The following is a 144,179-nucleotide window of genomic DNA, read 5'->3' on the forward strand; positions in this document are numbered from 1 at the left end:
TGAACCTCCATTGTGAGGGCCATACCCATACTCGACCCTACTCACCTCCCTCAGTCTTCCAGAGTGCTCCAGGGAATGACGTAGATCTATCTGCAGGTATCCCTCCCACTTGGGACCGACACCCAGACATGACTCCGGTCTATCTCGAATGTCAACCCAAGGGAGTAAATCCCATCAATTTGACGACTCTATCCGCTTATCATAATTTAATCCGTCCTTGGTATCTTTTAGTCACCCACACCCGAAATCGTGGTTCTTAGTTTTGATTCTCTTGATCTTTAACTTGAGGATCTGCTCTTGCTTTCTTGTTCTCCCTTGGTTCATGGCAATAACCCCTTTTTCCTGACAAGCAAGGCACGGTAGTTATCGCTTTCCTCTAAGAAGAGGGATCTTGTAATCCTACCTGGTCTCGCTCGTTCCCGCTTACCCATTTTTTTATCTCGCATAGTCTTAGCATTTAACATAAAAATTTTATTTAACATCTGGCCATCTGACCCTCCGGATCCACCCACCCACCGGACCATTTCATGAAAATCCCTTCCCAAGGTAGTACTTATCTACTACAAAATTAGGAAGACAGTCCATCAGACATCGTTAAACAACAGGCAGCATACAATCTGTTCAATACCCTCTTTCAGGGAGATTCATCTGGTTATTCCCACCAAATCTTATTTAGAAACTTTTAATTCATTTCTTTACCTTTATCTGCTACAATTAGCTTGTAACTAGTTTCCTAACTAATTATGCAATACATTTAGTTTCAACCAATTCATCTTGCCTTACTCAGGACCAAGATAACTCAATTACCAGCCATCAAAATGGCAGCACCTTTACAATATTTTCCAAAATTAAGTGTTTGGGAAAGGGTCATCAAGTAATTTAATCATTCTTTCCTAGAAACTTTTATTTCGAAAGGTATAGCACCATCTGGTGACAGATGCATAGGATAGCCCCTATATTCCTAGCCTTTCCAGTTCTTTTTTATGCAACCAAATCGAACAAATTTCCTTAATTTAATTCACATCATCCTCCTTGAGTATGACCTTCTCATCCAACTATTGGCATCAGGCCATACCCGGATTATGGTCGTTTTTCAATAAGAAACTACGGGTACTTCACCCGGCCGGGCAAAAATAAAACAAACCCGTTCATCCTTTATCCCTCGGGCATGAATGTCCTAGGTATAACAAATTTGCCGGTTGTGCTGCCCTAGCCGAAAAAGGCCAATCTCCGTCAAGTTCCCCAAGAGAAATCCTCTCATTGGCCCGGCCTTTCAATCAAATTGACCCCAAGAAGATCCATCTTGGTTTCCAGTCATTTCTAAAAAGAATTCAAAACTCTTAGTTAAATCTATGTTTTGCAATGGGCTATCCCTATCACCTCTCGAGATTCCTTTTTAACTCCTAGTTGGTAATTTTCAGGTTCATTCATTTATCAACCCTAATTTGTACTTTTATTAATTATCTACCAGCCAAGTTTACTTAGAAAATACAAGCGAGTTTTTGCCATACGTATTTGATGGTTAATGTTTCTTCGGAAATGCCAACTTTTTAAGGTCAATCTCCGTTTTGTATGATTCCCAGGTTTTTGTAATCCTTTTTCGTCCGTGGGGCATCTCCATGGAAGCTTGCAGAGTTTTCGATTCAAACAACACGGAGATCAATTCCATGAATTTATCCCCTATCTCCCCCATCCCCGTATTTGCAAACAAATTTAAAATTGACAACTTTAGAAATACTCTTTAATACCAAAAATTGAACTATTTTTATCGAGCTTAAACAACTACTCTTTTCTTATGGTGCGTAGCTTTCCATTTAAGAAGCTAGAAGGTCATCCTATAATTTATGAGTCTTCAAACTTTCCATTAAAGCTCGCTTGGGGGATAAAATGAGAATTTAGAGCTTTCAATTAAATATTGGAAGAGAGGATTATAACCATGCATTCTTTCTACCGTAAAGAGACATGCAAACCCTAATTTTGATTACCATAATGAGACTAAACCTTTCTCTCTTTAATGAAACAAGGTTTCCATGGAAGCTTAACCTTAATCACACAAGGTCACCATGGAAGCTTAGCTCTAATCACACAAGATCACCATGGAAGCTAAACCTTAAATTGCAAGCTTGTCTTTTAAAGTTTTTTCTAAGTGCAAAGTTACCATCAAAGCTTAGCTTAAGGATGCAAATCTACCTATGAAGCTTAACTTAATGATGCATAGATTAGCACTTAACCCTAATTACGAGGTTACCATTAAAGTTTAAATGTAAAATACAAGGTACTCTCATCAAAGCTTACACTTAAGTGCAAAGTTACCATTAAAGCTTAGCTTAAGAGTGCAAATCTACCTTTGAAGCTTAACTTAATGATGCATAGATACTCTTAGCACTTAACCATAATTACGAAGTTACCATTAAAGCTTAAACCTAAAATACAAGGTAGTCACTAAAGCTTACACCTAAGTGCAAAGTTATTATTAAAGCTTAGCTTAACTTAATGATGCATAGATACTCTTAGCACTTAACCCTAATTGCGAGGTTACCATTAAAGATTGAACCTAATATGACGCACATAAATCTTCTTAGTATTAAAACACATAGTTTCGGTTAATTAATCTTGGTAGAAGTGAAAATTACCTCCTCTGACCAAGATGGAAGTGGGGTTGAAGTCCTTGAAGAGATGTGATGCTCAAGAAAGAAGGAAAGGGATTTAAGATGAAGAGGAAGGAGAGAGGAGCTTCTTCACAAAACCCTCAAGGGTTTGGCCTTCAAGAGAGTGAGAGAGAAAGAGCAAGGTTTAATGGAAACCTTGATTACTTAAGCATAATCTTGAACATGACAAATATGCAAGTAGCTTAGTAATGTGTGTAAATACAAAGGAGAGGGGGTGCTTAAATAGGAAATGGTGGGTAGAATACAGTGTATATACTTGGAGGGGTGGATGAAAAAGTACAAATACAGTCCCACTAAAAACCCATGAAAGTAGAGAGAGAGGGAGGGTGGTTGGGTTCACCTTCAATGCAAGTTAGAGAGAGAATGAGTGGAAAGGTACAACTTTTGATTCATTCAAGAATTTTACTTTAAATTGAATTCTTCAATCAAAGAATTTTATTTCAATTTGAATTCTTTAAATTCCTATTGGACCCTAAGTCTCTTCTCAATTCTTATTGGACCCCAATTCTCTTCTCAATTCTTATTGGACCCAGATTTTTTCTCAATTCCTATTGGATCCCAATTCTCTTCTCAATTCTTATTGGACCACAATTTCTTCTCAACTCCTATCTCTTAACTTTATCTTCCAATCCAGTTAGTCCCTTTTTCTATCAGTTCTCGATCTACATCAGTTCCCACGCGGCTTTTAATTACGAAGAAGTATAAAAATAATCTTAATCTTTTTGGAAAAATATAGGGATGATGTAATTTCTTATCCGGAATATCCTTGTCTTTTCATTCTGGAGTAAAATCTCGTTGTCCGCATGACTTTCTCATCGGTCTTGCTTTTTCTAAATTATTTTCTAGGCTGAAAAAGTTATGAATTGCTCTAGGGTTTAGGGAGGGACCTGACATCCATCCGTTCTTTCATGGTTATCTTACTTTATCAGATATGGAATTCTAGAAGGAAAAGACATCATTGATGAGCAGAGAAATATTGGATTTGGTTGTAATAGAGAAGTTACAATTCTTCTATAAATGTATGTTTATGAAGTTGTTTTAATTTCTAATATTACTCTTAAAGTTTATGTACTCAGTATCTCCATAAAATAGCATGTGGGCATATGGGAAACATCTTTGAGTCCACAAAATTGATCAATGATGTGTTACTCAGGATTCCTGTATAGTTTTATATTTTAGGCAACAATCACGTGCAAGTGTAAGAGATACAAACACGATCGATGCATGTTAATCCTCAAGGACGTCGATTATTTGACATCACTAACAAAGCTTGGATCTCAGAAGATGTAAGACAAGATAATCTTGCCAAGAATGATACAACTTCTACACAATTCCATCCCCTTATAGCATTATCACATGATCACATGACAACTACTCTAACAAAGAAGAGAGAAACACTAATAAAATGGATGATGAAACTAAAGGCATTGCCTTAAATTTGGACATTGAGCCCTTGGGAGAGACTCAACCATTGATTGGTTTGCAAGTCTCTCTCTCTCTCTCTCTCTCTCTCTCTCTCTCTCTCTCTCTCTCTCTCTCTCTCTCTCTCTCTCTCTCTCTCTCTCTCTCTCTCTCTCTCTCTCTGACGAAGAAGTATAAAAATAATCTTAATCTTTTTGGAAAAATATAGGGATGACGTAATTTCTCATCCGGAATATCCTTGTCTTTTCATTCTGGAGTAAAATCTCATTGTCCGCATGACTTTCTCATCGGTCTTGCTTTTTCTAAATTATTTTCTAGGCTGAAAAAGTTATGAATGGCTCTAGGGTTTAGGGAGGGACCTGACATCCATCCATTATTTCATGGTTATCTTGCTTTATCAGATATGGAATTCTAGAAGGAAAAGACATCATTGATGAGCAGAGAAAGATTGGATTTGGTTGTAATAGAGAAGTTACAATTCTTCTATGAATGTATGTTTATGAAGTTGTTTTAATTTCTAATATTATTCTTAAAGTTTATGTACTCAATTTTTTACTATTAGGTATCTCCATAAAATAGCATGTGGGCATATGAGAAACATCTTTGAGTCCACAAAATTGATCAATGATGTGTTACTCAGGATTCCTGCATAGTTTTATATTTTAGGCAGCAATCACGTGCAAGTGTAAGAGATACAAACACGATCGATGCATGTTAATCCTCTAGGACGTCGATTATTTGACATCACTAACAAAGCTTGGATCTCGGAAGATGTAAGCCAAGATAATCTTACCAAGAATGATACAACTTCTACACAATTCCATCCCCTTATAGCATTATCACATGATCAAATGACAACTACTCTAACAAAGAAGAGAGAAACACTAATAAAATGGATGATGAAACTAAAGGTATTGTCTTAAATTTGGACATTGAGCCCTTGGGAGAGACTCAACCATTGATTGGTTTGCAAGTCTCTCTCTCTCTCTCTCTCTCTCTCTCTCTAAATGTAGACTTGACAATTGAAGAGCTTCAAGAAGCAATGAAGGACAATTAAAAGATATTGAATTGATTATTGATCTCTTTCCAAGTTTTACTAAACCTTAAAGATTAAAGTAATACAAAAGAGAATGATCACTTTGATCCATTCAAAAGAACAAGCACTTGGATCCATTGGTAAGAACAAAAGTCCTCATCTAAATTTTTTCATTAATGTATTTGAACATTGCTAACACTGATTGGGCTGGGCGGGGGGAGTCTTAGGGTGATAGCCTTGTATGGCTAATTGGAGTTTGACTACGAGTTGGGGATTGTGGCCTTTGACCCATATCAAAAATTGGTGTGTGAACCATCTCTTCTATAGCCAATAGTCCAATCATCATATGAGCATGTGCGGGCACATGTCCTAGAAATACTTGGCATGATGAGTTGCTCAAGAGTCCAAGATAGCCTCTCATAATTTCTAGGAGCCATATGTGGCCACTTGATTGATTCCTTGACCTTTCAAAAAGATGTGTGACCCTTGACAGGTGCACCTAGCCACCTTCTACAACTACATAAAGTAGCTTTATGTTGTACACTTTATGTATGGAATTAGTTTACTATCAATTAAGTTATCATTTTGAGTCTACACACTCTCTCTCTCTTTTACATTGAGTACTTAGTATAATAATTAAGTATGCTTACATGAATGCTACGCTTACTAACCCCCTAGCCTTTCAATTGGTATCAAAGCCTTGCCATGGGATTAGCATCTCCTAATTGGTCTCTTGATCCTCTTAATTACTCATTTGATTTATCTCTTTGTATCAAGTGTTAGTAGTAATAAGCTACATGTCATGTTGTGTATCGCATAGATTTTGGGCACATTCATTGCAAGCCCCCATCATCTATGAGAGGAGCACATGTTTAGTAAAAATTAGTGTGTGCATTAGATTTCATTTGCATTTATTGTACATTTTGGTGTTGATTTTGCATATTTTTTTACTTCAATTATTTTTAATCAAAGCCTTAAATCATTGCATCAATTGTGTGTGGGAAAATTCCTCAATAAGAGCTTTCAACATAGCCCTTAATCTGTAAAATTAGACATCATTAGCCCCTAGTACAACCCTTCAAGATTAGGATATAAATACCTATGTGTTTTTGTTATCAACATATACTACCCACAAACAAACATTTAGATGTTCAAAGACCAAGGAACCCAAATTTATACAAGGCTTTTTGTACAAAATAATTTAGATAACAAATTTTGTACAGATAAATAATGTCAGGTTGGTATAAGTCACCATCCTAAAAAAGTGCAAATTTGCTCTCAAAATCTCAAACTTGCATCCTTTCTTCTAGTGACGATAGCAACCAAAAAACCGAACCAAAGAATCTGCACCCATAGAAACAACACAACATCCAGTTAGCATTGGTTCTGTATGCTGGTGATGCATGGGCATCCTAGTTGCCATCCATGTCACAAAGGCCCAAATTTTTAATGAAAGCTATCTAGCATAAAAAATTATATGACATCAAAGCTACTGTTTCATGCAATATTTCTTAGAAACACAACACTTTATTGCAAATGAAGTGTTTTGCAAAATGAGGCATTCCTCTGCTAAATGTATTTATAATTATTCTCCTTATTCTTGAAAGCCCTTTTAAGATAGGGTAAATATTTTCCACATTCTTTGTCGTAAAGAAGGCCACATAGCGAGCCCTTACTTCTCTAAGCTTTGTTGAGATTTGAGCCCGCTTGATAGGATTATATATAATACTTGACCATGCAGTCGATCTATACTTTGGTACCTCTTGGCATCAATAGACATTTAGTTTTAGGTAAAACTAGTATTTCTTACCAAATAGTCACATGTGTTTTATAAAGAAAAACTATACTTTAATGTGCCCGGGTTTTGCACAAAATCTTCCAATCTTATACTGCTAATGGAAGCATAATTCCTACCCTTGTTTAGTGCATATTAAAGAAAATGGTTTGTACATACACTTATATACTACTATGATAGGGTGCCTTCAGTCATAAGGACAACAAGGCTACCCCATCTTATCTCATACCCAAGACTCACATCTCATTAAGTTTTGTAGACCTTAGTCCTTCTTGTCAAGCTGAGTGAAAACCAAATGGGTGGGGGAGATGGATCCAAGTCCTAGCCTTGAAAGAACCATAGGATAAAACAAGATGTATCTTTTGGCATGTAGAAAACCAACACCAAAAGTAAGCATATTAGGTCAACAAATTCCTTATCTCCAATAACTTCAATGTAACATAATTAACAGCCAATCCCATTAGCATTGCCTTTTGAGACTTCAACACTCAATTTAAACATGCACGCAAATTATTTTTGATACTCACAATGTATCTACCATTTGTTTACCTGCAATAATCATCAGACCAATCCCATCAGTCTACTAATGTCAAAAATTCAACCCATCATTAGTTTTTCCATAGCTACCCCTATGAATAAGAACCATACCTTATGTGTAACCTTGTTTGTAGTTAACAAGTGTCAAGCTTATATAATGCCGATCCAAGTAAGATGTCCACACTCATTGCACTACCCTCACCAACAACCGCATGTCAACTAGTCTCTTTCCTACAAAAGGTGAGGTACTTGAGTAGATTCATACATCTACTATCACAACTTGTTCTACCACTACAACAGCTCACACAACGATCGACTTTCACATGGGACGAGGAGAGTGAGCATCACAACAACAAGGAAAAGGAGGTCTTAGCCACCCTACCAACTATCTCATCGCCTAAGTGGGACGAAAAGTTCTATGCCACCTAAAGCGTGGGTGATGATTCCTTAGGGGCTGTGCTACTCCAGAAGGATGCAACGACATCTTTCATGAGGCCAATCTACTTCTCTAGTCGAATGATGATAGAAGAGAAAGGTTTCGCCCATGTGGAACACTTAGTCCTAGCTCTCAGATTTGCGACTACAAAGTTTCGGTCATATATGTTGCCTAGGCAATTTGTAATCTTAACCATGGATGAAATGTTTCCTTATGTGGTACAACACATGGATGTTTCTGCTAGGATTAGCAAATGGCTAGTTCGTTTGCAAGAGTTTGACTACACGGTACTGGTGGAAATCACGACAAGGGCAAGCTTTTGGGGACTCATGACCTACCATAACTTTGAGAAGAAGGTAAAACAATCTAAAGGGGAGGGAATTCAACCACTTGCAGAGCCACCAGTGGTAGAAATAGCACACTCTCTCTACTTTGATGGAGCTTACAAGCGAGCATCTAACAAAGCAGCTGCTGCAGGCATAGTGGTCTTTGATGACAAAGTTATCAAGGTATTTTCGCTTGGCCATTTGTTAGAATCACATTCTAACAATGAAGCTGAGTATGCAACACTAACCAAGGGGTTACAATGGTGCATCTCACAAGGGTTAAAGTGCCTTAATGTATTTGAGGATGCTCTACTTTTGGTAAGGCAAGTAAATGCAGTATGGACATGTAACAATCCTAGCTTAAGGACTCACTTTAGTTGTGTAAAAACTTTGTTGGGTAAATTTGAAGCAGTTCAACTACACCACATCCCAAGGGCTCAAAACCATGAAGCCGACGCCTTAGCAAGCGGAAGACTGCAGGAAGTGGTGGTTGGGGCTATAAAGCTAAAGCTCCCTCTATTTCAAGGTAGTGACACCTTACCCGACATAATGCATTTCTTGGAAACAGGGGAATGTCCACCGGACCTAATGAAAGGGCAGAAGCAATGGCTTACTAGGAAGGCCATAACATATCGGCTTATCAATGACGGTTTTTATTGTAAGGGTAAGGACCAAGTACTCCGAAAGGTCCCTCTCTCTAATGAAATTACGGGGGTAATTGCTAGCTATCATTATGGTGTTTGTGGCGGCGGTCACTTTGCCCTAGATATAACAAGTAGGAAGATCTTGCAGACTGGTTTTGTATGGCCTAGCCTCAATCGTGATATACACCACTGGTGTAAAACATTACGATAGCCAAAGAAAAAAGATGCAATGACTAAATAAAGCACTGAGCGAGCGAATTCCGAACTTGCCAAGATAAGAAAAAAGTGAGAGGGAGGGGAGTAATTTTAAATTGGAATGAAGAGGGGAAGGGGAAAATTTGCACAAGTGGTAAACACCAAACGCGTTTCGCAATTTTAAGCTCTTCAGTGGTGTTACCCTTACACAATGAGTAGGAGGGTTTAAATAGGTTTTCACCTAAGGGAGGAGGGGTTCCCAAGGTAGTAGGTATAGAGTTTAATAGAGGAGGAAGCCTCTTCAATAGAGGGGAATTAACTCTAAAGTAGGGTGGGAAAAGGATGGAAAGAGAGAGGTTTAAAGAGTGCTTATAGGTGGTACAAAGAGAAAGGGATTAAGACCCAAATTAATGGGGGGTGGGAAAAGGAGGGAAAGAGAGAGGTTTTAATGGGTGCATACAGGGGGTACAAAAAAAGACTTTGACCAAAAAAAAAATTTAAAAAAGGGGGAGGGGAGGGGGGGGGGGGGGGAGGATTTGGTGAGAACTCTTATTTAGGTGGTATCTTTTTAGGGGGGGGCAAAAGAGAGGGATCGAAGAGGATGGAAAAAGGGACTTAGTCAAAAAAGGAGGAGAAGGTAAAGCTCGGGGAGGGAGGGAGGGAGGGTGGGGGGGGGGAAGTTTTAGGAGAAGGGGGGGAGGCAAGGATATGGGGGAGAAGGGCTCTTTTTTGAGAGAAGGTTTCCTAGATTGGGTGCATTAAGCCAACAGATGACTGGTTTGGAAAAAGGGGGGAGTTCAGAGTTGCTTTCTAGAATGTTGGAAAGAGGTTGGTTAATGGAGTGGGCTAGATTGAGTTTTCGGGTAAAGGGTGAAAAGGGGATTTTGAAAATGGAAGGAGGGGCAATCTTGTGGTTTCCTCCTAAGAGATAAGAGGGCCTAGAAGCATAGGTTACATAAAGAAAGCACGCTTTCAAAAAAGGTGTTGGGTACCCTTTAGCCGTCAGTCAATGGAAGAAACGGTTGCGAATAGAAATGAAGCCCTCAAGCGAGTTTTCCCTGATGATATATCTCTTGAGCTCCAATAGAATAAAGGCAGTTTTCTGGTGGGTGGGGTGCCAAGACTGCCATGGGATATAGTTGTAGGAGTTAAGAGGTTTTTGGTGGCAATGTGTGCCCAAGATCCCTTTAGAGCAGAAAGAGATTCCTTTGAAAAAGTGAATGTCCAAAATGAAGGCTTCCTGTGAGGAGATGACAGGAGTGATCTTAATATACTCTTGGAGAGGATGCCCATACTCAAGGAGGAGCTTTTCTAAGCAGGCAGGGGGGCCATCCCAAACTCCAAAAGCGTCGTCTATGAACCACTTGAAGTATAGGAGAGAAGGGGAAGAGAGGAGGTTCCCGCTTTCTTCTAAGGAGCAGAGAAACAGACACGCATACAATACTGCAAAATTTGACCCCATAGCGGCGCCTTTAAATTGATGCCAGAACTTTCCTTTGAAAGAGATGTAATGGTGGTTAAGAATGAGAGAGGCAAGAGAAAGAATAAATTTGACTTTAGGATAGGGAAAGTGGCTAAGGATAGAGTTTCTCAGAGCGCGAAGCCCTTCCTGGATGGGAATGCTGGGGTAAAGGGACTCCACGTCGAAAGTAAAGAGAGTGATATGGGGGGAGAAAGGGATGGAGGCTAAGTCCAAGATAAGAGAGTGAGAGTCCTTGAGGTGTTGTTTTTTGGTTAGGAGTGTGGGGAGGAGTTGCACATGCAACCATTTGGAGGCATTCTCTAAGATATATCCCTTGTAGGAACAAATGGGGTGGCCCACAAGGACAGGTTTATGAATCTTGGGTAAGAGGAAGAAAGGGCAAGGTTTGGGAAAATCATGAGAGGAGGAGAGGATGAATGCTCTTTCTTTGGAAGGTAGGAGATGGAAATTTGAAACGATGGAAAAAAGGGTGGAAAGAACAAACTGTAAAGCAGGTGAAGAGATGGGAGAGTAGGTGAGAGGGTCTAAGAGATGGCGTAGTGCTTCCTTAGTGTACCAAGATTGGGAGAGGATGACGGGGCCGAGGTTTTTATCGGCTGGTTTAATTACAATTTGATGGTCATTTTTAAGGGAAGAAATGGCGTCCATCAAGAAGGTTTTAGGAAGGAAAGGAGAAGAATGATTAAGGAGGGGTTTTAAACGAGAGAAAGTGTCCTCAAAGACATGCTCAAGGGTGATGGAGTGAGAAGGAGGGTTCCAAGAAGGATTGGGTAGAGAAAAGGAAGAAGAAGAAGGGAGTGTTTTATTAAAAAAGATTTTGAGTTGTAAGCTTCTCTCAAGGTTGGAGTAAGCTCCAAAGATAGAAGAAGAAGGTGGAGGAGGGGAGGGGGGAATGTAATTGAGACCTAGGCCTAAAATTCTCCGCTCCGAGGAGGAGAGATCAGAATGATTGGCTAAGTTTTGAAAGGAGAGGTTAGTAATTTTATTAAGTGATTGCTTACCTAAGGCTAAGATTTTGTAGAGATGTGGGTTGGTGAGGGGGAGCCAATCTCACAAGGGTTAAAGTGCCTTAATGTATTTGAGGATGCTCTACTTTTGGTAAGGCAAGTAAATGGAGTATGGACATGTAACAATCCTAGCTTAAGGACTCACTTTAGTTGTGTAAAAACTTTGTTGGGTAAATTTGAAGCAGTTCAACTACACCACATCCCAAGGGCTCAAAACCATGAAGCCGACGCCTTAGCAAGCGAAAGACTGCAGGAAATGGTGGTTGGGGCTATAAAGCTAAAGCTCCCTCTATTTCAAGGTAGTGACACCTTACCCGACATAATGCATTTCTTGGAAACAGGGGAATGTCCACTGGACCTAACGAAAGGGCAGAAGCAATGGCTTACTAGGAAGGCCACAACATATCGGCTTATCAATGACGGTTTTTATTGTAAGGGTAAGGACCAAGTACTCCGGAAGGTCCCTCTATTTAATGAAATTACGGGGGTAATTGCTAGTTATCATTATGGTGTTTGTGGCGGCGGTCACTTTGCCTAGATATAACAAGTAGGAAGATCTTGTAGACTGGTTTTGTATGGCCTAGCCTCAATCGTGATATACACCACTGGTGTAAACCATGTAAGTTGTGTCAAAAGACTGGCACTAGATCACTCATGCCTGAACCACAGACACCTATCCTTTCATATGGGCCATTTGGAAAATGGGGTATAGATGCCATGGGACCATTGCCTAGGGCCAAATCAAGGAAGTTCTACATCATCATGGGAGTCGATTATATGACTAGGTGGGCGGAAGCTACAACCACAATTAGGATCACAGTTGTGGAGGTAGCTAAGTTTGTCTATGAGCACATATGTTGCAGGTTTGGCACACCATTAGAAGTCATCTCTGATAGAGGGCCAGGTTTTAGAGCAAACTTGGTAGGAGAGTTAATTCAAAAACTAGGCATTACAAGGAGGCGTTCCTCACCATACTACCGTCAATGTAATGGCCTAGTTGAAAAAGTGAATGGAATGGTTTGTAAAATTATCACCAAGCACGTTAACAATCATCCTGGGGATTGGGATAAGTATCTACTCCTAGCTTTGTGGACCTACCAAACCTCATTCCGGACGTCTTTGGGTTCACCCCATATCATTTGGTATTTGGTAAGGAGGAGGTGCAACTAGCAAGTCTCAGAGTAATGGCAAGCCATTTTCAACAACCAAACATGCATTTGAATGATCACATCCTTGACTTGGAACGACTACAATTGGATAGAGAAGAAGCAATCAATCATTATGTGGCACAAGCAGAATACAAACGGCTTAATTTCAATCAACATCTTCGGTGCAAAGATTTAAAGAAGGTCATGTTGGTGCTCTGCCATGACAATCGCTTCGACACATGCAAGGATAATAAGTTCCTACTCCGATGGGAAGGCCCTTTCATCATCAGGAAGAAATATGCCAATGGGAGTTACCAGCTCATGGAAGCTGATGGTAAGCTTCATAAAACAAGAGGCAATGGTTGGCGGCTTAAACCTTATTTTCTATGATTTGATCAAACTCCACCTATCGACATTCCTGATGAGGATACACCATCAACCTCCACCGTCGATGACAATGACCAAACAAATGAGTTAGAGGCATAAATGCCCCTAACCTTAGGGGGAGGGCTAATGACATTGGGTTAGCCGCACCGCCCTCTAGCCCACCCGAAGAAACTGAAGATGGCCGGTCTTCGGAGCCAAGGCAGCAGGAATCAACCCCATTTGGGGAGCATAAGGTAAAAAACAACAAAAAATTTGTTTTTTTTAAAATTATGGCCGCCAAACCACCTCCCCTCCCTTGCTCACGTGCATGCAATGGGCCGCTGTGCCTCCCCTTGGCACCACTCCCTCCCTCTCCTCCATTATCCTCTCTCTCCTCTCCATTAGCGCCACCCCACTCCCTCACTTACTCCCTCAGCCACCCTCTCACTCTCTCCCTCTCATCTTTATTCAGCCCACTCTCTCTCTCTCTCTCTCTCTCTCTCTCTCTCTCTCTCTCTCTCTCTCTCTCTCTCTCCACATCCACTCTCACTCCCTAGATCACTCACACTCTCCCCCTCTCTTTGGACTGTGACGGACTAAGCCCATAGGACGCATGAAAAACAAAACAAAATATAATATCTCTCTCTCTCCCTTTAGTTCGTCACCCGATAGGAGGGGGGCCACCATGCATGGGTGCTCCCTTACCACTCCCCCTCTCTTCCCATCACCTGCTCTCCCTTCCCCACAGCCTCACACCCTCTCTCTCCCTGTCCTACTACAACCTCTCTCTATCCCTCCTGTTTACTCTCTCTCCCTCTCTTGTTTCTTGTATCAACAACAACCCACACGGGCGCATAACAGAACTCTCTCTCTCTCTCTTACATTATCCACACACACATACCCCATCCCCCCCCCCCCTCCCCCTCAATCTCTCGTTCACTCACCATCTCTCTTTATCCCTCCCTCTCACTATCCCTCCCGTTCTCTGTAGTCAGCCTCCATGTAGCGCAGGGCAGAAGCCCACCTCTCTCTCTCTCTATCTTAATCATTTACACACACACACACACACACACACACACACACACACACACACACACACACACACACACACACACACACACACACACACACACACACACACACACACTCCCTCTCTCACCCTCTCCCTCCCATTCTTACCCTAGCTCACTCATGCTCTCTCTCTCTCTCTCTCTCTCTCTCTCTCTCTCTCTCTCTCTCTCTCTCTCTCTCTCTCCCTCGTTTCTGTGAAGTTGGCGAGCTAGTAAGCATGAAAAAAAATAAAAAATTTATCTCTCACTCTCATTCCCACACACACACTTTCCGGCACATCCACTCACACATACCCCATCTTCCCCCCCACACACTCCCTCAGACTCTCACTTATTTATCTCTCGCTCCCTTTCCGAACACCCATATACTATAAACACGTACATACACACACACATAAGCACATATGCACAAACACATAAAGTGATGGAAGAAGGAAATGAGCGCCATGCCAACGACAAAATAAGAAGACGATAAAAAACACGCAGAAACAACAGCAAATCAAAGATTGACGCCAGAGGCATGCCCCGGCCGGCCCCGAAAGTGACAAATGTATGGCAACTCGGCATGAGCTTGGCATCACGCAGCAAAACACCAATTATGGCAGCATTAACCTCACACCAGCCACCCGAACCATCAACAACACCCATTGTAAATGCCTTGATCTCCACTCTTCCCTAATAACCTAGCCAACGGCTAGTGGATTGTAAAAACTCCCCACCCCACTCTTACCTCCCTTCTCTCTATCTCTACCTTCTCTCCCTCTCTATCTCTCTTACTAGAGAGGCATCTATTCTCTACAGTGACCAGTGGATAATTGCAAGGACCATTAGCTAAGAACCACCTCTCAAGCCTATATAAAGAGGCCTCCACTAAGCACAAAGGGAAAGAGAAGACACTAGAGGCACCACCAAGGCTCCATGCACTCTACATTCCATGCACCACTAAGCATATAATGCACCTCCCAAGCTAGGGAGCTCATGGTGTTATGCTTGTTGCAAGCATGGGCATTTTAGCATTGGCAACATCACCACCACCACCAATCTCCACCCACACCATGGTTGATTTACTAGTCATGACCACCGCATGCACATAAAGCACACACTATCACCCCGCATGGAAACATGAGCAGGCTAGGATTAAATGCACTGACACCATGCTACCCCGAGCCATTCTCAATGCTAGTGATTGACATTGCCGGCGACTGCATTGTCTTGATGTTTCCCTCAACTAACCTCCCGCTAATGTGCTAACACCGCTAACTCCAAAATTCACCATGCACCATATGGAGGTCGCATGCCATCATGTATCCCCTGTGTCAGGAGCAAAGGTTGGTAGCAGCCAAGACTGCCGTTTGTAAGTATCATCATCATCAATAAAAGTGTGCAATTCCATCATGATCTTTGGGTCCATCTCTCCTCTCCTTACCTTTTTTCTCCCCATATCCGTGGGATGATTCTCCCCTTGTATATCACTCTCCTTGTGCTTCATCATGTACAACATCACTAGTCAGTCATGATCCATTCTACCCTTGTCACTTACCTCTCTCGTACACACAATATTGACTGTTGAGTAGGCAATTTCTATATCCGGAAGTTTGCTACATCATCATTCTATGTTGATTACCTAGATGGCATCTCATTCCTGCCAACGTAGGTCATCTATGTCTGCGTCCTAGCCACACTTATGCTAGGTGCTGCCCCTCGATAGTTATAAGATAACTCCTACCTTGAGATGATGCTTGAGGAAGTTCAGGCTATGTGTGGTGTAGAGGCCACCCCATCTGGCATGTCATTTCCGAACATCAATGGTATGATTTGCAATGTCCTACCCTCTTGTATTCTCTAGGAGAATAACCATAGCTTTTTTAGGAAGAGGAGGAAGGTGAAGAAGAAGGAGAAGAGGGTGATCTCTTTCTTGCCCTTTTCTTCCTATGTTTCCTCTCTTCCCTTTCGGAGTGATGAGGAGAAGGACTGCGGGTTGAACGTTTCCTCTTGGGAGGAGTTGGCGATCGTCTAGACAGCCGTCTTTGTGGAGCCGCATATTCAGAGGAACTTAAAGTTTCATTGCTTTCTTTCTCTTTGGATTCCTCCTCTCGTATGGGAGAGAGTCTTCTTTTGGGGGTCTCTTCAAGAGGCCTCCTAAGCTCTCTCTCCTCTTGGAGAGGGAGACAAATCCCATAAGCGTGAAGTTGTTGAGTAACTTCGGCTTGCAAATCAGGGTTGCCCATAGCTTGTTACAACCTAGTGATGAGATAATTGACAAACATGGGAGCATCATCATTAGCACCTTCATGTGCAAAATCAAAGCTATCAATGTTTGTTCTACTCTCTTGGTTATTGTTAGCCATGTTAATAAAATTTGTGTACTTACTTAGTGTATGCTTTGGAAATTCAAAACCTTAGTTGATACTCCTCTTAGCCTTTGAAAATTTTCACTTAAGTATCTACACCCACGGCTCAAAGTGGTTAGTTATAGAGAGTAGTGGAGTGGGTATAATATTGTAGAATTGCCAAGGGCTAGCTCTTTTTGGACTTCTTATGGCTCAATAATGGTAAATCCGTAAGCAAGCCTAAAAAGATCTTATTATTAAGTCCTAAGCTCTCGAGGTGTACACCATATACCACATAGTGGGCTCAACAAAACCGATAATAGATCCCAGTTCCACTTACCCTAATATAATAATCAAAATCAACTATTTATAGGCTACTTAAGGAACTCTCTTCTTAAGCAAGAAAAGAGAAACCAAATGCTCTGATACCAATGTAATGGAAATGGCCTATTACTTTGAGAGTAGCGGAAGTTAGAGAAAGTACTTTTGGAAATTACTTTGAGAGCATAGCGGGTGAACTTAATTGATGGTAGCAACATAAACATAGCATTTAGTTAACTTGGCATGAACAACACTTTTGCAAGAGAGAGAGTTTAGAGAACATGACAACAATTGAGGACCGGATTTATGTGGAGCCGGTCCCCCCTCCAATAGACATTTGTATTATAGTTTCTCCCATCAAGAGAGACTTGTTACAATACAATCTTTGTGTTCCTTGTGACCTAGGTGATGCAATGAAGATGGAAAGCTTCATGCATCACAAGCATAACATAAACTTTGTGGAAAGCATTAACTATCCCAAGCCTCAGTCCCAAGACCTCAAACACCTTCGAAGGTGGAGAGAGCGAGCAGGGAATGAGGGTAGGGAAGAGGAAGAAGAAACATGTCATAGGAGAAAGAACTAGTTCCTCACTTATCATCACTCTTCTTGCTAGCATACATAATAGCATAGTAGTGAAGATGGAAAGATTAAGCATTGAAGCGTGGCTCTTGGTTGGATTTGCATTCCATAGCCAAGAGTGTTGGTGTAGGCTCTCAACTTCTCTACTTGCTTGGAGAAGGAGATGGAGATCTTGCACTTTTCACTTCACACCATGAGAGTGTGTGTGGGAGAGTATACCCTTCAAGCAACCCCCTAGCTTGCTTTGGTCGACCCTCCCTTGTAGCTCATGCTTGAAGCTCATTGGACCTCTCCTGGCCTAGCCAATCACAAGCAACGTTATATCAAGCAACAATGGTAGCCTTGGGACAGGTGTCCCACTTTCCCCTTTGAGAGAGGACTTGATAAATGCTAAAACAATTAACGAAATCCACTAAATTATCATTGGACCCCTTGGAAGGCCAACCATTAGGCTTTAGGCACACCATGAGGGTAACCTAGCTAGGGGCTTGACATGTGTCCTACTTGCCTCTTGGGCAAGGGATGCCCTTTGGGAGAGAGAGTGTTCAAGAAACCACTCCCCATTGTTGCATGGCTCGGCCCCTCCTTGTAGGGATTTCGTTTGACTTTTGTGACACCTCAAGCCCCTCAACCTTGGGCCCAATTCTCACCACAAGCTTGGCCCTTAAGCCCCTCAAGCTTGGGCTGGGCTCCCACCTCAAGTACATCTCTAGCATTTCAAGCATGACAAGTACCTCAAGCATCTCAATCATCAAGGACTTCAAGCATCTCAGTCATCAGGCATGACAAGCACCTCAAGCTTGGGACGGGTTCTCACCTCAAGCACATCCCTAGCTTACCTAAGGTCAAAGGACTTTTAACTCTAACTATTGGAGGTCTTTAATGAAGCTAACCCTAAAGTCTTTAAGCTCCATTGGTTGGAATTGATCTTTGATAGACCATCTCTCATTTGGGCCCCTTTACCATTGGCCCCGGGTTGAGATAGATCTATAAGCACATGTCTATATCCTAACCCTCCTAACCCTTGTTCCTGTTTATTCTCCTACATTAAATGATCAATTTTAATATGAGAAAATCATTTGGGTTGGTTAGATATCACCCCCACCGTGTCACAAACTTCTTGCATTTGAGAAGGTTGGACCAATAAATCCATATATTTCAGTAAATTTTGAAATACCAATTTCTTTTGGGTTCGATTTTTGGGAAGTTTCAAAAGTTTCAAAAATGTCACTCTTCTTCATTATCTCATTCAAGAATTTGACCCTTTTTGGAACATTGGACGTATCAAATCCTAAATGGCTGGCCACATGTTTTCTAGTAATCTTTAACCTTTTTTTCCTTTGTCTAGAACCTTCTATTAAGTTTACTACATCTCTCATTCGTTTTAATCATGCTCTTAATCCCATTGAAGTTTGTTTAAAGTCTAAAGCTGATGATTTTCTTGTTCTAGAGATGTTATTGGGTTTTCAAGTTATAAAATTCTTATTGCATTTGAAGACAAAGCAATTTGGAGATATTGAAAGTAACGCGTATGATTAATGTGTGATTGAAATAGACTAGAACTATATCCTAGTAAGCCATCAATCCTATCTCCAACAAATCTCATCAAATCATGAGGTGTGTGAAAAGATGGATACCTTCTAGTGATGGGATCTGGTGGATACAAGCTTCCATCTGTCCATAGATCAATGTGTTGCTTCCCCTTGTTGCAAAGTTGTTGTGCTTCATTTGCATTTGTAACTGGTCTTTGATAGACACTCCGCATAGTAGCATATTCTTGGCTTAGCTTAATGTTCAAGTGAAATGTGCCACTATCACACTAATGGAAGATGTATTACTCATTGTAAGTAATGAAGAGCACACATAAAATATTGTGGAGATAACATAGTAGTAGAGATGCTAGCATTAGAAAAGAAGAGAAAAAGCTCGTGAAAGGTAAGAGAGAAAAAAGAGGGATTGAATGATTTAAAAGTGGAAACAACTATTTGCCGCCAAGTGAAGTAAATGAGAACAAAGTTCAAGGTGAGTCGCAAAGGAACGGGTTGAAAATGATATCTTTTTTAATATTTAGAGATATATACCTAGATACGCATTAAATTGCGTAGATATGCTTTAAATAACCAAAACGACCAAATTTGGAGCCGTCTTGATCGTCAATGACTCTGCTATTTAGTAAGTTAACCAATTCCTTACACATCGCTTTTTGAGTTGTTTTTAGCCCTAATGTAGACAAAACTTTACGTTGTTTTGTAGAGAATGATACTCGCTACCCCATTCTCTACTAGGGACTCTTTTAACTCTTCAAGATTTTCTAAACTTTGTTGAATTGTTCACCAAGTTGTCCACACTTGCTCAGATTTGGCATCTTTTGATCAAGGTTGCAAATCGCAAACATAACGGGAATCATTACGTAGTATGCATCCATCCACCAAGGAAGCTTGTTTATGGATCCATCCACATAGACTCATAATTTTCCCTTTCACTCGTTCAGATTGATCAAGATGGCATTCGTCAAATTCCATGTAGCTCAACATATCAATCACAATGCACTTATTGCATAAGAGTGATTCCAATGTGTAATAGTGCATGCAATATCAGGTAATTTCAACATAACTGACATGCACATCCTGTATAAATCAAGCACTCTTCTTCATTTCAAGATAACTTCACAACTTGCCGCACTATGTCAATTATTTTGGAAAACCATGTAGTTCCTTCACTAGTTACCAATCTTTTAGCACCAAGTTGAAACTATGTGTATTGCAACCATTGGTGTAGATGTATAGAAAGCACTTTTTTATTATGTTTCATTGTCCATGACTAGTTGGATGACATGTTCAACACAAATTTCTTTAATTACATTAATCAAGACCTCAATAATATTTTTGCCACTTTTAATAGCACCAAAATTGTCAATAGATTTTATGCACGTCTCTCCCCTTGGACAAATCAACATAACATTGATTAGTGGTATTCTTTGAACATTTGACCAACCATCACTAGAAATTGTGCATCCTAAAAGCAATATATTCCCAAGAATTATTTTGAAAACACGCTCTTTTACTTTGACGTAACATCTGTCCAAGAGATCATTCCGTATAATGTGATACGAAGGGGCTGAAAATCATGGATCGTGCTCAACGATTTTCTTCCATGCATGTTTCTAATGATGGCTGTCAACCATGACTAATGCACTCCCAGTAAAAATATTTGCTTTTGCAAGTGCATTTTGTGCCTCTTCTAGCGTCTACGTTCAAAAGCTTTGGTGCAATGATCTTTGTTTTATTTGCCCAAGCCCAACCACATTGTGGAGCTTAGAAGAAACATTTCTTGGTATTGTATCTCCTTGCACATGTTTTTGTGTAGTGTTTATTGGTGTCACCACAGGATATTATGATTTGTATTTAGATCTGGCTGCTCTTGGCATGCATTCATAACAAATTCCTCTACCCGCTGTCTCTTGCCATCCTTTTTCATGAGCTCTTCTCTCAAATGCTTTGCAATTGTAGGTGCATTAGGGTTATCGTATTTGCAATAATTATTTATAAATCTACCCAAAAAATGGTCCCTAATATGTGGAGCCCCGCCTGATTTTGTGGTGCAGTAAAATTTACATTGCCACTCCATATATTGATCGCTTATGTTGTGAGAAAACTCACACTCTTTACCGAGAGATTTTTTTTTTCTTTTCTGAGTGCGTATCACTTGTACCGGTATTTTGGTCCATTGCTTAATAGCTGAAGGCATAAGAACTACATATTCATTTATAAAAACAATTCTTTACTTTTTAATATATATTAAAACTAAAAACTTCATTAAGAAAGAAATAAACATATGCACTCTCTGATATTATGCATAAAACAAAACTATGATTTTTTCAATGCAATTACACACTTGAGGATTACTTTTACACACTCTACGATTTGTAGACAATAAGACACATCTAAAATCATCACATTGTTTGTATGTAGTGGTTTAGGGTTTTTTATTTGCTCAGTTATTTTCATATGCAACATAGAATATTCAACTTAGACATTGGAGCAATGACAATCACTTGCAAAACACAAAAAAGTAACAGTATGTATGATTTCAACCTCATGCACCTACAATCTTTCACAATATACAATGCACTCTCTATCTAACATTGTGCATAAAACAAAACTATAAAATCTTCAATACAATTATTCACTTGAGGACAACTGTTACCAAACCAAGAATTGTAGCCCCCATATACATTTGATTGAGATTGTATCTCTCATATTGTGCAGTGACAAACAATACACATCAATTACAACCTATGATGGTGTGAAATGTAAAACTTCAAGGATCTTTATATGCCCAGTACACTAGTATATGACATCCCTAATGACTCAATTTTTAAATATGCTCATCTTCTAAAACCAATTTCAGTCCCTTTATGGACCAGTGGATTTGTCGCAATGAGCATGAATCTTAAGAGATTCAATTTTTTTTGGCATTGTACCTTTGCCTTAAGTGTAGGATTTAAAATTTTCAAGAAGTGGTTACCGTATTAAGAATCACGTTCATCCCAAAAATAGGAATTGTGACTCTATAATATTAGATCAACTCACAAGGAGAAAAAATTTACCTGGCGGTAGGTACATTCCCCAGGGATTTGCATAGTGAAAATGCTAAAGAAGGCCTAGTTTTTACTATATAAAGATTTGGCCCGTCGAGCTTTTTTATTTTCTTGACGGGTTCGTCAAGAAAATAAAAAAGCTCGATGGGCTTACCAACCCAAGAGGTTTTTGTAGGTTACCATGAGGGTTACGTTAATATTTAATGTAATCACATTATTTTTATGTGTGATCACTTAAAGTTATTAATGTGTTCACGTGTTTGTGATCAGGTTAATGAAATCCTATTTAGCTTTCAAAAAACCTTTTACTTTTTTTCACAAGAAGTCTCTATTTTGAACGCATTGTTTTGTCCAATGTGAGTGCACGTGCAAAGAATATAGTCACTTATGAATGGAAGCAAGATGGTATAACTATCTATATAAGGTTGTTCTTACATTTACATTGACTATTGTTAGAGCCTCCTTGCTATTGTTTATTATGTTTATTGCAAGTCGTAACTTCAATTGCTATAGCAAGAGATAGTCAAAGTAGGTCTCTATTAGGGATCATAGATTTCTCTCTCCCCCCCCTCTCTCGCCTCCCCAAATTGAGTTCCTCACGTATCTAGGGTTAGTTGTCCTACCCAGGGAGAACAACCCTCATCACTCATCAAGTAGCATGCTACAAGTGGGCCCAAATTAGAAGGGTGAAAAAAGAAATTCTTCAAAGGAAGATACATATCAAGCTATTTGCTTTGGGTCAAGGGTTTCTCGGATGCAGATTTTAGAGTTGGAGATATTGTAAGCTCTCTCTCTTAATTATCTCTCTGCACAGCTAAGCTGATCGTGATTGCTCATCATGGAGAGGCTTTAAAGATCATGATAGATTTTTTTGTAGGTATTTGTTTAAATAATATTTTCTTAGTGTTCCCTCGGATCTTTGTACTCTCCACTAGGAAGGCATGCATGAAGACAAGCATCTTTGTACCGTACATGGTTGGTGTTTGTTACCACAATTGGTTTTTCTTTGGCACAACTTTTCATATGAATTGTTCTATATGGTTATATAAAGGCATTTTCCATTTGTATACCTGTTGTAAGGTATACAAAGTTTAGAAAAAATGTTCTTTATTAATGGCCTTCACTGTAAAAGCTAAGGAGAGAATGAGAGAGAGGGATAGGAAGAAAGAAGAAGAAGAGGGAAAGATTGATATTCTGCATTAGAGAGGAAAGGGGGGGGGGGGGGGGGGGGGGGGGGGAAGGGGGCAAATTTTAATGTTGTAAGAAAAATCTAGAGAAATTTCATGTTTTTGTGCAACGAATCCTGAGCTCAAGCTGTATTGAATTTTTGGGAGCATGTGTGTGTATATATGCATGTATGTATATGAGTTGTGTATGTGTGTGTGTATAAATGTTTTACCATAAATAATATGACATAATTGAACTTTTTACATTCAAAAGACAATTGGCTTTAGAAAACGGAAATGATAAGTACAAAAACAACTCAATCTTAGAATTATTTTTGTACAATGTTTGTAAGAATGAGGTCTCATTCCAGTATAGAAATAACAGAAGAACTTCCTGAGCAGTAAGTGAATGTGTAATCCAGTGTAGGACTGCTTGCCAAAACAAAAAAACCTTCCAAGATAAGATAGAGTCCTTACCTGCATCCATCCAAACAAGACAACATGTATGTTAGCCTTGGATGTGTTTTACAGGTATCAATGGACTATACCAATTGTTATCCATGTCCATCTTAAAAAACAAATATACAACTTTACAAGCTAAGTCCATAGTAATTATGTAGACAAATGTTTTTCTAAAAGAACCCAAAGTTTTTTTAAGCAGAAAAGAATTTATATCATTCTGATTAGAAGGCCATTACCCATTCTAATCCAAGTGTCTGAATCCCCCCAATTTTATTATCACAGTTTTATCTTCCTATATCAATGAAGGCATCATCATATGAAGTTTAATAAAGAATTTTTTTATTGTTCCAATCTATCCATCGGCTAGTTCAGTTGTTTGTAATAAGTCGGGTAAAGTTTAGGCCCACCATGGTACCCAAATCCACTAGTTTACTTACCTTACACATCTTTTTGGCCTGCCTAGGTGGCAAGGCGCCCTTGTTGAATCAAGCTAAACACGAGTCTAACTATGAAAGTTTTCTTAAAAAGGCATTATGCTATAAAGTTTCCAAAAGAAAAAGAAGTCCTTGTAGTATTCCATCACGATGGTTCAACCAATAACTTGAAAAAAGTCAGGCCAAAAAAACCCTATCATCCGTATGCACCAGGGCTACGCACTGTTTCTCCATAAAAACACTACAACCCATGTAAATATCAGTATTTATGCGGCAATTCCACAAAAACTAGTAACGTTATGGAATGCAATCGAGACAACTTCCCATACCAAAAAATGATGTCAAGTATCATTCGCAATGGTTCAATAAATATTTACTCACATAACCAATCAAAGCAGCAGTAGGCAGTAAACCAAAACATTTACCGAGCATTAAAGGGAACAACATCCACCAGCGAGCAAGCAAAACTCTGCAATGTATTACCCTTTACCCCTTACCATAAAGAAATGTACAGATATAGAAATAGCATGCCAGCGGGCACAACCATCCATCAATTTATTCAATACCAGTGTGTAGAGGGTGGGTCAACACCACCCACTTTCAAGCTCCTATCACTTATCAAAACACAAGGTTTACCCATGCAAAAAGCAACAATAACTGGCCAATCCTCCAATCATATTAGTAATCCCCAGAACAATGTCAGGTCGTACCCGTTAACCGGGCAAAGCTGCAGCCAACCCAAGTGGTTAGTTAACCGAACAGTAGCTAGTAGGTACAAACCAAGGTTACAAGCGGCAACATGTAGTAAGCATACCAAAAAAACCCACCTAAAACCTCAACCTTCAGAAGAGAATTAACACAAATTGGTAGCAACCAGAATCACAGTAATGGGATTAATGCCTTGCAAAAACCCACAATTTGTACCTTACTATTCTGTGTGACATCAATTCTAGGTGCCATGCTTTTTACAGTAGCTCAATAATACTGCCAAACAGAGGTACTAAATGAAAAACTCATAAGTAAAAGTAGTCGACCTGAGTTACTTATTTTGTGAGCTCCATACTTTGGTGTAGGATAGACACAGACACACAATCCTATTTCATGTAAAAAAATGGAGGACAACCAAAGCTAAGTGAGGGGCAGAGTTGAGCCCTCACCTTTTGAAATAGAGGAGGGAGGGAGGTCACCATTACTGCATAGCACGTAGGTAGCAATGAGTGGAGAGATCCCCAACAGAGATGGTGCAACCACCTGCAAGGTGTAATGAAGAAAATCCCCAAAAGCTTTCACAGCCGGGTTAACCCGAGACAGTACCACGATGTAATACTTATGTTTTTTAGAAGGGCCACACCCCAAGGTGGAGACCGTAGGAGGTAGTAGAATCCCAAGTGCCAAGTCAGCTAGGGATTAATCTGTGTGTGTGTGTGTGTGTGTGTGTGTGTGTGTGTGTGTGTGTGTGTGTGTGTGTGTATGTGTGTGTGTGTGACTATTAACCAGGGAAAAAAAACTGCTACCACCCTTTATTGAAAGAGCATATCCCATGTATTTCAGAAGGGCTAAGTCCCATGGTAAAGATTCAACAGACCGAAGTTTAGAAAGTTTGTGACTAAATAAGTTAGAGATATTAAAGTATTATAGTGTGTGTGTGTGTGTGTGTGTGTGTGTGTGTGTGTGTGTGTGTGTGTGTGTGTGTGTGTGTGTGTGTGTACACAACCTATCCTAGGCACCGAACACAATGAGTCGCTAGTAGGCCCATTGTGAATGGACCTACCTACTACCTTATTAGAGAAATGATATTTTCTCAGTTAAAGTGTAACCCAAGCCAGTCATGCTAAGTAAAATTTATTGACAATTTGTTTTTTACTAAAGCCGTTACGGTAGTATTTCCCTATTAGTAGTTTTATATCTTCCCAGCAAGGAGATAGTTGGAAGAGGAGTAGATGATTAAATACAGCAGCCTGATACAAGTGCTAAGCACTGCTTTGTGAGGCCTATTACTATTCCTCTTAATGAAATCCAAAGGTGGCAGTTTAAGGAGATCTCTTTTGCCCTCCTAGGCTTTGTAGCCTTGCCAAACCCTCAGTCACCTTTCTAAGTGTGAGATGTGAGGGCAATATATACAAAAATCATCAATGAACACTCTTATGGATGTTCCAAAGAACGGTTGAAAGACATATGTGACATATCTCTGGAATGTGGCAGGTGCATTTGTGAGACCAAATGGCATAACTGTATACACAAAACAATCCCATGGTGTAATAAAAGTGGTTTTTAGCTGATCTTCCAAAGCTATGCGTATTTTAAAAAGATGGAATAGAGACATCACGCACTGTGTAGCACTCAAAATTAGCTACTTCATTCAGAATTTCATTCAAAAATGGGAGAGGAAAATGGTCTCTCTTTGTGGCTGCATTTAGTGGTTTGTAGTCAACGCAGACCCTCCACTTGCCATTCTTCTTAGGCGTCACTACTACGGGTGACACCCACTCTGAGTGTTCCACATGATAAATGAACCCTGCTTCCAGTAGTTTCCTTACCTCAGCAAGGAGTGCCTTTTCTTGTATGACCCCCAACCGTCGTAGTTTTTTCACAACAACTGACTTTACCCCTTCCTTCAGCTTAATATGATGCTCCACTACTGTAATGCCTGTGATTCTTTCATAGTTGTCAATGAAAAGGTCAGGAAATCCTATCAACATTTCCAAAAATTTATCCTTCTTTTCAATTGTTAATTCCATAGACATCATACTCTTCAACCTACCCTCTCCTAGGCTAGGTGATTTATTTTCCCTTTTGCTGTTTTGCCCTTCTGGTGATGGGTCACCTGTCGTGTTTACCCTTTTTAGATCCTTCACGATAATGCCCATCACATTTTAGACCATTGTCACCTTACCTTTGGTGTGAGATGTAGCAGTTGTGGCCATGTAATCTTTGGTCCTTGCTCTTCCACATTCAATGTTAGATCATAGGGCCTAGAACTCTCCCCTAACTGAAAGTTGGTGATGCCTATCTTCTGTCGTGGCCTTGACAGCCTCTTGCTAGTCTCTCCCTTCACGCTTCTCTCATCATCAGCTTGTGCAGTTTTCTCCCTCCTAGCTCTGTTTATAGTCATGGCTTCAAATGGTTCTACAAAGGTTACCTTCTCCTTATCCTTGTCTTTCTCCTTTACTCTGGGTGGATCCACTATTACAGCCTTTCCTTTCTCCTCTAACCTTATGATGTTTATAGTGCAATCGGATGGTGGTGCCGATGGAAGAGGTGGAATGGGTGCTTGTGGTGGTTTCTGGGGTGGACGTAGAATTTGTGTTGGTGGTGCTGGTTCTCGGGGTGGATGTGTTCTCTCTCTAGGGGGTGACAGTTGGTTTCTCCTACCTCCTCTATTATAGTGTTGTCGTGGTTTGGGATAGTAGTACATACCATGACCATCTTCTCCGCAGTTGTAGTAGTGATACTCCCTATTTTGTCATCGTGCTCTCCCCGGGTCTTGATATCTCTCCTGATTCTTTCCTTGCTGTATCAAGTGGACATACAAATTCTTCAGTTGATCAGTAATGTGGGCCAACATATCTTGTTGGTCATTTCTTACCCCAGGAGCCAGTGGTGGTGGAGGAATGGTGGTTGTTGGTTGACGCAATGTTCCTGCTTCTGTTGACTCGGTTTCTTTGGATTTCATCTGCAGCTTCTTGTCCTTAAGGCGATAAATCTCCATGGCTAGCTTGTACGTAGCCGGGAATCTACCCTTCACCTTCTCTTTGAGCAGCAGCCACAAGCCATGGGTGAATCGGTCCTTTTTTAGAAAATCGGGTGCAACTTCCCCTCTTGCAAGTGACTCAACCCACCGTTCCCACAAATCCACAAACTTGGACTCATAGGTGGCATACTCTAAAAGACCCTCCTGCTTCAAGTCTCTCAACTTGTCCCATAGCTTCTCTGAAGTTGTACCTCCCCCAAAGCACCTCTTAAAAGCAGTTTTTAGGGGCTCCCAGTCATCCTTAGCTTCTTGTAGGAGTGCGTTGTGCCACGACCTAGATTTTAGCTTCATGAGATGCTTAAAGATTTTAACCCGGGTGTCATCTGTGTCTTTGTTGCTTACTACACATGCTACTTCAAGTCATCTAAGAAATCTGTTAGCATTCCCTTCTTTCCTTCAAATGTTGGAAATGCTACACTTGCCATGACTATTGAGAGAGAGAGAGCTAGAAAGATACATTACTTAGCTTACAACCAAGATATTTTTTTTCTTTACAAGGAGGCGTGTATACCCTTTTTATACTAGAACATAGATTAAAATCTCAAATGGTACATTGCCTTGTACCAAAGTAGGAAAAATGGTTGATCTGATGCCAGAACCTCAAAGAAGCACTCCCCTCCCAGCATGGTGTCGATGACGTGCTGTGGTAGTGAGCCTTCCAGTCCAGTATTACCTTGATTGAACGTACTCGTATATCGGAATGTGTGATCTTCCTTGAGATAGGTTGTACTGATTCATTGAAGCTTAGAGGTGCTTAATCACTATCCAAACTTGTGGGAGAGGGTGGTGTTCTTTTCTAAAACATGCTTAGTAGATCCCTAATCTCTCTAGTGAGAGCGTGAGCATGTGCTTTCGTTATCTGTGCTGCTGCAGCATCAGGCGCGACTTGGAAACTGACTGTGATAATTACCTCGGTGACCGGAGTTACCCAATCCGTGAAGTAGAATAATGTTGACTCTCTATTGTGCAGAGCTCCCTCCATCTTGTTGTTGTGGGTTGGTCGTAGGTTGCGAACATGGTCTTGACCTCTTCCTTCTTCTCCTTGGCACACGGCCTATATATATCCACTGAGTCTAACATGCTGGTTGTCTTTCTCATTGCAAATCTATCACCATTACGCCTAGTACTCGAGCCTTAATGTAAATGCAAAGTTCATCTAGTTGTGCTTGGGCTCTTCTTCTTATGTCGTTCAGTTAGCAAACCCTTCTAACCATTCATCCATCCACAAAAGGTTAGGGTTTTTAGTCTTGTAAATTGAAGGGTTTCATGAAAGGATCCTCGATGGGGGTGCCAAGGAAATGATGTTCGGAAATGACATGCCAGATGGGGTGGCCTCTACACCACACATAGCTTGAACTTCCCCAAGCATCATCTCAAGGTAGGAGTTATCCTATAACTATAGAGGGGTGTTAGCAGCAAGCTAACTCGAATACCATTTTTTGGAGCCCTCATTGTAAAAAAATTTATTATTTTGATGAATCAAAAATATTGTAACTCCTATTTTCTGGATAAACCTTGTAATTGATGAGCCAGGGCTACAAGCTTTCAAATTGTATCAACCTGTCTTTACCTATCTTTAGTTAGAGCTCCTAGATTATTAATTTTGACCACCAAAAACCTTGGCTAAGGTATAAAAGCCAATTTTTGTAAGTTATTATTAAGTTTTGGATAATGAAATACACAGCGTGAGCTAACGGCGTTCACTTCGCTTCTTCTTGCGCTTCCTACTCCCTCCCCGATGGTCACATTGCAGTCGCATTTGTTGCGTTGCATCCACAGGTAAGAGCTCTACGCATTGACATAAGCACTTCACAGTGTTTCATAGCTTTTGGCATTGCCGACATGCGGCCTAATTTCATCATAAGTGGGAATTTAAGCTTTAAAATAAAAAACTAAGCATAGGCGGGGGTATTGGGACATCATTGCTAAGCATTTAGATGCAACCTGTGCCGTAAACGACTAGGTCAAAAATCCACTGCTATTAATAATCGTGATTTTTGCACTTGACCTAAATTGGGATTTGAGACCATAAGGATGTGTGCTTAGGTCTTATAAACATGTCCTAGAAGTTTCGTTACGTTTGGATGTCATTTGATGCTGTAGCGGATGTGATTTGTTTGTTGATGAGCGATTGGCTTTTGGTGATTTCAGCCACTTGAGTGTAGCTTGAATTAGATGCAAGTTGTTTGTTGGTTTCCAAGATATTGACAACCTCTTGTAGCCTCTATGTACTAATTGAGTCAGCTTCATCCCATGGATTGACAATATAATCGTGGTTCTCGCTACGTCTGCAATAAGATAGGAGTGAGGTTAGACACCCGTCCCACATTTGGCGCCATTGCCAGCGATCTAAGAGACCTAAACTAGGGAAAAACTAAAGTCTGTATTGACTTTCGGGAACTTGAGTGTAAATTTGAATTTTTTTTGTTCAAACTCAATGCAACTTGACTCATAGACTTATATTGATGTGATAGACATGTGTACATGCTTGGTTGATAAAAAAGATGCAAAAATTTACCAGAAGTAAATAATCACGATTATTTACATTTGTCCCATTTTTCAACTTTTTTAACCAAGCTAGCATACCACTAGCCTTACCATGTTGTATTAAGCCCACAAACCAAATTTGGATCATTGGATTGGAAATTGTAACCAAATTTGCAAAGTCAGTCTACAGACACAAAACTAATGAACATTTGAAAAACATTATCCAAACTTGATGAAACTTGGCTAGGGAGCTTAAATTGAGGTGCTTAACAGATCTATGTCAGGATTGGGACAAAAACTTGTTAAAAATAGCTGGAGTAAATAATCACGATTATTTACATCTGCTTCAAAAATTGATAATCTTGCATATTTGAGTATACCATAGGTCAAGCACATCAAGGGGACCACACAAATCAATTTTGGTGAAATTTGGATCACAAAAGTGAGACTTAAGCCAGATTCTTGAAAACCGAGTCTGTGGACACGAAACAGTTGCTTAACTTGAACAGATTTTGTCCAAACTTAGTGAAACTTGTCAGGGACCTTAACAGGTTGTATACTTGGCAAATCAAGCCAAAAAGTGCAAAAAACTGACAAAAGTAAATAATCATGATTATTTACTACTGCTACACAGAGACACCATTTTTTACTTTTGAACTTGTACAGTGTTAAACCAACATAATACAAGGTCACCCTGGAAATTTTGGGTTCAATCGGATCCAAATTGGTACATTTTCACTCAGTTTTCAGGTTGCAAATTAGTCCTATGGATTTTTGCAAAAGTAGAATCTGAAAGTCTCAACTGCTGACTCAATTAGCTCGAATTGAAGGGATACACATAGACCAGCCAATAGTTAGCAAGAACTATACAGCTTTTGTGAAAGAATAGCTAACTCGATCAAAATTGATACATAAATGAGGTTCTAGACAAGGAATTGACAGCTTGATAGAAGTCGCAATCAAGTCAAGTGGAAGAAATTGACAACAAGTCAATCCGGGGATAAGTACTTTATCTAGGGCTTCACTAGTCTTTATGAACCGTAGATCTGGTCGTGTACTAAGAAACCAAGGCATATTAGGAGAAACCTCCAGTAGAGTATCCATCGATGAAAGTGTGAATCAAGGAAATTTCTTGCACACTATCCTTGAAGAAGTCTCGGAAACTTTTTCAGATGCAACATCTGAAATGTCTTCTTACTCGACTCACTCAGAAACCGGAATGACAATGCGCTATAAGCACATACTCTCTTTATAAGACTAATCGCCATGGAGCTCAGGTTTACCTAGATTCTAACGAAAAGTATGATATTCGCATTGATGACCATGTTATTGAGTTTGAAGAGGAGATTAGGGCAAGAAAACAAGGAAAATTGTACATGGATAGAAACATAACTCACTATTTACAAGTTGAAAACCCTGACATGATAGAAAAATGGGGGTTAGAAGTAAATACCATAATTCTAGATATGGCAGCAAAAGAAGGGCCACCTACTTTAGAATTCAGGGGATACAATCAAGTTGATTTGAAGCCTTTGAAATGTCTTAGTACGGATACTCCTAGGATCGGAGTCTATTATTGGGAGGATAGAAACGTCAAAGATCTTCTATGGACTTTGCATGCCAAATTAGGACACCTACCACCCATGAAGATCATCTATATCTTCAAGATCAAAGATAAGGGTTCAACAGATCTACCAACCTACCTGTTTAGGGATTGTTATAGCAATAAATTTGTTATGATGACTCCTGAGGAGGTAGAACAAACCATATACCAAGGGTATTTCATAAGGAATTGGATATTGGGCCAAGGACCAAAAACTATTCCAAGAGAAGAACACCGTGAGAGATCTTCTGAGAGTAATGTTAAGAAACCAAAAATCACCTCATCATAAAAAAAACTGGGTGACACTAAAGCACGTCCAGGCTACATGAGTCACTATTTTCAACAGACTGGGTTGAAGGACTCGAAACAGGACCAACTGCCAAGAGAATGGGATTTGAACCAAATAGACATATCAGGCGAGCTGACTTTCAAAAATGGGTTAGAAAATACAGTGGATCTGGGGTTCCATATGACCACTTAGCAAGCTTTTAACAAGTGCTAAGAGCAGAACGCATATTTGATTTCCATACTCAATTTGAGGGGTTTGGAATGACATTAGAAGGAAAAGCATTGACATGGTTCCAAAACATTCCACCAAAGTCAATCATGGATTTGAATACATTAGCTCAAAGATTTATAGCTTCTTGTTCCAAAATGGGAATCAAACACAATACGGTAGCTCAAATCTACAGCTTTAAACAGAAACATGGTGAGTCTGTTAGGGATTGTGCAACTCGAATGAAGCAATACATTGCAAGATGCCCAGAGCTAGAGATACCTGCAGAAGAACGACTAGTATCATTGTTTCTAGAGGGATTGGTAAATAAAGAACTTCATGCTATACTGTATAGCAAGAAGCATACAGCCCTAGAAGAGTGTGTGTCAGATGCTATCGACTTAGGAGACAATTGTGATATTTTCAACGAAGAAGATGTCCCTAAGGATAAGCAAAGGGAGAAAATAACATCCACCAAACTAGGACAAGTGGGAATGGCTGTTGTAGTATCACTTTCAGCCATAGAAGACATGCTCAAGAGGATGAATGACATGATGAATAACATGCAAAAAGCACCTATGAGGGGACCAAGACAAGGGATACCTCAACAAAGACAACCAATTAGACCACAAAAATGGTGTGCAATCGAGGGTAAATGGACCAACCATGAGACCAATGAGTGCTATTACCGACCAAAGTATGATGGGAATGTTCAATACGTGCCTATGAGTCCACAAGGATAGCCCATGTATAGATACCAGCCTAATATGGCCCCAACTCAAAGACCATCGATGGGTATGGAAAGACCTCAATCCGTGTTGGGCCAACAACCTCCATATCCGAGACATAATGCAGTTCCTGCAAAGTACATGCATCCAGAAGGAGTCATAGATGAACAAGCACTAGTGCCCATTATACCCTACGCTGAGCCTAGTCCATCTACAGTAATGGTAGAAGGAGATTGGTATAGTTCACATCCACCACCAATGGAAGAATCTGTGACTTATACTCCACCAGAGCTTACACCAGTGTATTATGTCTCTAATCAAGGTGTTAGACCTCCTATGGTAAGACCCATGATTAAGCCAAGAACTGGAAACTATCATAACTGTGTTACAGATGATCATTGGAAAAATGAATGCCCAAAACCTGACAAAAACCTCAAGCCAGTTGAAGCTTATTGCATACAATGTTGTAAAAAGGGAGGACACTTCCCAGAGGATTGTCCTAGAAATCCTTTAAACAAGGGTAAAACAATAGTGAACGTAGTCCAAGTGATACCTAGTAGCTCATCTGAGAGTGAACCGATTGTTCCAATCAAGGTAATCACTAGAGCTTAGGCTAAGAAAAAGAAACATAATTCCTCTGATGATTTGGATAATACAAAACTTTCCTTTCAAAGGACCAAAAGAAGCAGAAACAAAAGGTATGGGATGAGAAAACAGAAACAATAGGCTGAAATTGAGGAGAAAGCAAAAAACCTATTCCAAGAAAAGGTGAAAGAAACTGGAAGTGAAATCAAAGAAATCACCGTGAAATCTGGAGGATCAATTTTGGTTGATAAAATTTTTGAGCCTATTAATGCAGCCTTGGAAGCTTACCAAGCGGGACTTAAAGCAGGCCAAAACATGGAAAACAAATGGAAGAACTATCCTTCTCCAAACATGGAAGCAGCTAAGCGCTTGAAGATTATCAAAATTTGGTAAGAATCATGCAAGAGATGCTGGAAAAACAAAACCCAAAGCTCAAAGTATGACAAAACCTGAGGAGCTTGTGGAAGCAAACAATAAAGAAAAATTTGATGTGGTGATAGAACCCTACCTTGAAACAAAAGAGCCAGAACTTACAGTGCTGGACAACAAAGATGCCTTAGACGGAATTCCATTCCTAGAAGAAGACTGGCCAGGATACTTATGGAAAAAAGTTAGAGAGATCAAGGATGGGAGCCTAACTTTGAAGTCAGCTCCTATAGAGGAGGTTTGGTTAGACAATCTACCTCTTAATATGGACATGGATGTACAATCCTTGTATGGGGATTGCGAATCTCAAGCTTCAGGAATGTCTAAACCATTGACCTTGAAAACACTACTCTCTTACTTGGGAGATAACAAAGATGAATCCATAGTGTGTAAAACCACTCAAGTAAAGAGAGCGGAACAGACCCTAGAAGTAGACAACATCTATTCAATCATGTCTACACCCATCCAATGCACTCTTACTTTAGGAGAATTGTTGAAAATCAGGCCATATTTATGGAATGATCTACAGAAAACTCTAGAGAAGGTGGGAATAACAGGGCTAATCGCAAAAAAATTGGAAAATTTGAAACACAAAATGGATAACAAAGAGATTTTATCTGTTCCAACAAAGTTGGAGAATACTACGAAGGGGAAGAAGGAAACACAACCCTTCCAGTGAGGTATAATGATATAGAAACCATGGCAATTGTTGGCGGATACGCCGCGACGGACATCAGCACAACGAGAACTCACCTAACAAGATTTGTCAGCTAAGGACGAAGCTCAACCTGTAGGCACGTGGAAGCAAGCATAGGGTGTCAATCTACACTCGACCCACTATTGACTACTTCCTACAGAGGTCTCTACCCAATGTCTAATTTACAGCCTTCAAGAGTACACAAGAGGAGATTTCCAACAACGATTTCAAGAGCCAAATACCCATCAAACGTTCTCGAAATGCTACGGAACTTGAGGGAAATCCTATTAACACCAATAGGTCGCTCTCCCTAAGGTCTGTGACCCAAACCCCAACCCTAAATACCCGGTGCAGAATTGCATAGGATGTTTGGTCGAAATTTACAGGTCGATGTTTTCTGAAACTAACATGCCTAATGCGTAGCTTATCTCGATTAGGACGCGTGGATATGCTGCAATAAGAAAACAGACACCAGAAACTCACCAAAACCCTAGATAAGGCTCGTGGGTCTATCTCACAGAAACGGGCCGTACACACACAGTGATGAGATTGGCACGTAGCTCTCTTTTGCGGCAAGGAGCTACACTTCTTGATTCTTCAAACGGATCACCAGGGCGCGCGTAGCGAAGCTTTGAACTCTCACTCTCTCTCTTACACAGAGTACGCTCAACTCACACTGACAAACTTATGAAAATGACAAAAGGTTCTTCTGCATTAAGGTCAAAAGTGGTATAAATACCTTACAATCTCAAACCCTAATGTTCCAATTTAACCATTTACTAAGTCTAAATGTCAAAAATGGGATACAATTTGGAAGCTTCTGCAAGCCCCACTATTTACAAAGGTGAAATGACGGTTTCTTCTCAATTAAGGAATGATCACAAAGGAAATTAGTATCCCACCGGGCAATCATCCTCTGTTGAGTTTGTCCAGCCGCTAACATTCCCCCCCTCCTAGATCATGTCGTCCCCAACATGACAGTAGAACTTCTTCTTTAGTAGAGGCTTTCGTGCATCTTCAGAATAGACTCATACCGTGCATGCTGGGCCAGTAATGTAGGGCCAAATATATCTGTATCGATGGTGAAGAAACCGGTGTAGAAGGCTTCTTCAAAGGCCTGGAGATGGTATGAGGGCAAAAATATTATTCGCTGGTAGAGGGCATGTATCACCTCATGGGAAGGTTGAGCGGACAGTTCATAAGCACATCTATATGTATCTTGGAAGAAAAATATGTTGTCTATTGCCTGTCCAGATTAAAGATCTCAAAAACTGCTAGAAGGGTTTCACATATCTTTGTGAGCATAATGCAAAAGAGGTCAGGCGAGCCAGTGAACAATTTAATGGAGCCCGTTAGGGTTTTCACCATGTATTGCTCACTCATTCTCTCACCTGCCTTCAAGCCTGGCAGCTTTGGGTAGTTGAGCCACGTGGGGTGGCTTTTCTTCAGCAGTTCTTGTTCTTTCCAGGTCCGCATCCTTGGTAGAGGGCAAAAGCTAAGGTTGTCTCTGATTATTTTAGGCGCCTCTATCAAATGTACTAAATACTGTGGGTATTTAGTTAGCCATGCCTTCCTCCATTTTGGCTTAACACCTTCTGGTTTGGTGATATCTTCTTCGTATAGTGGCACTATTGGCTCCTCTTTAATCCTCTTGTTTAGTGTAGCAGCTTCATACTTGAGAAGAGGATATGGGAGAGAGGATTGTAGCCATTCATGTCGAACAACATTTGCATTTAATTTCTGAATGGTCATAGACTTCAATATCCTCTGCTCCCACTGCATTGCTTCTTTGGCGGTGTCTTTTATGGCCGCTTCTATTGCCTTTTGTAGATTGTCTTCTTCTTCTTGTGTCAGATCCCGGGGCTCTTGGGATGGTCCCACAAGGATGTCCTCTTGCATTGTTGTGTCCACTGGATCTGACACATTGTCTATATCAATTCCTTCAATAGCTGCTGGCACTGTGCTCAATTGTGGCTCTTCAGTCTGCTGTTGGCCTGTTAGCTCATCAATCTGCTTTTGATATGCTTTCTTTTCCTGTTCAGCTTGATCCCCCATGGTCACTAAAAGGTCGTTCAATTCAGCATTGGCTTTCTCAGCCTCTTCTAGCTTCTTCTTGGTGTCTTCATTTTCAGTTTGCATCTTCTTGAGATCCTTGTCCATCTTCTTTTTCAAGGCTGCTAGCTCATCTTTCATGGCCTTGTTCTCATCCTCCAAATGGCTTTGCATCACTAGGGAGCCCTCGGCCAGCATCAATCTTTGTCTCTTCTCTAGTGTCAACTCCTTTTGGAGTTCCTTCATCTGTTCTTCATACATATCCTTCTCTGAAGCAATGCTAGTTGAGGCCGCGGCTCTGACTCTGCCCGGATATGCACTTAGCCTCTGGATTGTCTGATCTTTCACTTTTATTTGAACTTTCAGCTCTATAACTTCGTCCTGGTTGGCCTCATGTTCTAGCTCAGCTTTTTCCTTAGCACTCCTCAAAGTCTCCACTTCTTTGGACTCATCGGCAAGCTGGAGTGTCAAGTTGTCCCTTTCTTTCTCCGCATCTGTCAGTGATTTGCTGATTTTCTTATACTCCTCATTTGCTCTTTGAAGCTTTTGGTTTGCTGCCTGACTCTGAATTTCCATCTCTTGGCATCTTTTTAGTGCCGTGTCCAGATAAGCTTGCAGCTTGGCTTGCTTCCGTGTGTTCTCTTGATCCTGCTTTTGTAGCGAGTCCACCTTGGCTTTGATTTGAACTTCATTTACTTTGAGATTATCAGACTCAATCTTAGTGGCCATATACCTTGCTCTGAGCCCAGTGAGTCTTTGCATCACCTCATCCCAATCATTGGCTTGTGGCTGTAAATCCATTGTATCTGTGGCCATTTCCTTCAACTCCACCAATCGAGGGCTCAACATATATTCTTTGGGCCTAGTGGTAGACAACTGAAAAGCTGCATGAGTTGCCTCTTCTTGAGAGTATCCAGCAACTAGTAGATCAAGGAATATTCTATAGTTTTTTGCTTATGGATCTGGATTCTCATCTTTTGGTTCAATTTCTGCCTTCTGCTCTTTCTCTTTGTCCTCCTCTTCCTTGGAGTCTTGTTGCCCATCAGATTTGTTCAACTCCTCAGTTTTTCGGGGTTGAGGAGGACTAGGAGGAGGTGGTGATGATGGAGGACTTGACTCTCAGCTTGATGGCGGGCTTGATGGTTTCTTTTTGAAATCTCGGTCAGCTTTTGTTTTCCTCTCTTTTTCTTCCCCTTCCTGCTCTTCTAGCAGCTACCGCCTCACATCATCAACCTCTTCGTCAGTAAATGGTATGACTGGAATGTTCTCAGCTGCCACATCTAGGATCTCAAAATTCTTTATGTAGTCTTCGAAGTGATCCCTATTTTCCCTTTGAGAAGATCCAGACATTGCCTCAAGTGAGGGCTTCCATAATTTATTTAGATCTCCTTTTAGCATTCGTTGGGCTTTGAAACTTTTCATCAGCCTTTCTAGCTGAGCGGCCTTCTGGGATTTGGTCTCTTTTGCTGGCATTTGTAGAGTAGCTTTCTTCTTTAGTCTAGTGGTTACCCTGGGAGATGTATGTTGTTCCTCTTCCTTGTCCTTTGTCAGCTTTAACTAGTCATTCTGTGATGGAGGAAGAGGCCACTGGCCCCTTTCATGTAAAGCTTCATATATCACCTTTGTAAGCATCTCCCCTGGTGCAATGTATGTAGGATTCGGGGTTCCCATTCTCACAATGTTGTACTCTAGGTACGCCGCATAATCTATCTCTTTTGGCCTGCTTGTCTTCATTGCCCATGTAAATGTCGTTCCAATTGCTGCCGGTGGTGCAATGTACTTTTGAGGTCTCTTTGTGCACATATGGAAAAATTGGTTGTAAAGTTGGCACATGGTTGCCACCATTGGATCAGCAACATCCTCGAAGGTGTTGTTCTTTTTTATTTCTTTGTATACCTTTACCTCTTCTTGCCTCTAGTTGACACCGTCGCCTTTGTTAGAGAGGTTCAATGCACTTGCGACCACTTCTGGCGTGATTACATTTACTCTGGTCTTTCCTTGCAGATCCGTCACTTTGGCTATGCCGTTTTCTTTGATTGTGGTGATGAATTCCCAGACTCTCTGGATGTCAAATCCTGCTGGCAACACTTCAAAATAATTTTGTAAGTCCAGATTTTCCAAGAGAGATAGTATATCTGACTTTCTCGTGAACTCATTGAGTTCTTGAGGTATCATTGGCAGCTCTATGGCATTGCCTTCTGGGTCCTTGAACAGGCCTTGGCATATCCTGAGGTCGTTTGCTTCCAGTAGGTTGCTTTGTAACCAAGTGGTAATGGGATTTATGGTTCCTGCTGGTATTACAAATGGCTCCACTTCATCTAGGTAATCTTTGTTGGTCATTCTTTTCTTCTTTGTTGGTGACTTAGCGGCTGCCATGGATCCTGTTGCACTCAGTAGTCCAAAGTTAGCGTTCTTTACAGATTTGCTGGTAAACTGAGTTCTGACTACCCAAATGACTTGAAAATTGAAAGAAGAACTCAAAAGGGACTAGGGAAGCCATGCATGTGCCCACATTAGGTTTTTGGCTGAAAATAAGCATGTAGACATCCTACGCGTAGTATGTCTACTTCCTCTGATTTTAATGAAACTTGACATGCTTGTGGCCCTTGACCTGTGCAACATGGCTATGTACTTGGAATTTGGTTTGGACATCAAAAAGTGCAATTTTGAGCAGATTTAGGCTTTTGGCTCACAAAATGGGTAGGATGTCCTATATGGATGTGCAAATGATATCCAATTGGATTGAAATTTGATATATAGGCTTCTTATACCATGTAAAAGACTCCCATGATGTCAACTCCTGCACAGAAGGTCAATATGACCCTGGAGACATCCTACACGTAGTATGTCTCTTATCTCAGAATGACTTGATTTTGGTTCTGTCGGTAGCCCTTAGCATGTAGAACATGGCCCTGTTCTTAAATTTTGATTTGGATAAGTATTGGTGTTGTTAGGAGCATGTTTAGTGTTTTTAGGCTCAGAAAAGTGCATCTTTGAGGTTTTGGGGGCCAAATGTGATGGGTCTGGCTTGAAATTTGATATATGAGCTTGTGAAGATGTTATAAAGATATGTGGAACTCAAAAAACACCAGCTAGAGGTCAAATAGGGCATTTAGACATCCTACGCGTAGGATGTCTATTTCACTATTTTTTCATATCTGACTCCACAATTAGCTTGGCAATGTGATAATGAGTATATTGTGCAAGTTTCATGTGATTTGGACTAGTTTTGGTAGGTCTATGACCCTTTATTGCCTCTATGCTCTGACTTTTCGTTTTTTTGATGCATATGAGGTCAACTCTTGTCCAAATGTGATGAAACTTGATGGCTAGCATGTATAAGCTATGTAGAAGCTGTGTATGAGGTGAGATATTGAGTTTGGCTTGCAAAAGAGGACCTGAGACATTCTACGCGTAGGATGTCTTCTGAGGAAGTCTTTTTGAAGAAGTGCTACTAGTATATGCCCTTAGCCCCCCTGAGTCCCCTTTAAGCCTTATTTCAATAAAAAAGTCAAAAAGATAGATAAAAACTCCCTGTTTGGCTTTCAGAGCCTATGAGTCGTTTTCTGACTCTTGGAGTGCTTTTCGGCGATGAAATTTCTTGATGTTAGTCTCCATAGCTTCATGGTTCCTTGGGGAACCTTGCCATATGGTTTTTGTTGACTTTGGCTTCACCGGAGCTCCGTTTGGCTATTTATCGCTCTGGAAGCGCCCGTGGTTGTGTTTGCATGCCGTCGGTGACTTGTGGTGGTCTACCACCATAGGAATTGGTTGTTGATGGTCTAGGCAAGCCGCTCGTGAAGTTTGGTGGCAAATGGACATCCGGTTTGGCCGTGAGAGTGATGCTTTGTGTGTTCGATGCCGTTTCTGAAGCTTAGTCCCGCTTCGGGATGCCTTATGGCCATGTGGGCTATATAGACTTGTAGAGCACGTCGAGATGCTCCTACCCATGAGTTTTGGTAGCACTTGGGCGACTTTCCACCGATTTACCACTTGGTGGCCTCTTGCAGGGCTTGTGGTGCCATGGTTTTTCCCAATGGTTTTTTGTCGCCTTTGTGCATTCAAGAGTGGTCTCCTATGCTAGGGTAAACCCCCTATGAAGCCTTATTGCTATTGGGTTAGCCGTTAGGTGGCTACCTCTACTTGTAGGTCTCTATTGCCCGTTCCCCGTGTGAACCCTACACTAGTTTTCGCGATAAAACATCAAACATACGTGAAAAGCTCAAGGTGATGAGCCTACCTCTCATATCTGGAGCCTGTTGGGTGGTCGTGCACGTCGTAGAAGCAGCTGCAAGTCCGGTTCGTTCTAGGTGGCTAGAGCTCTCTCTCAAGAAGGAAATAGTAGAAATGAGCTCTAAGTGAAGTGAAAAAATCTTATAATGGGGGTCCCCGGACCACTTTCTATGAAATTTGACATGTGCTCCTAACGTCTTGCGAGATGCGGTTAGGCTCGAAAAGTTCCTGATTTGGACTCCGTTTGCCCAGTTTTCGAGAAATTTGACGTTTCGGTCAAAATCTGGACAAAATACGCCTCTCGCTACATTCACATAATTGCACCCCCATTGTACCATAGGTTGTCCTATAGTCACTGATTATCTCTATATTTTTTATTTTTCATTACGATCGTATTTCACCTGCTTTTTGTATTTTGAAGTTTTTTTGCCGATAATTAGTAAAATTAAAAAGAAAATAGCAAAATAAACCCATAAAATCCCCAAAAATCACAATAAATCAAAAACATCACCGCAAAACACTATGTATACTCACATGCAATTTTTATGGCTAGATTTCTCTGTTTAACCAATATTTTGCTCGAAAAATGGCTATTTTTACATATATACACACACCTAGAGGCCTAATTTGGCGTTTGGCCCCATATACTTGTAGATTTGTGTTGTATAAGGGCATATGTACTTAGGTTAGTCTAAAAAATTTTGCAATCAAATGAAAACCCTTCAATAATGGAAAAACATGCCCTTTTTTGCTCTTTTCACCTTCATTGGGTCCGCATTGAGAATGCCTCCCCCCCTCCTAGTCGGAGTCCTCCCGGACGACAAGGTATCGCCTCGGGGTATGTGCAGTGCATGGGTTAAAAATTTTGCTAATGCGCGGCCTTGTAAAGTGGCCCTATTTGATGCATACTCAATCAATGCCTGAAAAAATTAATGTTGTGTGAGAGGAGGGAATAAGCAAGATGCTTATGGGCATTCAACGTCGAGGTTTCCTATTTTTTCTTGGTTGGGTTGGCAGTTTTTCTTTGCAAGTATAAGTTGTAACTCTACAGCTCTTTGTTTGATCGTCTTCTTTGCAAAAGTTGCTTGGGTTGCCGATATGGCCGTGGTTGTTTCCGTTGATGGAAGTGCAATTCCGTTGTAGCTATAATCTTGTTCTCTGTTAATTGACCTTTGGAGTTTTGTTGTGGAGGCTTTTATAGGTTTATTGCCTCGTCCTTGGTCGTCATTGTTGTTCTTCTGATCAGCACCCACATAGATCGGTTTGCTGGCTTGATATTTAGTGAGTGTCTAGCTGCTGCTGGTGTTGCTTGTACTGAAGGGAGTTCCTGTTGCTTTGTTTTGGGGATCCAAATGTGTGTCGCATTTAAATGGTCACTGAGCATTCTCTTCGGGATCCATATCTTTTTTATTCCCTTGGTTGTTGGTTTAAGTGTGTTCTTCTGTTGACTTCTGCTGTTGTATTGTGGTTTGTATGCCAAGTCGCCTCTATCCTTCCGTACCCATACTTGTTTTTCGCATGTTGCTAACCTTGATCTATTCATTGTGGTCTGTGTTGTCTTATTTTTGTAGTGAACATGGTTGGCAGTTCCCTGGTTGTTCTCCATGGGTATCGTGTTTTGCTTTGTTGGCACCCATCCTTTTTGTTCTTTATCCAGTGATGGTGGTGCTATTATCTGGTTCTTCCGAGTTGTCTGAGAAAAGGCTACCACTTGGTATTCTTGTGCTTTTTGAATTCTGACGGTATTCAAACTCCAATCTATCTGCACATTATATTCTTTCTGCCATGGTTGTCCCAATAAAATTGGGTGTAGTGTGCTCGCATCCTCAACCACATAAAACTTGTGGGGATAAACATTTTGATGTACTTGTATATGCAATATCATCCAGCCCAATGTGATTAATGAATTTGAGGTACTGCTTTCCAACACTTGTTGAGTAGGATGTAGTTGATCTTCGAGCTGGAGCTGATCATATAATTTGCAAGAGATCAGATTTGCTTGAGCTCCAGAATCAAGCAATGTCGTCCATTCAACTTGATTGCTACCCACTTTGACTGCAATTATTGGTTCCACTGTGTCTTCACCAAAATTCGTTAATCGAATAGAATTTATTCGCAACGGTGATCCACTTTGTTGTTGTTGTCGTAGAAGCCTTCTTTTTGCAATGCGTTCTTTTGCTTCTGCTCGTGCTTCTTCTCGTACCCTCTGTTTCTCCTTCATCCGTCGGTTTTCTTGATGGATTTGTTGAAGCATATCCTGTTTTAGTGGTAAATGATACTTTTTTAACCGACACCCACTAATCCAATTTGTCATTTCTTCTCCTGCCAATGTAGCAAGTTTGACATCTCCACTTTGTGATAAGTCACTGATCACAAAGGGTCCCATCCCTCGCTTTTTAAGTTTTTTGGCATATTGCTTCAAAGTATAAACAAGTACATAATCACCTGTTTTGAACTCTTTCATACGTACATGCTTGTCAAAAAACTCTTTTTGTCTTCTCTTTTTAGCATAGATCAAAGCTACAGCTCTCAGTCGAAGTTCATCTGCTTTTCAAGACCATCTATTCTTGAAGAGAGCTCATGGCCTGTCCATTCTAAGCGTTTCGCTACTCGTAGAGTTGGAACTAAAAACTCTATGGGTAATATAGCATTTAGTCCAAATATCATGCTGTATGGTGTGGTTCCGATTGATGTTTTGTAAGCTACCTTGTATGCCCATAGTGTTGAGTGTAATTGTTGATCCTAGTCTGTCCTTGATTCTGATACAATTTTAGTCAAAACAGTGCATAGTGTTTTATTTGTGGCCTCAGTTTGTCCATTTGCCTGTGGATGTTATGGAGCAGAATTTCTATGTATGACCATGAATTCCTCTAATAGGTATTCAATGACTTCATTAAGAAAATGTGTTCCTCGATCACTAACAATTTCTATTGGTAATCCGTATCATACAAAGACATTCTCATACAAAAATTGTGCAGTGGTTCTTGCATCTGCTTTTTGTGTTGCTTTGGCTTCAACCCATTTTGTGAGATAGTCCATAGTTAAGACAATTTTTACCGTCTTATCGCCTGAAAAATGGCCTCCACTTATTCCTCCATGTGTGTGTTCTAGAAGCAGCAGGTATTCACTTTCACTTGCACAGATTCTAAGTTGATTGTCCTTTCCTCTCTTGTAGAGTTGATTTCCAATTAAATTAAAGTCTCGAGCCTCCAACTCTATAGCCCTTTTTCGCGCTTTTGTTATGTTTATAGGAAATGTCCTTGTTGTTAAGAAATCAATGATATATTGACTCTATGCAGGTGCAATGGTTAACTGAAACAATGTCGCGTGATCCACCAGTCATTTGGCACTACATATAGTACAATTGTTAACATAAGCATGTGTATCAGCATACATAGTTGGCTAATAAACTCCCAAGTGTTTCAATCTTTGTGTGTTTTCATTGTTGAACAATGAAATGCACAATCTTGTGCTTCTTCAAGATAACACTAGAATTCCTCTTGATTTATACATAATCGTAGAATTTGGTCCGAGCCTAGATGGTACAGTCGTCATGCAATCAAGTGAAAATTTTTTGTTTGTTGAAATGTTTGTTTTTTGGATCTATCTTCCTTGTTATCAAATCTACCTCCAAAGGAAAGAATGCTAACAATTTCCTGAGACCGTTTGGGTATCATTTCAATATTGAAAAAAATAGTATTAGGTATGACTCCTTCAGGAGATTCCCGGTTTTGTAGCCTTGAAAGATGATCCGCCCATAGATGAGTTTTACCCTTTTTTACTACCACTGTGAAGTCAAACTCTAGCAATATAATAAACCACCGTACAATTCTCCCAGTATTGCATGGTTTATCTACTAGATCAAAAGAGCTTGATGATATGTGAAGAACACAAATTTGTTTGCAATGCTGAAATTTCTTTACAGCATAAATCATTCCTAATCCCTCTCTTTCAGTGGTGGTGTAGTTATTTTCTGCACTATTTAGCTGTCAGCTCACATAACAAACTGGGAAATCCATTGTTCCTTCTCCAAGTTGAGCCAGAATACTCCCAATTGTGTATGCAGAGGCATCAATGTGAACATGGAATATTTTTTTCCCATCTGGTGCTTTAAGTACAGGTGCTGATACAAGGTTTTCCTTAAGCTTTTGGAATGAAGTTTCACACTCCTCAGTCCAGTCGAAACTGACTAATAAGCGATATAGTGGTTGTGCAATGACCGCATGCATATATATGAATCTTCAATAATATCCGCAGTGTCCCATGAAGGATTGTACTTGTTTGGCATTAGTAGGCCTGGGCAAGTCTGCTATGTCTCTAATTTTGTCTAGGTCAGCGGTTATGCCATTTCTTGAGACAATATGTCCTAAGATGCGGCCTTGCCTTACCATAAAAATTCACTTTTTCGGGTTGAGATAGATTCGATATGTTCTGCACTTCTCAAATATCTTTTGTAAATGGTCAATATGTTCTTCTCGTATAAGAGAGTGGACACAGAGATCATCCATATATATTTCTAAGAATACTCTCAGGTATTCTTTGAACACATGAGTCATTAACTTTTGGAAGGTATCTGGGACATTGGTTAGGCCAAAAGGCATAACTCTATACGCATATATTCCCCATTCTGTGGTAAATGTTGTTTTGTGTTGATCCTCTATTGCAATTGCCAATTGGTTATACCCCCAAAACCCATCTAAAAAGGAATAGGCCCGTTTTTCTACCAACCTCTCAAGCACATGTTCTGTGATCGGCAAGGGATAATTATCCCTTATTGTGGCCGCGTTCACTTTTTTGAGGTTCACACACACACGCAACTTTCCATTCTTTTTGGGGACAACCACAATGGGTGACACCCAATCTGTATGCTCGATTTCATAGATGAATTCAGCATCTATCAGCTTGTCAATCTCTTCTTTGATTCGTTTAGCGAATGTGTCATTATATGTGTAAGGACATTGTTTGCTAGGTTTGGCATCTGATTTCAAAGGAATTGTATCTTGGCATATCGATAGATCAACTCCTTTGAGGTCTTTGTAGGACCATGCAAACACATCTTTATACTTCTTGAGAAGTTGTGTTAGTATTTCTTCTTCTTCAGGCTCTAAATCCATTTTGCATTTTCTGGCTCATCGTAAGATTTATTCTTTCTCTTATTGGTGGTTTCATTATGATTTTTCTGTCTTGGATAGTGAATTTTTGATAGTGGGATGGTACATTCATGTTTCCTTTTTTTGAATCCTCCTTACCGTCACTTTCTCCCTCAGTAGTCTATACCTCTCGTAACGACCGTTTTAGTTCTTGGTATTTCTTTTTACGCTCCATTTTGGTCCACTTTGGATCTTTTGTCTTTTCCTGTTTTGATTGTTGAGATTTTATTGATTTTGTTTCAATTTAAGTCTTCCGTGCTTGTTTTATTTCCTCATGTGTCCTTTCCCTTCGAACTCTTGAGAATCTTCCTGATATTTGGTCTTTTACACAATCCTCTGCCTTGACAAGCATTAGATAGTGAGTTTTATCTTTTATCCTGGGCATCAGGTTCTCTCTAATTTTGTTTTCTGTTCTTTTTTTCCTATAGCGTTCCTGACATCTAGGGTGTTGATTTGAAAAATCATAAAATCTGATATCTGCAGTTGTTTCCCTACTCTCGCTCGAGCTGTTTGAACACTCGTTATCTGCATCGTGACTTAGTTCCAGATGCTCAGAGGAGGCATAAAACTCTTCTTGTTCTGGTGAGTCTACATAATCATCTCCTGCTGGTATAAGATTTACCATGTAATAGGGTAGCACATCATAGCCATCCTTATCGCAAAATTTTGTCGTTGGGCTATTTGTAATGGTACAGACATCCAATGTTGCTAGTATGTGTTCCCATTCCAGAGGTTCTAAGGCATCTTTAAGAAAAGGTTCTGGAATGTAGTCCTTGTCCTCAATAGCTCTTTCTAAGATGCATTCCTCTCTTTTTAAGCTCCCACAATGTGAAGCTCCGCACATCCATAGATCTTTTTTCTGCCCTAACCATGCTAGGAGTTTGGACCCTGCCAATGGAGCTGAATCAAAATCTTCGACTGATGTCTGGTTCACATCCTTGTAACTATGGTCTTTTAGGTATATTTTGGTTGTAGTCTCCCCACGTCTGAGGCATATGTGGTCATAACCCTAATCCTGGACCATCTTAAATTTCTCATGAATGGTCTTCCCAAGATGATCTCGTAGTTGTTCTTTTTGTTGAATCAACTATTGCAAATGTATGCTCATACTCGATTCCGCAAGAGGTGACAATTACTTTTTCTAAAAGTCCTAGAGGCTTTTCCATGAACCCATCTGCCAGTTGCAATTTCATTCTGGTAGCTCTCAAAGCCGGTTTTCCCCATTTTTTCCAGATTTCTTTGGTGGCAATAGCGACTCCCGCTCCACTGTCAAGAATAGCTTTGGATACTACTCCTTGAAATTCCATTGGTAGTGTGGTATTTCCATCTTCTCTCTCGCAATATTCTCCAACCTTGTTTAAAGGTACTGGCCTAGTGTTTAGTTGAGGCTTTTCCAATTCTCTGATCCCTTCTTGAAGCTTCGAGGTAGGGTCTTTTACTCCAAATTTTTCTAAGCATTTGCCTACGGTGGTCCACATGTTTGGTTGTAACCTCAGGAGTTCGGCTAACGTGATTGTGCATGCCACAGGGGTGGACAATAACTCAATCAACCCTTGTGAATCCATCACTCTGTTGGAAGAAAGTCTGTGAGATGGGATTGCTCTCACCTCAGACTTAGCTTCATACTCCCCTAGGTAGGAGGGTAGAGTTTTTAGCGAGTCTGGTTGGTTGTGCGCCGAACTAATTGAACCCTGGTCCCCCCCTTGTGAATGCATATCAAAGTTCATTTGTGATCTTGCCTCAAACTCTTCAATGGGAGGTAAGATCTCATTTTTCTCCTTTCTAGTGCTATTTATTTGGTGGTTCACTCTGTTAGCTTCATTTGCTTCCCGGATTTGCTTCCACAGGTCATCTAGACTGTTACAATCCTTACCCATTTCTACCAATGTTTTAGGTTGGAAACCAGAAATTGTCTCATTTGTTGTATTTGGCACTATGATAGATTCTCTCCTAGACTCAGAGGCATTCATGAGTCTCTCCTTTGTGTCTACTTGTTTCTCTAGAGTTGGTTTGATAGGGGTTGGGCTGGTACCTTGTGCCAACTTGCAGGTTAACCAAGCGGATTTTCTATCAAGGATTGGGCTGTTTCAATCATCTTTTGACACATTTCCAACCTCTGTTTTTATATTTCTACATATGGATAAGTCATCCATCTTTGCTCTTGGTTTTGGTTGTTTTTGAGTCTGGCTTTGTATGCTTTTAAAAGTGCGTCCAGTTGCTCATTTACTTTTTTTACTAGCACTGATCCTCCCGATCCTGCACTTTTGGGTTCTACTATTTCCTTGGCTCCTTTGGTTGTAGCAGCGTGTGAACTTAAACTAGTTAGATCCTCTAACCGGTCCAATCTATCCTTTGTGTGTTTTAACTCCTCGGATAGAGCCGTTTGCTCTCGTTCTCTCCTGGCTTTCATACGTGCCTTTCTAGCTTTCCAAGTGCTTCTCTGATTTTTCATTTCTTCACTTGGAGCATCGGTCTTTGGCTCTTCAATTATGGGTTCGTTTGTCATTCATTGAGCTTGTGCTCGTGTCACTGCCTGAATAGGTATTACTGTCTTGTTTTTTGACCCTCCACTAGAAGGCAATGCTTCTAGCATGTTCAAAGTAGTTTTTGCTCCTTTGCTCGGGTTCTTAGGGCAATCACGAATCAAGTGAGTAATTCCTCACTCGGTGCAACACGCGTTGACTCTAATGATTTCATCGTGAGGAAAATCCCTTAGCCAATGATCTCCGCGACACTTGTAGCAGGGTCCCTTAAGATGTTGAGGTGCTCCTTGAGTTCCTTTCTGTTGGTACGCATGCTCTGCCCGCCCATGCCTCCGTTGGCTATGAACAACAATGTTTGTTCATCCAAGTTGTATCTTCCTTCTCCTGCTGCCTGTGCAACTGTTGGTGGTCCTGTACTTCCAATCATGCTCCAAGGTTTTGGTGTTGGGGATTCTTCCGGTGGATAATAGACATGATTTGTTGCATATCCATTAGAATCTTCATAATATGTACGCATAAGTACCAAAGCCTTCTCTTCTAGTTCGTTTACCATTGGTGTGTATCTTATGCCGATCGATCGTAATCCTGGTATGGGTGGTTGTTGCCCCAATACTGGTTGTGGTCTTTCAACACCTACAGGTCTTGGTAGGTTGCCTACTTAATACCTAGGCATCGATGGAAGTTGAGGAGATGCTACCTGAGCTTGGGGAGCATAAGGTCGCTCTCTCACATATCCCTTGTTATAATAACATTCCTCCGTCACATGGTTTGTCCATTTTTGTTCAATAGCACACCGCTTAGGCTTCTTAGCATGAGGCTTGGCATACATATTAATTTTTTTTAGCAATTCCTCCACAAGCTGCTCCTGGCTTACAACTACTTCTCCTTTTGGTGTTGTCTTAGCGGACTTGCTTCCACTTTGTTGTGAGGATGAATCATCATCAAGATCCTTGAATTCACCCTCCTTGTAGACCGCACAATTGTCTACAAGGTAAAGAGCCTCCTTAGTTAACTCATTTAACGTCGTGCTCCTCTTCATATGTAAGTCCTTCTGGAGATCTGCGTTCCTTAGTCCTTGAATAAGTATAAGCATAAGTCTGGATTGAGTTGGCAATTCTTCCAGGACAGAACTTCACATATCTTTTTAGTCGTAGGGCTGTCTTTCGCACAGATTCCCCTTCTTTCTGTTTGAATTTATGGATTTGTGAGACTGTATTATGAGCTATCCGCCTTTGTGAGAATTCCTCAATAAACTCATCAAAAACCTCCTCCATAGACTCGAAATCTCTATGCTCCACAGAGTCAAACCAAGTAGCGGCATCATCTTCTAGGGTAAGTTCAAACCCTACAAATTGAGTAGGGAAGTCCAAAACTTCTTTAGCTCTAATTACACGCACAAAGGCTACTACATGATCCCTAGGATCTCTGTTTCCCGTGTATTTCTTGTTTACCCATTTTTGCACCCGAGAAGGTCTAATTCTACGATGGTCTACAAATATCATCATTGGTTCTCCTCGTCCTACTTGATATACCTCCTCTGGCCTTCGGTAGTGGGAGGGTTCCTCTCCCAGAGGTGCCCCTAAGCCATAATTTATGATGGTTCTTGCAAGAGGTGGTTCATCTCTTCTAACTCGTTCTATGGGTTGTCTTCCGGGCTCTGTCGACTCTTGAGTTTTTGGCTTACTCTCACCTTGATACTGTGAATAGAGTGGTGGTTCTTGTAAATCTCTTAGCCCTCGTGTGGCTGGATAACCATGCCTGCAATGATGGTTGGGTCGCTTGTTGAAGCCATGCCTGCAATGATGGTTGGGTCGCTTGTTGGTTTTGGTAGTTGAACGTCTGTTGTTGGTTAGAATGTGATGTTGCGTCGTACTCTTCTGAAAATGGATTTTTTGACTTGCTAGGGATATAGGTGGGCCTTGGTACTTCTTCAGGGGCATATGTTGATGTTTCTGGAACTGTTGCCTTTTCTACCTCCTCTGGGAGAATTCGTTTGTATTCTCGCCCGTACCTGTCAAACAAAAATGATATCCTTCCCCATAGCAATTTCATAACAGAACAAGTAAAGAACCTTGTCTTTGCTTAATTCATTTGGGTAGGGTTCTTTGCATCGAAAATAAGAGACTACTCCCTCGCTCTCATGCTTGTAAATTCCCACATTCTCATTATAGGTAAGGACCGTGGTTGTTTTTTATCATACATAAAAAGAGCTCCAGGTCGATCAATTTTTGGAGCGGCTCTTGAGCCTCTGAGACCATTTTTTCTTTTGCCACATTATCTTATCTGTTGTAATCCTCAGGGTTACTAACTATCAGATAGTGATTCCCCTTTTCGTCTCGGAATCTATCTCCATCATCATAGACTCGAATTATCTCCAGTCTCTGAGAAGGTCTTTCCTCTATACAAATACACTTGCGTCCCTGATAGTCAGGATAAACTAGGTCTCCCCTAGAGTTTGTTCCTTCTAAGAAGATTATAGTGAACTTGGCATCGTTCAAAGGGTTTTGGGAGGTACTTCCTCCTAGCATTGGTCCTTCACCGGAGAAATCTCCTGGCTGTTGACTACCTATCATGAAGAAGGACTTATCTGATGAAGTGTCAGTATCACTACCCTCCTCAATGATTGGTGCTAATGGATCTAACTTGCCTGAGTTACACTCTCCTCAGTGGACACTAAGCTACTCTGAGTGATCACTTGCCACTTTTTGGTCTCTAGGAATGTGTCTTCCTGATCTTAAATTCATCAAACTTAGCAATGCAATTTATCACAAATCAAACCACTCACCTAGCAAGGGATCAGTTTCCGCACAACTTCTTGCCTTGCTGCCGCTGAATATACCTGTACACAAGCATTTAATTTCGGCAATCGAATCAAAGCATTTAACCGCTAGAGGTGGTCTTAGTAATGATTGGTATAACTGGAGGGTTAACCTCAACCACTACTGTACTCTATACACATCGGATGTTCTTGATTAGGTCTGCTAATCTAGAACTGTACTTTGCCCGAGTGTTTGTCAGTCTAGAGGTAAAGTCTTAATTCCGCCTTTGCTCCATCAAAAGGTCAAACAAGGTCCAATTTCACTTTTGAAAGAAGTTCTAGAACTCTTAAGTCAATTGAAACATCACTCTATGTCCACAATCAAATTTTGACTTCAATAAGACCATGTAGACATCCTACACGTAGCATGTCTACCTGCTCTGTTTTGGCTGAAATTTGCACTATAGATTCCCCTTGATGTGCTGACTCCACAATTGTTCTCACTTTTTGATTTGGACACCTATAAGCTGGTCAACTGATCAAAAATTTGTTCCAGCAGCCTGATGTTGATCTGATATTTCACCAGTCAAATCAACTCCAATTTGGACCAAAATTGACTAGGAGGTTTGCCTAAGGCTATACAACACCCTGCTATGTCCACAATTAGATTTTGACTTGAATATCATGCCTTAGACATACTACACGTAGCATGTCTAACTCCTCAAAATTGCTCCAAATTCAAACCACAGACTCCTCTTAAGGTGTTGATCACTCTGGTATGCTCACATTTGGATGTGGAGTGCTAAATCATTGTGAACACATCCTACGTGTAGGATGTATACGTGCTCTGTTTGACTCCAAACTTGAGCCACAGCTTCCTCTTGATGTCAACAACCCAATGCTATGCTTAGATTTTAGTCTGGATTTCAAAAGACCCCAAATTTAGCTATTCTAGCCTTTTTCAGTCAAAAATACTAAAGTCTGCTTAAAACCCAATTTTCTCACCCAATTGAGATGAAACCTTTCTCATGCACTCAATAAATCATGTAGATCATGCTCATGAAGACATCCTATGGTTTTGGTCTTATTATAATGCCTTGGCACAATTTGGGTAGGATGTCTGGCAATTCCTTTCTTTTGGCCCCCACCTATCAAGATATGGTCAATCTTCCACTTTCCAGGTGAAAATAGGGTAAAAACTACCTTCTAAACACTCTGGTCAACTCAGATTCTTCAAATTCCTGCCAGATCATCCTGTAGACATACTACGTGTAGGATGTCTACTGCTCCTTTTCTCATACTAAAGTGCTACTTTGCCTTCCCTATGCTCTCAGCAAGTGCCAATATGCCTTACAAGTGCAAAAATATGCAAATTTCTCTCAATTTAAACCTTTTCTGAACTTTTACGTTTTTTGAGTCCGCCTTTTAGCTTTTGGGCAATCCAATAAGGGAAAAAGTCTATATGTTACTAGGGTGAAACCCACCCTTTGAACACACAGGTGAACTCAATTTCCCCAAATTCCCTACCAAAAACCCCCTGGAGACATGCTACGCGTAGGATGTCTACTGTCTTAAAATTTAATTTTCTTTTTATAGAAGTACTCCCTATGCTCTGTATACCTCTCCACAATACTCCCATAAAAATTTGGACTACAAAAAAAGCTTCCAAGCACAAGTTTCCGTTCTTTCCTACTTAGCGTTTTCTACTTTCTGATGAGCCTATCAGCAAATAAGACATTCATAAGATGCTCTAGATCAGCAATCATGATATCCTACTTACCCTACTCATACTCATCATGCGAGATGGTGATTTTTAGTGCTTCGATTGCTTCCTGGCCTCGCACGGACTCTCAAGCTCACCTAACACCGCATCTACAACCCTAACTCCTACTCTCTACACCACAACTTAACTAATACCTAAAACTACCTATGTCAGAAGATCTAGGCCAGACACACGCTCCCTAGACTCCTCCTACGACCTAGATAGTCCACCACCCTCTAATCCTATCTAAATGTAAAATAAGACTCTGGCAAGCCAGGCAAGCCAGGCAAGCCAGAGAATCCCTATCTTCAAGGACTAGTCTCAATCACCTAACTAGGGCCCTTGTCCCCGACAGCGGCGCCAATGTTGGTGGATACGCCGCGACGGATGTCAGCACACCGAGAACTCACCTAACAAGATTTTTCAGTTAAGGATGAAGCCGACGACCCGCAGGCGCATGGAAGCAAGCATAGGGTGTCAACCTACACTCGACGGACTATTGACTACTTCCTACAGAGGTCTCTACCCAATGTCTAAGTTACAGCCTTCAAGAGTACACAAGAGGAGATTTCCTACAACACTTTAAAGAGCCAAATACCCATCAAATGTTCTCAAAACTCTACGGAACTTGAGGAAAATCCTATTAACACCAATAGGTCGCTCTCCCTAAGGTCCGTGACCCAAAAACCCAACCCTAAACACCCGGTGCAGAATCACGTAGGATGTATGATCGAAATTTATAGGTTGACGTTTTTTGAAACTAACATGCCTAATATGTAGCTTATCTCAATTCGGACGCGTGGATATGCTGCAATAAGAAAACAGACACCAGAAACTCACCGAAACCCTAGATAAGGCTCGTGGGTCTATCTCGCAAAAACGGACCGTACGCGCACAATGATGAGCTTGGCGTGCAGCTCTCTTCGGCGGCAAGGAGCTGCACTTCTCGGTTCTTCAAACGGATCACCAAGGCACGCGTAGCGAAGCTCTGAACTCTCACTCTCTCTCTTACACAGAGTACGCTCAACTCACACTGACAAACTTATGAAAATGACAAAAGGTTCTTCTGCATTAAGGTCAAAAGTGGTATAAATACCTTACAATCTCAAACCCTGATTTTCCAATTTAACCATTTACTAAGTCTAAATGTCAAAAATGGGATACAATTTGGAAGCTTCTGCAAGCCCCACTATTTACAAAGGTGAAATGACGGTTTCTTCTCAATTAAGGAATGATCACAAAGGAAATTAGTATCCCCCCGGGCAATCATCCTCCATTGAGTGTGTCCAGCCGCTAACAGCAATACTGGATAGTGGGGCAAGCATAGCCATAGCCACGAAAGCAGTATAGGAATCCTGGGGACAACCAACCATTAGACAAACTCGAATGAAATTGCAATTGGCTGATGGACACATCGAAAGACCCTTAGAAATGCTTGAAAAAGTGATAGTTAATTCTTGTGGGATTGAATATCAACACACTTTTGCCATAGTAGACTTTGGGAAGAAACGCAATTACGAAATCATATTGGGAAGACCTTTCATGCAACAAGTACAACTCATCCAAGATTGGGGAAACAATTATCTGTACTTGAAGCAAATGGGATCAATAGCAAGGGTTAATCTAAATGATCACACTTATAGAGATGTCATGAAAACGCCCATACAAGAGTTCAATTCAGCCTCTTCGGCTGAAACTAAGCTTCCATTTTGGTTGAACAAAGACATTCCTATTTGGATGTGTGGAGCTTCAGAAAATGAGAGTTTAAAATGGGAAGAATGTATCTTAGAAAGGGATTGCATAGATGAAGCCTATGTACCTGAACCCTTTCCAGAGCATTTTTTTGAGCCATTTGAGTGGATTCAAATCTTAGCAACAATGGATGCATGTGTAAATACATCTATGCCTACTCAATTTTGCAATGAGGATGGCTATGACATAATTCCCATACAAATGATCTCAACCCTCCACATTAAAAATGAAATTCCAAAATCCAAGGACTTGATGAAAGCTCAAGAAGTCTTTTTAGACCTCTACTATGATGCAACAGATGAGTTAGAAGAACACTCAGATGATTCGGGGTCGGGAAAAGAACATATGAGAGCTAAAATGCTCATAAAAGGAGGGGAGGAAAAGTTTTTTGACTTTCCAAACCAAAAATTGAGAAGACAAAAATGGTATAGATAAAAAAGAGACACCAGAAATGTGAAAGCTAGACCTATGCCATTAGTCTCTAGTAGAGCACAGTTCCTGATGCAGATAGATGCACATGATTGTGTCAAGGACAAAATCACTGGTAGATATCCTTTAAACGAAGAACATGAAATGACAAAAACGTCTAGAAAAACAAGAAAGGAAATCCAAGCAAAACCTAAAAACCAGGACAAGGGTTCAACCATGACACGAGTTGAACGGAAAAAGAAGTATCAAGAGCTAAAAAAAGCTCTAAAGGAGATATATACAACTAAAATGGAAACCATTGAGGAGGATGGTAAATATGTAATGAGTGTTTCATCCCGTTACAAGAAATATACTCTCCAAGATCAAAAAATCATAGTCGAACAACCTGTCAGGGAAATACGGAAATGGGGGGAGTCCTATAAAGGACCTAAAAATGCAAAAAAGATAGATCTGGCTGAACCAGGAGAAGAGCCTAGACCTGCCTACATTGCAAATGACCTGATAGAAGAAGAAGAAGAAGATCTTTTGTTAAGCTTACTGAAAGAACACCGAGATATCTTTGCTTGGTCTTATAAGGATTTCAAGGGTGTTGATCCAGAAATCTGTCAACATTACCATACCCATGAGAGACTATGCGAAACCACGTAGACAAAGGCCATACACATATAATGAAACATTTGCCAGGAAGATCAAAGAAGAGATTTAAAGGCTAAAGGAGGCCGAATTCATTTATGAAATTGAACACACAGATTGGGTGTCTCCAATTGTGGTAGTATCCAAGGAAAATGGAAAAGTACGGGTGTGTGTCAATCTTAAGAAAGTGAATGCAGATACCATTAGAGACAACTTTCCTCTTCTAATCACTGAGCATGTGTTAGAACGAGTTGCAGGTAAAGAATCTTACAACCTTTTAGATGGATTTTTGGGATATAATCAACTTTTGGTTGTCACAAACGTTTTGAAAACACTAAACGCTTCATCCTTGTGCTTGAGAAAGTAAACCCATACTTTCCTCGAGTAATCATCTATAAATGTCATAAAGTAAGAAGCTCCCCCTAGAGATAGGTTAGGCATAGGTCCACACAAATCACTATGAACAAGTGCCAACTGTGTATCTCTTCTACTGCTTCTATGCTTATGTGGCTGCTGTGTTTGCTTACCATACAGACAATGTTCACAGAATTCAAAATCATTAAATGAAAAGCCAGGCAAATAACCAGAACGAGACAAGATTTCCATTCCCTTCTTGGACATATGTCCTAACCAGCTATGCCACAAAGAAACGTTCGGCTGCTCGGCTACATTGATTACATTTTTAGAGACATTTGATACATAAATCATGTAAAGTCCTCCAGACTTTACTCCATGTGCTACTGTCATAGAACCCTTGGATATCTTCCACATATTCTGTCCAAAAGTGGTGACGTAGCCAGCATCATCAAGTAAACCTGTGCTGATCAAGCTCTTTGTAATTGCGGGAACATGTCTCACATTCTTCAGCGTGAAAGAAGAGCCATTCTGAAACTTCAATTGAACATCTCCAACACCTAAGATCTCACATGTCTGACCATTGCCTAGCCGAACATGATCTTTAGTGGTCACATAAGAAGTAAACCACTCCTTGTTTAGAGACACATGAAGTGATGCTCCTGAGTCTATAATCCAGCCACTCAGTGCATTTCCATCAGATGCTGTAAGAAGAGCTGAGTCCATTGTATTATTCAAGAAGTAGATGTCTCCTGACACTAGACTGTCATCCTCTGCAACAGTGTTTGTCACATTTATTTCTTGAATATTCACTGAGGACTTGTTCTTCTCACCATGGTCTTCATCTTTCTCTTTTGCCTTTTTCTGCTTTCCATTCTCTGCAGTCTCTTTTCATGTGACCCTTCTTGCCACAATGGTAGCATTCTATGTCACTCTTGCCTTTAGCACTACGGGACTTGCTACGAGACTGATTCCTCTTTCCACCTTTGTACTTTTCTTTGGTCCTTCCCCTGACAACTAAGGCTGTTCCTTTGCCTTTGTCCATTGTCTTTCTATTGGTTTCTTCAGTAAGCAGACTTCCTTCTACACCTGCTATGTTCAAACCATCTGGAGGTGTAGAATTACTCAAAGCTGTGCGAAAAGTGTCCCAACTTTCCGGCAATGTGATCAACAGGAACATAGCTCTAACAGGTTCATCAAACTTGACACCTTGAGCTGACAACTGACTGTAGATTGTGTTGAATTCATTCAGATGATTGGACATAGGTGTCCCTTCTTTCATCTTCAAGTCAACAAGCTTCTTAAGCCAGTATACCTGTGAAGTTGCACTCTGCTTCTCATAAAGATCACTCAGCTTTAACCATGCTTGATAAGCCGACATCTCGTCTGCTACATTGAAGTAAACGCTTTCTGCCAAAGTCAGCATAATGGTAGAAAGTGCCAATTCATCCATTTCGTTCCATTCATCTTCGTCCATATCTTCTGGTTTTATCCCCTTGAGCTTTATAGGTTTTATCTGCTTCTTTTGTACCAACACGTGCCAAATCTGCTTCTTCCACAATGGGAAATTGGTTCCATCCAGGTTCTTGATATTGTAAAGAGCAGTGTCCTGTGATCCAGCCATAGTTACGCTTCACAGTGGTTTACTTTCCTGGGAAAAATTCGGCAGAGTTTCCCCTGTAAACTGACCGCTGAACCAATATCAACCTGTCAAATGAACCAAGAAAGCTTCAGATTCTGCATAAATTTCGGCAGAGTCTCCTTTGTAAAATGGCTCTGGTGTACTAAAAAAACAGACCAAAAAACACTGTCTCTCTGACACTGTAAGCTGCGGGTAAACCTGTCCTGCACCTGTACTGTCTCTCACTGTCCTGTCACTGTCCTGTAATCATAGACTGTGACAATGCCTCAACGGCAGTAAAGCAAAGATGCAATCCCAACTGTCTAACTCACAGTCAATACATCCTAGCTGCCTATCTAAGGGTGCTCGAGGGATCGCTCCAAGACCTGTATCACCGAAAGGATCTCAACATTCGAGAATCCCCCAGCTCAATAAAACCTCACTCGACCCTCAACAAAGGCTGCAGTAAATCTGACAATACATAGACTTCCCACAAAGTCATACATCCACAAATTTCCCACTGTATGCTGTAACCGCTGCGGCGGTTGCGTAACTCACAGCCAGCAAACCCTCAACAGACATACATCATCTCTAACAATACATCCCATGTGGAAGTACCTGCAATGTCAGGAAGAAATCTGGAATGTCAAGCAGCAAACACAAGCTACTTGATGAACTAGTGGATGTCGCCTACAGTCTGTGTGTAGATGCACCCGTGTTGTATGTGACACGCCTCAAGAACTGTGAGCCGTCCTTCGATGTGTAGACAGCCACAAATCAACACTCTGGGAGTGTCGATATCCTCAACACCTGCAGTCGTAGGCCGAAAACCCCAAATTTGCAGAGTCGGATCTGCACCCACCGAGACCACGTAGTCGAAAATGGTCTGCGCAGACCTTTGTCGAAGCCGAACGTTGGCGAGATGACCTCAGAATGAAATTCTGACAACACCAAGCCCTTCGAGCTATCCCACGAGATTTGGGGCTGTGTCTTCGCCTATCGAATTTCACTCCAATCTGAGTTGGTGACTCTAGACTCCTGCAGTGCTGCCCCGAGCCTCGATCTGAGCTCTGATACCAGTTGAAGGAGTACGAGCGGAAGTGCGACGCGAGAGAGAGTGCGAGAAGAAGATCACGACGATATGGTGAACTCGCTCTACTGTAATGTGTAGAGCATAGTGATTCTTATTAGCTTTTTACAAAAGAATATGTGTACATACCTGGCGGCCCGCCCACTTACCTGGGCGACCACATTGGGGTTTATACCCCAACAAAAACATCATCAACAATACCGAAGATGGTTCCACGGTTCAAAACACAAAGAAGAGCATCTCCAAGCAAGAAACCTAACACGAAATGGATTTGGACAAAGAAAGAGTACTTATCTTCTCCGCAAACTGCAAAACCGATCAAACAATGGAGAGTTAAGTCTCAGAAGACTCAACCACACCATTTTGCCCAAGACAAAGTAAGATATCAATGGCGGATAAAAGCTCAACAACAATCACTAGTGATACCAACAGCTCAGGAAATCAGCATGCCAAAGCATCCTGATGGTACAATCAAGCAAAGAGCACACAAGCTACAAGATTTGCTCTTTGGAAGACAGCATCAGAAAACCTCGACATCAGAAACCTTGAGTTAATTACTCAAGACCCAACTCTTGCCCAGCATAATGGTTTGAACTGCATTGATCTTCAAAGCATGGTAGATCCAACCAAGGCTATGCATCGACACGATTGTTCAACCCATGCACACAGTCGTCCCAGAGTACACCATCTACGAGAGGTGGAAGGGAACTAATTAAGGGCAATGTTTGAAGAGGGAGGAAAAAAATTGATGTTAACGTGTGATTTTTTGCAAAATTACCTAATAATGCCCTTATAAATCATCAACAGGGGAAGTTTAACTAATAATATCTTCTCGATGCCTGTTACTCGTGTATATACTATCTAAAAATCATTAAAAAATAGTCCTTTTTTGTTAATTTTTATCATTTTTCTTGATATTGAGACTTAAAAATGGAGAAATCCAACAAAAAACAATGAAGCTGTGTTTTTCAATGTATTTTTTTAATTATTGGATTTTTATTTTGGTTTTTTTGCGTATTTTATATTTTCTTTGATTTTTTTAATAAACAGGTCAAAAATTAATAATAAGTAGCAAATAAGCTCATATAGAAAAAATGAAGATACGTTGATGATCAAAAGAACAAGGCAAAAAGGCACAAAAAAAATTCAATCAAATCGGCAGAGAGAAGCAGGAAGCCTAAATTAGGCAGCCATACCTACTTTTGCAGAATTCTTGCAGAATGAGCTACAGGAATCCGATTGGAAAAAAATTTTAGTCTAACATAAATTTCACGGCCTATTAGGACTACCAAGGAAATTTAGGGAAAAATGGTTCGAAAAGTCCGAGTATAGATACCTATGGTAGGCTAAAAATCACCTCATTTCCACTTGTTGCCTTTGGAGAGAGAGCTTTTGGACCTTCTTCGCACGCATTTTCTGGAGTCCACAGTCGCCTGTTTATAGTACCGTCTCACACAAGGCATGAGGGGTAAGTTCTATACTTATCAATGATCCATTCTGTATAGCCGGTAGCTAGTCTAAACCCCCGGGAAAACCCCTAGAATCCGAGTAGTGCACTAAGACCTACGACCAAACATTGACCATAGCGGCCTGTCAGCTCAACCAAAAACCAGACGAGACTTGAACTGTAGCAACAGTTGACCATTCGGCAAGGGTCGAGGGGGGTCCCAAGTAGAAAAGCTAGGTTTTTGGTAGATGTCAAAATTGAATTTTGACTCCATAGACAACTAATATACGGGGTATATACACAATGTATATGGTTGGTTTCATAAAATCAATCAAGGCAAGTCCTCAGAAATCTAAAAACAGCTCGAAGGCTACAAAGCGTCAAATTTGACATACGAGGTCAAACCGACTCCAAATGGGCCAAAATTGGATGAGTTGCTTCAGGACTATGTAACGGACAAGTCCATAGCCTCAAAAGTGACTAACAACTCTGTAGGCCATGTAACACAAAAATTGGTGATTTCAAAGTCGACAAAGCACGAAGTGACGCCGGCAACACAAAACTTTACCAAATTCAATTTAGGACTTATCTTAGGTGTATAGAATATGTTTAGTTCAAAATTTTCAAATTTTACATTGACTGCTGTAAATAATCGTGATTATTTACTTTTGTAATATTTTGGCTTGAAAATGGTATCATTACCTCACCTATCACTTGTGTACACCTATTACATGCCACATTTCAAGTATGAGCCACATAAATGATAACTTGGAAAATTGTAAAAAAAACGCAAAGAAGCCCTTTCAAACCAATTTCTGAGTTATCTGTCACATTTTTTGATCCAAATCACCTCAAATCTCATACACATAGTCTACATCATGCTTAGAACCAAGTTGCTTCAAAAAATGTCGATTTTGATGAAAAAATTGATAATCGCGATTATTTACTTTATGGCCAAGATGGGGGAAATTGCAACTTTGACCTCATGGGACCAAAGCACATGATGTCCTAAGCTCACTAACCAAGTTTGAACAAATTTGGAGCTCAAAATCTCAAAATTCCTTTATATCTCCTGTTTCAGAGACCTACAGCCTAAATCTGGCACATTCCCACCCTGTGCACTCAAATGAGCCCATATTTCAGTTAGAGTATCTATTTGATATATACTTCAAGCCTATAATGCCAAAATTGCAAAAAGTTAAAAAAATTCATTAGCTGTAAATAATCGCGATTTTTTACTTTTGTTGCAAATTTTTGCTTGGACTTCATGATTTTGATCTTTACATGTTTTTATGCATCTATGCATATTCAAAAATTGATCTGAAGCAAATTGGACTCAAATTGTCAGCAATACAGACAGAAGGGAATTTACGAGTGAATCTGTAAAAATTTTCTAACTTTGGCACTCTATTCACTTAACAGGAGGCAACAGGTTTGAGCAAACAGAGGCACAAGAATCAAAAACCACACCGTCTACCACCACCCAACAAGAAAACACCGAGGCATCCACGAACCCTCAAGAAGACAAAGCAGTAGAGACACAAGCACAGCCACAAGGGGAAGAACAAACCCAACCGCTACCTTAAACAGCCGCCATAGCCCCACCAAAGGAATCACAAGAGATTGTCAAAACGTCTAGATAGCTCACAAGAACTGAAGACTGACATACCAATCATGAGGTAATTCTCCAAGTTAATGAATATGCAAAGAAGATGCACGAAATGACAAAAAAATTCGATCAACAACCCTTAGCCGTAGTGCTAAGGCTAGAGAGTTAAAAATGGTGATAGACGCTCTTCAAGGAGAGCTAGAGGACATATTAAATGTCATCACTGCTCTGCAGAAACAAGTCCAAGAGCTGAAAGCTGAAGCTGAACAACACCAGCTAGCCAGAGAAAGACAGCAAAAGGAAATGGAAGAGCTTGGCGAACTTCTCATGAAGTTAACAGATGCCTGCAAGACCAAAGACGAACAGCTGACAAAAGTTACCAACGAACTCTTAACTACAACTCTGTCCGTTCAAAAGATCTAGGTACAGTTAGATGTAGCAAACACTTCATTGCAATATTCAGAGCAAAGGATCAACGATCGGGCAACCTTCTTGTGATAGATAAGAGAAAATCCTGCAGTTGCCTCGATCAAAGGTACAGATGAAGTGTATAAAGCACTGGAGAAAAAAATAAAGATCTCAAACTAGAGCTAATGCTAAAGCAATCACAACGCAGAGACCTTGCGTTAATGCAGGTTCAAAGAGAAGAAGAGCTGCTCAAGGAGATAGCAGAGCTAAAAAGAGTTAACCAGCTATTAGAAGAGAGACAACAAGAGACATAGGAAGAAGCAGGTACATCTGAATAACCAAACATTGAAATCCCCTTAGTCTCTTTCATTGAGATGTAAACACACTTGACAGAAGGGCTAGGTGGAGAAGATGACTTTCAGGTACCATTAACAGAAGCTGATGAAGTGCTAATGGTCCAACTGTCAAAAGATGAAGAAGATGCACTTAAAGAGAAGGTTGCTCAGGAGACGGATGAGCAGTGGAAGGTAGCGATGGATTGGGAGTTGAGAATTATTCATTCTATCAATGTTACTTAACTCACTCCCAACCAAATCAATGCACAATGGCATCAACAATCACTGCCATATCCCTTGATCAAGATAGAGCTGTTACAGGTGAAAGAACGACTATATAAAGACATGCAATCAGAAGGAACAGATGAAGTCCACCCCAAGTGGAGAAAGAGCTGGCTGAACAAGAATCCTAGATACTTGATTCTATTGAAAAGAGCACCTGCGGCACTTCAAAATGACCCAACTTTTTGTTTTGTACCAAGAGTAAAGACCTTTCAAGAACACGAGGCAATGACAAAGAAGCGGCCTACATGGATGAATTATCCGAGATTGCTAGCTCCAGAGAAGGGAACACCGACAGAGGAATACATGGTGAGCATCCTAACGAGCACCATGGCATTCTTCAAAAGTCTCCTTGATCTTTCATGTGCTATGCTCTACAAAATAACCCGAATGCTACTCACATATATTGAAGTTTTTCACGAGCCAGAGCAAGTAGGAGCACCGTGGATGTCCTTCCTTGAGGGCAATAAGGGTCTATGCTACGACCTAAGTGGCCAACCTTCCGAAGAATTCCTCTATGGCTTCTACGCCCGCTACATGTTCTTGCCATCTCATAATATGTTAGCGTTTGAGGAAGCGTTCTACACAGGGTTTTTCACTTGGAGAACAAAGATTTTTGGGCCAGTGATCAGGAACTTGACTTCCAGATTCGCAGGCTACTCCGCCATCGAGCTAAAGAACAGATTCACTATGCAATTTTTGTAGGTTCTAGACAAAGAACGAAAGATCAGATATGAAAAAGCTTTAATGCACTTAAAGACCGTCTTGCGAGTTGTCAACCCGAAGGCTATTTTAGCCCATAAAGCTGTGTCAAGGGACAACACAGGCGAGGAGGGGGAGAATGTTAGCAGCAAGCTAACTTGGATACCATTTTTTGGAGCCCTCATTGTAAAAACATTTATTATTTTGATGAATCGGGAATGTTGTAACTCCTACTTTCCAGATAAACCTTGTAATTGATGAGCCAAGGCTATAAGCTTCGAGATTGTATCAACTTGTCTTTACCTATCTTTAGTTAGAGCTCCCAGATTATTAGTTTTGACCACCAAAAACCTTGGCTAAGGTATAAAAGCCAATTTTTGTAAGTTATTATTGAGTTTTCTCCTTCTTGTGCTTTCAACTCCCTCCTCCATTGTCACATTATAGTCACATCTATTGCATTGCAACCGCAGGTAAGAGCTCTACGCATTGACATAAGCACTTCACAGTATTTCGTAGCTTTTAGCATTGCCGACCTACGGCCTAATTTCATCATAAGTAGGAATTTAAGATTAAAATAAAAAACTAAGCATAGGCAGGTACTGGGGCATCATTGCTAAGCATTTAGATGCATTCTGGGTCAAAAACGACTAGGTCAAAAATCCACTACTGTTAATAATCGCAATTTTTGCACCTTAACCTAAAGTGGGATTTGAGACCATAAGCATATGTTCTTAGGTTTTATAAACATGTCCTAGAAGTTTCATTACGTTTGAATGTCTTGTCATTTGATGCTATAACGGATGTGATTTGTTTGTTGATGAGCGATTGGCTTTTGGTGATTTCAGTCACTTGAGTGTAGCTTGAGTTAGATGCGAGTTGTTTGTTGTTTTCCAAGAGATTGACAACCTCTTGTAGCCTCTATGAACTAATCGAGTCAGCTTCATCCCCATGGATTGAAAGTTTAATCATGGTTCTCTCTACGTCTGCAATAAGATAGGAGTGAGGTTAGACACCCATCCCACAAGGGGCACCACCTAGCATAAGTGCGGCTAGGACGTAGACATAGATGACCTAGGTTAGCAGGAATGAGATACCATCTAGGTAATCAACATATAATGATGATGTAGCAAACGTCCGGATATAGAAAATGCCTAGTCAACAGTCAGGAGTGTGTGTACGAGAGAGGTATGTGACAAGGGTAGAATGGAGCATGACTGACTGGTGATGGCGCACATGATGAAGCACAAGCAGAGTGACATACAAGGGGAGAATCAACCCACGGATATGGGGAGAGATAAGGAGAAGAGAGAATGGACCCAAAGATCATGATGGAATTGCACACTTTTATTGATGATAATGATACTTACAAACGGCGGTCTTGGATGCTACCAACCTTTGCTCCTGACACCACGGATACATGATGGAATGCGAGCACCATATGGTGCATGGTGAATTTTGGACTTAGCGGTGTTAGCACATTAGCGGGAGGTTAGTTGAGGGAAACATCAAGACGATGCAGTCATCGGTGACGTCAATCACTATCATCGAGAGTGGCCTGGGGTAGCATGGTGTCGGTGCATTCAATCCTAGCGTACTCATGTTGCCATGTGGGGTGATAGTGAGTGCTTTATGTGCATGGGGTGGTCATGACTAGTAAACAACCATGGTGTGGGTGGAGATGGTGCTAGTGGTGATGTTGCCAATGCTAAAACACCCATGCTTGCAACAAGCATAACACCATGAGCTCCCTAGCTTGGGAGGTGCATTATGTGCTTACTGGTGCATGGAGCTTGGGTGGTGCCTCTGGTATCTTCTCTTGCCCTTTGTGCTTAGTGGAGGCCTCTTTATATAGGCCTGAGAGGCGGTTCTTACCTAATGGTGCTTGCAATTATCCACTGGTCATTGTAGAGAGTCTAGATGCCTCTCTAGTAAGAGAGATAGAGAGGGAGAGAAGGTAGAGATAGAGAGAAGGGAGGTAAGAGTGGGTGGGGAGTTTTTACAATCCACTAGCCGTTGGCTGATTATATCAGGGCATTTACAATGGGTGTTGTTGATGGTTCAGGTGGTTAGTGTGAGAGAGGGATTGTAAGAGGCTACGTGATTCCGAGTTTTCATACATTCGTCACTTTTGGGGCCATTCGGGACATGCCTTCGGCGTCAATCTTCGATTTGCTACTGTTTTCGCGAGCTTTTGGTCGTCTTATTCTTTTGTCGATGGCGTGGCACTCGTTTCCTTCTTCCTTCGCTTTACGTGTTTGTGCATATGTGCTTATGCATGCGTGTATGTACGTGTTTATAGTATATGGGTGTTCGGAAAGAGAGAGAGAGATATAAGTAAGAGGCCGAGGGAGTGTGTGCGGAGGAAGATGGGGTATGTGTGTGTGTGTGTGTGTGTGTGTGAGTAGATGGATGTGTCAGCAAGTGTATGTGGAAACGAGAGTGAGAGACTTTTTTTCATGCTTACTGGCTCGTCGAATGCACAGAAACAAGGGGGAGAGAGAGAGAGAGAGAGAGAGAGAGAGAGAGAGAGAGAGAGAGAGAGAGAGAGAGAGAGAGAGAGAGAGAGAGAGAGAGAGAGAGAGAGAGAGAGAGAGAGAGAGAGAGAGAGAGAGAGAGAGAGAGTCAGCTAGGGTAATAATGGGAGGGAGAGAGAGGGTGAGAGAGGGAGTGTGTGTGTGTGTAAATGATAAAGAGAGAGAGAGAGAGAGAGGTAGGCTTTTGCCCTACGCTGCATGGTGGCCGACTACAGAGAACGGGAGGGATAGTGAGAGGGAGGAAGGGAGAGAGAGACAGAATGAGAGATGGGGAGTGAGGAGAGGTTGAGGGGGTGAGGGGGGGAGATGGGGGAGATGGGGTGTGTGTGTGTGTGTGTGTGTGTGTGTGTGTGTGGATAATGTAAGAGAGAGAGAGAGAGTTCTGCTATGCGCCCGCGTGGGTTGTTGTCGATAGAGGAAACGAGAGAGGGATAGAGAGTCAACGGGAGGGGGGGAGAGAGAGAGAGAGAGAGAGAGAGAGAGAGAGAGAGAGAGAGAGAGAGAGAGAGAGAGAGAGAGAGAGAGAGAGAGAGAGAGAGAGAGAGAGAGAGAGAGAGAGAGAGAGAGAGAGAGGGCTTGAGGCTATTGGAAGGGAGAGCGGGTGATGGGGAGAGAGGGGGAGTGGTAAGGGAGCACTCATGCATGGCGCCCCCCCCTCCTTTTGGCTGACGAACTAAATATTTTATTTTGTTTTGTTTATCATGTGCCCTATGGGCTTAGTCCGACACAGGTCCAAAGAGAGAGGGAGAGTGTGAGTGAGCTAGGGAGTGAGAGTGGATGTGGAGAGAGAGAGAGAGTAGGCTGAATAATAGATGAGAGGGAGAGAGTGAGAGGGTGGTTGAGGGAGTGGGGTGGAAATCATGGAGGGGAGAGGGAGGATAATGGAGGAGAGGGAGGGAGTGGTGCCAAGGGGATGTGCGGCAGCCCATTGCATGCGCGTGAGCAAGGGAGGGGAGGTAGTTTGGCGGCCGTAATAAAAAAAACAATTTTTTGTTGTTCTTTACATTATGCTCCCCAAATGGGGTCGATTCTTGCGGTCTTGGCTCTGAAGGACGGCCATCTTCAGTTTCTCTGGGTGGGCTAGAGGGCGGTGCGGCTAACCGAGTGTCACCGTGCATGTTGAAGGTCACAAAAGATCAATGAGTTCAATGAGGGGGGACATAGTATTTCCTTTCTCACCTATGATGGCACCTTTGGTTCCACCGACAAAGTATTGTCCTTCATCTAGCAATTTGATGAGGCCTTTGGAGACGCGGTCTTCACGGAGTCCTCCAAGCTACACCATGTAGCTATGCACTTCCAAAAATTGGCTCGTCAATGGTGGACTAGCCTTTGTGGAAATGGAGAAGCCCCAAAGACATGGAAAATTCTATAAGTTTCCATCATGAAGAAATTCCTTGCAAGCGATGCAATGGACAAAGTGCTTACCGAATGGCACAATTTGAAGCTTCTCTCTCATGAGTCTATGCACAAATATGTAGACAAGTTTTGGGATTTACATCTCAAGGCTATCGTCTTCCAAAAGATAGACTTCGCCAAGAATAAGCAACAATTTTGTGCGGGATTACCTGAAGAGATGGCCGAATACGTCAACTCTCAATGTCTACTTAAGGATCTCTCTTCTTAAGCAAGAAAAGAGAAACCAAATGCTTTGATACCAATGTAATGGAATTGGCCTATTAACTTGAGAGTAGCGGAAATTAATGAGAGTACTTTTGAGAGATTACTTTGTGAGCAAAGTGGGTGAACATAATTGAAGATAACAACATAGTCATAGAAATTAATTAACTTGGCATGAACAATACTTTTGCAAGCAAGAGAATTTAGAGAACATGACACCAGTCGAGGACCGGATTTATGTGGAGCTGGTCCTCCCTCCAATAGGCATTTGTATTATGATTTCTCCCATTAAGAGAGACTTGTTACAATACAATCTTTGTGTTCCTTGTGACCTAGGTGATGCAATGAAGATGGATAGCTTCATGCATCACAAGAATAATATATACTTTGAAGAAAGCTTTAACTATCCCAAGCCTCAGTCCCAAGACCTCAAACACCTTCGAAGGTGGAGAGAGCTAGCAGGGAATGAGGGTAGGGGAGAGGAAGAAGAAACATTTTATAGGAGAAAGAATTAGTTCCTCACTTATCATAACTCTTCTTGATAGCACACATAATAGCATAGTAATGAAGATGGAGAAGATGAAAAGCTTAAGCATTGAAGCATGGATCTTGGTTGGATTTGCACTCCATAGCCAAGAGTGTTGGTGTAGGCTCTCAGCTTCTCAAGGAGCTTGGAGAAGGAGATGGAGCTCTTGCACTTTGCACTTTGCACATTGCATAATGAGAGTGTGTGTGAGTGTGTGTGGGAGAGTATACCCATCAAGCAACCCCCTAGCTTGCTTTGGTCGAGCCCCCCTTGTAGCTCATGCTTGAAGCTCATTGGACCCCTCCAGGCCTAGCCAATCATAAGCAGGAGTCATACCAAGCAACAAGGGTAGCCTTGGGACAAGTGCCCCCCTTTCCCCTTTGAGAGAGAGGACTTGATAAATGCAAAGATAATTAATTAATTCAAGTAATTTATCATTGGACCCCTTTTAAGCCTGGACAATAGAATCAAGCACCTCATGAAGGTAGCATGGGTAGGAGCTTGACATGTGTCCTTGTTGCCTCTTAAGGCTTGGGTTACCTTGAGTGTGTGTGTGTGTGTGTGTGTGTGTGTTTGTGTGTGTGTGTGTGTTCTCTCAGTAGCCCCATACAATATGGGCTCGCCCCCTCTTATGTAGGGCTCCTTTTGACTTTAGGTGCTCAAGCCCCTTACTCGTCAAGCATGACAAAGAACTTCTAGCTTGGGGGTATTCCCACAAGCTTCTCAAGCAAGCATAACAAAGAACCTCAAGCACCTTAGTAATCTAGCATGATAAGCACCTCAAGCACCTTAATCATCCAGCAGGACAAGCACCTCAAGTACCTTAATCAAGCACGACAAGTACCTCAAGCATGACAAGCACCTCAAACAGCATGATAAGCACCTCAAGTACCTTAATCAAGCACGACAAGTACCTCAAGCATGACAAGCACCTCAAACAGGATGTGAGGTCCCCACCCCGTTGTCTCAAACGATGGATCTGATAACTTGGTGGCCACTAGATCTACAGCGGAAGCAAACAAAGTGGTTTATGGTTCATCTAGCGGACGATCTCTCATCACAAAGTGAATCGAGTTCGAGCCTACAAGCATCGAGATCTAGTTCCACCCCGCAGGGAAAGCATGATTAAGTTATCTAGCGATCCTAAGACCCACCTTCCAAGAGGAGAGAAGTCCCGAGTGTCTTTTTCCCCATGTTTCAGAGGCACGTACACTTGAGACCTTACCGCTCTAGGGGTAATGAGTAATACTAACGTTCTTATTGCACTTATGGGAACGGAGAGTTCCCGACTAATCGGATCGAAACCACCCTTCTCATAGGCATTGGCAACCCGAGCCAAGCCCCCACTTTCCACCCCCACACTCACACTTCTTTGTGTGTCCTAATTACTACCACAATGGTTGTTCAACATATAAGTTATTTGATTAAGTTCCGATTCACAAGGTTCGTTAGGACAGCCCTTCAAACAATTTTACAAAGCAGCACCAAAACAATCTTTCTAGTAAAAATTTACTCAAAACTCATTTCATTAAAAATTCCAACATTCTGGAGGCACGAAAACCCCCAGCGAGTGTTAACTCCACCCGTTGTCACCTAGTTGCCCATACAACTAGACTTGTCCACCGCATAAAAAGCACGACATGGACATCCCACCGCAAAGAACGCAAGTCGTGGAGATAGAGGCCCTAAGCTAGTAACTCTAGCTATTGCGAAATCTTCGCGAGCTGCCCCCTGTGATCAAGAGGGGGATCATGACTAAATCAACATTGGAATTGAAAATGAACTGGCCGAGCTAAATTTTTCCGAGGAAAGAATCTTTCCTACTTCAGACAATATATTCCAAAATCATTCTTTCCTACTTGAATAAAAATACACTTAATTTAAATACCGTGGTCTCCGTTGGATTTCCAACATGTTTGGGAATATGTTTCCTTCCTACTTTATCGAATGCAATTTTAATTAAACAATACTTGAATTGAATTTTTGACCTACCTCAACAATCTCCTCGTCGTTACTTCGTGAGATGGCCGGTGCTTGCTCGATCATGGGAGCTTTCCCCTTCCCGTTGGAGTTGCCCGTGCCAGCCTGACGGTCGTGAGATCCACCGAAACGAGTTCTCTTTGTTGGGGCCATTTTATACTTACTACTTTAAATTGATAAATTCGAGAAAAAAAGAACGTGTGTTCGAGAATATCATGACAACCAAGATGAAAAGATTAGTTTCAACAAGCAATTCCTCTTATGCAAGAGGATTAGATTTACTTCAAGACATGGCAATCGTTCATAGCTATGTCAAATTTAGGATAGCATCTCACTTTTTCTTATGGGAATTGACCCTAGAATTAATTACTTGGCCTAGATAATTAGCTCTTGCTTAATTAGAGTACTAGATGAATTACGTATAATAATTGCTTCACTAATACAATGCAGAATTACCATGTGCATAGGTGAGAGAGTTTCCTTTCTAGAGATAACTATAGGGAATTAATTCCTCTAATTAAACCTTAATCATGTGTAATTTGAATTTAAACTAGCTAATTGATCATTGTGAGATGATAGATTGAATTTGGTCATTTAACCACATTGCTAGATGTTGGTTTAATTCTATCATTCATTCACTGTGATGGCTAGTGATTAAATCCTTTTTGCTAATCATGCATTAATTTATGATTAGGAGAGTTTAATTACTTGCATAATTGATAATTGAGATTAAGATTATGCAATAGGCTAATCATATAGTGAATTAGAGAGTAGATTAGCTAGGATTATGCTTAATACAAGAGAGATTAAGAGAATGATAGAGAGAATTGCAGCAGAAGCATGAAAATTAACTTTGATTACCGTAGGTTGGGCTGAATTTTACTTGATTTGCTGATCCAATGGAGTTCTTGTGGCGATAATTGGGCAGCACTTCCATCCTTTGATCCTCCTCTAAAAGTTGTGTGTGCCGGCAGCACCTCCCGAATGTATGCGTGTGTAGGAGTGTGTGTGTGTGTGTGTGTACTGAGTATGTGTGTGTGAGCATATGAGTGCTTGTGTGTGTGTGAGCATGTCCTTATATAGTGCTCATCCTCATGCAGGTTGATCTCTACTGCTATATGCATCTGAGTGAGCAACTTAGTCTTGCATGGGAAGTTGAGTGCATGCCGAACAAGGTGTCCAATTAACTTAGTCTAACTGACTCTCACATTCTCTCTCAATCATGGCAAGCCTCCCACAAGTCCCTAGAGGTGTGAGGGCGCCCTCTAACTGCTAAAGCAAGCTCTCAGTGTCCTGGGACTTGTTCCCACACAACCCCGGTGCTCCCCGCACAACATTAGGAAAAAATAATTTTAACCTACGATGGGCAATTTAAATCAGATTTTAATGCTGAAACTTATTGTACTAAGCTGGAGCTAAGGTGCATAATCCCGAGTACTTGCCATATTTAGCAGCCCTCGGTGTCCGGGAATACATTTTTTCAAATTCAGGGTACGGGTGCAGTTTGTCGAGACGGTCAGAATTAGACGGGTCGGGTGACCAAAAACTTACTATTTTTGGAGATTTTTCACAAAAACTATTTTATTTCATTTTTGAAAGCTTTATAAGATTCTAAACATCTTGGCGCTGATAGATTTAGGAAAATTGCCAAAAATAGTAACTTTTTGCAATAAGGTTATTTTGTGATACAAGGGTGCTCTTTAGCTCGGGGTCAGAGATCTTACAACCTCCCCAACGTGAAAAATTTGAGATGTCCTCATCTCAAGAATTTATTAGGATAATCCTTTACGAGTGTTGGTTCGTCCTCCCAAGTAGCGTCTTCTTCAGGATAATCTTTCCACTTCACAAGGTGCTCGGTAATTGTTCTGTTTCGTAGCTTTCTTTCTCTTGATTCAAGGACGTAATCAGGTTGAAGTTCGAGAACTCCTTATGCTGACATAACTATCTGATCTGAGTCCAAGAGTTGATCGGGGTTAGGAATGTAGGTTTTGAGTAGGCTGACGTGAAATACATCGTGAACCTTTATGTTTGCGGGTAACTTAAGCTTGTAGGCCTGGTCACTCACAACCTTAGTGATTTCGAAGGGTCCACAATATCTTGGGCTTAGTTTCTAGTACCTTCCTAATGATAAGTTGCTTTTCTTCGGTCGGACTCGTAGAAAAACTTTGTCTCCTTCCTTGAAGGTCCGTTCTGATCGATTCTTATCTGTGTAATGCTTTTGTCTATCCTGAGCGGCTTGGATATCTTGGCGAATGGATTTAGTCTGAGCTTCCATGTCTTCTAGCATCTTCTTAGAGGCTTCTACCCTGATGGTTGGGTCTGAAAAGTTAAGCAGTGCTAAACAGTCTTTTCCATAAAGAGCTTTGAAGGGTGACATTCCAATGCTTCTGTGCTCGGAAGAATTGTAAGCATATTCTACCAAAGGAAGATATTGTAACCACTTCTTTGGCTCTTGCGAACAATAGGCCCTGAGAATGTCCTCAATGACTCGATTTACTCTTTCGGTCTGCCCATCTGTCTCTGCAAATGATACGCTGTGCTGAAGGCTAATTGTGACCCAATAGATTGGAAAAGAGAAGTTCGAAACTTTGATGTAAACTTGGAATCTCTATCACTAACGATACGCTTGGGTAAACCATGTAACCTAAAAATTTCCTTGATGAATACTCGGCTAATATTTGAAGCAGTAAAGGTTGTCTTTACGGGTATTAGATGAGCCACTTTTGTGAGCATATCAACAACCACAAATACATAGTCATAACCTCATGTAGAAGGTAATCCTGTAACAAAGTCCATACTGATGCATTCCCATTTCATCTGGGGTATGTCAAGAGGTTGAAGTTGCCCTGGTAACTTGATTCTTTTGGCTTTTATCCGCTGACAAGAAAGACATTTCCTCACATAGCGAAGTATGTCTCCTTTCATTCCAGAGCAAAAATAACTCCTCCTGATAGCATGAAGAGTCTTAGCATAACCTGGATGTCCAGATGTAGGGCTATCGTGTGCTTCATACAGAATAGTCTTCTTTAAAGCTGGGTTTCTAGGAACATAGAGTCTATGTCTGAAGTAAAGACATCCTCCCATACGAGAGTAATCTTTAGCTTCAGGCATCTTATTCTGCTGGACTAATGATACCATACGTTGGTATTCTGGATCTACCAAAGATGCTTCTTTAATTCTATCTCAGATAGGGTTATTTGGAATAGAGATAGCTCTGATAAAAGATTTTTGGCTAAGTCCATCTGCAACAGCATTATCCTTCCCTGGTCTATACTTTATGTCAAGGTCATATTCTTGTAGGAGTTCCATGCATCGCCGTTGTCGCATATTGAGAATAGGTTGAGTAAAAATCCATTTTAAGCTCTTGTGGTCTGTAACTAGCTGAAACTTGCGTCCGAGAAGATAGTGTCTCTATAACTTTAGCACATGTATAACCACTAAAAGTTCCAAATCGTGAGTAGGATAATTCTTCTCATGATCCCTCAGCTTTCGTGAAGTATACGCCACTGGTCTTCCTTCTTGAGTAAGAACTCCGCCTAAAGCAAATTTGCTAGCATCGGTTGCTATTTCAAATTCCTTACTGAAATCTCGAAGCAGAGCTGAGACCAAGAATTCTTTTAGCTTAGCAAAACTAGACTCGTGCTCGGTCTTCCATTCGATCCTCATTCCTTTCTTCAGGAGTTCCGTCAAAGGTGCAACAATACGTGCATAGTCCTTGACAAAAATCCTGTACCATCCCGTTATCCCAAGAAATCCTCTTAATTTGCTGACGGTGGATGGTTGAGACCAATCAACAATATCCTTGACTTTATTTGGGTCCACTGAAATCCCTTCGGTTGATATGATAAATCCAAGATAATTGACCTTTGGTGAGTAGAAGGTACACTTGCTCGCTTTAGCGTAAAGTTGGTGTTCTCGAAGAAGATCTAGTACTTTGCGAACATGTTCTTCATGATCTGCCTCATCCTTAGAATAGATCAGAATGTCATCAAAGAAAACCAAGACAAAATAATCCAGATAAGGTCTAAAAATATCCTGCATAAGTCGATTGAAGCTTGCAGGAGCACTTGTTAGACCAAAGGACATTACTGTGAATTCGTAGTGTCCATACTTAGTGTTGAAAGCTGTCTTTGGAATGTCTTTGTAATATCCTGACCTTAAATCAATCTTTGTAAACATTTTGGCACCATGGAGTCTATCTAGGAGCTCATCAATCCTTGGAATTGGATACTTGTTTTTGACAGTTACCTGGTTCAGAACATGGTAATCTATGCATAGCCTTAAGGTCCCATCCTTCTTCTGAAAAAGAACTAGTGCACCCCAAGGAGAAGTACTAGGCCGAATGAATCCTTGTTCAATGAGTTGCCTAAGTTGTTCCTTGAGTTCTATGGCCTCTGGAAGTGACATCTCGCTTTGAGATAGGTTCACATCCAGGGATAGTCTCAATCTCATGATCTACCTCTCTATGTGGTGGAAGATTTGTAAGGTCTTCAGGGAATACATCATCATACTCCCTCAACCAATTTGGTCAAAGTTTGGTGTCTGATTGGTCCACCTTGTTGAGCTTTACCGCATAAATTTGCTGCCCCATTCTCAATCCCTTCAAAAGTCTGCTGGCCTTAACTAGAGTAGCCCTAGGTCTCCCATTTCCCCCCTGGATTAATACTTCATTACCCAAGTTATCTGTAAAGGTAAATTTCCCTTGTGCACAATGGATGTGGACCTGATTTTTCTTTAGCCAGTCCATCCCTAGTATCCCATCAAAGAATCCTAAAGGTAGGGTTCGAAATTGGGCAAAAGTTGGGTGTCCCCCTAGATCAAAGTCGATTATACCTGTAGAGTGTTGAGATACTACTTCCTTGCCGTTTGCTATCTCTACAACTAGTTTGCTTGTTGGATACTTATCTAGCCATAGCTTCCTCATGCATATGGGTGAAACAAATGAAAGAGTACTACCACAATCTATAAGGAAGTTAACTTGTTCACCTCTGAGAGATCCTGGCGTATGAATGACTGCGTATTGCTCGCAACCATTGGGGTTGTCAATTGTAGCATGCAAGGTTTCTCTCTCCTCTGCTTCATCTCCCATAGTTGGTTGTACCACTGCGGCATTCACTCTGGTGGTAGCTCCACGCCCTCGCCCTCTGTTTACCCTTCCACGTCCTCCTCTTCCATTAGGTTGTCCTTGCCCATAGAAATTTAGAGGTATGGCATTGGTGCTGGTTGCTTGAGTCTTCTTGGGGCATTTAGATCGGTAATGCCTGAATTCGTTGCACTCATAACAATGTACATTTGGAAATTCCATAACTGGAGTAGTGGCTACTATCAGGCGCTGCTCGTATGCTTGGTTGGTTGGTCTATTATTCCAAACATTTGTCCTTGCCCTTTTTGCCAAATGATTCCTCCTATTCTGATTGATCTGTTGAATTTCCATAGCTAAGGGTTTAGCTCTTAGCAAGGCATCTTGAAGAGTTGTTGGCCTGAGAGCTTCTAGCCGATTGTTCAAGGGGTCAATGAGCCCTTGGCAGAACCGTGCTACTTGCTCATCTAGGCTCATTCTAGGAGCATACCTTCAAAGAGTAACAAACTTTGAGTAATACTCCTCCACTGAAGAAGTTGACTGGACGAAGGGAAAAGAACTCGTTCATATTCAAGGTTTTATAAGCGGGTGGTAAGTAACGCCCCATCACTGCAGCCTTGATGTCTTCCCACGACTGAGAATATCCCTTGATGTTCAGATCTCTGCAATGCTGTTTCCACCAAATCTTGGCATCACCAGAGAGGTGGAACATTGCGAGCATGGTTTGGTTCTCGGGTTGAGTTCCTGCAGCCTCGAAATATTCATCCATCGCTTCCATCCACACTTCCGCATCTCTCTCCACATTAGCTACCTCGCCCTTAAAGGTCGGAGGTTTGGCTTGTTAAAGGAGGAGCTTCTTTTCTTGTGCTGTCGAATAGAGAGCGACCGATGGTGCCTACACGGTTTACACTGAATTTGATACGATTGTGCTAGAGTTCAAGATTTAAATAAATATGGGACTTTAATAAAATCCAAGTTTCAAATCACCAAGAGACAAAAACTCAGAGAGAAAAACCCCTCTTTTATTGATAGAAATTTTATTCCAATCATAACCTTTTGAGGCTTAGGATAACTTTTGATCAATTTATTACATAGCATTCTGCGATATCTATATGATACGTCTGGCAGGCTGTCCTGGGATATAATGATACAAACGATGTTTATGTGCTGTCACATTCTTACAATCCTCTATTTCTCCTGAAAAATAGTCCCTATACCTATCCTTAAGCGGGTAGTAAATTATGGTGTTCGTACTCTTGGATAATTCTCTTGGAACACCAAATTTTCTAACTCTATTTGCTAGAATTACATCAGTGACCTTGTCCCAAAGCCACTCATTGAGGGTTTGCTCATTGCCATCAGAAGTAGTAACAGTAACGCCCAAATGTGTAGGCAGCAAGTAGTATAACTGCACTATTCTCAATTCTTCTCCCCAGCCGGTAGCCAGGTATCCTAACTTCCGAGCGTTGATGTAGTAAATCCCGCCTTCGGGGGTCCAGTTGATCTCCCATCCTTTATCAATGCGAGTGGAGTGCAGTGTATTGACCTTTAGCAGCATCTCCATCACATCTCACCGAAAACAATAATTTGGGGAATGACGTGCTTGCTCATAAATAATCTTAAAGACTTGAAACTTTTGGTATGCAAGTGCGGGACCTTCCTGCAACATCAATGCAAGGAGTTTGGATTAGCTACCTAGATTTCCTTACTTCTAAAATTTTCAAACAGTACAAATTTTAGTTCCCAATCTATCCTAACCTTGCTTTGATACCAGGTGTGGGGTCCCCACCCCGTTGTCTCAAACAACATATCTGATGGTAAACCTGGTGGCCACTAGATCTACAGTGGAAGCAAACAAAGTGGTTTATGGTTCATCTAGCGGATGATCTCTCATCACAAAGTGAATCGAGCTCGAGCCTACTAGCATCGAGATCTAGTTCCACCCCGCAAGGGAAGCGTGATTAAGTTATCTAGCGATCCTAAGACCCACCTTCCAAGAGGAGAGAAGTCCCGAGTGCCTTTTTCCCCATGTTTCAGAGGCACGTACACTTGAGACCTTACCGCTCTAAGGGCAATGAGTAATAATAACGTTCTTATTGCACTTATGGGGACGGAAAGTTCCGGACTAATCGGGACCACCCTTCTCATAGGCATTGGCAACTCGAGCCAAGCCCCCACTTTACACCCCCACACTCACACTTCTTTGTGTGTCTTAATTACTACCACAATGGTTATTCAACATATAAGTTCTTTGATTATGTTCCGATTCACAAGGTTTGTTAGGACAGCCCTTCAAACAGTTTTACAAAGCGGCACCAAAACAATCTTTCTAGTAAAAAATTACTCAAAACTCAATTCATTAAGAATTCCAAAACATTTTTAAAAAAATTCCAATGTTCTAGAGGCACGAAAACCCCCAACGAGTGTTAACTCCACCCATTGTCACCTAGTTGCCCATACAGCTAGACTTGTCCACCTCATAAAAAGCATGACATAGACATCCCACCGCAAAGAACGCAAGTCGTGGATAGAGGCCCTAAGCTAGTAACTCTAGTTACTGCGAAATCTTTGCGTGCTGCCCCCTGTGGATCAAGAGGGGGATCACGACTAAATCAAGATTGGAATTGAAAATGAAGTGGCCAAGCTGAATTTTCCCTAGCAAACAATCTTTCCTACTTCAGACAGTATATTCCAAAATCATTCTTTCCTACTTGAATAAAAATACACTTAATTTAAATACTGTGGTCTCCATTGGATTTGGGGAATATGTTTCCTTCCTACTTTATCGAATGAAATTTTAATTAAACAATACTTGAATTGAATTTTTGACCTACCTCAACAATCTCCTCGTCGTTACTTCGTGAGATGGTCGGTGCTTGCTCGACCATGGGAGCTTTCCCCTTCCCGTTAGAGTTGCTCGTGCCAGCCTGAGGGTCGTGAGATCCACCGAAACGAGTTCTCTTTGTTGGGGCCATTTTATACTTACTACTTTAAATTGATAAATTCGGAAAAAAAAGAACGTGTGTTCGAGAATATCAAGACAACCAAGATGACAAGATTAGTTTCAACGAGCAATTCCTCTTATGCGAGATGATTAGATTTATTTCAAGACATGGCAATCGTTCATAGCTACGTCAAATTTAGGATAGCATCTCACTTGTTCTAATGGGAACTAACCCTGGAATTAATTACTCGGCCTAGATAATTAGCTCTTTCTTAATTAGAGTACTAGAGATGAATTAGGTATAATAGTTGCTTCACTAATGCAATGCAGAATTACCATGTGCATAGGTGAGAGATTTTCCTTTCTAGAGATAACCATAGGGAATTAATTCCTCTAATTACACCTTAATCATGTGTAATTTAAATTTAAACTAGCTAACTGATCATTGTGAGAGGATAGATTGAATTTGGTCATGTAACCACATTGCTAGATGTTGGTTTAATTCTATCATTCATTCACTATGATGGCTAGTGATTAAATCGTTTTTGCTAATTATGAATTAATTTATGATTAGGAGAGTTTAATTACTTGCATAATTGAGAATTGAGATTAAGATTATGCAATAGGCTAATCATATAGTGAATTAGAGAGTAGATTAGCTAGGATTATGCTTAATACAAGCCGGATTAAGAGAATGATAGAGAGAATTGCAGCATAAGCATGAAAATTAACTTTGATTACCGTAGGTTGGGCTGAATTTTACTTGATTTGCTGATCCAATGGAGTTCTTGTGGCGAGAATTGGGCAGCACTTCCATCCTTTGATCATCCTCTAAAAGTTGTGTGTGCCGGCAGCACCTCCCCAATGTATGTGTGTGTAGGAGTGTGTGTACCGAGTATGTGTGTGTGAGCATATGAGTGAGTGCTTGTGTGTGTGTGTGTGTGAGAATGTCCTTATATAGTGCTCATCCTCATGCAGGTCGATCTCTACTGCTATATGCATCTGAGTGAGCAACTTAGTCTCATGGGAAGTTGAGTGCATGCCGTGCAAGGTGTCCAATTACCTTAGTCTAACTGACTCTCACACTCTCTCTCAAGCATGGCAAGCGTCCCACAAGTCCCTAGAGGTGTGAGGGCGCCCTCTAACTACTAAAGCAAGCTCTCAGTGGCCTGGGACTTGTTCCCACACAGCCCCTGAGCCCCGGTGCTCCCGCAGAACATTAGGAAAAAATAATTTTAACCTAAGATGGGCAATTTAAATCAAATTTTAATGCTAAAACTTGTTGTACTAAGCTGGAGCTAAGGTGCATAATCCCGAGTACCTGCCATACTTAGCAGCCCCCGGCGTCCGAAAATGCATTTTTTCAAATTCGGGGTACGGGTGCAATTTGTCGAGACGGTCAGAACTAGACGGGTCGGGTGACCAAAAACTTACTATTTTGAAAATTTTTCACAAAAACTATTTTATTTCATTTTTGAAAGCTTTATAAGATTCTAAACATCATGGCACCGACAGAGTTAGGAAAATTGCCAAAAATAGTATCTTTTTGCAGTAAGGTTATTTTGTGATACAAGGGTGCTCTTTAGCTCGGGGTCAGAGATCTTACACAGGACAAGCACCTCAAGCTGGGTGGGGTTCCCACCTCAAGCTCAGTCCTAGCTTATCTAAGGTCAATGGACTTTTGCACACATTATTTAAGGTCTTTAATGAAGCTAACCCTAAGGTCTTATGCTCCATTGGTTAGTCTTGCTCTTTGATAGACCATCTCTCATTTGGGCCCCTTTACCATTGGCCCCGTCTTGAAATAGATCTATAAGCACATGTCTATATCTTAACCCTTGTTCCCGTTTATTCTCCCACATTAAGTGATCAAGTTTAATATGAGAAAATCATTTGGGTTGGTTAGATATTAGATTTTATGACATTACCTCTCTCTTGAAACCATAGTCATCCTCGACTATGAGGTAGAAGAGATAAAGCCTTAGTCATTAGTTAATCTTACTTAGCGGGTAGAGGATACCCCTTTTTACCCTACGAGATCTTTCCAAGATGGATGACTAATCCATTTGGTGCTTGGGAGACAAATTTGTCGCATGCATGTATGCTCTTTAGTCCATTTCATTCTCCCAAAGTAGGGTGACAAATTCTACTTGGTGTTTGAGAGACATTGTCATCACAAGCATAATTCTAAGCATGCATACTATTTAAATTTGTGCATAATTAAAAAGAGAACTAGTCTTATAAGACAAAAACATGGATCATTTAAAAAAAAATTGTACATTTGCTTACTTTAATGTAGCATTGTAAGCATTGATAAGGTTCATACTATCCTTAAGCTGTATTCCTTGCATCCATCTAACATCTTCAAAAGGATAATTTTTGAACTTAATAAGATACCATCGGATAATCTTACCATGTCGTAGTACCTTGTCTTCATGCCAAAGGATAGCTTTGGGTTGTAGCACCTCTTCTTGGTATTCAACTTTGGGAGGGTCTTCAATAATTGGTTCACTTGGTGGCTCTCCTTTGTAGGGCTTGAGTAGGCTTACATGAAATGCATTGTGTATGAGCCAATGGTTGGGCAACTTGAGTTGGTAAGCCGTCTTATTGATGGGCTTCAAGATTTGGAAAGGACCATAGTATCTTTTTGCTGGCTTAGCATAATACTTTTGATGGACTGTAGGATTTTTGCCCATCGTTTGCCTTAATTGAGCCTTAGGAAACTTAAGTAAGACCCAATCATTTTATTTAAACGTTAAGGACCTTTTGTGTTTATTCGCAATAGATTTTTGCCTTTGTTGAGAGATGGATATAGCCTCCTTAATCTTTTGAAATGATTCTTGTAGGTCACGGCTATACTCATCGGCAATGAAGATCTTCCTCTGTAGTTTGAGTAGCAAGGGACTTTTAGGTCTTCCCTCAATGATTTCAAAAGGTGCTTTTCCTGTAGAAATATGTACAATATTATTGTAGGCATACTCTACAAGAGGTAAGTATTTTTCCCATTGTGAGCATTGATGTACTTCGGTAACATAAGTCTTGAGTAGATCGAGTATCGTAAGATTAGCTATCTCACTTTGGCCATCCGTTTGTGGGTGATAGGTCGAAGAGAAATTAAATCTTGTTCCTAGATTTTCAAAGAGACCTTTCCAAAAATTACTGGTCATTCTAGGATCTCTATCTGACACAATGGATGTGGGTAATCCATGGTGTTTGAAAATATGAGATATGAAGAGAGTTGCCATTTGGTGTGCCTTAATAGTCTTTTTGACAGGAATAAAGTGTGCTTACTTGATAAACCTGTGGACTATTGTTCATATTTTTGTATTCCAATGGATAGACTTGGGTAATACAAAGATGAAATCCATGGATATACTCTCCATTGGTGAATTTGGGATAGGCAATGGCTGAAGTAATCGAGGTTTCTTCCCTCTATCATATTTGGTCTTTTGGCATACTACACATATTGAAACATACTCTTGTATGTCCACTTTCATGGTAGGCCAATAGAAATATGTCTCTACTCCTCAAAGAGTAGGTTGAATACCTCTATGCCCCACATAGGGACGAGCATGGTATTCATACATAACTTTCTCATGAAGGGAATGGGTAACACATAGCCTATTGGCGTGGAGAAGATAACCATGTTATAAGGTGAATGGTTCCTCTTTCTTCCCCAAATCAAGGGCTGACATTATGTCTCTAAAATCAGGGTCAGTAGCATACTCATCTATCATAGAGGATAGATCATTGTGAGTAGCTATAGACACCACATTAACTTTTGGTTGTCGTGAAAGTGCATCAGCCACATGACTGTGCTTACTAGCAGCGTGAGCAATATGGAAATTAAATTGCAAAAGAAAATTTGGCCACCTCATTTGTTTGTCGAAAATCTTGGTTTGCATCATGAAATACTTGAGACTTTGGTGGTCGGTTTGTAGGATAAATGGAGTCCCCAATAGGTAGTGTTTCCATGTGTCCAGGGCATGTAGAATAGCTAGAAGCTCTTTTTCATGAATGCCCAAGACTCGTTCATCCGAATTGAGCCTTCGTCTCTCATAGGCTATGGCATGCCCTTCTTGAAGCAAAACTGCTCCAAGGAAATCACCACAAGTAGCACATTGGACCTCAAATGGCTTTGAGAGATCCGGAAGCATGAGGACTAGTTGGGAGGTAAGCTTCTCCTTGAGCTTATCAAAAGCATTTTGCTCCTTAGCAGTCCATACATACTTAACTTTCTACTTAGTTAAGTCATGTAGTGGTCCTGCTACTTGAGAAAATTTTGCTATGAAGAAGCATCTATAGTATGCGCACATACCAATAAAGCTTCTTAGCTCATGTATATTCCTTTGATTAGGCCATGCTTTTATTACCTATAACTTTGATGGAGCCATACAGATACCATCTTGAGAGATAATATAGCCTAGGTATTGAATCTCTTGAAGGAAAAATTCATTTTTCTTTTGGTTGAGAAGAATCTTGTTCTCCCTCAATGCTTGAAAAATCACTTGGAGATGTTGCTTATGTTCCTTCAAAGACTTGGAGTAGATTATGATATCATCAAAGAACACTCCAGTGAATTTGCATAAGGCCTAAAATTTTTTTCCATTACACGATTGAATGTAGCTGGTGCATTAGTCAAACCAAAAGGCATGACTAGATATTCATAAAGACCAAACATTGTGCGAAATGCGGTCTTTAGGATATCTTCATCCACTATCCTTATTTGATGATAGCCACTTTTAAGGTCAATCCTATTGAAGTAGGTAGAGCCTTGTAGCTTATCAAAGAGATCTTCTACCCAAGGCATGGGAAATCTTTTTTTGATAGTGATATAGTTTAGTGCTCGATAGTCCACACACATACGATATGTACCATCTTTCTTTTGCACTAAAAGGATTGGAGAACAAAATGGAGAGGAACTAAGCCTCACCATACCTTTGTCTATCAATCCTTGTACTTGCCTCATGATCTCCTCTTGTTGAGCTTGTGAGATTCAATAAGGAGGCTTGTTAGGCGGTGAGCTTCCTGGAAGGAGCTCAATGCGATGGTCATCATCCCCTCGTTTTGGAGATTAGTCCATAGGGATATTATCGATGAACACATCTTGGAATCCTTTTAGACAATTAGACAATTCTAACTCTTCTTGATTTCTACCATTTACACGTGATGAAACATTAGGATCTTTTAGAGACTCTTTGACAAAAATCATGTACCCAGAAACTGAGCTCTTCATTGACTTATCAAAAAAAGGAATATTTTCAAGTGGAATAGTGCGACCATACTCAGTAGCATCTATATACATGTTCTTTCCCCTGTAGGTGAAGTAGATTCTCCTTTTAGGAAACTTCATATTAGTAGCCATGCTATCAAACCATGGCGCCCCTAGGATAGCATCCTCATGTTGGAGAGGAGAGATGAAATAGTCTTCCTTGTTGACATAGCTTTGGACATGAAGTCTCAACTTCCCAATCAATGGAGTAATAGAGTCTTGTTGTCCTTTAAAATCTGTGTGAGCTGTTACCATACCTCCCATCTTGAAATCTTGAATACCCAACTTGCTGGCCAACTCTGTTGATATGAAGTTGAGAGCAGAGCCAGGTCAAACAAGATAAAGGCATCATGCTCTCTTACCTTTCCCCAAGCATAGGAAAGTGATGATCCTTTGCAATGAACATCCTCTTTTGGAGCTTCAAGCTCTTTAGGAGAGAGTTTGTTTTTGCCTTTGTAAACTCCCTTTTCCTTGGACCGATTGTTGTTGTTGTTGTTGGAAGTGCCTTGTGAATAATTTTTCAGCATTGGTTTTCCCCTTTGCATCATTTTTTTCTTTGTTCTCCATGGGCTTGACATTCCGTCTAGCCCCTTGATGGAAATTGATGCGTGAAGCAACCATGGTGTGATGGATTACTTCGCGAATAGAACCAAGCCGTTGAGAGTTGATGTATTCAGCCATCTCTTCAGGTAATCCCACACAAAATTGCTGCCTTTGCCCGGCAAAGTCTATCTTTTGAAAGACAGTAGCCTTGAGATGTAAATCCCAAAACTTGTCTACATACTTGTGGATAGACTCATGAGAAAGAAGCTTCAAGTTGCACCATTTGGTAAGCACTTTGTCCTTTGCATCTCTTGCAAGTAATTGCTTCATAATAAAAACTTGTAGAGTTTTTCATGTCTTTGGGGCTTCACCATTGTCACAAAGGCTATCCCACCATTGTCGGGTTGATTTTTGAAAGTGCATAGCTACATGGTGTAGCTTGGAGGACTCTTTGAAGCCCTCGTCTCCAAAGGCCGCATCAAATTGTTGGATGAAGGCCAACACTTTGTTGGTAGCACCAAAGGTGCCATCATAGGTGAGAAAAGAGATACTCTTTCCTCCCTCCTTGAACTTCTTTAACTTTTGTGACCTTTGCCATGCAAGGTATCATTTGTGATGTCCTCCCTTTGTGTATTCTCTAGGAGAATAGCCATAAATTTCATCGGAAGAGGAGGAAGGTGAAGAAGAAGGAGAAGAAGGAGAAGAGGGTGACCTCTTCCTAGCCCTTTTCTTCCTTTGTTTCCTCTCTTCTCTTTCGGAATGATGAGGAGAGGGACTGTGTGTTGATCTTTTCCTCTTGGGAGGAGTGGGCGATCATCTAGACCGTCGTCTTCGTGGAGCCACATCTTCAAAGGAACTTAATGTTTCATTGCTTTCTTGCTCTTTGGATTCCTCCTCTCAAATGGGAGAGAGTCTTCTTTTGGGGGATCTCTTCAAGAGGCCTCCTAAGATCTCTCTCCTCTTGGAGAGGAAGGGAAATTCCATAAGCACGAAGTTGTTGAGTAACTTCGGCTTGCAAAGCAGGGTTGCCCATAGCTTGCTGTAACCTAGTAACGAGATGATTGACAAACATGGAGGCATCATCATTAGCACCTTCATGTGAAAAATCAAAGCTATCAATGTTCATTCTACTCTTGATTATTGTCAGCCATGTGAACCAGATTTATGTATGTACTTAGTGTATGCTTTGGCAATTCAAAACCTTAGTTTCCACTCCTCTTAGCATTTGAAAATTGTCTCTTAAGTATCTACACCCACGGCTCGAAGTGGTTAATTATAGAGAGTAGTGGAGTAATATAATATAACAGAGTTGCCGAGGCCTAGCTCCTTTAGAACTTCTTATGGATTAATAATGGTAAATTCGTAGGCAAGTCTAAAAAGACTCCTTTATTAAGTCCAAAGCTCCCGAGGTGTGCACCATATCCCACATAGTGGGCTCAACAAAACCAATAATAGATCCCACTTCCACTCCCCTAATATAATTAACAACATCAACCATTTATAGGCTACTTAAGGACCTCTCTTCTTAAGCAAGAAAAGAGAAACCAAATGCTCTGATACCAATGTAATGGAATTGGCCTATTAACTTGAGAGTAGAAAAAATTAATGAGAGTACTTTTGAGAGATTACTTTGTGAGCATAGCGGGTGAACATAATTGAAAGATAACAACATAGTCATAGCAATTAGTTAACTTGGCATGGATAATACTTTTGCAAGAGAGAGAAGGGTACCCTTGGGACAAGTGTCCCCTTTCCCCTTTGAGAGAAAGGACTTGATAAATGCAAACACAATTAATAAATTCAAGTAACTTATCATTGGACCCCTTTTAAGCCTGGACAATAGAATTCAAGCACCTCATGAAGGTAGCATGGGTAGGAGCTTGATGTGTGTCCTTGCTGCCTCTTAAGGCTTGGGTTACCTTGAGTGTGTGTGTTCTCTCACTAGCCCCTACAATATGGGCTCGCCCCATATTATGTAGGGCTCCTTTTGACTTTAGGTGCTCAAGCACCTTACTCATCAAGCATGACAAAGCACTTATAGCTTGGGGGTGTTCCCACAAGCTTCTCAAGCACGCATAACAAAGCACCTCAAGCACCTTAGTAATCCAGTAGGACAAGCACCTCAAGCACCTTAATCATCCAGTAGGACAAGCACCTCAAGCACCTTAATCAAGCACGACGAGTACCCCAAGCATGACAAGCAACTCAAGCAAGACAAGCACCTCAAGCTGGGTCGGGTTCCCACCTCAAGCTCAGTCCTAGCTTACCTAAGGTCAAAGGACTTTTACACACATTATTGGAGGTATTTAATGAAGCTAAGCCTAAGGTCTTATGCTCCATTGGTTAGCCTTGCTCTTTAATAGACCATCTCTCATTTGGGCCCGTTTACCATTGGCCCCGTGTTGAAATAGATCTATAAGCACATGTCTATATCTTAACCCTTTTTCTCGTATATTCTCCTACATTAAGTGATCAGTTTAATATGAGAAAATCATGGGTTCATTAGATATTAGACATTAGACAGCCTATCCCAAATTCACCATGGGAGAGTATATCCATGGATTTTATCTTTGGATTACTCAAGTCTATCCATGGGAATATGGAAATATGGACAAGAGTTGGTAGGTTTAGCACAAGCAAGTACACTTTATTCCTGTCAAAAAGACTATTAAGGCACAACAAATGGAAACTCTCTTCATATTACAAATTTTCAAAACACCATGGATTGCCAACATCCATCGTGTCAGATAGAGATCCTAGAATGACCAGCAATTTTTGAAAAAGATCTCTTTGAAAATCTAGGAACAAGATTGAATTTCTCTTTGATCTATCACCCACAAACGGATGGCCAAAGTGAGATAGCCAATCTTATGATACTCGATCTACTAAAGACTTATGTTACCAAAGTAAATCGACGCTCACAATGGGAAAAGTACTTACCTCTTGTAGAGTATGCCTACAATAATATTGTACATACTTCTACGAGAAAATCACCTTTTGGAATCATTGAGGGAAGAGCTTAAAGTCCCTTGCTACTCAAAGTACATGGGAAGATCTTCACTCTCAATGAGTATAGCCGTGACCTACAAGAATCTTTTCAAAAGATTAAGGAGGCTATATTTATCTCTCAAACAAAGGCAAAAGGCTATTGTTGACAAGCACAGAAGGGCCTTAACGTTTAAAGAAAATGATTGGGTTTTACTTAAGTTTCCTAAGGCTCGATTGAGGCAAATGACGGGAAAAAATCCTACAAGCCATCAAAAGTATTATGCTAAGCTAGCAAAAAGATACTATGGTTCTTTTCAAATCTTAAAGCCCATCAATGAGATGGATTATCAACTCAAGTTGCCCAAACATTGGCTCATACACAATGCTTTTCATGTGAGCCTACTTAAGCTCTACAAAGGAGAGCCACCAAGTGAACCAATTATTGAATACCCTCTCGAAGTTGAAGACCAAGAAGAGGTGCTACAATCCAAGCTATCCTTTGGCATGAAGATAAGGTACTACGACATGGTAAGATTTTCCAATGGTATCTTATTAAGTTAAAAAATTATCCTTTTGAAGATGCTAGATGGATTCAAGGAATGCAGCTTAAGGATAGTATGAACCTTGTCAATGCTTACAATGCTACATTAGAGTAAGCAAATGTACAAATTTCTTTTAAATGACCAATTTTTTTGTTTTATAAGACTAGTTCTTGTTTTCAATGTGCACAAATTTTAATAGTATGCATGCTTAGAATCATGTTTGTGATGACGAAGTCTCTCAAACACCACGTAGAATCTGTCACTCTACTTGGGAGAACGAAATGGACTAAAGAGCAGACATGCTTGCGGTAGCTATGTCTCCCAAGCACCAAATGGATTAGTCATCCATCTTGGAAAGATGTCGTAGGGTAAAAAGGGATTCTCTACCCGCTAAGCAAGATTGAATAATGACTAAGGCTTTATGTCTTCTAGTTCATAGTCGAGGATGACTATGATTTTAAGAGAGAGGTAATGTCATAAAATATAATATCTAACCAACCCAATTGATTTTCTCATATTTAACTGATCATTTAATGTGGGAGAATAAACGGGAACAAGGGTTAGGATATAGACATGTGCTTATAGATCTATCTCAACATGGAGTCAATGGTAAAGGGGCCCAAATGAGAGATGGTCTATCAAAGAGCAAGGCTAACCAATGGAGCTTAAAGACCTTAGGGTTAGATTCATTGAAGAACTCCAATAGTTAGTTTCAAAAGTCCTTTGACCTTAGGTAATCTAGGGTTGTGCTTGAGGTGGGAACTCGGCCCAAGCTTGAGGTGCTTTTCATGCCTAATGACTGAGATGCTTGATATGCTTGAAGTTCTTGATGATTGAGATGCTTGAGGTGCTTGTCATGCTTGAAATTATAGGGTTGTACTTGAGGTGGGAACCCAACCCAAGCTTGAGGGGCTTAAGGGCCAATCTTGGTGAGAACTGAGCCCAAGGTTGAGGGGTTGAGGTGTCACAAAAGTCAAACCAAATCCCTACAAGGAGGGGGTGAGCCATGTAAGAAGGGGGGGTGGTTGCTTGATCACTCTCTCTCTCCCAAAGGGCACCCCTTGCCCAAGAGGCAAGTAGGACACATGTCAAAGCCCCTGGCTAGGTTACGCTCATGGTGTGACTAAAGCCTATTGGTTGGACTTCCAAGGGGTCCAATAATAATTTAGTGGATTTTATTAATTGTTTTAGCATTTATCAAGTCCTCTCTCTCAAAGAGGAAAGGGGGAAACTTGTCCCAAGGCTACCCTTGTTGCTTGATAGACCCTTGCTTGTGATTGGCTAGGTCAAGAGGGGTCCAATGAGCTTCAATCATGAGCTACAAGGGGGGATTGACCAAAGCAAGCTAGGGGGTTACTTGAGGGGTATACTCTCCCACACACACTCATAGACACTCTCATGGTGTAAAGTGCAAAGTGCAACATCTCCATCTCCTTCTCCAAGCAAGTAGAGAGGTTGAGAGCCTACACCAACACTCTTGGCTATGAAATGCAAATCCAACCAAGAGCCATGATTCGATGCTTAATCTTGACATCTTCTCGATCTTCATTACTATGCTATTATGTATGCTAGCAAGAAGAGTGATGATAAGTGAAGAACTATTTCTTGCCCCTATGAAATGTTTCTTCTTCCTCTTCCCTACCCTCATTCCCTGCTAGCTCTCTCCACCTTTGAAGGTGTTTGAGGTCTTGGGACTGAGGCTTGGGATAATTAATGCTTTTCACAAAGTTTAGGTTATGCTCATGATGCATGAATCTTTTCATCTTCATTGCATCACATAGGTCACAAGGAACACAAAGATTGTATTGTAACAAGTCTCTCTTGATGGGAGAAACTATAATACAAATGCCTATTGGAGGGGGGACCGGCTCCACATAAATTCGGTCCTCAACTATTGTCATGTTCTCTAAACTCTCTCTCTCTTGCAAAAGTATTGTTCATGCCAAGTTAACTTAATGATATGTTTATGTTGCTACCATCAATTAAGTTCACCCACTATACTCTCAGAGTAATTTCCAAAAGTACTTTCTATAATTTCCTATACTCTCAAAGTAATAGGAATTTCCATTACAATAAAAAACGCTCAATGTGCTATGGTGAGATACTATAAAATGAGAGAAGTAGATTGTGAAGGAAAACTTACATTTGTTATGAAATTGTATGAGGCTCAAATTCAAAAATGTCAAAAAATGAATAGAGCACTGGATAATAGCCAAGGTAAGCTATATTTCCCATGCCACAAAACTAAATTGTAAATGAAGCTATGGTGGATTGGAGTATCTCAAATACCAATAGAAAACCACGATATATTGAAATGGCTCTTTTTGCACACTGACATCCCTTCTGTTATACATGACCAAAATGCAAGTGAACAACTCTATGTAGATGGCACGGGTGACTTCATTGTAGAATGGCACTTGATGCCGACCTTAAGGCACTAAAGTGCATGTTTGGTGTATGTGGAGGTGCCAATACCAAGTATCCATGTCTGTATTGCATGGCAAGCGCTAAAACGAAAGGATGGCTTGCAGGACATGAGGCTAGAAAACCACCATCGAGAAATAGTGTGAATATCATCGACTACCCATCGTCTTCTATGATTTGGGATCCAATTCTAGCAGTAGAAATGTACATATATGTTTCAATGCATGTGGAGATTATAATCTTGGACAAATTTCTTTGACTCCATCTTGATAATTCTTATTCTATTAAGCCAAGTAAACTTGCGGACGAGTGCATAGAAATATGTGAGGCTTTGCTCTCTTGAATGGGTTTCCATGGTGGTCAAGTGCATCTAAGAAAACATCCTACTCTTTCAAAAGGGACGGGTGATGTTTTGCAAGATATTTAGGTGGAGAAAAAGCCATAATATTTTTGAGCAACCATGACAACAAACAAATCGATGTTATGTAGAACTTATGGAAAGATCTTTGTGTAATAACAACCAATGTCAAAAGTAGACCAGATGTAGCCAACAAGCACATGGAAATGTGGAAGAAGCTCTTTTCTTTTTTGAAAGTCTTGAGACAATACGTTAGCTCTACTACTTATGCAAATGACTTTAAGAAGGCAATAAAGTCTTTAATAATTGTTATCATAGATGCTTGTTGAAAAAAAGACATCACATATTACTTGGTGAGTATTCAATTACTGCTTAAAGTCTAGATAGTTTTTTATATTGCATCCTATGAGTTCAACTAACATTTTTATTTTAAGATTTTAGCACATTCTCTACCTGCATGGACCATATTTTGCAAAACAAGGACCCCTTGAAACATGGAATACTCAAGGAATGGAAAAATATCACTATCAAGCGATGAATTCGTTTTTCAGATGTACGAGAAAGGGATGGGGCCAAAGAAGGAGCAATGCACTAAAGGAATTATTAAATTGGTTCTATATGAGGCAATTACAATGTATGAGATCAAACAACCATGCTGCTCAACCACAAATGGAGACTAATGATTCACTTTGAAACTTTGTACCAAGTCTTTCTAAAAAGATCCAAATTCAAAAAATATATATTTTTACACAAAATATTATCAGTTTTACATCATTTTTTGATTCTTTTGGTATCACTAGACATGTCACCCCTGCATCTCAAAAACTTTCTTCTTCTATAGCCCCCAAGAAGGTTGACATTTGTCTCCTCACCTATCGATGCATAACTAGAGTAGCAAAGAAAGTATCCCGCTCTTGACGCATTGAATCCTGCAACATACCCAAATATTTGAAGTGCTACAGAACTCTTAAGTAGCATGAACCTGTTTGCATTGATTTGAAGGGGAGTGCACCCCAGAAACCGTGACAATACCTTCAAGGAAAATAATGGCAACTCAGGATCTTTAGAATACTGCATGTGAAAAGCAAAGAAGGTGGTACTATCCAATGTAGGCATGTAGTGCCTGAGAGAGGAGGCATCCATTCTAGAAGTGCCCTCTATTGCTTTCCCTCTCGAGCCTTTAGCTCTCCCAAGAAAATTGTCCTTGTCAAGGAGTTTAATCTGAAACACAATAAGTAATGATTAATTAAAACAAACTTGAAAAAAAGGAAGATTATAGGAAGGGAGATCAAGGTGAAACTGAATCTACCTTTTGGGACTCATCCTTGGCAATGACTTTTTCTTGAAGTAGATTTCATGATCCAATCATCTCTCTTTTGTCAACGTCCTTTTCAAATTCCTTTAACTTAAGCTATCTACCAAAAGATTGGATACCAAGCTCAACAAGCTTCTTTTCAAACTCCTCATCTTTAAGAGCAGTTTTCTCCTCTTCCACTCTTTTCATGCATAGAGCAAGTGCATCAGAAGTAGGAAGACATAAGTTATCGGATGTCTGTAGATCAAGTACCAAAAACTCCTCTTTTGACTCTTCTTCTGTATCAATGAAGTCTTTGGCCACCTCAGAAGCTTCAAAAATGGTTGCAATATAGTAATCCTCCTTGATATTAAGCAGACATTGAATATGGCGGAGATGGATATACTCTTCTCCATTGATATAAAATTAGGGAAGTCTTGGGACAGTATGGGAGGCCTCAGATAACTCTACATCCTTTGTGGGATCATCAATGATAGTACTAGCTCTAAATTGAACAACATCAAAATTTGAACTCTCTTGCTCCTCAACTACAACATCAATTTCCTCCTCCTCTGGAACTTCACTTTTCTCAAGCTACATAGGAATGTGGAAACATTTTTATTTGTTCCCTCTTTGTCTGTATCTTTCACTTCATCACCTTTGCCTTGCATATCAACTTTAAGGAACAAAAAGAAAAGAAAGGCAACCTCTTTGAACAAAGTTGCAAGGCTTTGAATGGACATGACAAGAAATGGTATGTGGGAAAACAAAAGGAGTCTTCTTGGAAAATCTTCTTAATCTCCTTGTTACTTTGCCTTTCTCAATTGATTTGGTAGTAAATTCAGCTAGATGACAATAAGTCTTGCAATCCAATACCAAACACTTACCCTCAACTGCCTCTTCAAACTCTTTAAGGGAGAAAGCATGAAATGGTGGTCAATTTTAAGGGCTTTTCTAGGTGTTTTTTGAAGTACTTCTCAAGTTTTATTTGTTCCCTTCAAATAATTTATCGTGGACGTGGAAAATTGCAAGAAATGGAAAATGCCGCCACTTCAAGAATGCCATCATTTGTTGAACATTGTTTACGGGTAGAGTGTGACTGTGACTTCTCTTGCATGCCATTCTACACAGTAGGAAGCTACCCACACGCTACTCCATCTTCATGCACCCTGCGTGAATAGAGTGAGGAAGAAGTGCGGACGCCTACCCTCTCTGTGAGAGCTCAATCTTCACCGGGTACTGTAACCCCCCCCCCCCCCCCCCCCCCCCCCCCCCCCCCCCCACTCTCTCTCTCTCTCTCTCTCTCTCTCCCCCCCTCCCTCTCCCTCTCTCTCTTTTGTTGTATTTGAGAAATAGTGTTTGTTTGAGGACATTGTGAATCATGGATTGTGTTTTTTTGTTTGTACAATAATATGAAGACTCCACCGCGAAGTGCACCATGGCAGCAAGAGCTGATTGTGGTTCAGCTAGCATGCTTTCATCCAATAGCAAGCCTAGGAGCTCCACAACATTGGGCATAAAGTCTGAAACTATCGACGACAAAAGCATTGGTACATATCAACTCTGTCTCTTCAATTGTAGAAATGTTCTTTTCAATGTTTGTTTATGTTTGTTTACTATATCAAATGTGGTTTGTAGCAAGATCTTCCTGGAGGATTCAATACCCCAAGCAAACTTGATTTTTCTACACACGAGAGGAGTTGCATGAGGAGTATGGCTTAAGCTTGGAGGGCAATCTCTACCATCACCTTGGTGAGGCTGATTTCATAGAGCAGGATTGGTTGTCGGTCTTCATGAAGAAAAGGGAGAAGGGCTCTAAAATATTTCTGCATATGATGCCACCTGAGTTTGTAGACGAATGCAGGTTACTGTTTCACAAAGTCTACCAAAGCATGCCAACCAACAAAGAGATCACACACGTTTGCAACGTTGTTTGTATACGAGCGATGCCCAGCTGCTCGGCAAGGTCCTGCATGTCGAAAGATTGCATGGGTTGCTTTTGGTGAACAGGTTTTGGACCATTGCAAGAAGCTTCCGGGTGGCATTAACAAGAAAGTAAAGATTTGGCTGGAGAATAATGAGGGGACATCACTTCAACCCCTTCATCTTGACAATGTCGGGGCAAGTCAGGAAAGTGGGCAAAATGCTCTCTTATCTGGCAGCACTTCTCTAGTTAGTGCCTCCTTTATAAGCCAGCAAGTAAAAGCACAGGTGGAGCAGATTCTGGATGCAAAAAGGGATGCATTAAAGGTTTTGAACACAACATTGGATAATGTGAGAGTAGAGCTACAAGACAGGAACCAAAATATGTGGAAGATACAAGGGACATCTTCAACCGCGGCAGTGCTTCAGGGGCAATTGCAAGAGCTCCAGATATTGCGGTCCAGCATGAAGGGAGTTGTTGATACTGACCGTGATTTTTTGGTGATTGAAGGCAAGATGGCTGCTCTAACTAGTGCACTCACAGCTCTTGGGGCCGATGCAAGCAGCTTGAACATAAGAGATGAGGTGGATCGTCTCCAGGTATGTGTCGACCAAGTCAAGGCGAGATTTTTGTTTATGTGGTAATGCCCTTGGTACTTGACATGGTACTCTCTTCTATTTAGGTGGTTTTTTTTGCCATGCCAGTTATTTCTGTTTATGTGATGCCCTAGGTACTTGACATGGTACTCTTTTCTATTTAGATGGTTGTTTTTGTCATGCCAGTTATTTCTGTTATGGTGCTAAGTGCCCAACCTACCTGACATGGTAGTTTTTTCTATTGTGGGGTTCTATCATGGTAATAGTGCCCAAGGTACTTGGCATGGTAGTTTCTTTTTACATGGATTTCTTTTTGTTACGGTGACATTGACCAAGTACTTTTCCATGGTGGTTTTCTTTGCTATGAGTGTTTGTTTTTTCCATGGAATTTTGTCTATTATTGTGGTATTTGTCATGGTAGTTTTTCCTACCATGACAAGTGCAGGGGTCGTGGCTATTTTTCTAGGTATCATGTGATGGCCAAAATGCCTGTCATGGTCCTTCTTTTGATCATGGTGGTGTTTTTTTCATGGAAGTATTTCCTGCTATGGTACTTTTATTTTTTTATTGTTGTAGTGCTCAAGGTACTTTCCTACTATCCATGGTATATGTCATTACCTTACAGGTTTTTTGGAAAGCCATCTCTGTTATGGTGGTAGTGCCCAAGGTACTTTTTCATGGTTTTTCCTACTATGGTTGATTGTTTCTTTAAGGAAGTTTGTTGCTATGGTGGTTGTGCCCAAGGTACTTGTAAAGGTAGTTTTTTCTATTAAGGCGGTTGTACGGTCATTGCTAATTAGTGTGTAGTGTCCAAGAAACCTGTCATTGTACTTTGTTTTTGGTCATGGTGGCTTTTTTATCATGACAGTCTTTCCTATTATGGTAGTAGCTTTTGCCTTGATGTTTTTAATGGAATGGCAGTTTTCTGTTATGGTGGTAGTTTCCAAGGTACTTTTCTACCTACCATGGTATTTTTAATTGCCTTGGCGGTTTTTTGGAGTGTCCAAAGTACTTTTTTATGGTATTTTTTCTGTTAAAGGTACTTGTCATGGTACTTTGGGATGTAATGGTGCTTCTCATATCTAATCCCTGTGGGCCTTTTGTTCTTCATTTGTCATGCAGAAAAAAGTGACTGACTTGGAAGCATCAGCGAGTACGTGTGTGCAATAGATCAACTTTTGTGAGAGCATGTTGGAGCAGGTGAAGGCTGGTGACACAATGTTACTGCTTCTGACAGTTGGCCAACACTTGAGCCACTTGCAGGCTACATTCTTTGTTCCAGGACTATGTGTTGCATGTGGTCTTGCATTTATGGCTTCCCATGTGGTTTGTATATACACGCTAGCATGTGGTCATGCATACCATGCTCTGTGTTCTGCTGCATGGCTTGGATCAGAGACGATATGTGAAGATGCCTCTTGCAAGAGTAGTATTCCAGATTCACTTAAATCAATGCTCTTGCATACATGTTGGTTACCGTTGATCCCAATCTCATCTAAATCCAAGAATAGTTCAGGTTGCCTTCAAGTATCTGCTGATTGCACAAGCCTGAACTTCACTGATGTGATTGCAGGTTCTGGCCATATTCCTTGTGTGGCGTCGATATAGGATGACGTGCCAAAGGTTGTGCTACAAGCTACTCCTAAAGCCCATAGTGTGTACTCCAGTGAGGGAACTCTAGCTGTGAAGGTAGACCCCCCTGCAAGCACAGCAGCAGATGAGCCACAACCAAGCAAAAACAGTACAAAGGAAGATGCAATGGTTGACAATGCGGAGGCAATAGCGCAAGAGGGAGTGGATTCCATGAAGCACATGGTAGTTGGTGATGAGAATCCAAATTCTCACATCTTTCTGAGTGACATGGTGAAGGTGTCAAAGAAGTGCAAGAAAAACAATGATGGTAAGTGGTAATGGTATTGGACTTGTCAACTTCTATGCAATGTCTGCATGGGGCTGATGTGTTGTTTTATGACATAGGTGGATCTTCCAAAAAGAATAGACCTTCGGAGTCCACACGTTCAAAGCACCATGCTTATCATGCAGATGGAGATATGGGAGAGAGGGAAGCACCCAGATCACCTCCTGCCGTGAAGAAGAATCCAAGAAAGTGTACTCCCCTCTGCAATCCTTCTAGTGTTTCCCACCCCCCAAGACTTGAGTTTTCAAGAAATTGTGACTCTTCAATTGTAATACAAGAATCTGTGATTCTTGATTTTGAATGCAAAAGAAACTTTTTTGTCGGCCTCTATGTTTTTGTCGCTTTTATGTTTCATAAGCGCAGTGTCTATGTTTTTGTTGGCCTCTATGTTTTTGTTTCTTTTATGTCAAATATTGCCTCGTGTTTATTTTTCAATGTTGAATGATATCTTTCACAGAGTGTCCAAAGGAAAAGGGGACCCTCAAGCTACCCATAGAGGAAATCATCATCATCAGAGATCCCCCAAAGTACATTCCCCCAGCTATATCCTCCTTGCCATATGATGATCCAACCCGATCAGCCCTCATATTAGATCTTAGTGGTGTACTTTGTCTTACATGTACACCTAATAAGTATGACCCTTCGTCTGTCCCCGATATTGAAGCTACATCATTTGTCAAGCATGAGGAGGCAGATGGCAGGTACCTGTTTGTTCCAAAAGATGCACAAGATTTTATTGCATGGGCTGTGACATGGGCAAATGTCTACATATGGAGTGGTGCAATACTCAGCAGAGTGGGCTCAAGAATTCGAAGATGTTTCCCTAGGTTCACAATTATATTAGTGGATGGGCTGGACTATAGTTATGTGATGTGGGCAGTTACTGTTTTGGTGGTGGAAGACCAGCATTTTTCAAGGTATTGCAAAATTTTTTGGCGAAGTTGCAGTGGTATGATACCAGCAATGTCCTTTTAATTGACAATAGTTCCTATAAATGTCATTATAATCCCTGTGGTACTTACATCATAGTGCCTAGTATTGAGCACCACTCCAGCCAATACTTGTCAAAAGATCAAAAGGCCTGGCTAGAAGGGTGGCAGCATGCTACAGATCACGGTGCCTTGGCGGACACATTCAGCAAACCAATACCTACTGATGACGACAAGTATGTATTCACAGCAATTGCAAAAGGGTTTTAAAAGACATCGTATGACGCATACTTATGTGGGCCACAGCTCATGCCCATAGAGTGCAAGCGACGATGACATCCCTTGATGTTTTTAGGATGGTAGATCCTTTATGTACCTTTTGTAACTAAACTAAACCCGTCCAGAACCTTGTATGTTTATATGCTACTTTCCATGTGGAAACCAATTTTTTGGCTTCATTTTGATTGCCACTATAACTCATGTAATGACTTGATGTCAAACTATTGAAGAAGTAATATATTTCAACAATTTGACTTGATGTCAAACTGTTGAAGATGTAATATATTCCAACCGGTTGGATGCGTTGTCTTTGTGTCCCAACATTGAAGTGTTATTTTTTTGATTCAAGTAGTTTAAGATTGTTTAAGTGTCCAAGCATTGAAGTGTTATTTTTCTGATTCTGTTATTGTTTCCCAATTTAAGACAGTTACAATGCAAGGTACTTTGGGTTGTCATACCAAAACTTAACAGATTGTTATGTACAGAAACCACCCAGGGACTACCTATAAGGTACTTTGGGCTGGCATACAACAACTTTTACGAGTCCTTATTTCCTACATAGTTTAATACAGTTTCCACCTGTGAACTACCTAAGGTACTTTTGGTTGTCAGACCTATAAAGAACCTATAAGGTACTTTGGGCTGTCATACAACAACTTTTACAAGTCCTTGTTTCCTACATAGTTTAAGACAATTTCCACCTGTGAACTACTTATAAGGTACTTTTGGTTGTCAGACCTGTAAAGAACCTATAAGGTACTTTGGGCTGGCATACAACAACTTTTACAATTCCTTGTTTCCTACATAGTTTAAGACAGTTTCCACCTGTGAACTACCTGTAAGGTACTTTTGGTTGTTAGACATGTAAAGAACCTATAAGGTACGTTGGGATGGCATACAAAAGGTTTTACAAGTGCTTGATACTTACATATCTTAACAAATAGAAACCACTTGAGGACTACCTCAAAGGTACTTTGGGCCTGTAGTAGATAAACTTTTAGAAGTGCTTGTTTCCTACATATTTTAACAGAAGTGCTTGTGAACTACCTGTAAGGTATTTTAGGATAAACTTTGGGCCTGTAGTAGATAAACTTTTAGAAGTGCTTGTTTCCTACATATTTTAACAGAAGTGCTTGTGAACTACCTGTAAGGTATTTTAGGATAACAGACAGGTACTTTGTGTTCCAGAATTGAAATGCTATTTTTGTTACTCAAGTAGACAAAAGAATTTACAAGTGCTTGTTTGGACTGGCTTGCAAGAGGTTTTGAAACCTATGATAGGCTCCTACAAAAACCACATGTGGAATAGCTGCATGGTACTTTGAAGCAAATTACTGGTACTCTACAAGTTACTTGGGCAACAACATATATCACTATTGTCATACTATTGTACACATTTTGAACTTATGTGGCTCTCCTTCTAAGGGTTCCAAGGGTATCTTAATCGATCTAACCAAGTGTGATGCAAGAAGCACTTTTGGTTGACTAGCAGGCATGTAATAGATATGCTCGGCACCTTCCACTAGCTCGTAATAGTACCCCTCAACAAAATAGCTCCCTGCAGAAAGTATGTTACCCCAGGAATCACTCAAGGCTCTTGCTGTTTTGTATTTCTCTTGTGAGCATCTCAAAAGGTAGAAGTCAACTCCATCTTTATTGGCCTTGGTGGCAAAGGCATCACCGATGCATAGAGCATCACTAATTGCGTCATGGTGCCCACCATACATCGGTAGATCTGATCCTTCATCGGTAAAATATTCACTTTTTGCATTGTCACCATCCAATGCCTCAAGGGTTAGATACTCCCAGTTCTCAACATGTGTGTTGTTCAAGCATCGCCTCCAACGCTGGGACATACAAAATTCACAAAAACAAGAGAGAAGTCTGCAATGGAGTGCACACTTGTCACTCTTGGAGTATCCATTCACACAGTGTATTGATCGTGATCCTTCAACTTGCTTGCAATTTCACTTCTTCTCCCTTGGCACCTTAGTTGCTTGGATCTCCCAAAAAATCCGATTCACCCCTGTGTGACCACTTTCATCACATTAAATTTATGCTTCAAGAAGCCAACAACATCCTTGGCACACTTCATGTGCCATGCATCAGCCTTTAACTGCTCATGTGTTAAGGCCCTCTTAACAACTTCCCCTGCCCCATCATGCTCCCCTTTGTTGTGGCCCAAGGCAAAGAAACTCCACAGCATTTCAATGCCAGTCAAAACATAGTACCTAAAACAATGACCCACCTTCAATGCTGGGCAGAAACAAATTTTTGGAAATTTTTCATCAGAGGTGGAATAAAACCTGGCGTACCTTGACACGAAGAAGAACGGTCTAGATGACTTAAATTGAGCAGCACATCCATCTGACCACACCCAATGCTGCTTCAAGAAGTTGAATCCCTGATTTTGAAGCCAAACACTATGCAGTTGCAAGCAATGTTGCACAAAGAGCGTGTCATGATCTTTGTCATCAGAAATGTAAAAATGTGTATATTTTAACACATGGTCTTTCTTGTCTCGAATGTATGTAATGTGAACCAAGATGGTGACTTGTGAAGAGTACCAATGCATTGAATAGATTTCATTTTGCTCCTTAAATGAGTAATTTTCCGCAAAGTCAATAACAGAGACCACTACATCTCTAGGAAACCTATGAATGCAATCTTTGAACTGCTGAGATTGCCACCGGACAATAAAATTGTGTCGGATGTAAGTGGTCAGATGCTTTTGAAGAAAATTTGTGAAATCCTTGCATCACATTTTTTTCACCAGAAGATCCTTGCGCTTTTTGCCTTGAGAATGGGTTGAGGCAACGTCTTCAAACACCTTAACAGAAATTTGGGCTACACTTTCAAGTGTTTTGTTTGGACAAAGCATTAATCTCTTGGACCCACATTAAGGACACTCTCCCTTCAAGCAAGGCAACTTATGAAATGCGGAGTCCATTGGTTTTTCACATAACACACTTTCAGTCAATGTGCTCACACTAGTGTATGTGTACGTGGTAGCTTCACACTTACTTGGAGCCTCTTTTGGCAAGCATATAGCACACATGCAGCCACACCCATCGTCGTGCATGCATGTCTTACTGTGTCTCCTATGGTTGAATGCTTCCTTGAGATATATCATTTGAATATGAGCAATACATCAGCACGTGTAACAATCCTTCAACTTACGAAGAAACCAAGGTTTCAATCCCTCAAAACATCTAAGTGAGAACTTGATGTGTGGATATTGCATTTGGAGCCTCTTGTAAAGCTCACCCTGTGCAAGAAAAAATAAAACCCATCAGAGGCTCACACTTTTTTCAAAGTAAAACCCATCAAAGTAAAAGCTCTATGAGGTATTCAATGATTTTTTCTACCTCCAAAGTACCTAGAGCACCTCTTTACTATCATGGTACTTCCATGACTACCTTTGAAATGAACTCTATGGTACTTTCAAGACTACCGTTGTGAGGTATTCTAGACTCTTTCAGAGATCTAGAGTACCTAAAGAGCCTCTTTACTGTCATGGTACTTCCATGACTACCTTTGAAAGGAACTCTATGAACTTTTTCTACCTCCAAAGTACCTAGAGAACCCATTTAAACTCACATGGTACTTTCAAGACTACCTTTGTGAGGTATTCTAGACTCTTTCAAAGATCCAGAGTACCTAAACAGCCTTTATACTATCATGGTACTTCCATGACTACCTTTGAAAGAAACTATGTGACTTTTCTCTGCCTCCAAAGTTCCTAGAGAACCTCTTCACTCTCATGGTAAATAACTACCTTTGAAAAGAACTTTATGGTATTTTCAAGACTATCTTTGCGAGGTATTCTAGACTCTTTCAAAGGTCCAGAGTACCTAAAGAGCCTCTTTACTGTCATGGTACTTCCATGCATACCTTTGAAAGGAACTCTATGAACTTTTTCTACCTCCAAAGTACCTAGAGGACCCATTTAGACTCGCATGGTACTTTCAAGACTACCTTTGCGAGGTATTCTAGACTCTTTCAAAGATCCAGAGTACCTAAAGAGCCTTTTGTACTATCATGGTACTTCCATGACTACCTTTGAAAGGAACTCTATGACTTTTCTCTACATCCAAAGTTCGTACCTATGAAACTTTAGGAGCATACCTGTGAATCATCAAACAAATGTATTGGATGCTTTATGTAAGATTTGCTGCCCAATCGTTTTCGACACACATCTTTTTTGTTTGGCAACACTCTTGTCTCTGTCTGCCAAAAGGAAAAAACAAGGTCTTTTGTCGCTTGTGTGATGGTGGAACTTTGAGGTACTTGACGACTACATAATTGCAAAGGAAATGCACCAACATCAGCCTGTTTTAACCGTGAATTGGCTGCTGCAAAGTTTTGCCGATGCAATCCAGTAAATCTGGCCATCTTAGAGTTGCTAATAGACCTTGATGGATCTCCTTCACTATTCACCAACATCATGCAAACAACTCTTTTAATCTTCAGCTCCTCTTAAGACATGGATGCTTTGACTTTAGTAATTGTGCCTTGAATATTGGATAGTATTGACTTCTCAGATGCATGATACAAACGTCTAAAAGCTGGCAGTCCTAGAAGACATTGAAAGGCAGTTTTCTTAGCATCGCAAGTCATTCCTTTTGTTGCTTCCTGCCAGCATTTTGAGACTTTCATGCAAACCTGATTCACATCTTTTGTTGACCTTGAACCTGATGCATCACTTTCTCATTGTCTCCTATGTCTCTCTCTTTTCATCATAGACCAATATTCTCACATCCGATGGTTACCTTCATGGCGAATTGTGACTGAGTCATCCATGTGGTAATTGTGAGTCATGTCATCATGAAGTGGATTGTATTGCGCATGCTGCTGAAAGTACTCAGAGCCCTGTAGTGTACTTGGAGGTGGCTCGTCGTGCACAATCCTCTCTCCAAAACATCCAACACCACAAGCAATGGCCGGCCATCCAACATGGCAATTGTGTGGAGGTTGTTGCTGGTGCAAAACGTGCTCTCCCAAACTGTTGAATCGACATTCCACAAAAGGTGACAATCGAGTGGAGGCTGCTGCTCGGACACAACCTATTGGCCAATCTCCTGCTGCAACATCTCCATCCTAATCTCTTGGACCTTTAGTCTCCACACCTTATGAAAATTGTCCACAAGGTCCCTCTACAAGTTCTTGCTGCAATTTTCCTTCTTCTTGCAAGACACACACACACACACACACACATACACACACACACACACACACACACACACACACACACACACACACACACAGAGAGAGAGAGAGAGAGAGAGAGAGAGAGAGAGAGAGAGAGAGAGAGAGAGAGAGAGAGAGAGAGAGAGAGAGAGAGAGAGAGAGAGAGAGAGAGAGAGAGAGAGAGCACGTAGACTGCAGACACACACACACACACATAGAGAGAGAGAGGGAGCTTGTAGACTGCTGAAAGGGTAGGTAGAGAGTCTTGCACTCGACTAAATCAAGAACCATTAAAGTTGTTGGCACAAAGCCTTTAGAAATATTAAATATTTATCTTTTGGCTTTTGAAAATTGCCAACAAAACACCATCCAAGAGTGCCTCACAAGAGGTGTCAAGGACACTACTTTTTGCACCACCAACCCATGCTTTCAGCCTTGGCTCCTCTGACAAAATATCCTTCAATTTGTCTAGCATAACTGCAAGATCAAACAAAGGATTGAATATTTCATATGCCTTTGAGTACACTTTCATGTCACCACCATCCATGACAGCAACCAAGAGCTTCTCACTTGGGCTATCCTCTAAAATCTCTTCATCACGACCTTCAGCAATAAGACTCATCTTTTGGTTAAAAAGGATGGTAACTTGTGAGACCACACGTCAGTGAACCATTCAAAACCGAATGGCACGATACGGCCTTAGGCAAACTGTGTGACTATAGCTTATCACGTTGTGCAGGAGGTAACTTGAGAGACCACACCTCAGTGAACCCTTCAAAACCAAACAACATGATACTGGAATGAGGTAGACTTTGCAACTATAGCTTATCGCGTCGCGTAGGAGTTATGGATGGGATAGGAGGGAATTTCTTGATCGATGTGTAAATTAGGGGATATGTTGGAGGATGTATAGGATAGGGAGTATGGTGTTAATGGGGGAAAATGAGAAAGGTGAGGGGATGAGAGTGCTCAAAAGGGGTTGGAGGAGTTGATAAACTAATGGGTAGGAAGGATAGAAGAGCTGTGAGTTGAAGCCTTAATGATGCGATCTTAGTATGATCCAAATCTCTCAACATAGCCTACTTGCGTTGTGCACAACAAGTAACAAAGATCTAAAAAGGGCCTAGAAAAGTTGGGGGACTATGTCTAATCCTGCCATAGGGGGGTATCGTAGGGTATGGGAAGGGAGATAAAACAAAAAATGTCTTAATATATGTCACCTAAAAATGACCGTTTGTGACACGTGTCACATGTGCATATGTGCCACGTGGAAAATTTAAAACGGTCACTATACGGACGTCGAAAGTATAAAATGTCCATGTCACGTGCTCATTTTTCACCCCTCTCAAATCATCTAATTGCCTCGTTTTGTCTTTACCCCATCTCCCACACAGCGTGATTAAGTCATCCTAAGATATCTTCAACTTGTTCCCATCGTGATGTTCTTTTCACAACAATCGTCTCGTCCCATTACGTTTGTAAGTCATCCTCCATGGCATGATAGGGTGTGGTCTTGAATAGTGCAAGTACATTCTATCACTTTGTTCAAGCATGTGTACTTTCTATCATTATCCTCCACTACGTGAAACTATATGGTCATGAACATCGAAAGCATCTCCTATTGCCTTGTTCGAACAATCCTACAATGTTTAGGATGATTTGTTCTTATATCTTGTCAGACAATGCGATATGGAGTAGTCATGAAGGTTGGAAGTGCCCTCTATCACTTTGTTTGAGAAATTTCATAAAATGTGACAATTTCTTTCCATCTTCCCACACGACACGATAGCACATGGTATGAAAAGTTGCAAACACCTCATATCACGTTGTTCACGCAATCTCATAGAGTGATGATTTCTTCCCATCTTCCCGCACAACGTCATATCGTATGGTTTGAAAAGTTGCAAGCACCTCCTATTGCGTTATTTGGGCATATTTTCTAGCTTACTCCTTTTTGACTACTATCAAATTGCAAGGACAAAGCAAACTGCAAGAAAAGTTTACCAAGTTCCAAAGGATTCAGAGAAAGATGATGACAACCAACAGGAATCAGCCAAGCCAAAATCAAGGAAGAAAGAGGAGGAGAAGCCACTTACACAACCTCATCAGAGGCCTACTTCTAGAAAGAGAATGAATTATCATGTGAATATCTACTAAGGGAGATAAGGAAAGCACAAAAATCTACTTGTCTTCTTATTCCTAGGCTACCCTTCATGAGAGTTTTCAAAGAGATATCAAATAGATTGGTGAGCATGATGAAAGGCAAAACCTTTTGTTTCAATAGGGTGGAAACCTCAAGCCTTGATGTCCCTTTAGGAGGCTATAGAGGATTTCTTAATAGACTTTATGAATGATAGCTATATTGCGGGTACATATGCTCACAATGTCACACTGATGAGCAAAGATTGTGCGCTTGTGTCAAGGTTGAGGAGGTACAAACTTGATAAGGCTCTGGAGCCAATTCCTAGTGAGGATCTTAGGGCCTATCAAATTTTAAATATTCCTCGGCCCTGCCAGGCAATAGAAGAAGTCAGGGGTTGTCATTGAAGATGTTACATATCATTATGACACAAGAAAGGCAAAGGATATCAAAGCAGGCAAGGAGGTTGAGAGGGAGCAAGACATGATATCAAAAGATGCTATCTTTACAAATCAAGCAGAAATTTTAAGAGCATCCAACTCTCTCCTTTATGAAAAAGTTACAGGCCAAATGGTTGTGGATGTCTCCATGTATAGGGATGATGAAGTGTAATGTGACATATTCCCTCAAGACACAAGTATGCTTGTAAACCCCAACATTGAGGTTGGTGATACTGTGCTCTTTATCTGTCTTAGGTATGTGGTTCCCCTTTGATATTTATTAGTGCATATGCATCTACAAGGGCCTCATCGGGGGATGTGTTTTCTCTAACTTCAGGTGTCTCATGAGGGATCTTCCAAAGGCTATAGCTATGCAAATATCCATACTTGAACCTCTAGTGACACAGTGCCTATTCAACAACCAAGGAAGCCTTCCAAGTTTTTTTGAAGAATTTGACATGTTGTCCTGCAATTACATAATATACCCCTATGTTGAAGGGTGTGACTTAACTCCTAACAAATTTTTATATTATGCAGTATTCCTATCTAACTGTTATTTTCTTGTAGAGGGCATCGGAGTTCTATTATCTTCAATCTTTTGGAGAAAGATGTTATATTTATGAACTCACTGTCAAGTATCCATGAGAGAAGTAAATTTTAAGTCTAAAGTATGATCTATGCTTGTAGCTTTTTGATTGATATCTTCTTGCAGTGCTGTCAAACTTACGATGTTGGTCACCTGAGTACCACAAATAGGGACTACAATATAGAATCTTTCAAGTATTACAATCAAAAAGTGTCTTTATAAACAAACTCAATATCTTGTGGATGGAGGGTGCTTTGCCAATGCATGGAGATATCTTGAGTCAAGGTGCAGGATGACTACACTCACTGTAAGTGTGCATGTCGTGTGCCATTGATTTGTTTTGACTTCTTAACTTATGTATGTACTCATGTTCTTTATTTTATTTTTCTTTTGATGTAGTTGCATAAATATCCAGAGTCTTGGGTCATGTGGGTGAGAGAAAAGGTTGTTTCTATTGTTTTGGAAAGATCAATAAACCCAAATGATCCAGACTCTCCTATGGCACCAACTATAGATGACCCAGAATCTCCTTTGCCACCAAAGAAATGTAGAGCCACCAAGGGTTTGGATTCAAAGAAAAGGGACCACAAGAAGAAGAGCCATGCAAAGATCCCTACAAAGAAGATCCCTTCAAAGAGGATCCATACAAATAAGACCCCTGCAAAGAAGAGCCCTTCAAAGAGGATCCATACAAATAAGAGTCCTGCAAAGAAGATCCATGCAAAGAAGAGCCATGCCAAGAGGAAGAGCCCCACCAAGAAGAAGAGCCTTGCAAAAAGAAAAGCAAATGCAAAAGACCATCCATTCCATACACCATTGAAATTCAAAGTTCAAAAGCATCGTTCAGCTAAGAATGGTAAGGGGAGGCAGCGGCCTCACCTTTCAAACTACCATTCATGTTGCCAAAGAAGGTTTCCAAGTCACCCAAGCCAACCACTCCTTAGGTGCCCAAAGCACCAACCCTCATAGAACCCACTGCCAAGTCCCCCGTGCCAAGCCTTGAGGAGCCCAAGTTATCACCCCCCAAGGAACCTAACTCGCCTCACCTTTCAAACTACCATTCATGTTGACAAAGAAGGTTTCCAAGTCACCCAATCCAACCACTCCTTAGGTGCCCAAAGCACCAACCCTCATAGAACCCACTGCCAAGTCCCCCGTGCCAAGCCTTGAGGAGCCAGTTATCACCCCCCAAGGAACCTAACTCGCCACCACCCCCTCCTAAACCGACCTCACCCCCTCCTGAACACAAGAGAAAAAGGGTCTCTAAGGATGCAGGATCTTCTCAGTAAAAAAGAAAAGTGGATTTTCGTGATTGATTACTCCACAAAAGTTATGTAGACTTTTGTTCATTTTGTCCATTTGAACATACACCCTTTGGTGGTTCCTAATTCTGTACTTCAAAATTTAATACCAACTATTTGATTATTGATTGTGTATCATGGTATCATGTAAATTTAAAACAACATAAATAATGATCACAACAAGGTAGAAAAGACATGTATATTTGCAAATGCAATGATTACAGCATTGAACCCCTGTTTTGTCAAGTCCTTGCAAGTGGCTCAAATACAACTCTTTTTGGGAGAAGACATGTGATGCAAGAGGTTAAATTATCCATCCTTGTGCTCACAATAATTCCATCCACTTTGAATCTATACTCAAGAGATGTTTCATCAAGAAACTCAAGAGATTATTTGACATCCTATAGTCTCCAATTTGTTGCTACTATAAGGCTTCTATGCTCAGTGTGTGGATAGACTATGACCTTTAGTTCAAACTTTGGAGAATTTTCCTCAGAGTCAAGAGGAACCCAACGACCTAACTTGCTTCCACCTCCTATATTCATAGCCCAGAACTAATGACTGATGACATAGTTGATATGAGATAGACATAAAATTTCAATATCTTTTCATTGCAAAATATGCAAACTAATTCTTCAACCTTCTACTAATAATCTGTTGTAGATTGTACTATGAACATACTTGTATATATTCCAATTTCTCTCAGATCTCAAATTTGTTGCACATTGCACCAAACTTTCATTGCAAGAGGACGTAGAGTTGAGTAATGCTCCTCACCATTCATCATCCACCACTTCTATGTAGGTTTTCCTTTTTCCATTGACTAGACAACCATTCACAAAAGGTCCTTCCTTTAGTCTGAATGCACTCATCTCTTTGATGCAATTAATTCAATCTTGAACATCAGATTAGAAAATGTTGACTACGTGATAGTAGTCGTTGACCACCTCTGTATTTGACACAAGTTTGAATTCCAATATTCAAGATCCAATATGTAAGGCACACTATGGATTGGACTATGAGAACTCTTCCACCTTGCACAAAGTACTCATTATGGCCAAAAAGGCTAGAAAAGGGTTGTTTGTTAATCTAAGGATTAAGGAATAGTCCAATACACGTATACAAAAGTATGGCACTCTTGTCTCCTCTATGTTTGGTTTTGGTGGTCCTATTTTGTAAGAGAGCGGCTAAATAACTTGATCACAAGGCCGAAACTGCTATGTTTAGGTGCTTTCAACGAGTAAACCCATTAAATTTGCGGCCCAAAGTACTAGAGTTTGATTTTTTATTATATTTTATATTTCAAAAAATTATTGTCAAAAGATACAAAATATCTATTCAAAGTCTCTAAAAACAAGGCCATCAAAGACAAATCACCTACTTTTTTCAAACGTATACCTTTTTCACTTTCCCTCCATTTTGTGAGAGCTTTGCTTCTTTCCGTCACTGTATTTTCTTTTTCCTTCTCTAATCTTTGAGTTTCCATGGCATAAGACTACACGTCGCCCTTCACAAAACATAACTTCTTGTGACTTTCAGAATGTTAGAGAGGATGGTCTTTGGAAACCCATGTCTTTTTTTTGTGAATGACTAGGTAACAATGCTTCCTTCATGCAAAGGTGTACACAGAGTGAAGAGAACCAAACAAGATAAAGTAAAAAACCATTGGAAAGGTCGTGTTATTTCTTTCAAAGTGACCAACAATGACTGGCTAGCTAAGGTTCAACATGTGTACATGGCCAAGGATATGGTGTTAGACTTGGACAAACATCCCACACTGCATTCTTACTTTAAGGAATAAAAAATCTTATCTATTTGATACAATGATTATATCATTCTCCCATTGTTCTTTCTCATTTTTTGATTCCATTTCAGATATCTTTCCTTCAACAGCTGTGGAGTGGCAGCCTGTGGAGAGCCTAAGTGGGACATTCAAATCAATGCATAAAGGGATTGCAGATGTCATGTATGTTGACAAGCCACCTTCTTTTTACAAAACAATGGTTTTATTTGTCTATTTTGTAGAATACAAGGTTCCATCATGAGAAGGTGCATGTGGATAACTACATCAGTTACCCATTCCCGCCATAAGTTCACTTGATTGGAAAGCCCTTGATGCATGTAGTGTATCAAGCTTCAAATCCAAGATCAAAGAAGACATCCTTAAATCTATGTCTTTGGGTAGGATTTCAAGAAGGCTTAAAGTTCAATGGTTATTGTCTATACATGTCTTTGTGGCATGTTTCAAAACAATGGATATGTAGAGGACAAAGATGATGTGGCTTAATAGAAGACTTTGTATGACTGAATTGGATAATGTACTTGGAGAAGGATGGAGTACCAAAGAAACTTTCCATATTGGCGATAATATCAGTTGTGGAGTAAGCATATCAAAAGTGCTAGCTACGAGGAAGAAATTCCTAGTTGGTTTTATGGTTGTCAAACAAAAAATGAGGGTGAGTTCAATGTCGGTGTATCTCAGTGCACGATAGTCAACATTGAAGAGAATCTCACGATAGATGTAGACAACTCACAGAGGAAAACAAACAATGTCCAAAATCAAAACAAAACAATGCCTACAGAGATTCAACATAAGTTGAGCTAAGATTGCAAATATGAAATGTAATTAGAGCTTATATTCTTCAACATATTCTAATTGTATACAATGTCTGAATCAAGGCAAAATTACAATGTCTATTTTAGGCAAGTGTGATGTTTTGAGTGTGCTTCTTTAGTGTTGAATAGATTTCTAATTGCACTAGGGGTGTCTTGTCAAGCTTGCTTGAATTTATACTCATTTGCCAGTTCGAACATGTAATATACTCCTTGTGGAATTTTTTATGAATAGATTTCACATCGGCTATTGTCTTGCATTAATCAAAGTAAGCAATTTAGGTGATAGTAGTGGCCATATACCAATTTGTAGTATCCACTCTATCCATCAAAAGTCTTGTAGAATATTGGGCATTGATTTGATGCAGATATCTGAGCATGATGCAGGGACTAAATCTGGATGTAAAACCAAGTGACTGATGTGTGTCCCCTGAGAGGTGATGGATTCACTTGTTGTGTCAAGTTTTGAATGTCTTGGCTTAAACGATCAACATTTTTTTCCATTCTTGCATGTGACGCTTGAGGCGTATGGGTTACTTCAAGGAGGCGTGTTATTTTTGCATCCTTCTCTGCCAACAGTGTTGTCAAAATTTATTTTTCCTTTTTCAAATTTAGATCAACACCTTCAACTAATAGTGCAAACTCTTCTCGTGTAAATGTCACACAACTCTCCCTTATATCATGTGTGACCATAGTTGTCTCCTTTGAGGAGAAGTCTACTGGAAGTTGTTAGAAAAATTGTGCGTATAACAATTTCAAATTACTAACACACAATCTGCATTGTGTAATGGATGTCCATAAACTTCTAAGTAGATTCTCTCTGTGTTCTTTTAATTACTTGGTGTTGTCACTTCAACACTTTCCATCAACCTTTCTTACTCTTTGCATCTTCACACGGCCATATCGACTTAATCATTTCATTTATCACTTATTTATTGATGTATTTCCAATGCACGTGGTTTGGATTTTCCCATTTTGATAGATGATGAGCTGTGTGTGTTGCTTGTTGCACAAACATCGTGTGTCCTAGAGACTTCACGCATTGAAAACCAATTGATGTTGATCTATTGGCACCATTTGTGCTTCACATGCCTACTCTTCCTCAGTCGTGGTGTCTTAGAATTGCAGTTTCCAAATAGAAAAATATTAAATAGATTGGGAAAATATTTTTTCTCTCAATTCACTACTCTACAACCCTTCATTTCAAAGTGTTTATAAACCATGAAAAGGTCAAGGACAAGGTCACGTCACACCGAAAATATCAGAATGCTTCACAACAGACAACTCAATTGACTATATGTACTTCACCTCAAACACTTTAGCCAATGATGAAGACAACTTGATTGATCCAAAAATATTTCAACTCAAGCACTTTAGCCAACACTGGAGACAACTCAATTGACTATAAACAATTGACTCAAAATATTTCAACTCACGTGAACAATAATATCACGATTGATAATAGATGGATGGCTCAAATAAAAAAGCCAAATGACAAATCATTTACAATAAAAATTGATAGCACCCTTAAAAATGTTTTAAGCCGGATAAAAATATGGCGTAAGTTCAATTAGCAATCATTGAACTGGATTAGGGTCTGTCTTTATATGCTCTTTAAAGAATAGTAAAATGTCAGAAGCATTTATCCTTGCTTCACGCTCTCTCAACTTCATCCAAGTGTCCACCTTTTGTTGAACATCCCTAAGAGTATCTTGGTCCGGATGACAGAACAATTCATCTGGGGAGTATAATTTTCTAGTTGCACTCCAAAAGTCTATCAATATCTCATACAAAAATCCTAATGCATAAATATTGCTAGCCTTTGTGTATGCATCTGAACATTGTGGAACATATATCTCTGGAGCAATCCATGGCTGCTTTTTCATCTCATGTTCTCCTGCTTCCTTTGCCTCCAAAATTGCAAATGAAGATTGAGCCACATTATGTACAAAATTATTGGCGACCCGCTTGATTGGGGTTCTCAGCATCATACCCCAATCAATAATGTTGATGCAAGGTTTATTCGTGTAGGTAAAATCTACCATTATATTATAGGGGTGCAAATTGAGGTGCACTATTCTAGCAGAGTGAGAAACCACAACATCATTGATCAGAGCATGTACAATGACTAGCATTTGCTCAATCACTACTTTGAGACGTGCAATCTCTGAAAGGTTGCAAGCTATGGTTGAGCGTGATTAGCCATGAAAATTGGATGTATTTTTGCATGCCATAAGGGTATCTTCTCATGATCAGCAAATGGGCTTGAAAACCCGCCCTCAAGCCCAAACCAGTGACAATGGACTTGGTATAGACCATGGAAGAGTTCACTCACTTGAAACTATGAGTAGAATCCCCCCCTCTTAACAACAACATAGGTGTTGTGTGTGCAATTCACTCAGACAACAACTAGAGAGAGCAACAAGAACTTGACCAAACAGAAATGGGAGGTCTTACCACTTTCATTTTTTGTGGCAATGTCTATAAACCATACAAAATTTTTACATGACAATGATTGACAACATACAAAACCATAACAAACAAACCTATGACAACATAAACAAGTGACAAAACATCACTTTTGGCTAGGACAATTAGACTAAAAAACAACTGAAGAATACTGCCAAAAAACCCAAAATGAGTTGAAAGAGACCGATCCAAACTTGCTTCCCTTGAAGTGTATCAATCTAGATTTGGATCCGTCAAACTTGTCAAATTTGGACGCCATATTTGAATTTTGACAAAGCATGAGGACGAGTATGACTGTTGGCTATTGTACCTTTGGATAATCTTGCTAAACTTATCAATTTGTAGTACAAAATCCAAGTAGCAATTCTCTAGCACACCAAGTGAACACCTTTTTTTGGGTACAATTACCATTTCCAAGCCAATCAAACCATCTCAAGATACTCTTGAACTAGCCGACTATGTGCCGTACCCTTGCCAACTACTTGTGCAAAAGCTATACAAGATGGAACCTTCATCATCGCCTTTGTAAACCTTACTAAAGTGGCAACTTTTCAAGATGATTTGCCAAAGAGCTTTTTCTTAGCGAATTTTAAGATGTTGCAGCAAACAAGCTCTACCACTAAGACCAAGCATACAACATTTTGAAAAGTTGTTGTTAGCCACCATGCCTAGCACCGCCAATGCCTTTTTTTGATATATTTCTCTCACAAGGCTTCTCCATTGTAGTGTTTTGATATGCACAAGAGTGAGGTAAACTGCTTTAGCAGCATTTTGAGAGGCTACCACCTAAGCTTACAACGATTGTGCCTCCTTGCTCGACTTGCATGTGTGCTCTGAGTACCGTGACAAGCCACAAAGATGATGGCATTTCAATATTTTGTCTTAGCAATTCTTAGGAGCCTGAAGCTTTGATACCACTTGAAAGGTTGCAGGCTATGGTGGATGCCAAAATGGGTGGGTGCCATGGTGTGCTTGAGAGTGTGTGCAACAGAGCAAGGAAATGAGAGAGAGAGAGAGAGAGAGAGAGAGAGAGAGAGAGAGAGAGAGAGAGAGAGAGAGAGAGAGAGAGAGAGAGAGAGAGAGAGAGAGAGAGAGAGAGAGCAGGTCAACACCAAGCAACAAAATAGAACAGTGCTATATTTGATTGACTGGAAGCCTTTATAAGAAAATTAGTCATGCACATTCCATGTAAACTATGGAGGTATTTTTGCATGCCATAAGGGTGTTTTCTCATGGGCACCAAATACCCAACAATCTCTATGTCTAATAGTTACTGACTTGTTGGCGGCAAATTCTTCTATCCATTTTGAAGCCAATGCATGCAAGACCTAAATACTCCTTGCAAGAATGGCACACAACACATCAGGTCTCCCAATGAGCCACCATTATAGTATGGGAAGAGTGTGATCTAGGGGGCCTCTGTAGTAAAGCCAATGCATTTAACAATAGAGGGGTGCAATGTTTGCATGCCCTGCTTTGTTTGGAAGCTATCAAGCTTTGCTTTTGTCCCTCCCTTACATAATTTTCCTACGTAAGTGACATGCTCTGGTGTTAGCGGGTTGCCACGACGGACGTTTGTAGCATAGCTATCTGGCACTAACATAATGTCAATACTCAAGAAAGTGACTCGGATGGGACATTGAGACTTTTTGAGGTTGTCAATTTCAAGAAGTGAACCTAACAAGCAATCACACCAAGTCAACAAGAAAACCACCACTCTATGATGAGAAAATTTGTCTATGTCCTTTCTCATTGCTCTAGGTCATCACGCCATTTCGGCACTCGAATGGACTCAACGAAACTTTAGGAGGAGGTCTAAGACACCTAGGCGGCACTATCCTCCCACTTGGTCGCAATCCAACAAGGTACCAAAATCACGATCCATTATGAAAAAGGTCTTGAAAACTACAATAGAACTATCCAGAAAGGTTGCCATATGGTCTATTTACACTCTCTTATGGTCAGAACGTCAAAAAATGATGATTTAAGTACTCAAATTTGAAGATTAGTCTCACTAATGTGTAGTCGCAAACCTCAAAAAAACTGACAATGCTTACACTTGATAGAAAGAGCATGGAAAGAGAAACACAATGCAAGTTTCAAAATTGAAAACATCTTACCCAACCAATCATTAGAAAAGTTGATTACAAGTTGGAGCTCCGTAGTCGCTTGAGCATACAGTAGAGCTCTTTCTCTTCAGTCTGTCTCTTCAAAAAGATAATCCTCCTTTCACATTAAAGTTAATGACCTTTATACCTAGGGCTTTCTAAATGGCTAGTGGTCGGCTCACATGGGCCTTTGCAAATGTCATGACAGAATTACAACTTAGGGAATCGACCTACTACTCTGGAATTAGGATTTACACAGAGTATCACTATAGTAGTTCAAAAAAATAATATAGCATAAATGTGGTGTTTGGCTACGTGTCTAGCCAAGTGGGTGTCCATTTGGTTAATCTACTAACATTCCCCCCTTCCTATCTTGTGTCGTTTTTGTTGGCCGACAGATATACTGCTCGCAGTTTCTAGCAAAGTGAGAACTAGGCCAACGAACAAGATGTCAACCAAAGATGGAGCTTGATCCGTAGACACATGGAAAAAAATAGGTGGGTTTCAATCACCTACTTAACCTTATAGAGACAATCACTACCAAGGGAAATCAACTCAAAGCACACCATGTACGCACAATTGCTACTTTACCTACGATGTCTACACTCTCCAAAACATGACCTAATGTTGTCGAATCGTCACAAAACTCAAGGAGTAGCCTCTACACACCTAGAGGACACTACCCTAAAGTCTCTATCCCAACTTACTACCTGGAAACACCTGGTGTGGAAAATGTATATGAAGACATGCCAAAAATTATATGTCACTAATTCTTAGTGTGTTTAGGCCTAAAGTGTAGGTCAACTCAATGTGAATGCAATGACATATATCAATCACAAAATGGATACATGGTTAGAGAGAAAAATCACTTCAAAGCTCGAGGGAGAGCTCTTTGAAAAGAGACCAAAATTGTGCAGCTTGGCATTGGAGCGTGTGTATCTCTTGCTGTTGCTAACATGATGGTGTAGTTGTCTTTGCAATGTAGCTTCCGTGGTGCATGTAGAGAGTATAAGAAGACCTCACTCACTCTCTCATACAAAATACACAATCACGGCATGCTTACTTGATCTCAAAGGATGATTAATTCAAAAGTTGTCCTTAGGGTTACAAAAATTGGCTTTTATACCTCATCCTTGGAGGTTCTAACTTATCAAAATTACCTCTTTCTTTCTACCATGGGTTCAGCTGATGTGCATATTTAATATATTACAATCTAGAAACTTGAGTCCCAAAAAATAATTACAATGGAGTCCATCAAATTAGATAATACAAAAATGGTGTATCTTTCTCGTGTTTTGTTGTCAACAGTCGTCCTTGACACGACCATGTAAAATCTTATTGTGAGGATTGTCATGAGCTTTTTCTTTGTCTTTGTTGGGCCTTTAGGCTGATTCCTTTTCTCAATGGAAGCCTAGTGGCTTTAATGGATTTAGATATGATTCATATCTTATGTTGTCGATGCTCACCATTCAGCCAAAAATCTTGCTATCGTAAGTGAAGAATCCTGTGTAAAATGCTTCTTCAAACGCATGCACGTGGTAGCTTGGCAAGAACATTAGTCTGTGATAGAACAGATGTAACACCTCCGGGGATGGCTGCTTTGACTGATCATAGATCATTTTGGTGATGGTGTTGCTCATTGATAGTAGACTTGAGTATGTGGCTTTGGATGGCATGAACACTTTGAGGCAAGCTAGGAGGATTTTTCATATTTTTTTTTATCATCATCACACACATGAGTTTAGGAGACCCATTGAAAATCTTAATGGTGCCCTTTACGATTTTCACCATATAAAAGAAACTTATTCTCTCTCTCTCTCTCTCTCCTTGTGTGGTGGTATTGATGGGTAGTTTAGCCAGGTACGATGCCTCTTCAAAAGCCTGGCATGATTTGCCCATGAGCATACCAGTCTGGAGGTACTTGACAAAACAAGCTATCATCCCTTATGTTTTTTGGGGGAATCCACCAAGTATTTCACAAATCTGAGACACTTGAGCAACCACCCTTTTCTCCATTTTGGCTAGGAAGTTACAATCCTTTTTGTAGCCTCTGGGTTTTTGACATCTCCTTTGTACATTGGCTTTGTCATTTCAACTTCAATTCTCTTCTTTATTGTAAAAACTTCATACTTTAAGAGAGGGTAGGGGAGTGATGGTTGCATCCACTCTTCCCTAAGCACATTTATGGCCAGCCCTTAGACTCCAATTGAGTGGATCATTCATTTTTCCCACTCCAAGGCTGCCTTATGGGGACGTTTATTGTAGCATGTTCAATGTTTGGAGGCATGCCTCCCCCTCACTTATTAAGGGTTGTTCCTTCTCTTCTTGCATGTATAATTGCTCCTCTAGGTGTTGTGGGTCTTCTGGACCTTTAGGGATTTCCATGGGTTCATTTTTTGTGTTGATACCAAGGCCACTAGGACCTGACTCCATTCATGTGTCCTTGCTTCCTCTATTTCTTGTAGAAGCTTCAATAGATGTTATTGTACAAGATTGTCCTTTTTTGTGTCTTCTTCTGCTTGATTGACTAATAGCTCTTGCAGATTCTCTAGCTGGAACTTGAGCTGGTTGTTCTTCTTTTGAAGCTCTTGTTGGTGGGTCATTAATCTTTCCTCCACGGCTAAAGAACCTTTTTCCATATGTATCCTTTTTCTTTGTTCCAATCTCAATTCCTTTTGTAGTGCACTGACATGGGCTTCCAAGGTTTGAATGGCCTGGTTGTCTGCTTCTGCACTTGTGCAGCCCTTGGGGTTGCTCTAAGGCTTTGTATTGTCAGATCTTGGAGCTCTATTTTAGCTTTTAGCTCCACCACCTCATCCTTGGCTGCTTCCAACTCATGTTCTATCTTGTCTTTCTCATCATGCAGGCTCTTTATCTTGCTTGAGACCTCTGCCATCTGCAGTGTAAAGGTGTCTCTTTCACTCTCAACATCCCTTAGTGTTTTAATGAGAGCCTCAAGCTCTCACTCAACCACTTCAGCTCTTTGACTTGTTACCTAGAGAGTTCTTGAGAGGTGGTCATATTCTTCTTGGATATTTTCTCCTTGTTTGGAGTATACTATTTTCCTCTACTAGTGTGAGAGATCATGTTCTGATTTTGTCTAGTATCTGAGGAGAATCTCTCACATCTTCTTCATTAGCCATTATGTTTCTTATTGATGGTTTGGGCAGTGGGCATGATAGTGGAAACTAGTGTCCCATACTTAGCAATACCCCAATTGGAGGAGGTCTCCAAGGGCTGGCCAAAGGTCTTCAATGTGGTACATGTGAAATATGTACCAACCCTGGTACTCTAGGTTGTGGTGACTACATTTTTGGTGTTCTTATCTATGTATGTTGGTCCCTAGGATTTTCTTCACGTTTCTTTTCTTCCTTTGTAGCCCATGGTGGGACAGAGGTTCCATATACATCCTCAGAAGCATCCTCAGCTAGCTTTGGCCTTTTCTTTCTCCTCTAGCGTTGGTTTAGCCTCTAATTTCTTCTTAGTCAAATCCTTATGCTGAGATTCCAGGGTTTTTGGGCTTGGAGGTTGAGAGATAGGCCCCGTGGAAGGTTCTTGCGGTGGGGTACTTCTTCCTTGCTCACTTTCTTTGTCCTCCTTCACTTGTGTTTTTGGCATCTCTTTAGTTTCCTTTCAATATCTTGGACCTCTTCGAGAGTGAAGGGCTCTAAGTTTTGTTTTTCGATCACTCTTTTAGATTCTTCATAAGCTCAAATATAGTGATCAAACCGATCCTCTAGCAGTCGTGAGGAGCTACCCCAGATCTTTGTCGGATCTGGCACCCAGTAATCCTCCATTAGGGAAACTATGAACCCCATAAGGGCCCTTTAGGGTCAAAGATGCTTTTGGAATATACTCTCTAGACCAATGAGTATGGGCTTGTGGCCAAGGTCCCACCATTTTGTGCATTTTTTTGAGTCTTCATAACTTGAGCATTTTAACTTCAAATTTGTTGAACAATAGTGCATTTGGATTGCATTGCCAAGCTCTTTCCATAGATATGCTACATGATATAGTTCTGAGGTACATAGATATGGGATATCCATGTCCCCCCTTTTATGTCCTATTATTGACTGAAATCTGATAGGGAACTCTTACAAGGCCTCTTTGTTCATAGTTTTCCTAATATAAAGTCCCCTTTAAGTGCTCGTTCAGCCTTGAATTGCTCAATCATTCTCTCGATTTGAGCTTCCCTTTCACTCATTGTTTCTTTTGGTTTTTGCTCCTTTGTCATCACCATTTTTCCTTTCTTCTTTGGTGGTTCTTCATATCTTTTTGTACAGTCTCTAGCTTCCTCATGAGCCATGTCATTGTAGGTGGTGCCACTGATGATTTTTCTTCTGTATCTTCTTTAAGTCTCAACTACTCATTTTGGGTTGGTGGGTCTGGCCACCGTCCTCTTGCTCCAATAGCTTTGTGTGCAATCTTTGTTAAGACTTCCCCACCTCCAATGTACTTTGGCTTGTACATTCCCATTCTGATTACTTGATCATATAGGTATTGGGCATAATTGACTCCCTTGGGCACGTTACTTCTCAATGCCCATGTGATGGTGGTAGCTACTACATGTGGCGGTGTTATATAATTTTGCAGCCGCTTGTTGCATACATGAAAGTATTGATTATATAACTTGTAGATATTTTCTACCTTTGGATCGTCTAGGTCTTCGAAAGTGGGGTTGGTTTTCTTGTGAGAGTAGACCTTCACTTCGTCTCTCCTTTCTCAAATTGAGCTACCAGCATTGTGTAGCCCCAAAGCATCTACAATGATTTGAGGGGTGATTATCACCTCAATCTCCTGGCTATCTAAAGTAGTAATCACCACTTTGTCGTCTTTCTGAATGGAGCTGGCTAGCTCATAGACTCTTTGTGGATCCACAACTACTTGTTGCACTGTGAAGAAGTGGTGCAAATTAGATCTCTCTAGCTGGGTGAGGGTCTCTTCCTTATTGGCATAGTCCATGATTTCTCGTGGATTCATGGGGATATCCATGGTGTTTCCTTGTGGGTCTCTGAATGTGCTTTGGTAAATTGTGAGTCCTTCCTTTTGTAGAGTTCCTTCATCCACCCAAGCCTTCGCTAGCTTTAGTGTCTCATTGGGGATTGTATAGGCTGCTGCAATTACATATGTCAAGAAAGTCTCTTCTTCTTTGCTAGAGATTTAATGGCTTCCATTGATCATGTGCGCACTCCAATTTCAAAAGTTAGCATCTTTCGCAAAATCTGACAATTGATCAACTTCTAGCTATCCAAATAACTTCAAAATTGAAATATAAGCTAATTAAGCCTAAGGGTGCTATGCATGTGGTCAAAAGTGCATTTTGAGTGCAAATTTATGTTGTGAGACATCATACGTGTATGATGTTCAAATGCTCAGAATGAGGTGATATTTTATATGTGCATAGTTCATAGCATGTACATCATGGATATATACCTAGATTTCAATTTGGATGTCATTTGGGCAAGCTGTGACCTAATATTAGAACTCCTTTCAAGCTTTGAAGTTGGATTCTAGCTTACTCGTGAGCAAGTGAGGTCAAATGGGATAAAACTTGGTAGATTGTGCCCACGGACCATTACCTTCATTAGTTTATTAGGGATTGATTACAATTAGATTTGGTGCTTATTAATTGGACATTTCCTTAGATAGAGTCGATTTTTTGGTTTGATTCCTCATAAAATGAATTCCCATATTGATTCATTAAGTACATCCCTTGATAGCCTTCTGCAAGATCTTTCCAATGCACCCTCAAGCTCTTCATTTGGCCGAGATTACGCTTCTCTAATTGATCTTCCATTATTAGGTGTGTGTGTGTGTGTGTGTGTGTGTGTGTGTGTGTGTGTGTGTGTGTGTGTGTGTGTGTGTGTGTGTGTGTGTGTGTGTGTGTGTGTGTGTGTGCGCGCGCGCGTTGTTGTGAGCCTCGTTGTGAGCTTCAAGTCAACATTCTCTTTTTTTCTTTATCCACAACCAATGTGTGTAGCTCACTATAAACAGGGTGTTTGACCCTAGTCTATCAATTCAAGCCTCACTAGCCTAATTTTAAAATTGGGCGTATAGGCAAACGTTTTGTCCAAGAGGGCTCAAAATTGCATCAGAGCTCTCATGTGTTTGAAGCCAAAACTCATAAATAGAGCTTCAAAGTTGCATTTGGATGGGTACAAAGAGTTGAAACTTGATGTAACTTGAGTTGTGAGCTAAGAATGATGGGATAAAGGCATTGGAAGTGAAAAATTCTCCTCAGTTGGTCATTTTGGCCTTTGGAGACATGATACACGTATGATGTCTACTTTGAGATTTGTGGCCAAACTTGATTTGTGGGATCCTCAAGTGATGGGTAACTCTCTCATCATCTTAGATTTTGATTTAGCAGTGGATTCAAGTGGTTGGAGCCATAAATTGTGTCTTAGGCCAAGGTTTTTTTATTTTGGGATCCAAGTGGTCACAAGCTTGCTCAAACTGGTCCAAATTGAACATATGACTTTTATACTTTTGGTGAACATTCTCATGATGAAAAATGTTGAGTTTAGCATCTGTATGAGTGAATAGACATCATACATATATGATGTTTGTTGATGCAAAACTGGTTGAAACTTATGGGATAAGATGTCCATATCATGTGCATGGTGTGTATAGCCTTAGATGTGAAACTGAGCTTGAAAATGGATGTCAAAATCCATGAATGGGGTTTGTGCATGTAGACTTCCACCTTGTGGGTAAATATGGGTCAGATGATATCCAGATGTGATGAAAATTTGATGGGAAGCTCATAATGATGTGGCAAAAGTGTTGGAGTTGCCAAAAACATAGCATCATGTCAATTGAAGGGGTACTCTAGACATCATACGCATATGATCCTAGGTTGGCTTTTTTGGCTCATACTTGATGTATAGATTTCTCATGATGTGTACATTACTTTGATGTGTAAAAATGTGAATTTGGACAAGTGTTCATGCGCCCAAGTCCATAGAAGGTGTTTTTGACACTTCAGTTTGCAAAATGAAGGTGTATAAGGTTGAGACATCATACACATATGATGTCTTTTCTTGTAAAATTGGCATTTGAGCATTGGGGTATGATGTATATGCTATGTGCATGCCTTGTCTCAAGTTTGTTTGAGTTTAAAGCACTTTTTCTTTGGATAAGTCCACATTTTGCCCAAAGACTCCAACTTGGCGGTTTTTGGCTATTTGGTGGCTTGATGTGGTCCAATTTGCATGAGACTTGGTAGGTGCGCTGTATGATGCATGGTTAAGGGGCGGATATGGAAAAAATGACATTTGCATGTGTAATCGTGCCAGTTAGACATCATACACATATGATTTCTAGGATGCAATTGATGTGTGCTAGTGCCATAAGCCCTAATTACTAGTTTTCAACTTAAGAAGTCAAATTTTTAGCACAAAAACTCCATGTTTGGCATTTCAGTCTCTAAAATGGATATCCGCATTTGGGGATGATTTTCCGCGATGATTCTTCTTGAGCTTGATCACCCAAGCTTGTAGAGGAAGTAGGGCACCTTTCCATGGCTTTGCTGTAGCCTTTGGCTTTATGGATACCATTTTGGGCGATTTGCGCTCAAATTTAGAGATTTACTTCCTTGATGTTTGACCATATATTTTGGTTTGTATATCGATGATGCCCATGAAGTTTGGTGGCAAACAGACACACCGTTTGGCCGTGAGAGCCACATGATGCGTTGCATGTCCAAAATCAATCTCGATGTTTTGACCTAATTTTGGTAGGTTGATTATGGAGGCAATTACATGAGCAACTTCAAGGAGCGCCTACTCATCATGAAGTTTGGTGCCAATGTGACGACTTGCTCCAGATTGTCTTCTACAGGTTCCAAGAAGTTAGGTTATTTCTAGCTAACCTAAACCATCATAGGAGATCACAGACACGCTCATCTAGCATAAGGTTAACCCCCTATCAAGTCTTGTAGCTATTGGGTTAGTGGTTGTTGAGTCACACTGCCGCTTTGATCCGCGATGCCACATTGCTGTTTTTGTAGGTTTTTCGCGTTGAAGTTAGCATAGAGCAAGATGAGTATATAGTAATGAGACTAACTCTCATGTATGGTGCCGGTCGATGTCGTGTGTGCAATGTACAAGGCTGTAGAATATCTGCATGCTCTAGGTTTGTCAAGCTCTCTCTAATTGTGAATAATGAAAATGTAGTAAGTGGGGCCCAACATATCTTATATCGGGGGTTCGTGGACCACTTTCCACAAAATTTGACATGTCCTATCTCATTGTGAAATACAGTTTAGGCTCAAAAATTTCTCCATTTGGACTCTGTTTGCCCCATTTCTGGAAAATTAGTCGGATCGGGCTTTCTGCAACTTTTTCCATAATTGCACCCAGACTTCACCATATGTTCCCCTTGACTTATTGATCACTCTTGTTTTTTTTTTCATTTTGTCTCCATCTCACTTAATTTTTCTTTTTTTCTTTTTTTCTCTAGATAATTAACAAAAATAAAATAGAAATAACTAAATTAACTTAGAAAATACCAATAAATCAAAATAAATAAAAAACAACATAATATCCCATTATCTACAGTCATTCATGATATTTTTGGCTGGATTGCTCCGTTTTTCTTATTTTTATGCATAAAAATTGTTATTTTTACATATATACACACACTAACCCAGAGGCTCATTTCTGGTGTTTGTCCTCATGTCTCTATAGAATCACATTAGATAAGGGCATATATACTTGGGCTCATCAAAAATTTTCTACAATCAAATGCAACAAAACCCAAAAACATAGAAAACAATGCCCTTTTAGTACTTTCTAAGTCTATCGGGTTTACATTGAGAATGCCTCCCCCCCTCCTAGTCAGAAGTCCTCCCGGATGATGGTGTATCTCCCTAGGGTAAGTGTTGTGCATGGGTATCAAGATGTGTCAATGCAGGCCACGTAATGCGGCCCTATATGCATACTTGGTCAATGCATGGGAAAAACTAATGGTGTGGGAGAGGAGGGTATAAGCAACGTGCTTATTGGCATTCGATGTTGAGGTTTCCTATTATGGTAGTACCAATAGGAGATTCGTGAAATAATAATTGTTCTAATTGTGTTGTTTGTTGTTTGATTGACAATGGGTGCCCTTGTACTTTTGGTCTGTGTTATCTCTTTTGTTGACGGTCTTGTTTCAATCCAAGATGCACATATGTTGTTTTTGTTGGACTTTGTTTAAGTATCCAAAATTGAGGTTGCCTTTTTGAAGTTGGCTTTGATTTCTTGCGTACCCAAATTTGCTTCACATGTTTTTGTGGGTGATATGACTTTGCTATTGGTTGGATTTAAGGGGTTTGTACTAAAGGGAGTTTCTCATTGTGTCGCTTTGGAATCCAGAGTTGCGCTTGAGTACCTTGTGCAACAATCAACTTCTTCGGTACCCATACCTGATTGGACCATTGAGTGTGTTTTTGAGGTTTACAATTTGTCACTATTGAGGTAGATGTAAGCTTGGTCTGCTTAGATTGTGCAACCTCTGCCTTCTTAACCGAGACTTGCTTAGGTGATGATTGTGATTACCGTGGTGGTTGTTGCCTAGTGGGTTTGCCGGATGGATCCCTTGGACTGTTCTTGGTTCTTGACTCTGCAGTAGTAATCTCTTTTGTTTTTCACTTTGGAATCCATTGCTAATCTATTGTAAGGAAGGGTTTCTTGCCCTTAATTTTTATGTCAGTTACCAATGGTTTGTTATTTTATTCTATCACAAATGGAACCACTTGATTTTCTTGCGCATGTTGAATGTTGACTGTATCAGAGCTCCAATCAATCTATCTTGTATTTTTTTTTCCATGGCTAATCGACCAATAATGGATGTTGCGCTAGCTTATCTTCTAGCACATAAAACTTATGTAGATAGAGATATTGATTCATCTGCACATGTATCACTGTCCATCCCATTGCCTTGATTGAATGATCTGAATAACTTTGAATGTTCTGTTGTGTTGGTTGAAGCTCTTTTTCAAGTGTAAGTTGCTTATATAGGCTGTAGGAAATAAGATTTCCTTGAGATCCAAGATCTAGGATTGCACTTGCCTCCACTTGATTACCTCTAATATTGACTTTTATTGCCAGATCCACCATATGCTCTTCTTCAATATCTTTCACTTTGATTACAATGATCCGTAGTGGTGTTCCTTGTTGCTGCTGTTGGCATAGAAGCTTTTGTTCTGCCGTGTGCTCCTTGCCTTTGTCTTGAGCTTCTTTGACTAAGCGCTGCTCTTCTTGAGATTGTTTCTTTTTTTGCATGAATTTGTTGAGCATGCTCTGGGTTAGTGGTAGATGATAATTTTTAAGCCGACAACCACTAATCCAATGAGGCCTTTCTTCACCATCCAATGTAGCAAGCTTGATAGATCCACTTGGTGATATATCAGTGATCACCAAGGGTCCCATCCCTCGTTTCTTAAGTTTTTTTGCATGTTTTTCTCAATGTATAAACCAGGACATAGTCTCCTGTTTTAAACTCTTTTGAGCGTACATGCTCATCAAAAAATTCCTTTTGTCTTCTTCTCTGAGTGTAGATAGAAGCTACAGCTTTTTGGCAAAGCTCATCTAGTTTCTGTAGGTCATCGACTCTTAAAGAAAATTCATGGAAAGTCCATTGTGGTCTGCTGCCAAGCCTCACCATATCAATGCTAGCAAAGCGAGAACCATAGACATAAAAATTGTCAATCCGTGGGATGAAACTAGTGCATGGAGGCTACAAGAGATAGCTAATCTCTTGAAAAACCCAAGTCTAAGCCTTTCCTACCTAACTCAATCTCAAATGTGTGTCAAACATCAAAGCTATTTTACTTACCGTGAGCTTGATCCGATGATTTGGCATAGCTACGAGCCTTTGAATGTAATGAAACTTAATGTGTAGAATGAGCAAAGCATCTTTACCGCTCTTATAATGTCATTTCTGCGCATAAGGTAAATAGCCTATTTTAGGTTAGTCAATTTTGGCACCCGAAGCACTCTATGACTTCCTCTAGATGTGCTCTACATATTCCTAAGGTCAAAAACCAGTTTTGGTGTGTGTATTGTGCGTAGGAAGCAAAAACAACTTGTAGATAGCATGACTAAAAACACACTTCCATCACAAGAAACTTACATTAAATGGAAGAGTTTCATCTATGAACGCGTTGGTATGCTTGGAATTGCAATGCAACATCGTACGATAGAGACACAAGGAATTGAAGAAACAGTAGACTTATGTTGAGCTTCTACAATAAACGCTTACTTTCATTATCCAAAAACATAGGTTTTTAATTACAGAAGTTGACTTTTATACCTTAGCCAAGGTTCAAAGAATGAAATCCTAGCTATTTGGGCTCAGTTTAAAGCTTAAAGATTGCATACAATTAACTTGGAGGTCCTCAACTCTTTAGACTCGTTGGCAATCCATAATATTACAATGGCTTTGGATTTTGCGGGATTTCTCAGTGATACAAAAGGGTTAAATAAAATCAATTGGGTTAAAAAAATGAGTGGTGTCTCTTTTGATGCTCTTTCCATGGGTTTTTTAGTTGGGTAGCTACATTCCTCCCATCCTTGCATGTGACGGTTGGCTGCCAAGCCTCACCATATTGATGCTAGCAAAGCGAGAACCACATATATAAAAATTATTAATACGTGGGAGGTAGCTGATCTGACTAGTGCATGGAGGCTACAAGAGATAGCTAATCTCTCAAAAAACCCAAGTTTAAGCCGTGCTACCTAACTCGGTTTCAAGACATCAAAAGATACTTTTCTTACCGCAAGCTTGATCCGATGATTTGGCATAGCTACGAGTCTTTGAATGCAACAAAACTTAATGCCTAGCATGAGAAGAGCATCCTTAATGCTCTCATGTACTCAAATGTCATTTTTGATGCTCTGACAAAATTGCACATAAGACAAACAACCTATTTTAGGTTAGTCAATTTTGGCACCCGAAGCACTCTATGGATTCCTGTAGACGTGCTCTACATATTCATAAGGTCAAAAAACAATTTTGGTGTGTGTATTGTGCATAGAAAGCAAAAATAGCTTGTAGACAACACGATTATAAACACACTTTGATCGCAAGAAACGTACGTTAAATGGAAGAGCTTTCATCTACAAACATGTTAGTATGCTCAGAATAGCAATGCAACATCATACAGAGAGACACAAGGAATTGAAGAAATAGTAGACTCACGTTGAGTTTCTGTAGAAAACGCTTACTTTCATTGTCCAAAAAAGTAGGTTTTTAATTACAAAAGTTGACTTGTATACCTTACACAAGGTTCAAAGATTGGATTCCTAGCTATTTGGGCTAAGTACAAAGCTTAAAAATTACATATGATTACAAACTTGGAGGTCCTCAACCCCTTTAGACTCGTTGGAAATCAATAATATTACAATAGCTTTGGACTTTTTGAGATTTCTCAGTAATACAAAGAGGTTTAATACAATCAATTGGCTTAATAAATGAGTGGCATCCTTTTTTATGCTCTTTCCCTGGCTCTTGTTAGTTGAGCAACTACTAACATCCCCCCCTCCTTGCCTGTGTTGGTTGGCTGCCAAGCCTCGCCATATTGATGCTAGCAAAGTGAGAACCATAGACATAAAAATTGTCAATCTGTGGGACATAGCTGATTCGACTAGTGCATGGAGGCTACAAGAGATAGCTAATCTCTCATAAAACCCAAGTTTAAGCCGTGCTACCTAACTCGGTTTCAAGACATCAAAAGCTACTTTTCTTACCGCCGCAAGCTTGATCCGGTGATTTGGTATATCTACTAGTCTTTGAATGCAACAAAACTTAATGCCTAGCATGAGTAAAGAATCTTGAATGATCTCATGTACTCAGATGTCATTTTTGACACTCTAAACAACCTATTTTAAGTCAATCAATTTTGGCACCGGAAGTACTCTATGGCTTCCTCTAGACGTGCTCTACCTATTCCTGAGGTCAAAAACCAGTTTTGGTGTGTGTATTGTGCGTAGGAAGCAAAAACAGCTTGTAGATAGCACAACTAAAAACACACTTTCATCACGAGAAACTTACGTTAAATGGAAGAGCTTTCATTTGCAAGCACGTTGGTATGCTCAGAATATCAATGCAACACCGTACAAGAGAAACACGAGGAATTGAAGAAACAATAGACTCACGTTGAGGTTTTGCAGCAAATGCATACTTTCATTTGGCCAAAAACTTAGGTTTTTAATTACAAAAGGCTTTTATACCTTAGCCAAGGTTCAAAGAATGAAATCCTAGCTATTTGGGCTCAGTACAAAGCTTAAAAACTACATATGATTACAAACTTGGAGGTCCTCAACCCCTTTAGACTTGTTGGCAATCAATAATATTACAATGGCTTTGGACTTTGTGGGATTTCTCAGTAATACAAAGGGGTTAAATACAATCCATTGGCTTATAAAATGAGTGGCATCCTTTTTGACTCTCTTTCCCTGGCTCTTGTTAGCTGAGCAGCTAACATTCCCCCCCTCATTACCTGTGTCGATTGGCTACCAAGTCTCACCATATCGATACTAGAAAAGCAAGAACCACAAACATAAAAAATTGTCAATTTGTGGGACATAGCTTACCCGACTAGTGCATGGAGTCTACAAGAAATAGATAATCTTTTAGGAAACTCCTACCTAACTCAGTTTCAATTGTGTGTCAGGCATCAAAAGCTACTTTTCTTACCACAAGCTTGATCCGATGGTTTGGCATAGCTACGAGTCTCCAAATACAACAAAACTTAATGCCTAGCATGAGCAGAGCATCGTTAACACTCTCATGTACTCAAATGTCATTTATGACACTCTAAAAAAATCACACATAAGATAAACAACCTATTTTATGTTCATCAATTTTGGCACCCGAAGCACTCTATGGCTTCCTCTAAACATGCTCTACCTATTTTTAAGGTCAAAAACCAATTTTGGTGCCTGTATTATGTGTAGGAAGCAAAAACAGCTCATAGATAGCACGACTAAAAACACACTTTCATTGCGAGAAACTTACGTTAAATGGAAGAGCTTTCACTTGGGAGTGTGTTGGTATGCTCGGAATAGCAATGCAACACCGTACGAGAGAGACAAGAGGAATTGAAGAAACAATAGACTCATGTTGAGCTTCTACAACAAATTCTTACTTTTATTGTCCAAAAGCTTAGGTTTTCAATTACAAAAGCTGGCTTTTATACCTTAGCTAAGGTTCAAAGAATGGATTCCTAGCTACTTGGGCTCAGTAAAAAGTTTAAAAACTGCATACAGTTACAAACTTGGAGTTCCTCAACCCCTTTAAACTCATTGGTAATCAATAATATTACAATGGTTTTGGACTTTGTAGAAATACAAAGGGGTTTAATACAATCAATTGTCTTGAAAAAAAGAGTGACGTCCCTTTTGATGCTCTTTCCCTGGATCTTGTTGGCTGAGCAGCTAACATTCCCCCCTCCTTGCTTTCTCATTTTGCAGTCCTTTGTGCATGCTTCTCAAGACCTTGTTGGTACCTGAGGTGGAGTTCTTTGTCTTGAGTTGATATAAAATGCATGGTGATTTTGTTTTGTTTCTCAACTACAGAGTAACTGACAAATCTTGCTCGTAGGTTGGTGATGAGACAGGTCCAAAGATCTTGGAGATCTGTAAGTGAAGAAGCTGGTAAAGAATGCTTCTTCAAATGTCTGCATTAAGTAGGATGGTAGAAATATCACCCTTGCATGGAACCCATGGAGCACTTCTTCCAAAGGTTGGCCAGATAAATCATAGCATAAGCCCTTGGCTCCTTCTAGGAATGACATCCAAGCTACATCTATTTGCTCTGGACAATGACAAGTCTGCAAGTAGGTCATGAGCATTTTAGAAATCTTTACCAACATAATGCATGCTAAATCCGGAATCTCTCAAAATAGCTGAATGATTGAGAATAATGTTTCCACCGTATACATTGTTGTGGATTGGTTATTTTGGGATGGTGGAAATGTGGGGTAGTTGAGCCAAGTGGGCTTCTTTTGTTGCAGGATAGAGTGTTTCTACCAGCTTCTAACTCTTGGTACTGGCACTGCACATGATCTCGTTTAATATGTAATGGTGCATTTCTATGCAAAATAAGATAGTTGGGGTGCCATTTTATCTAGATATCTTGCCATTTGGGATGTGTCATTGTTGGGTTGGCTTGGAAGTCCTTGAGTACTTTCTTTGATCTGGAGCACTTCAAACTTTATGAAGGGGAAGAATAGAGCTTGCTGGTGCCATGCCTCATTGATAGTTGACAGTGTGAGGAGGTTGACATTGATGGAGTGTAGTATCCACTCTTCCCACTACATGGCTTCTTTCTAGATGGTCTCGGTCTCCTCTTCCACATGCTTCTTTAATGCCTCTTCTTCCTCAACAGTTAAGCTTTTCAATTGAGCCGAGGGTTCAACTTCATCATGAGAAATATCTAGCTTTGGAAGGCTGGCCTCATTAGTGGTAGCTGATTTGAAGTCCATAAACTGCAGGGTGTCTTTATCTTGCATTGCAAAATCTATTTTTTCTTCTCCTGGTGTGGTTGCATGTGCCATGGCAGCCTCTTGTGCTTTGCTCAATTCTGCTCTAGGTTTGTCAAGCTCTTTTTGATATCTTTCCTCCCGTTGCATAAACCCAATGGAGAGTTCTCGTCTCTTCATTTGGTTTAGCTATAGCTCCATCCCAAGGTATTTAACCATGTGTTCCACCGCTTTATATGCCTCATCTATGCCCTGTAGTGTGGCTATTGTAGGGTTGTCTTTCAGTTGATTTAGCAATGTATTTTACTCTTGGCATCGAGCTTTTGATTGTGACAAAATTGAGTATTTGCAATGTTTAGTTGAATCTATAGCCGGCTTATTGTGGAGGCTAACTCTTGTAAAGTGAAGGTGGCCTATATGAATTTTTTCTCTTGCTATTGATTCCTTGTTTGGAGAGATTCCAAGTCCGCTACGGACTTTGCAGTTAATTCAACGAGTTCCTTGTCTTTGAATTCCATAGCTCTTTGTATGATTCATTACAATGTTGAGCCTTTCATTTGAGAGCCGCATTCGTTGATACAAAAAATTGTGGAGCTATTGGTGGCGAGCATAGATCTCATCTCTCATTTTGTCCACCACATCATGTGCATATTAGGTGTATTCATCTATATCCTCTAGACTTTCTAGTTTCCTTGATTTGCTCACTTCAGGTTGATCTTTTGATGTGTCATGAGCCTCGGTTGTGATTGGATCATCAAGCTCATTTTCTTGTGTTCTTAGAGTCACTGTCAGGATGGTTGGTTCATCCGCTTGCTCATTGGAAATTTCTTTGGTAGTTCAGATTCTGTTTCCATATTGCTAGCAATTGGAATTGTCTCCTCTGGTTGTGGTTGTGTTGTCTCCTCCGGTGGTGGTTGTCCACTTGGAGGAGTGAAATGTGGAATCCCATCATCAGTTTTTGTTATCTATGAGAGTCCTCTCTAGGCGGTGTATCATCTTTTTCTTGTGCCTTGGCTTGCTCTCATTGACATTCTTCATGTTGATAGAGATGTTCTAAGCCAGCCCAAGGATCATCTTTCATATCGTACATGGGATTTTTGGTTCAAACTTTGATCCTTCTAGGAGATGGTTTCCATTCCTCCTCAAAATCCCCTTTAAGTCCTCTCTCAAGCTCAAAATCCATCGTCTCTCTTTTTGCTCATGCTGCTTTTTGGGATGGTTTCTCTGCTGCTAATGCATGCCTTGGTCGCTTTGTGGGTTTTGCATCATCTACCTTAGCTTTCCCTTTTTCTCTCTTCTTCCTTTTGAGAGGAGTGTCCTCCTCCACCGTTTCTTCTTCCTCTTTGTCACTTTCCACAACCCTTGCTGCAGTAGTGGTTTCTTGGCTTGGGACATTGCCTAATCTTGTCCTCAGTCTTGTCGGCACTGGTGGAGCTTTTGTTTGCACTTCCTCTTCATTAGCAGTGTTGTGGAGTAGCCATAAAGTCTAGTTTGGGTCAAGCGATAGATGTGTTGTCTGGCATAGCATGGTAAGAAATCCATGTTAGAACTTCTAGAGCTCCCAAGAAAGTGATGTTTTTTGGCTTTTTCACATGAGTGACAGTTGTGTAGATATATTGGGCGTGGTTAACTTCTGTCACTCCTTCTTTCTTTGAGCTTGTGTGAAAGTGGAAGCCACTCCATGGTTAGGAACCGTGTATCTGGGTGGTCTTTTAGTTGTGAAATGAAAATGCAAATGATAGAGCCAAAGTGTCCGCTCTTTCTCCTTACTGTGTCAGATTTTGAACATCCTGACTTAAGCGGTGAATGATTTTCTCCATTCGGGCTTGTGAGGGTTGGGGTGTCTGGGTGGCTATAGAAAGCCGTGTTATTTTTGCATCTTTCTCTGTCAATTGTGTCGTGTAAATATCCTTCTCTCTTTTTAACTGTAGGACGGTGCCTTCCACTATCAATGCCAGCTCATCTCGAGTGAAAGTGACACAACTCTCCCTTAAATCATGAGTGGTAACAATGATGTCCTTTGACGAGAAGTCTATTGGTCGTTGTTGCATAAAGTGAACATATAACATTTTTGCAAAATATAGTGTATAATATGCATTGTGCAAGAAATGGCCATAAACCTCCAAATGAATCCTCTCATTGTTTTCTTTGATTGCATCATGGTTGCACTTCAAAACCTTCCACGTTCCTTTCTTAATCTCTGTGTCCTCACATGGCCATATTGTCTTGATCATGTCCTTTGTCACTTCTTTATTGATCTCTTTCCATTGCATTGGTTTGGATTTGCCCATTTTGAGAGTCGTCGAGCAGTACGAATTGCTTCTTGTGCCGACTTGTCGTGTGCCAGAGACTTCATGCACTGAAATGCATTAACAACTGCTTGTTGTTGATCATCGGGTAGTGATTGGGTGCCAATATCTTGTTCTTCATCGGCCATTTTCTCTTACAACTGTAGTCGATAGATAGACAAATATTCAATATCATTGGCAAATATATATTCTCACGATTCAACAGTCTCATAGATGTAGAATATAGCAACTTCTCGTTCATAGGGAAAGTACGTGGAATCCACTAAATCAAACCACAAAAAATGCGACTAGTTGAACCACAAGGAAAATTTGAAATATTGACAGTTAAATGACAAATTTGAAATGACTAATGATTATTGAGTCAATTAGGTGAACCACTTCAAACCAGATAATACACTTCAATAAAAAATAGAACACCCTGGACAAGACATATGTATATCATAGAAATGCATAAATCGGATAAAATGATGGTGCAAGTTCAACAAGGGGACGTTGGACATGGTTAGGGTCTGTCTTTAAATGTTCTTTGAAAAATATCAACACGTCACAAGAATTCCTTCTTTATTCCCACTCTTTTAACTTCATCCAACAATCTACTTTAATTTGAATAGCCTTCATAACATCTTCGTTCGGGTGGTGAAAAAATTCTTCTGGAAAATAAACTTTTTTGGCTGCACTCCAAAAATCTGCGAGCATGTCAAATAGGTAGCCCAATGCATAAATGTCACTCGCTTTTGTGCATGCATCTGTATACCGTGGATCATATAGTTCAGGAGCAATCCACGGTCGCTTAGCCATCTCGGCATTCCCTGCTCTCTGTGCATCCAAAAATGCTTCGTTCGACTGTGTGCTTGGATGCAAATAAATAATGTCTGCACGCTTAGCTGGTGTTTTCAGCATCATACCCCAATCAATGATGCCTACACAGGGTTTATTAGCACGAATAAAGTCCAACATTATGTTGAACGGGTGCAGGTCACTGTGCACTATACCGATCGAGTGGGCAGTCGCAACGCCGTTGATTAAGGCATTACAAATGGTTGGCATCTGCTCGATAACTGCTTTGATCCGCACCGTGTCTATCTCGCTTATAGGAAGATTTGCTATAGGCAATGACCTCCAGCCATGTTGTAGCCTGTGCATGTGTTATCTGAACAATCCACGGGCGAATGGTAAGCGACACATCATGTCGCCCATGGTACCCCCATTGTAGTATGGGACTATTGTGATCCAAGAAGCTTTGGTAGTAAACCCAATGCACCTTACAATGGTGGAGTGAAGCGTTTGCATTCCTTGCTCTATCTGAAAGCTGTCAAATTTTGCCTCACTCCCTCCCTTGTAGCATTTTTCCACATATGTAATGTGGTCTGGAAAAAATGAGATGCCTTCGATAGTGTACAATGTGCACATACCAAAGGAGCCTACTCCAATCCTCATACCTTCTACCAAGGCTTCGTGAGGGATGCCGACAAGATGAGTGCACTTTGCATTCAAAGCTGCGCGTGTGATTGTGCCGGTGCCGTTGGCATCGGATCGACCTCCCAAAGCTGCTTGCACATCTTGTGCCATCTTCAATCTCTTGGGTAAGGCTGCTTGGTCATGCGCTTTCACACACTTCATCTTTACCTTCTGTTCTTCCCACAATTTATCCCAGAGCTCTAATTTTGATATGTTGCAGGCAGGTGGGATATCTTCCTTTAAGTGTTTGCAACATACTTTCATATTGTTCAACACTGTCCTAACCTTGTGGTGGGGATCAAATTCTCAAATCCATGCTAGAATCAACAACTCGTATTGGCCTTCAAGTCGCAACCTGCGCTCTGTGTTCTCCCATATAGCGCTAGTGAGGTCTTTGATGTAGACATCGCTTTCACTAATCTGCTGTATGCGATCATCTGCACATGGTGAGATTGCCAAAAGACATTCTTTACAAATGGCACGCATAATACTTTTGTTTTGATCTGGTGTCATATTTGCACTAGACATTAAAAAACAGCATACCAAATACAAATTCATGGTTGCGAATGACACTAACACTCTCACACTATTTCAGGTAAACCCTTAACCACCACTTGAAGACTTTAAGAAATGTGCAAGGAAATATTGATAAAAATTAAAAACAATCTTCACTTAAAATCTGCAATCTATTACACGTGTAAAATGCAGATCAAACAAGTGGTTTATAAGAACTTAATTCAGATTAAACAATACATGTTAACAGTCTGGCACATTTCAGCATATATTGAAATTTTTAACTTATATTTTTCTCTGTGCGTACATACTAATTCAAACAAAGCACACACCAACTTAAAAACTCCAAAAACATTTAAAACATTGGAAGTATACAAATTGGACTAGCAAATTGTGTTCAGACACTTTTTACATAGAATTTATGTAAATGTAGCAATCAAAGAAGCGATGATAATTGATGCTCTTTAAAAAGATACAGAACAATATTTAACATGCAAATTGTGTGCATTTAGATTTTTTTAAGAGAATTTATGTAAATGAAGCATTAAAAATAGCGATAATGCTTGAGAGTCCTTTAGAAAGATAAAAAAAGAAATTTAACATGCAATTTGTGTGCAAATACTTTTTTACATATAATTTATATAAATGGAGCATTTAAAATAGCGACGATTGATGAATAAAGTATTCTTTTGAATATGATTAGCTAGTATATAATTTCAAACGGACAGTTAAAAGCAACAAAATCATACATTTTGTATATGAAATACTCTTCAAGTATTTCATACACTTAATACTTAAAAAATTAATTGCACATGCACATACAAATTATATGACGTTCGTACGACCGGGTTAACGACCTAAACACCACATTTATGCAAAAATAGATGCTTTTAACAAACAACACTCTATTAGCCACATTACTGATCGAGTGCCGCCTGAATCTAAGGAGAAACAATAGCTTGCATACGAACATCATATAACCGCGTTACCGATCGATGCCCATATGTTTTTTGGGTAAGGGGAAGGGAAGTTGAATTACCATAAGAATACTAGATTCGCCGTGTTACCAATGTAGTACCCAGACAATAAGCCAATACTTACCACAAGGACACCATCTTCCCCGCGTCACCGAGGTGATGCCCCCGTGATAAGCATTGTTCCGTAGAACATCTTACACACACACTCCATTGTGTGGTAAGGTACCTTATTACTACCGTGCAATACGACAAAAGACACGCTACCACACAACGCATACACACACACAACACATACCCGGATCGTGTGGTCAAATAATCTCCTACTGCGATGCAGAGAACGCTCCCACACGACCCCCTCTCTCCCTCTCTTCTCTCTCCTCTTGACGTACCTACAAAGGTGGTTCTCTCTCTCTCTCTCTCTCTCTCTCTCTCTCTCTCTCTCTCTCTCTCTCTCTCTCTCTCTCTCTCAGAAGATGAATGCAAGAAATAACACCCAGCGGGCCCGATCAGGCTCGCATATATATATTTCTGCGAGCCCGCCGAACTTTTTAGTATTCCCGGCGGGCCTGCAGGGAAAATGAAAAATCCCGATGGGAATTTAGTGGGTCTACAGGTCGCCCTTAACGTGATTCTGTGTGATTATGTTTAGTGTAATCATGTAAATGTGTCAATAAGACCTTGTGATCACACAAAATTTGTCGTAATTATGTAAATATTAAATCCCTGGTTCTGAACCTGTCACCAAGGATACATAAGGTTTGTAGTTTTCTAAATACATGGAAGAAACAAAGCGAACCACTTCCATTGTAGAAGTAGCACACCTCTTGAATGCAAGGAGGACACGGGGCCAACATACAGCTTTATAGTAAAAGAAAAAAGAGCCTTAAAAGTCAATATTGAGCAAGAAACAGAAGGCATATGGAAAGAGGCTAGGGCTTAGGAGAAGTATGCACTACACTCTACAAATGTTTCTCAACTTACCTTGGAACAGATTGTAGACACCTAGCACCAACAATCTTGTCCATTTCCTCTGATTACGATCAAAGAGAGGCTACTCAAAGACCACAATTGATACCACAAAACCACATCCCTCTTAAAGGAAGTTCTAGTTAAGGAGGCACCCATGGTATGTAATTATTTATACGTAAGCCCCTCCAAAAATTTTAAAAACATCCAACAGTCAAAGAGATGCTTAAGGTCAAAGAGAGGCTACTCAAAGACTAGACATTTGATCCCACAAAACCACATCCATCTTGGAAGAAGTTCTGGTTAAGGAGGCCTCCACGGTATGTAATTATTTATACGTAAGCCCCTCCAAAAATAAAAAAAGATCCAACGGTCTACCCCATGCCAAGAGTTAGAATTTGGGGAAGCCATTAGTTAGTTCTCAAGAAATACTCCACATGGCTTAACTACCCAAGGCTCTCTCGACCAACAGGTAAACCTATTGAAAATTACACGCTAAAGACATTGGCAGATGCTATTAAAGTCTTCAAAAGGATACCATATCTGGCCTATATCATGTTCATCAAGATAGCAAAGATGATTTTGACCTACATTCAAACTTTCCATCAAGCGCAGCAGGGAGATGCCCCATAGATATCCTTTCTTAAGGGTAATCAAGGACTGCGCTACGACTTATGTTAGCACCACGCTAACAAAGCTGCTTCATTTTGGGCCCACAAATTGTAACTTCATTCATTTTTTAAATATAAAACCCATCATGTTCAAATTCTATATTTTTAATTATTTTTTTGGAAAGTCGGTAAAATCAAGGCTATGAGTTTCCAGCTTATATTAAAACATTACCCATGTGTGATCTCCAAATTTGAGCTAGCTTGATGGTTTTAAAACTTTGGCTAATGTATAAAAGCCAATTTTTGTAAAAAAACTTAATAACTGTTTTGGATAATGAATCATACCTTTTTTTTTAATCTTTGAGTGTTATAGAAAGATTGGTATTCCCCCCCCCCCCCCCCCGCCACCCCCCCATGAAAAGAGATTATTTTAGGGTGGTCAGAGAAATCCTCAGATATCTCTCTCTCTCTCTCTCTCTCTCTCTCTCTCTCTCTCTCTCACACACACACACACACACACACACACACACACATGGATTGATTGATTGAATTATCATCCACGAAGGTCAGATATGACCTATGGGACCGAAAATCAAAACATTACAAAGGGTTCATTGTGAGTGAGGGAGTTAGATACATCTCAGTTAAGGACTGAGGGTCCAAGGAAGGGTTAAGAAAAGGCAACAAAACCTAAGGAGCAACACTAAGGGAGTATCCGGTTTGGGAGTTCAAAACTCATGGACAATGGATTTACCTCCTCAGTAAACTGCCCATTTTCCTGTTGCGCATTCTTCCTACACCTTTTCGAGTTTTACCTTCTTCTATTTGAGTTGGGCAAGTGTAATATCTTCTGCAAACCAAAATTTGGTCTTTGAGAAGCCTTGATTGCTCAAGGAGTTTAAGTCGATCCACCTTGGCCTTGAAAGTGAAGATTGCATGATTGGTGCAGTGTTCGTGCGTGAGGGTGGTGATTGTTGCTTGATCCCGTTGTACGTTCATCGGGATTATCGTTTGAATTCAAGAAAGCAACTCATTGAGCTTGAGATCCCCCTCCCCTTTCCAATCGCTTGGGATCCCATCAATGCGAACATTGAGGGCTATATCTTCTTGCCGCTATTGTTGTGTAGCGTGGATGCCACATTGTCATCAATCTTGCAAGAGATCTCCTCATGCACTTGAGTCTTGACATCCTTCGTGAGGTGCTCGCTACTTCCCTTTTTGCTTTGGTGAGAATGGATTCCATTTGTTCCACATTCTTGCTTTCCTCCACTATAGTGAGGCGGGCCTCAATTCCTGTGATTCTTTCTTTCAATTCATTGTTCTCCTTTGTGAAGTCTCTCGACTTCCTGTTGAAGGCGGGTAGTGTTGTCGAGCTTTGGGGGTGCTGTCATGACCTCAACAAAGGTTGGCTTGTTTCGGGTTGAGGCTCGAGTGGACATGGCCACAACTTATCTGAAAATGCCTTTGCTCGGTCAAGAGCCCGGGCAGCATCCCAAGTAAAGCCAAGACTGCAGCAAGCTCCAAAACCTTTAATGAAGCGTAAGAACTTCTCTGTGTACGCGGACAAGAAGGTCGCTTGTGGATACAGATGCATCAAGGCAACATATGGTGGGTTTCACGCTTGAGATGGCAATGAGGGGGGCAAGCCTAGGCCTTAACACTAGAATGGTAACCTAACACGACATAAAAGTGTCCTTTCAGGGTTTTGGGAAAAAATTCCAAAACCATAGTAGATCCACTTATTTTGAAAAATCATTTCATGAACTTATAGTTCAATAGCTACTACATATGGAAAAAATGAGAAACTTGTAATTTTTCTCATCCCTTGGTCACTACAAGCCTCCAAAGTTGATGGACCAGTGCATTTTTCCCAAAACAACAATTTCTTACGGTTGATTGCATATAAATAAGAGTGGGGATTTTCATAGGACATGAGATAAAATGCCTCTTTAACTTCAATGGGTTGGTGACCAAAACATATGGTTGCTTTAACCTCACTACTTTTTTCGCTCAATAGCTCAATACAGATACTATATACATGTTTTCTTAGTTCCCTTTGGGCCTTTGGATCCAAAAGGAGCCATGGAGCATGTCAAAAGGATAATGGATCTCTTACAATTGGAACCTTGGGGGAAATGATAAAGTGCTAACTACAGCAAACATGAAAAAACTGGGTTTAGCATTATGACCTCTAGAAACCCATAGAAACTACTCAATGTCTAGCCAAGTTTGTAGTCTATGATTAGATATGGTTACTACCTACAAAATACACACAATTGGCCTAAGAAACTAGCAATATTGAGAAAGTTATACTTGCTACTCTAAAATGTATCGTATTCTTCCGCAATCAAAAAACTTAGCCATCATCATATACTATGCTATATAGCATATTAGGTCCCCCAAAACTCAAGGAAGATTAGCTTTATGTTATACATTACACTTACACAATCAAAATTGAATTTGGATATCAAGAAAGCCACCAAAAAAATCATAAAAATGCAATTTTTTGCCAAAAAACAGGATTATGCAATTCTTGTAAATTGGTCATAACTTTCAATTTTAACACTTAGCTCTCCCTACAAGCATCAAAACATGTTGAGAACTATGAAGGCCTAACCTCTAGCCATCTAAACCTCACAAACATGAAGTTTAGAGTGGTATAGTTGCCAAAAATTGAAAAAAAGCCAAAAATAGGTCCCGTTTTTTCACACAGTTTAGGTTCAAAAATGTTGTGCACGAGTAAGGTTAATGGTGAGATCGATACTCCAAAAAAAATGCTAAGTTTTTTTCAGCTCATAAGGCAACTTTGTGGATATATAGCACCTAGAAATTCATTTTCATACTCTTCAAATAATTCAAGCAAAATGGTCACTTAACAGGACACAAAAGTGTCCAAGGACATAAAAGTGTCCTGTTACCATTCTAGTGTTAACGTCCCCCACAAGCGGTACATAGTCAAGGACACAACTGCTGGTTTGGTGGGCTGCTTCATGCTTGGTTCATGGGCCAAGGCTGTGGCTTAAAGGTCCCCAAGGGCACCCCTCGCCCATCGGAAGGCTGAGGGCACTGGATAGAGAGACGGTGCTATGCAAAGGGTTAGGGTTACGAGCTGAGAGAGAGAGAGAGAGAGAGAGAGGGAGAGAGAGAGCACCTATCAACAAGTTTGCTATGGAGAAATCTTCTAAAAAGATCTTGAGCTTCAATGGATGGCAACCATTGAAGCTCAAGATCTTTTTAGAAGGTTTCTCCATAGCAAACTTGTTGATAGGTGCTCTTTCTCTCTCTCTCTCTCTCTCTCTCTCTCTCTCTCTCTCTCTCTCTCTCTCTCTCTCTCTCAGAAGATGAAAGCAAGAAATAACACCCAGCGGGCCCGATTGGGCCCGCATATATATAATTCTGCAAGCCCGTCGGGCTTTTTAGTTTTCCCAGCGGGTCCGCAAGGAAAATGAAAAATCCCAGTGGGAATTTAGTGGATGTGCAGGTCACCCTTAACCAGATTCTGTGTGATTATGTTTAGTGTAATCATGTAAATGTGTCAATAAGACCTTGTGATCACACAAAATTTATCGTAGTTACGTAAATATTAAATCCCTGGAACTTCTGAACCTGTCACCAAGGATACATAAGGTTTGTAGTTTTCTAAATACATGGAAGAAACAGAGGGAACCACTTCCCTTGTATAAATAACACACCACTTGAATGCAAGGAGGACACGGGGCCAACATACAGCTTTATAGTAAAAGGAAAAAAGAGCCTTAAAAGTCAATATTGAGCAAAAAGTCAATATTGAGCAAGAAACAGAAGGCATATGGAAAGAGGCTACGGCTTGGGAGAAGTATGCACTACACTCTACAAATGTTTCTCAACTTACCTTGGAACAGATTGTAGGCACCTAGCACCAAAAATCTTGTCCATTACCTCCTATTACGATCAAAAAGAGGCTACTCAAAGACCACAATTGATACCACAAAACCACATCCCTCTTAAAGGAAGTTTAGTTAAGGAGGCACCCATGGTATGTAATTATTTATACGTAAGCCCCTCCAAAAATTAAAAAACATCCAACAGTCAAAGAGATGCTTAAGGTCAAAGAGAGGCTACTCAAAGACTCTATAGACATTTGATCCCACAAAACCACATCCATCTTGGAGGAAGTTCTGGTTAAGGAGGCCTCCATGGTATGTAATTATTTATGCGTAAGCCCCTCCAAAAATAAAAAAAGATCCAATGGTCTACCGCATGCCAAGAGTTAGAAGTTGGGGAAGCCATTAGTTAGTTCTCAAGAAATACTCCACATGGCTTAACTACCCAAGGCTCTCTCGACCAACAGGTAAACCTATTGAAAATTACACGCTAAAGACATTGGCAGATGCTATTAAAGTCTTCAAAAGGATACCATATCTGGCATATATCATGTTTGTCAAGATAGCAAAGATGATTTTGACCTACATTCAAACTTTCCATCAAGTTGAGCAGGGAGATTCCCCATAGATATTCTTTCTTGAGGGTAATCAAGGACTACGCTATGACTTATGTTAGCACCACGCTAACAAAGCTGCTTCATTTTGGGCCCACAAATTGTAACTTCATTCATTTTTTAAATATAAAACCCATCATGTTCAAATTCTATATTTTTAATTATTTTTTTGGAAAGTCGGTAAAATCAAGGCTATGAGTTTCTAGCTTATATTAAAACATTGCCCATGTGTGATCTCCAAATTTGAGCTAGCTTGATGGTTTTAAAACTTTGGCTAATGTATAAAAGCCAATTTTTGTAAAAAAAACAAATAACTGTTTTGAATAATGAGTCATACTTTTTTTTAATCTTTGAGTGTTATAGAAAGATTTTGTAATTTCCTCTTCTTATCCCCCCCCCCCCCCAATGAAAAGAGATTATTTTAGGGTGGTCAAAGAAATCCTCAAATCTCTCTCTCTCTCTCTCTCTCTCTCTCTCTCTCTCTCTCACACACACACACACACACACACACACAGAGATTGATTCATTGAATTATCATCCACGAGGTGATATATGAGCTATGGGACCGAAAATCAAAACATTACAGAGGGTTCATTGTGAGTGGGGGAGTTAGATACATCTCAGTTAAGGACTGAGGGTCCAAGGAAGGGTTAAAGAGAGGTAACAAAACCTAAGGAGCAACACTGAGGGAGTATCCGGTTTGGGAGTTCAAAACTCTTGGACAATGGATTTACCTCCTCAGTAAACTGCCCATTTTCCTGTTGCGCATGCTTCCTACACCTTTTCGAGTTCTACCTTCTTCTATTTGAGTTGGGAAAGTGTAATATCTTATGCAAACCAAAATTTGGTCTTTGAGAAGCCTTGATTGCTCAAGGAATTTGAGTCCATCCACCTTGGTCTTGAAAGTGAAGATTGCATGATTGGTGCAGTGTTCGTGCGTGAGGGTGGTGATTGTTGCTTGATCCCGTTGTACGTTCATCGAGATTATCGTTTGAATTCAAGAAAGCAACTCATTGAACTTGAGATCCCCCTCCCCTTTCCAATCGCTTGGGATCCCATCAATGCGAACATTGAGGGCTATATCTTCTTGCCGCTATTGTTGTGTAGCGTGGATGCCACATTGTCATCAATCTTGCAAGAGATCTCCTCATGCACTTGAGTCTTGACATCCTTCGTGAGGGTGCTCGCTACTTCCCTTTTTGCTTTGGTGAGAATGGATTCCATTTGTTCCACATTCTTGCTTTCCTCCACTATAGTGAGGCGGGCCTCAATTCCTGTGATTCTTTCTTTCAATTCATTGTTCTCCTTTGTGAAGTCTCTCGACTTCGTGTTGAAGGCGGGCATGTTGTCAAGCTTTGGGGGTGTTGCCATGACCTTGACAAAGGTTGGTTTGTTTTGGGTTGAGGCTCGAGTGGACATGGCCATAGCTTATCTGAAAATGCCTTTACTAGCCTAAGAGGCGGTCAAGAGCCCGGACAGCATCCCAGGTAAAGCCAAGACTGCAGCAAGCTCCAAAACCTTTAATGAAGCATAAGAACTTCTCTGTGTACGTGGACAAGAAGGTCACTTGTGGATATAGATGCAGCAAGGCAACATATGGTGGGTTTCACGCTTGAGATGGCAATGAGGGGGGCAAGCCTAGGCCTTAACGTCCCCCACAAGCAGTACATAGTCAAGGACGCAGCTGCTGGTTTGGTGGGTTGCTTCATGCTTGGGTAATGGGGAAGGGCTATGGCTTAAAGGTCCCCAAGGGCTGTGGCTTAAAGGTCCCCAAGGGCAGCCCCTCGCCCATGGGAAGGCTGAGGGCACTAGACAGGGCGACGGTGCTATGCAAAGGGTTAGGGTTACGAGTTGAGAGAGAGAGAGAGAGAGAGAGAGAGAGAGAGAGAGAGAGAGAGAGAGAGAGAGAGAGAGAGAGCACCTATCAACAAGTTTGCTATGGAGAAACCTTCTAAAAATATCTTGAGCTTCAATGGATGGCAAGGTCTCTCTCTCTCTCTCTCTCTCTATCTATCTATCTATCTATCTATATTGATCTCTTCTTCTTCCTTCTTCTCTCTATCTCTGCAACATTTTTCTCTCTTCTCCTTAATTTATTAATGTTTCTTCCATCTTTCTACTCTACAATGCAATTCATATTCAAGAAAAGTCACGTGGGTGAAAGTAGAGAAAATCCAGATGCAGGATGGTGAGTCACAAAGTGGATTCAAAATAGGAGGCCAGATATGCACATCAATGGGAGGCAAAAGGGCAGATGCACAAGTGGGCAAGGGGGACTAGGTGCTCAGCAAGGCTGAGGGAAATGCCTCATGGGAGTAATGAAGGCCCAAGAAGAGGGCAGCTTGTACCACAAGTGACAACTACAGGTGATGCTACAAGTCTCAAAATGGATCTTAAAACCTAAGCAATGCAAGGCATACAAAGGGCAGGGGTATATTGAAGTAGGGACACAAGTTAGGTCAATACACTCAAGGGGGGTGACACTTGGAAGGTGAGTAGCACACAAGTAAGAAGGGCAAGAGGTGGCTGATGAGATCAGATGTTTTCTTTGGGATTCAATATACAACATATACCTCTCTCTCTCTCTCTCTCTCTCTCTCTCTCTCTCTCTCTCTCTCTCTCTCTCTCTCTCTCTCTCTCTCTCTCTCTCTCTCTCTCGTGCACAATCGTTGGCAGCTTTGATTGGTAGCCAACAATGTGGTGAAGTAGTTGTGAATTTCTTTCAAACAATCAGAAAGAGCCACATGGCAATACAACACCCAAAGTCTTTGATGAAATTTTGGAAGAGGTTGTGGCATCTCTAATTGCTATAGTAATTGTAGATCCTCTAACTATGCTTGAGCTAGCCAAGAATGACAGCTCAAACAAAAGTATCTCTTGATTGATTCCATTACGTAAGGC

The sequence above is a fragment of the Adiantum capillus-veneris genome, chromosome 5 (genome assembly GCF_014529385.1).
Source record: "Adiantum capillus-veneris isolate H3 chromosome 5, ASM1452938v2, whole genome shotgun sequence".
NCBI classification, from domain to species: domain Eukaryota; kingdom Viridiplantae; phylum Streptophyta; class Polypodiopsida; order Polypodiales; family Pteridaceae; genus Adiantum; species Adiantum capillus-veneris.